The sequence below is a fragment of the Coregonus lavaretus genome, assembly GCF_964263955.1.
Source record: "Coregonus lavaretus genome assembly, chromosome: 10".
Taxonomy (NCBI): Eukaryota; Metazoa; Chordata; class Actinopteri; order Salmoniformes; family Salmonidae; genus Coregonus; species Coregonus lavaretus.
Window position 1 is genome coordinate 47,628,624 of NC_139997.1, and position 129,948 is coordinate 47,758,571.

Here is a 129,948-nt window from a genome sequence, read left to right on the forward strand (position 1 = left end):
TGCTTGTTCTCAATCCGGTAAAACTGGGGACTAATGAAACTGGAGCAAACGTTTTGAAGTGGAGCTCAGGTACTGCCTAAACATGTCCAATAAGAACACTCATTTCATTTGAAAACTCTCATCCAACAACAGCCACTTCTGGGGTCGTAGTCTAGAAATCTAGCTACATGTTTATAAAATGACTGTTTTAAACAGTCTTAAAAATGTCATTATGGGATTGTACTGGGGTTTTTTGCTATGCAAGATGCCTGTTAATTGTGAGCCCAAATGTACATGTATAGGTTAACTGATTTGATACTTTTTCAGCTTTTGTTTGAATTTTGTTTAGGCTGCTGGAATGACATTGTCTTTTCAATTTGTATTAGAAGCAAATCCTTCTGGCCCTAATTATAGATCTAAGACAAATTAACTGATAAATAGGATGTGAAATAATAAGCAAACAATGTTAAGACCACAATCTATCTATTGTAGAGGGAAGAGCCTGCCAATAGCACCTGCTTGGTTTTGGAGTGCTGAGGTGAGCTTGGCTGGTTTCGGGAATTAGTTGTAGACATTTTATTTCATTAATGTTTTAAAGAAGTGGTGGTTAACATTGTGTGGTCATTTCCAAACTGCTGTGAGAACATGATTCACTTTGAATGAAGATGGTACTTGCTGCACTGAATCCTTCAACAACAACATGCACTTATGACTATTATGACACAATGGAAATGTTTAGGCCTACTGTTGAAAATGGCCTTGGTTAAGTGATGAATTGGTTAGAGGAATGGACTGGTGAAAAGAGGATTGGGGTGCACTGCAATTGCACTGAGCAATCAACATTAACTAAGTATACATTTACTACAGAAAATAGTCCTCTGTATAAATGTGTAATGTTGAAAAGATAAGTCCTCTGCGAGCAGAGAATTGTATAGTTGCAGCCCACAATGTGCATGGTGGATCACTATACTAAATAAAAAAGAAATGGGGATATTTAATATTGCAGATTCCACTATTCCTTCATATAACCTTATTTTGCACTTTTGCATTCTAAGAGGACTCAGCTCACCTTTTCAACAAACTGCAAACTTCTAAATAGTGGTAGAATTTTAGTTTTTTATCAAGTCTACATTTCATAGTAGACTCATTTACATAATACTGATGTTTCAGATATATATTGAATAAGGTAAATTATTTGGGAACATAATTGTACTACTTTCTGTTGGAAAAGCCAAACTGAAAAGCCAATAAAGATTTGTTATCTAGCAATTGTTTGAAACAACAGGAAGTAGTAACTTAAATATTTAACTTTTGTGTACATTTGAGTGATTTGAAGTGGACTTATGCTGATAAATCACTGTATGGGGATGTGAAAACAAAGCCTTTATTATGTACCTGGACCGTTTAGGAACAGAGAGACAAAGATAAGAGAAGTGTTATTTATATTTTTCCTCAAGATAAAACATTTTCATGAAGCTGTATATAAGTCTGTGTTTTTTTCCCCCAATTTGTGGTTTTCCTTGTACAGAACCCTGTATGTTTTTGGCATTATATTGGCCATTAGAATCAATCTTATTAAAGGGATGCATTGATAATAAAAACATATCATCTACCGTACTCACCTATATGTCACTGTATTTTATTGTATCAATGTGTCTTCAACTGAGTTTTGATTTTGGTACAGAGTTGATCGATTGTCCAAAACCAGTGTGTGGGAGTAAACTTGTGGGTGGTTTATGTGTAATAGATGCAGTCTGGCCCATGACTCTCGGCTGTTTTCATGTATTGCGTAATGTTTTCACTAAACTACTCACCAGGAAAAATGTCCTCTGTTGCATGGAAATCAGCCTGGAGAAAAACCTCCTCTAGCAACACCTCCCCTCTCCAGTTCCAAAAGCATTACCAAGATGTATCTTTGTAAGGCAGTATTCTATCTTGGCCAGCCTAAATGAACCACGCTTTAATTTAGATTTTAATTCTGAGGTTACAAAACTCAGTATGGGCAAACCAAAGTTATAATGACCAGAGACTACTGAGGCTGACTCTATAAACCAATACCTCACCAAAATATATCTTATTGGAGTAACATGTTGGATTTCCTGCTATGGGCTTCACTCTTCCTCTCAAACATCCAAGAACAAAACTGTCAGGATGGTGAGTCTGAAACTTGATCATTTGATCATTACAATACTTTTGACTGATACAGTACTGTATGTCATGTTGAATTGCATTTTGAGACTACACCTACAGTTGAAGTCGGAAGTTTACATTTACATTTTAGTCATTTAGCAGACACTCTTATCCAGAGCGACTTACAGTTAGTGAGTACATACATATTTGTATTTATTTTTCATACTGGCCCCCCGCGGGAATCGAACCCACAACCCTGGCGTTGCAAACACCATGCTCTACCAACATCCCTGCCGGCCATTCCCTCCCCTACCCTGGACGACGCTGGGCCAATTGTGCGCCGCCCCATGGGTCTCCCGGTCACGGCCGGCTACGTTACATACACTTAGGTTGGAGTCATTAAAACTTGTTTTTCAACCACTCCACAAATTTCTTGTTAACAAACTATAGTTTTGGCAAGTCGGTTAGGACATCTACTTTGTGCATGACACAAGTAATTTTTCCAACAATTGTTTACAGACAGATTATGTCACTTATAATTCACTGTATCACAATTCCAGTGGGTCAGAAGTTTACATTCACTAAGTTGACTGTGCCTTTAAACAGCTTGGAAAATTCCAGAAAATGATGTCATGGCTTTAGAAGCTTCTGATTGGCTAATTGACATCATTTGAGTCAATTGGAGGTGTACCTGTGGATGTATTTCAAGGCCTACCTTCAAACTCAGTGCCTCTTTGCTTGACATCATGGGAAAATCAAAAGAAATCAGCCAAGACCTCAGAAAAAATATTGTAGACCTCCACAAGTCTGGTTCATCCTTGGGAGCAATTTCCAAACGCCTGAAGGTACCACGTTCATCTGTACAAACAATAGTACGCAAGTATAAACACCATTGGGACCACGCAGCCGTCATACCGCTCAGGAAGGAGACGCGTTCTGTCTCCTAGAGATGAACGTATTTTGGTGCGAAAAGTGTAAATCAATCCCAGAACAACAGCAAAGGACCTTGTGAAGATGCTGGAGGAAACAGGTACAAAAGTATCTATATCCACAGTAAAACGAGTCCTATATCAACATAACCTAAAAGGCCGCTCAGCAAGGAAGAAGCCACTGCTCCAAAACTGCCATTAAAAAAGCCAGACTATGCTTTGCAACTGCACATGGGGACAAAGATCGTACTTTTTGGAGAAATGTCCTCTGGTCTGATGAAACAAAAACAGAACTGTTTGGCCATAATGACCATCGTTATGTTAGAAGGAAAAAAGGGGTACCTTGCAAGCTGAAGAACACCATCCCAACCGTGAAGCACGGGGGTGGCAGCATCATGCTGTGGTGGTGCTTTGCTGCAGGAGGGACTGGTGCACTTCACAAAATAGATGCCATCATGTGGAAGGAAAATTATGTGGATATATTGAAGCAACATCTCAAGACATCAGTCAGGAAGTTAAAGCTTGGTTGCAAATGGGTCTTCCAAATGGACAATGACCCCAAGCATACTTCCAAAGTTGTGGAAAAATGGCTTAAGGACAACAAAGTCAAGGTATTGGAGTGGCCATCACAAAGCCCTGACCTCAATCCTATAGAAAATGTGTGGGCAGAACTGAAAAAGTGTGTGCGAGCAAGGAGGCCTACAAACCTGACTCAGTTACACCAGCTCTGTCAGGAGGAATGGGCCAAGATTTACCCAACTTATTGTGGGAAGCTTGTGGAAGGCTTGTTTGACCCAAGTTAAACAATTTAAAGGCAATGCTACCAAATACTAATTGAGTGTATGTAAACTTCTGACCCACTGGGAATGTGATGAAAGAAATAAAAGCTGAAATAAATCATTCTCTCTACTATTATTCGGACATTTCACATTCTTAAAATAAAGTGGTGATCCTAACTGACCTAAGACAGGGAATTTTTACTAGGATTAAATGTCAGGAATTGTGAAAAACAGATTTTAAATGTATTTGGCTAAGGTATATGTAAACTTCCGACTTCAACTGTATGTAGCTCCAGGGGTCCTGCTGTCTGGACCTATGAATGTGAGGGTGGATTACGACCTAAAAGACCAGAGGATCTCTGTAACGTGGGAAGATGACCCTTCTTCCTCCAGAGTAGCGGACAAACTGATTTATGATGTGGAGGTTCTCATAACACACAATATGAAAGAAGTACACAATGTGAGTGTTTGTTATATCAAGGAATAATATGCACATTACAACAATGGACCTTCTTATTACAACTGGATGCTATTGCAAGGTTATTATATAGTAGTAAGTATAGTACCAGTGACTGGTTGTGGGTGTGGGTGTCCTCAGGAAGCTGTGGATGTCACACCAGACCAGGTTGGCAGTAAACATCACTCTAATTGGACCTCTGCTTTACCCCTAGAGTGCACCGCCCACTCAGTCAGGCTCCGCTCCTGATACCAGAACTACACCAGTCAATGGAGCCCCTACAGAACATCACTGGTTAGTGTTTGTATTTCACGTCACACACACACACACACGCACACAGACACGCACACAGACACACACACAGACACACACAGACACACAATGTTGGTCATTCAAATCAGTAACCTTATTATTTTCTACAGGGATAGCCTCATCATCACATCCATGGGTTTACCCAAAGAGCAGAGTGGTTCAAGTCGATAGCAACTTCACCTTCTGCTGTATTCTTGGGACAGAGACTTGAATACATGAAATACAACAGCATTGTAATGAACACCACTCACATCAGTGACCAGAGCTATGCCATGGTTGTGCACATGAAGTCTCCCTCTCCACCCAGTTGCGTCAATGTCTACTGTAATTCAATTCTGTATTACATTTTTACATTTTAGTCATTTAGCAGACGCTCTTATCCAGAGCGACTTACAGTGTATGGCACCTGTGTTTACGTGGGATGTAAGTATTAACTGCTTGTAAGCCACCCTCTTACCAATCTAAGATAATCTAACAGCTGAACAACTCTCTAGTCCCTTGCGTTACTGTGCAGTTAACTTCATCATTTGAGTGTAATCATCAAGGAAATGACACGTGTTTAAAACTAGAGATCTATAATTAAATTCACTTCACAATTGAATTATAGGATCTATATGGCTGCATTCACACAGGCAGCCCAATTCTGACTTTTTGCCCAATTATTACTATTATTAATATTATAAATCTGATTGTGAAAGAAATATCTGAATTGGGCTGCATGTGTAAACGCAGCCTTTGTGTTCAAACCTCATCCTCTCTGCAGACCCCCCTGGTGACAGGAACCTTGTGTGTGAGACCCGGGACCTGGAGTCAGTGGAGTGTCACTGGGACACAGGAAGGGCAACCAATCTGACTAAACAGAGGAAGACTTGTTATCACCTGAATGGAAGGTACAGGACAGTACAGTACTGTAACAGATACAATCATTTATTCACCAACGTTTTGACAGCAAGCTGTCTTCATTAGGGTACAGCACTACCCAGGCCATGCTATCATTGATATCTGTCACGACTTCCGCCAAGGCTGCCTCCCCTCCTTGTTCGGGCAGGCTTCAGCGCTCGTCGTCACCGGCTTACTAACCACTGCCGCTCCTATATTCATCATTCCATATGTCTTGTCTTGTCATTACACACACCTGGTTCTTATCCCCTCATTAGTCCGTGTATAAGTGTTCCCTCTGCCCCCTTGTCCTTGTGGGTGATTGTTTAATTGTGAGAGTAGTGTAGTTCGGTGGAGCTACTCGTAACATTTTGTTGCCAGGGTAGATATTTCCCCTGTGCCTGTTTCGTTTGTCACTATTCCAGCGCATTTGTGTGTAAAGACGGAATAAACTCTGTATTCGGTGAATACCCTCCTGCGCTTGACTCCTTCCATCACACTCACCACAATATCATTGTGTAATAATCACTGGAGGTGACATTGTAAATGTACTTTTCAGAGCTTGTCCAAACGATACAGTCTCAAACTGCTACCAAACACTACGTGTGGATCAGGGGGAGAAGAATTGGATATTGACTGCCAGAAACCCGCTCGGCACACTGGAGCTCAAAGACACAGCTGACCTGAAGAAAAGAGGTAGAGTAGTGTGATAGCTACTCCTCACACACTGCATACAAATCTATTCCTTACTCTCAGTCTTGATTTACAAGGCCATTGAATGTTGTGTGGTTCAACATTCCAGTGCGTTTAATGGCTCCCATGGAAGTGGTAGCTTCAGATGTGAATGCCAGAAATGCCTGTGTTCAGTGGGACTGGGATAGGCAGCAGTACAATATAGTATTAATTGTTTGCCAAATACAGCTGGACCACAGTGGACACATACGCATGGTGAGTTACAGTAGGACACCTACAGTAGAATGGTTCACCCATTCACAAAGTCTGAACAATAGAGTTATTAACTAGGCATTACTAATGCCACACCCATTGACATTCTATTCACAGAGGAAATATTCTGGTATAGGTCTTGCATCAGTAGTTTCACATGGCCTAGCACCTGCCCAGACATACATAGTGCAGGTGCGTTGTGGATTAAAACAGCACTTCTGGAAATGGGGCAACTGGAGTACCTTACAAACCAAAGAGGACAGTGAGTATCCTATCCCTACACAACTACATACACACACCTTTTCAAATATGAGTAAATAGGAAGACAGATTACACACACACAGTCTGTGTAAAGATTTCAGTGTGTATTGTATTTGATCACATAAAGTTCACAATTTCTATGTCATTGTGTGTTTTTTTGTCCCAGTTCCTGAAGTGTTAGATGTATGGATGCAGATTGAGGGGAACCAAACCATTATAATATGGAAAGTATGTTTTGAAGATTGTGTGGACACTATATGTACTATTGGTCATGCTTCAGTACAGCACATTATGGAACTGGGCTGATAATCAAGACTTTAATTAGACATTGATAATATCAAACCGATTATGATTTTCATTCTTCCTCTTTTAGCCACTTACAGTGAAACAGAGTCATGGGCAGATCAAGGACTATGAGGTGACCTGGGGAAGGCAGAAGACCATTGTCCATCCACCTCAGCATGACTTTCTCCTCAGTGATCAATTCACCAATGAGGGACAAAGAGTCACAGTTACAGCCCGAAACTCTGCTGGCAGCTCCTCCCCCTCTATCATCACTATTCCCAGGCTCCCTCACAGAATGAAACGCTCCATGAAAATTGTTGGCCGTGATGGTGGGTTTGACCTATCCTGGTCTGCTAGCCCCAATGCTAGCTGTTACTTCGTGGTGGACTGGTGTCCCACATACAGTGAATGCAGACTGGAGTGGAAGAAGGTACCAACTGATATAACCAGCGCCAGAATCCAATCAGGTAAGAAGGCACATCTTTGATTAACCTTAGTAAGGGGATGGTGTGTTGAAATTGCTTAAACAGCATGTCACAAGGTAAATGCTTTTTATTTATTATTGTAATATCTTTGGAGTTTGGTTTGTGAAAAATGTGTAAACCTTCTTGCCCTCGTCCCGGTTCCTCAATCCCAGCTAGCTTTGAAGAGGGGGTGAGATACACACTCTCCCTCTATGCCTGTACTCCACGGGTCCCAGAGCTACTGGAGAAATGGGACGGCTATGTGAAAGAGTTAGGTAAGGATCCACTCTTCTGACTTAATAATTCAATCCAGAATTCTTCATGCACTTTCCTCTTGCTACAGTATTTGACCCGTCCCTCTCCATCTTTGCTCATTAGTTCCAAATGGACAGATTCGGGGTTTGGCTGCAGAACAGCATGGTTCAGACACTGTTCTGATCTCCTGGACTGGTATTCCCCCTGAGAATCAGACTGCGTTAATTTGTGGTTACATCATATACTACTCTGATATCTCCCATCCTTCCAGCATAAGAGCTTTCAATGTCACTATAGGTATGATGACACACATACCCAGAGAGAGGATGTATGGTATTCAATAGTAAATTGAATACATTGAAACATCTTGTTGCGCTTTCTTTTTTTTTTTTTCTTTTTTTTTGTCTTCTCTGATGGCCAGATGAGGCTAAGGCCAATAACCTGACAGGCCTACCTAACAGCTCCTACAGATTCATAGTGAAGGCCCTCACATCAGTAGGGGAGGGTGGAGAGTCTTCACCAGTCTTCGTCCAAATGGTCCCACAGAATATGTCCTGACCTATTCAGTTGATGTGTATTTGTATTGCTGCTGCTTTGTAAAAGGCTGTAACTTTCTGACTACATTCCACAGCTGATCAGTTGATCACAGTGATCATCATTTCCTTGGGTTCGGCTGCCTGTCTCCTCACGCTGGTCACCATCTTATGCTACAAATACTGGAAATGGTAGGAATACGTTTACTGTCATGTTGTCAAATGCTTTTGCAAAGACAGCTCCCACTCCATTGTTGGCTATTATTTCCAGGACATGTCCATGTTACTGTTTTATCAACTATTTATGTTATTGTGTCAACAGTTTGAAAGAGAATCTGTATCCTAAAATTCCAAAGCCAGTGTGGAAGTAGGAATGGTTGACACCACTGGTAGGTCCTCAGTCCCACCCAATCTTATTTTTGCGTATACAGTGCCTTTGGAAAGTACTCAGACTTTTTCCACATTTTGTTTGCCTTATTCTAAAATTGATTAAATAAATACAAATCCTCAGCAATCTACACACAATACCCCATAATGACAAAGCGAAAACAGATGTTTTGAAACTTTTGCAAATTTATAAAAAATAAAAAACTGAAATACCTTATTTACATAAGTATTCAGACCCTTTGCTATGAGACTCGAAATTGAGCTCCAATGCATCCTGTTTCCATTGATCATCCTTAAGATATTTCTACAACTTGATTGGAGTCCACCTGTAGTAAATTCAATTGGCAATATAAGGTCCCACGGTTGACAGTGCATGTCAGAGCAAAGACCAAGCCATGAGGTCAAAGGAATTGTCCGTAGAGCTCCGAGACAGGATTGTGTCGAGGCACAGATCTGGGGAAGGGTACCAAAAAATTTCTGCAGCATTGAAGGTCCCCAAGAACACAGTGGCCTCCATCATTCTTAAATGGAAGAAGTTTGGAACCACCTAGACTCTTCCTAGAGCTGGCCGCCCGGCCAAACTGAGCAATCGGGGGAGAAGGGCCTTGGTCAGGGAGGTGACCAAGAACCCGATGATCACTCTGACAGAGCTCTAGAGTTCCTCTGTGGAGATGGGAGAACCTTCCAGAAGGACAACCATCTCTGCAGCATTCCACCAATCAGGCCTTTATGGTAGAGTGACCAGACGGAAGCCACTCCTCAGTAAAAGGCACATGACAGCCCGCTTGGAGTTTGCCAAAAGGCACCTAAAGACACTCAGACCATGAGAAACAAGATTCTCTGGTCTGATGAAACCAAGATTGAACTCTTTGGCCTGAATGCCAAGCGTCACGTCTGGAGGAAACCTGGCACCATCCCTACGGTGAAGCATGGTGGTGGCAGCATCATGCTGTGGGGATGTTTTTCAGCTGCAGGGACTGGGTGAGTAGTCAGGATCGAGGCAAAGATTAACGGAGCAAAGTACAGAAAGATCCTTCATGAAAACCTGCTCCAGAGCGCTCAGGACCTCAGACTGGGGCGAAGGTTCACCTTCCAACAGGACAACGACCCTAAGCACACAGCCAAGGAGTGGCTTCGGGACAAGTCTCTGAATGTCCTTGAGTGGCCCAGCCAGAGCCCAGTCTTTGGACCCGATCGAACATCTCTGGGGAGACCTGAAAATAGCTGTGCAGCAACGCTCCGCATCCAACCTGACAGAGCTTGAGAGGATCTGCAGAGAAGAATGGGAGAAAATCCCCAAGTACAGGTGTGCCAAGCTTGTAGCGTCATACCCAAGAAGACTCGAGGCTGTAATCACTGCCAAAGGTGCTTCAACAAAGTACTGAGTAAAGGGTCTGAATACTTATGTGATATTTCCATTTTTTTATTTTTAATACATTTTCAAAAAGGTCTAAAAACCAGTTTTTGCTTTGTCATTATGAGGTATTGTGTGTAGTTTGATGAGGGATTTATTATTTTTTTAAATCAATTTTAGAATAAGGCTGTAACTTAACAAAATTTTGAAAAAGTCAAGGGGTCTGAATACTTTCCGAATGCACTGTCACTACACTGAAAAAAAATATAAACGCAACATGTAAAGTGTTGGTCCCATGTTTCATGAACTGAAATAAAAGATCCCAGAATTGTTCCATACGCACAAAAGGCTTATGTCTCAAATTTTGTGCACAAATTTGTTTACATCCCTGTTAGTGTTGCCAAGATAATCCATCCACCTGACAGGTGTGGCATATCAAGAAGCTGATTAAACAGCATGATCATTATTACACAGGTGCACCTTGTGCTGGGAACAATAAAAGGTCACTCTAAAATGTGCAGTTTGGTCACACAACACAATGCCACAGATGTCTCAAGTTTTGAGGGAGCATGCAATTGGCATGTTGACTGCAGGAATGTCCACCATAGCTGTTGCCAGATAATTAAATGTTAATTTCTCTACCATAAGCTGCCTCCAATGTCGTTTTAGAGAATTTGGCAGTATGTCCAACAGGCCTCACAACCACAGACGACGTGTATGGCGTCGTGTGGGACAGCAGTTTGCTGATGTCAATGTTGTGAACAGAGTGCCCAATGGTGGTGGTGGGGTTATGTTATGGGCATGCATAAGCTACAGACAAAGAACACAATTGCATTTTATCGATGCCAATACCGTGACGAGATCCTGAGGCCCATTGTTATGCCATTCATCCGCTGCCATCACCTCATGTTTCAGCATCATAATGCACGGCCCATGTCGCAAGAATCTGTAGACAATTCTGAAAACGTCACAGTTCTTCCATGGCCTGCATACTTACCAGACATGTCACCCATTGAGCGTGTTCCAGTTCCCGCCAATATCCAGCAACTTTGCACAGCCATTGAAGAGGAGTGGGATAACATTCCACAAGCCACAATCAACAGCCTGATCAACTCTATGCGAAGGAGATGTGTCGCGCTGCATGAGGCAAATGGTGGTCACACCAGATACTGATTTTTTTTTTTAAGGTATCTGTGACCAACAGATGCATATCTGTATTCCCAGTCATGTAAAATCCATAGATTTGGGCCTCATTAATTTATTTCAATTGACTGATTTCCTTATATAATCTGTAAAAAAAAAAATATGTTGCATGTTGCGTTTATATTTTTGTTCAGTATAGAACCCTACACTAGAAAGCAGTACTTGCTGCAGGTATATCCTGATTAGGGTTGCAAAATTCCGGTAACTTTCCTCCCTGTTTTTCCAGAAATCCTGGTGGGAGGATTCCCAGAGGTCCTCCTTATTTCTTCTTAATTCCAGGAATCTTCCAAGCAGGAGTTCCTGGAAAACCGGGGAATTTTGGGAAAGTTACCGGAATTTTGCAACCCTGTCTTTCTTTACCTGTTTTCCAGGAGGACCATGGCTGCCATATCCTCTATGTGGATCCATGTCATCCCAGTGAGATTGATATAGTGGGTGACCCAGAGCAGTCTTGTGAAGCTGCACCAGAGAATGAAGCTGGAAACAAGATGGAGGAGGGTGCCATAACCAGCATATACTCAGATGTCCCAGCTCCTCATGTATACTACAACCAGCGCCTGAGCAAGACCCCTCCAGGACACTCCACCATCTCCTTTCCTCACACAACGGGGTCTCCATCCTCTCCAAGCTCAGGCACAGCAATCCAGAACCCCTCATACAACCTAGCAGTACAGACTGTTTTAGATATGTGACAGCCTGTGGGCTAAGATGAGCTGTATATTAACTGTCCGTCCTGGCCAAACCCTGTACCACACAATGTCACATCTTATGCGCCTTGTGAGATAAACTTCAGGGGTTTCAGTGTCACATAGAAACCAGCTCTCCAGGCAGTCCCATTTCCATCAGCTTCACTCACTTCTTGCTATCAGATTCATGAACTTAGTACATACAGTCAATGCACATTTTGTTCCAACCGAGCACTAACACACCTAAGAGGACAACACGATTTTGATTGGGCCATGATTGCACTGTTCCCTGAAATAAAATTGGCTTATTAAACCGAAATAATAAACTACTGCACTTTAATTTATTTAAATGCACCTCTCTCTGCTGATTTGATATGTTGCCATTATGTGAAATATTTAGATGACAGAGAAAATGTTTTGATAGATAATATACAACATGAGAAAATGCCTAAGCAGTAAGCCTCCAGTAGAGGTCCCTCGAGATCAGATAATATTCTCCTAGCATGTTTTGTAGTTGTCATGGTAACATTTGACTAGTTCCGTCAACAAACTCGACCGAGACTTCTCGTCAAGGTCCATGTGAAACAATTCCCGAAACTTCAAGGGATGCAAGTCAAATAGAAGTATCTAGCTGGGAAGAAGCTTATTTTGTATCGAAATATGTTGATCAGTCAGACTAGAAATAAGGCGCAATGTCGCGAATTCACGGGACCAACACCTCATTCAGTGGCTGTGGTAAGTTCAATACTGTACTGTACAAACTCTGTGGCTAGTTTATTAACCTTGCTTGCTAGATAGCTAATCAGCCAAACAATATGTTGTACAAAGCTAAACAAAGAAAAAACCGTTGTAAACTTAGAAAGACCAACCATATCTAGCAATGATTGTAGTTGTAGCCGGAGGGATTCCCTTCTGTACCATTTGAGAACAAGTTCTCATTTACAGCTGCGACCTGGCCAAGATAAAGCAAAGCAGTGCGATAAAAACAACAACAACACAGAGTTACATATGGAATAAACAAAACGTACAGTCAATAACACAATAGAAAATCTATATACAGTGTGTGCAAATGTAGTACGTTATGGAGGTAAGGCAATACATAGGCCATAGTGCAAAATAGTTACAATTTAGTATTAACACTGGAGTGATAGATGTGCAGAAGATGATGTGCAAATAGAGATACTGGGGTGCAAATGAGCAAAATAAATAACAATGTAAATAACAATATGGGGATGAGGTAGTTGGGTGGGCTAATTACAGATGGGCTGTGTACAGGTGCAGTGATCGGTAAGCTGCTCTGACAACTGATGCTTAAAGTTAGTGAGGGAGATAAGTGTCTCCAGCTTCAGAGATTTTTGCAGTTCGTTCCAGTCATTTGCAGCAGAGAACTGGAAGGAATGGCGGCCAAAGGAGGTGTTGGCTTTGAGGATGACCAGTGAGATATACCTGCTGGAGCGCATACTACGGGTGGGTGTTGCTATGGTGACCAATGATCTAAGATAAGGCGGGGATTTGCCTAGAAGTGATTTATGACATGGAGCCAGTGGGTTTGGCGACGAAATGTAGTGAGGGCCAGCCAACGAGAGCATACAGGTCACAATGGTGGGTAGTATATGGGGCTTTGGTGACAAAACAGATGGCACTGTGATAGACTACATCCAATTTGCTGAGTAGAGTATTGGAAGCTATTTTTGCCGAAGTCAAGGATCGGTAGGATAGTCAGTTTTACGAGGGCATGTTTAGCAGCATGAGTGAAGGAGGCTTTGTTGCGAAAAATGAAGCCGATTCTAGATTTAACTTTGGATTGGAGATGCTTAATGTGAGTTTGGAAGGAGAGTTTACGGTCTAACCAGACACCTAGGTATTTGTAGTTATCCACATATTCTAAGTCAGACCCGCCGAGAGTAGTGATTCTAGTCGGGCGGGCGGGCGGGTGCAAGCAGCATTCGATTGAAGAGCATGCATTTAGTTTTACTAGCTTTTAAGAGCAGTTGGAGGCCACGGAAGGAGTGTTGTATGGCATTGAAGCTCGTTTGGAGGTTTGTTAACACAGTGTCCAATGAAGGGCCAGATGTATACAAAATGGTGTCGTCTGCGTAGAGGTGGATCTGAGAGTCACCAGCAGCAAGAGCGACATCATTGTTATACACAGAGAATAGAGTCGGCCCGAGAATTGAACCCTGTGGCACCCCCATAGAGACTGCCAGAGGTCCAGACAACAGGCCCTCCAATTTGACACATTGAACTCTATCTGAGAAGTAGTTGGTGAACCAGGCGAGGCAGTCATTTGAGAAACCAAGGCTATTTAGTCTGCCAATAAGAATGCGGTGATTGACAGAGTCAAAAGCCTTGGCCAGGTCGATGAAGACGGCTGCACAGTACTGTCTTTTATTGATTGCGGTTATTATATCGTTTAGGACCTTGAGCGTGGCTGAGGTGCACCCATGACCAGCTCGGAAACCGGATTGCATAGCGGAGAAGGTACGGTGGGATTCAAAATGGTCGGTGATGTGTTTGTTAACTTGGCTTTCAAATACTTTCGAAAGGCAGGGCAGGATGGATATAGGTCTGTAACAGTTTGGATCTAGACTGTCACCCCCTTTGAAGAGGAGGATGACCGCGGCAGCTTTCCAATCTCTGGGGATCTCAGACGATACGAAAGAGAGGTTGAACAGGCTAGTAATAGTGGTTGCAACAATTTCGGCAGCTAATTTTAGAAAGAAAGGGTCCAGATTGTCTAGCCCAGCTGATTTGTAGGGGTTCAGATTTAGCAGCTCTTTCAGGACATCAGCTATCTGAATTTGGGTTAAGGAGAAGCGGGGGGGGGGGGGGGGCATGGGCAAGTTGCAGCGGAGGGTGCAGAGCTGGTGGCCGGGGTAGGTGTCACGATCGTCGACAGATGCGGACCAAGGCGCAGCGTGATAAGCGTACATTCTTTATTCAGTACTTACAACACGAACCAAAACAATAAACCAAACGATACGTGAAGTCCTAGGTTATACACAAAACCTTACGGAACAAGATCCCACCAAACTAACATGCCAAAAGGCTGCCTAAGTATGGTCCCCAATCAGAGACAACGAGCTACAGCTGTCTCTGATTGGGAACCACCCTGGCCAACATAGATATAAACGATCTAGAACGAAAAACATAGAAAACTAAACAATGAAAATCCACACCCTGGCTCAACATTTAAGAGTCCCCAGAGCCAGGGCCTGACAGTACCCCCCCCCCAAAGGCGCGGACTGCGACCGCGCCAACCAAACACAAGAGGGTAGGGGCCGGGTGGGCATTCCGCCTCGGAGGCGGATCCGGCTCCGGGCGTGACCACCACTCTCTCTCTACCCCCCCGTAGCGCCCCATGTCTGGTCTGGCCCCGCTGGCCGGAGCTGGACTGGACACCGGTGGAGCGGATTGCTCTGGCTCCGGTGTGGAGCAGCTGACCGTGCCGGACTGACGACGCGCACCACTGGCTTGGTGCGGGGAGCAGGAACGGGCCGGACCGGGCTGACGACGCGCACCACTGGCTTGGTGCGGGGAGCAGGAACGGGCCGGACCGGGCTGACGACGCGCACCACTGGCTTGGTGCGGGGGGCAGGAACGGGCCGGACCGGGCTGGCGACGCGCACCACTGGCTTGGTGCGAGGGGCAGGAACGGGCCGGACCGGGCTGACGACGCGCACCATTGGCTTGGTGCGGGGAGCAGGAACAGGCCGGACCGGGCTGACGACGCGCACCACAGGCTTGGTGCGAGGGACAGGAACAGGCCGGACCGGGCTGGCGACGCGCACCCCAGGCTTGGTGCGGGGAGCAGGAACAGGCCGGACCGGGCTGGCGACGCGCACCACAGGCTTGGTGCGGCGAGCAGGAACAGGCTGGACCGGGCTGGCGACGCGCACCACAGGCTTGGTGCGGGGAGCAGGGACAGGCCGGACCGGGCTGGCGACGCGCACCACAGGCTTGGTGCGAGGAGCAGGGACAGGCCGGACCGGGCTGGCGACGCGCACCACAGGCTTGGTGCGAGGGACAGGAACAGGCCGGACCGGGCTGGCAACGCGCACCACAGGCTTGGTGTGGGGAGCAGGAACAGGCCGGACCGGGCTGACGACGCGCACCACAGGCTTGGTGCGAGGGACAGGAACAGGCCGGACCGGGCTGGCGACGCGCACCACAGGCTTGGTGCGGGGAGCAGGAACAGGCCGGACCGGGCTGGCGACGCGCACCACAGGCTTGGTGCGAGGGACAGGAACAGGCCGGGCTGGACTGTGGAGACGGACTGGAGGTCTGGAGCGGAGAGCTGACACAACCCGTCCTGGCTGAATGCCTATTTCCACACAATCTGTGTGAGGCATCAGCACAGGACGTACAGGGCTGTGCACTCGTACTGGCACTACAGCACGTGGCACTGGCGCAGGATATCCGGGACCGAGGAGGGGTACTGGAGGCCACGAGCGTTGAGCCGGCACACTCCGTCCTGGCTGCATGCCCACCTTAGCACGACACGTGCGTGGTGCTAGCACAGGACGTACAGGACTCGCGGCACAGTACGTGGCTCCGCATAGCACGGAACCTGCCCAGTCTCACGCTGCCTAGCCTGAGTACAGGGAGTTGGCTCTGCTCTACCTCTAGGCTCCGCCAACCACCCTTCCAGCCCCCCAAACCTGATGGCCTCCTCTCCTAGTCCGCCGATTCGTCCTGTAGCTGCCTCCAGCAGCCCCGTCGTCCACGCCATGTGCCCCCCCAAAAAAAAATTACTTGGGGTTGCCTCTCGCGTGTCCGTCGTCGGCACGGTTGGCGCCGTTTCTCCTCTCCTGCCTGGGCATTTACTTTTGCCCATGGCCCTCTGCCCGCAAATATGTCCTCCCAAGACCACCATTCGCCCACCTGGGACATCGCCAACTTCTCCTCCTGGGCACGCTGCTTGGTCCTCTGGTGGTGGGATCTTCTGTCACGATCGTCGACAGATGAAGCGGACCAAGGCGCAGCGTGATAAGTGTACATTCTTTATTCAGTACTTACAACACGAACCAAAACAATAAACCAAACGATACGTGAAGTCCTAGGTTATACACAAAACCTTACGGAACAAGATCCCACCAAACTAACATGCCAAAAGGCAGCCTAAGTATGGTCCCCAATCAGAGACAACGAGCTACAGCTGTCTCTGATTGGGAACCACCCTGGCCAACATAGATATAAACGATCTAGAACGAAAAACATAGAAAACTAAACAATGAAAATCCACACCCTGGCTCAACATTTAAGAGTCCCCAGAGCCAGGGCGTGACAGTAGGGGTAGCTAGGTGGAAAGCATGGCCAGCCGTAGCAAAATGCTTATTGAAATTATCGATTATCGCAGATTTATCGGTGGTGACAGTGTTTCCTAGCCTCAGTGAAGTGGGTAGCTGGGAGGAGGTGCTCTTATTCTCCATGGACTTTACAGTGTCCCAAAACTTTTTGGAGTTAGTGCTACAGGATGCAAATTTCTGTTTGAAAAAGATAGCCTTTGCTTTCCTAACTGATTGTGTATATTGGTTCCTGACTTCCCTGAAAAGTTGCATATTGCGGGGACTGTTCGATGCTAATGCAGTACGCCACAGGATGTTTTTGTGCTGGTCAAGGGCAGTCAAGTCTGGGGTGAACCAGGGGTTAAAGCAAATAACTAAGGCTTGGAGGTTTCCTTGGCAAGGTCACTTGTTCAGGAGAAGCAGCTGGCCCACATAACCATTATTACTAAACCCTCACTACATGTTCCAGAGGGCGAGGTTCCCGTCATCCAGGCCTCCAGACTACCTAATCCTGGAGAGAAGGAAACAGGAGGCGGCCCGGGACAAGGTGTTGGAGTTCACCAAGTACCAGAACACCTGTGACCTGAAGAGCACTGGGAGAATAACTCTGAAAGTTGCATTGTGTTAGGAACCATTGAGAGATGGGTCAAAGATGCCATGGGAAAGTATCAGATGGGCATTGATGAGAGGAGATAGAGGTCTGTGACAAATCTTTTGGTTAAGTTACCATAACAGCGGATCTTTTTTAAAATAGAGGTAGCTACTGTATATATATTGCTCCATGTCTGTCTATCACCCATGTCTCCCTTAGATTGTATGATACACTACATGACCAAAAGTATGTGAACACCTGCTCGTCGAACATCTCATTCCAAAATCATGGGCATTAATATGGAGTTGGTCCCCCTTTTGCTGCTATAACAGCCTCCACTCTTCTGGGAAGGCTTTTCACTAGATGTTGGAACATTGCTGCAGGTACTTGCTTCCATTCAGCCACAAGAGCATTAGTGAGGTTGGGCACTGATGTTGGGCGATTAGGCCTGGTTCGCAGTCTGCGTTCCAATTCATCCCAAAGGTGTTTGATGGGGTTGAGGTCAGGGCTCTGTGCAGGCCAGTCAAGTTCTTCCACACCGATCTCAACAAACCATTTCTGTATGGACCTCGCTTTGTGCACAGGGGCATTGGCATGCTGAAACAGGAAAGGGCCTTCCCCAAACTGTTGCAATAAAGTTGGAAGCACAGAATCGTCTAGAATGTCATTGTATGCTATAGCGTTAAGATTTCCCTTCACTGGAACTAAGGGGCCTAGCCCGAACCATGAAAAACAGCCCCAGACCATTATTCCTCATCCACCATGGCTGCCGTTTTACGGGCTCCTAACCAACTGTGCTATTTTGTACATAATGTTGCTGCTACCGTCTCTTATGACCGAAAAGAGCTTCTGGATATCAGAACAGCGATTACTCACCTCGAACTAGACAAATATTTTTTCTTTAATGAGTCTGACGCAAAGGATATACTGTTTCCCAGAGACCAGGCCCAAATCCCCATCATTCGTGTGAAGAAAATACGGAAATACAGGGGGTGGAGATCGGGGTGCCTTGTGGGTAACCCGCCTCTACCATCCGTTCTATTGGCCAACGTGCAATCACTGGAAAATAAACTGGATGATCTCCGTTCGAGATTATCCTACCAACGGGACATTAAAAACTCTAATATCTTATGTTTCACAGAGTCGTGGCTGAACGACGACACGGATAATATAGAGCTGGCTGGGTTTTCCATGCATCGGCAGGACAGAACAGCTACGTCTGGTAAGACGAGGGGTGGGGGTGTGTGTCTATTTGTCAATAACATCTGGTGCGTGATGTCTAATGAGGTAGAGTACCTCATGATAAGCTGTAGACCACACTATCTACCAAGAGAGTTTTCATCTATATTAATCGTAGCCATCTATTTAACACCACAAACCAATGCTGGCACTAAGACCGCACTCAACGAGCTGTATAAGGCCATAAGCAAACAAGAAAATGCTCATCCAGAAGCGGCGCTCCTAGTGGCCGGGGACTTTAAAGCAGGCAAACTTAAATCAGTTGGACCTAATTTCTACCAGCATGTCACATGTGCAACCAGAGGAAAAAAAACTCTAGACAACCTTTACTCCACACAAAGAGATGCATACAAAGCTCTCCCTCGCCCTCCATTTGGCAAATCTGACCATAATTATATCCTCCTGATTCCTGCTTACAAGCAAAAACGAAAGCAGGAAGTACCATTGACTCGCTCAATAGGAAGTGGTCAGATGACGCGGATGCTAAGCTACAGGGCTCTTCTGCTAGCACAGACTGGAATATGTTCCGGGATTCATCCAATGGCATTGAGGAGTATACCACCTCAGTCACCGGCTTCATCAATAAGTGCATCAACGATGTCGTCCCCACAGTGACCGTGCGTACATATCCCAACCAGAAGCCATGGATTACAGGAAACATCCACACCGAGCTAAAGGCTAGAGCTGCCGCTTTCAAGGAGCGGGACACTAATCCAGACGCTTATAAGAAATCCTGAAATGCCCTCAGACGAACCATCAAACAGGCAAAGCGTCAATACAGGACTAAGATTGAATCCTACTACACCGGCTCTGACGCTCGTCGGATGTGGCAGGGCTTGCAAACTATTACGAGCTTCAGCACTCGGCGGTCCCGTTCAGTGAGTTTGTGTGGCCTACCACTTCACGGCTGAGCCGTTGTTGCTCCTAGACGTTTCTACTTCACAATAACAGCACTTACAGTTGACCGGGGCAACTCTAGCAGGGCAGAAATTTGACGAACTGACTTGTTGGAAAGGTGGCATTTTATGACGGTGCCATGTTGAAAGTCACTGAGCCCTTCAGTAAGGCCATTCTACTGCCAACGTTTGTCTATGGAGGTTGCATGGCTGTGTGCTCGATTTGATACACCTGTCAGCAACGGGTGTGGCCGAAATAGCCGAATCCACTAATTTGAAGGGGTGACCACATACTTTTGTTTATATAGTGTATGTTGGAGGCAGTTGAGAAGGAACTCCTGAGAGTGCTGGAGAGACAAGCCAAGATGCGTGAGAGAGCCAAGTTACTGCAATAGAGGACGGAGAGTGAAAGGCAGAGAGTGGTTGAAAACAAGCTTGAACAGCTATTCAGGTAGAGAGAACACCTTAAGGGTGTTTCTAGTTGCCAATGTTGCAGTTTTTTTCATCCGTGTAAATACCTCCATACCGATAGGTTATATTTTTTAAATGGAAAATGTTGAGAGAGAAGAGTGAGGAGCTGCTGGCTGAACAGACTCGACGCAGACAGGACGAGGTTTGTACAGAGCGGGCTGTGCAGCTACATACAGCAGCAGAAAGAGGAGGTGGAGGTGGAGCAGCTCTTTGCTCAGCTGTGGGAGAGCGACTGGTGAACCAAGGAGGAGCGGGAGTGCCAGGAGGCGCAGAGGCAGCGCCAGAGTAACCTGCAGCAGCTGGCCAACCTGCGTGTTCAGATGGAGGCGGCCAAGCAGCTCAAAGAGGAGGAAGCCCAGCTACTGGTAGCAGTGGCGATTTTAGCATGTACATCTTGGTGGGGCAAGAAATAAAAATGTGGGATGCATGCCAGCAAAGCCACTACACTACACAACACAACACTGAACAATACATTAATTGCACTATAACGGTGACAAACGGTGCCCACAAACTGTTAGAGCCTACATAAAGCTGTCCAACAGCAGAGTCTGGCAGCGAAACAGTTCATTCAGCCTCATTTACTGCATAAAAAAAAAAAAAACAGCTGATATGGCTGACTTGCTTAAACAAATGTGGTTTCTACTGACAATTGAGATGTACAAACTATGGCATTAGGGGACGACACGCGGATAAGAAGCAATCCGTAATTTCGATGAATACATTAATGAGCGAGCTAGGACGGACGTAGTCAATATAACTATTTGTTCAGCACTTTTGAAATGTACAGCGACAGAATTCAGAACATGGGCCGTTCTTACAGTGTTCTCCCTGTACACCAAGTCAGAACCGTAGGATAAATAAAGGGGGCATATAAGCAGACAATGAAAGCTCTTACAATATTCAATGATTACATTTCTCAAAAACAGGTTATAGGCTACATGTGCACCACCAAGTCAGAACAGTAAGCGAAATTAAAAGGTGAAAATATACCAAATTATTAAGGTGAGGCACATGGGCTACTAACAGCTTACTACACAACATACACTTAGTATTACTTTCTTAGCTACAGTATGCATATATCCCTGGAATATTGCATAATTTATGCAGCAGCATACAATACATTTTTTGGACTCACCTTGTTGTGCTGTGCTGACTTGAACAGGAAGGTGGCGCGGCGGTCCTTTGTGGGAAAATTTTGTCATCAAACTTTGTCATCAAAGTCTGGCATTCTCTGGATTTATGGTGCTTTCAAGATAACTGGGAACTGGAAGAAAAAAAAAGGTAGAATCATGATGACGTCAGTGATCTTCAGGTCATAGCTCTAGAAAGAGGCCCGAGTTCCGGATTTACAATTCCGAGGTGGATTAAAGTTCAAAACGTATTTTCCCAGTCGTAGCTCGTTTCTCCCGAGTTCCCAGTTGTCTTGAACTCACTAAAGTCAGATTTTGCAGTTCCGAGTTAACAGTTGTTTTGAGCGCGGCACAAATCATGCTTCATTGACAGCATGGCCAATGTTGAATGTTTATCATTTTAAACTAGGAAAAGAGACCCTATAATTTCTCTTCCTGATTTCTCTTCATATGACAAGGACTAAAAGGATTTGCCAGTAGATTGTCGACTTGATTCATGATAATGTCTGCTAGCTAAGATTTTGAAAGTATGATGTTGACATGATCAGTCCAATCAAAGCTACTGTAGATATAACGTGATTTGACGTCATTTTATCTGTGGCCAATGACCTTGAGCCTTCTTGGATGGGCACTTCTAATGTAACTATGGCAGCATCCAATGGGCTTGAATTTTCTAGATCTACCCTTAGACTTGGCGGTGATGTAGTGTCCCCATGAGTGACAGAACACTGAGCCAATCACGGCACAACGCTCCGTATTTTCTGCTGGCTTGCCCGACCACCACAGAAAGCACTGAGCTAGGCTGAAACACCTGCATTTTGGTGCTGCCTTACTCAAGAAAAGTATTAACTAAATTATATATATTTTTTTTTACATTGTTTGCAAACTGATATGTGACACGTATTAATGTGCAAAACGTTTTCTTTTTCTTTTTTTTTTAGCAAAAAATGTGGGGCTCAAAACAGGTGGGGCTCTGCCCCACTTGCACTAACGGACGGGTCGCCACTGACTGGTAGGCTAATTCAGCCTGTAGCTGAGATGTTTCTTTCTGAGTCTATGTGTGTTTCTGCTCTATGATCACTAATTGAGCCCTCTGTGTCTTTCTCTGTGTGTGTGCCATGGGGAGCAGAGAGAGATGCTGCGTCTGGAGGAGCAAAGAGAGTGCCATCAGAAGCTCCAGGTTTAGGAGAGCAGGCTGCTGAACCACTATCTGAGGCTGAAGATGAAGCGCCTGGCCAGGGAGCAGGAGGACGAGCTGGCCCTGGACATGAGCATCCTGGAGCAGCTGCTGACGGAGGAGAGGGATGAGAAACAGGGCGAGGTCATGAGGAAGGTGGGAATGTCGAGTCGTATTATCATATTAAATTACCACATTGTCAGTCTGTTTGGCACGCAAAAGGAAATCTTATGAAACTAAACGAGGCAGAGGACAACTGACTGAGCGTGTGTTTTTACAGCTTGAGCTGCGAGTGGGGCAGAGTAGCTTGAGGAGCAGAAGGGACAGGAGGCGGAGACAAAGCAGCTGATAGAGCTGAAGCAGACCTGGGTCCAGAGGCCAGGGATAGGCTGATGAAGGACGTGATGGACACGCCGCCTGCAGATCCAGGAGAAATGGAAGGAAGGGGAGGAAAGGAGAGCTTAAAGTTTGAAGTTTTAATGTCACATGCACAAGTACAGTGAAATGCCTTTCTTGCAAACTCAAAACATAACAATGTAATAATCAATTATAATGTATTACTAGAAAAATAACCACAACAAATAAGAATTAGGCCCTGTGAGTGTGCAAATATTGAAATAAAAGGTCAATAAAGATACAAGGTAAACAAGGACCGTGTAACTATTTTGTTAGCTATTTATCAGCCGTATTGCTTGGAGATAGAAGCTGTTCAAGAGCCTGTTGGTGTCAGACTTGATGCACCGGTACCTCTTGCCGTGCGGCAGCAGAGAGAATAGTCTATGGCTTGGGTGGTTGGGGTCTTTGATGTTTTTCCGGGCCTTCTTTTCACACCGCCTGATATAGAGGTCCTGGATGGCAGGGAGGTCGGCCCCAGTGATGTACTGGGCTGTCTGCACAACCCTCTGTAGCACCATGTGATCGAGGGCGGTGCTATTGCCATACCAAGCAGTGATGAAGCCAGTCAATATGCTCTCAGTGTTACAGCTGTAGAACCTTTTCAGGATTTGAGGGCCCATGCCAAACTTTTTCAACCTCCTGAGGGGGAAGGGGCACTGCCGCACCTTCTTCACGACTGTGCGTGTGTGTTTGGACCATTTGAAGTCTTTAGGGAATTGGACACAGAGGAACTTGAAGCTGTCTACCTGTTCCACTGCCACCCCGTCGATGTGGATGGGGCGTGCTCACCCCCTCGTTTCCTGTAGTCCACGATCAGCTCCTTGGTCTTACTGATGTTGAGGGAGAGGTTGTTGCTCTGGCACCACACTGCCAGGTCACTGACCTGCTCCCTGTAGGCTGACTCATCATCGACGGTGATCAGGCCTACCACCGTTGTGTCGTCAGTGAACTTGATAATGGTGTTGGAGTCGTGTGGCCACACAGTCATGGGTGAACAGGGAGTACAGGGGGCGTTAAGCACCCGTGTTAAGCATCAGCATGGTGGAGGTGATGTTGCCTACCCTCACCACCTGGGGTCAGCCTATCAGGAAGTCCAGGATTCAGTTGCAGAGGAAGGTGTTCAGTCCCAGGGTCCTAAGCTTGGTGTCGAGCTTAGAGGAGACAATGGTGTTGAACGCTGAGCTGTAGTCAATGAACAGCATTCTCACATAGATATTCCTCTTATCTAGGTGGGTGAGGGCAGTGTGTAGAGTAATTGAGATTGCGTTGTCTATGGATCTGTTGGGGCGGTATGCAAATTGGAGTGGGTCTATGGTGGAGTGAATGTGTGCCATAACCAGCCTCTCAAAACACTTCATGATTACAGAAGTGAACGCTACATGGCGGTAGTCATTGTGGCATGAAGCCTTGGAGTTCTTAGGAACAGGAATGATTGTGGTCCTCTTAAAACATGTGGGTAATACAGACTGGGACAAGGAGAGGTTGAAAATTACCGTGAATATGCCTGCCAGCTGTTCTGCACATGCTCTGAGAATGTGACCTGGAATACCGTCGGGGTCCGCGGCCTTTCGGGTGTTGACCTGATTAGAGATCCTTCTCACGTCCGCCTCGGAGAGCGAGATCACCCAGTCCTCTGGGTCGGTGACGGCCCTCACACCCGGCTCGATGTTGTTGTCAAAACGTGCATATTCAGTACCAGCAGTAGTTGCACTTGAGCATGATATACTGTTATCCTCTGTGACACAGTGTTGATTCACAATGACTTGTTTATACCTGTAATCTTATATATTGGATGTGGTATCATGGTGTGTGTGCTTGTGTGTTTGTGCTTCTACCTTAGTGGATCTGAACATGCAGAAACTAGCCCAGCTAGCCAAGGAGAGAGTAGAGCTGAACAAAACCATACATTAGAACAAACTGCTGGATGAGGAAGATCAATTATTCTGACAGGCGTCCTCTCACAGCAATACACATACAATTTTTTCTCCATATCTCCAGCCCTCTTTTACACACAGCAAAAGTATTCGCAATGAATCCATATCTCTGCTTTCCTCTCCCAGTCTGAGATGGGGCTGTCAGGAGTTCCAGGCAGACCTGCTGGCCTAGCTGCAGTTGCGTGATGAGGGAAGGGTTCAGACAGAGCAGGAGCACCAGCAGGGCCTGGTCTACCAGGACCAGTAGAACAGGAAGATGCAGGAGATCTTCTCCAGGCTTACCTCACACACCAGGGCTGTCCACCCCTTCAGGAGAACCTCTTCCACCAGCCCACAGGGACAGTTTAGCTTGGAGCAACCTGTGAAGTAAAGCAAATGCATTTATGGCCTGGCTCGGCAGGGGACACGTACTCAGATACACATCGCGTGCACACACACCATTCGTGACTCAGCTAACATACACAAACACTCATCTTTAACTATCACACACCCACATGAACACACACCTGTCCTGTTGAACGATGTCTAACCTCATAAAAACACATCTCTGGCCAATTCATCACGCCGTAATCCTCTAAATAGAAATGGGAAATTACCTGTCCATGTTTCTCCGAAAATGGCATAGTGATATTAAATGCAAATAAAATAAGTTTGCTCATGATGCTTACTCATGAGTTCAGGAAATATATTTTCTATTTTGCTCATTGGCAGGGTGCTATTGTATTAATTGATGGAGGATTGTCACGCCCTGGCTCTGGGGACTCTCGTATGTTGAGCCAGGGTGTTTATTTTGTTTAGGTTCTAGTCGTTGTCTATCTATGTTGGCCTGAGTGACTCCCAATCAGAGGCAACGAGTGTCAGCTGGTTGTCTCTGATTGGGAGCCATATTTAACTGTCTGTCTTTCACTTTGTGTTTGTGGTTTCTTGTTCGTGTTGGTTTGTGTTTAAACCATAGACGTCACGTTTTTCGTTTGTTGTTTTGATCTTGTGATCATTAAATAAATATAATATGTTCACCTTCAACGCTGCGCATTGGTCCCCTTCATCATGTGTCAACGATCGTGACAGAAGAAACCACCAAAACCAGACCAAGCAGCGTGTCCAGGAGCCATCGCTAGCAGATCTCCGTGGCAACCTCGACTGGGTCAAGCCTAGTGAGGAGCAGAGAGGGTGGACTTGGGACCAGTTGAGGAAGAGCTTCGACTGGGTCAAGCCCATTGAGGAGCTGAATGGCGGGAGTTGGAGACAGAGGAGCGAGAGTTGGGCGAGAACGATGGAGGCCTGGCCCACGGGGAGGAGAGACCCCCAGAAAATTTTTAGGGGGGGGCTCACGACGTCGGGGCAGCAGGAGGCCGCGATAGAGCGGTCCAGCGGGTTGGCAGAGGAGGCCGCCAGGTTACGGGAGTCACTGGTCACCAGGGGGAAGGAGGTTGTAGAGGCACGGCGAGAGGTACTGGCGTGTGTTGCCAGTCCGGTCCGGCCTGTTCCTGATCCCCACGTAGGGCCAGTGGTGTGTGTTCCCAGTACGGTCCGGCCTGTTCCTGCCACTCCCACCAAGTCAGTGGTGCGTTTCGTCAGCCCGGCGCGGCCCGTTCCTGCTCCCCGCACCAAGTCAGTGGTGCGCGTCGTCAGCCCGGTCCGGCCCAGTCCTGCTCCCCGCACCAAGTCAGTGGTGCGCGTCGTCAGCCCGGTCCGGCCCATTCCTGCTCCCCGCACCAAGTCAGGGGTGCGCTTCGTCAGCCCGGTCCGGCCCATTCCTGCTCCCCGCACCAAGGCAGTGGTGCGCTTCGTCAGCCCGGCCCGTTCCTGCTCCCCGCACCAAGTCAGTGGTGTGCTTCGTCAGCCCAGTCCGGCCTGTCCCTGCTCCACGCACCAAGCCTACGGTGTGCGTCGTCAGCCTGGTAAGGCCCGTTCCTCCTCCACGCACCAAGCCAGGGGTGCGCGTCGTCAGTCCAGCACAACCCGTGCCTGGGTCATGTCCGGAGCCGGATCCGCCGCCGAGGCGGAGTGCCCACCCGGTCCCTCCCCTGTTGTGGTTGGTTGGCGCGGTCGGAGTCCGCGCCTTTGGGGGGGGTACTGTCACGCCCTGGCTCTGGGGACTCTCGTATGTTGAGCCAGGGTGTTTATTTTGTTTAGGTTCTAGTCGTTGTCTACCTATGTTGGCCTGAGTGACTCCCAATCAGAGGCAACGAGTGTCAGCTGGTTGTCTCTGATTGGGAGCCATATTTAACTGTCTGTCTTTCACTTTGTGTTTGTGGTTTCTTGTTCGTGATGGTTTGTGTTTAAACCATAGACGTCACGTTTTTCGTTTGTTGTTTTGATCTTGTGATCATTAAATAAATATAATATGTTCACCTTCAACGCTGCGCATTGGTCCGCTTCATCATGTGTCAACGATCGTGACAAGGATTTGCCCAGGAATTAAGCTGTTTATGTTTTGTCCAGTAAGTAGAGCTGTAAATAAAAGATGTCAATGTTACATTTGAGAAACTCCTATTTGAGCACATTGTTGGTATATTAAATTGACCTATTTGAGGATAAATGAGTTTGCAATGGCATAATATTACTGTGGGAGGCCTGCCCGCATGTACATGAATAAAGGAGTGTCTGGATTTCATTGCACTGTAATGTCATCTCACGTGATGGTGGCAAGAAAAACATTGTGAGGTAATACAGGGATAAAGTGTGTGAAATACATTGTGTCATGAGCTTAAGGGCTCTTGTGTTTAATTAAGTTGCATTCTCTGGATATAGCAACAGCGAGTGAAAGCAGAGAAAGAAAATCTTGTAGAGTGTGTGAGAGAGTGAGTGCGTGTGTGTGTGTGACATTTAAGATAATTTACATTTACATTTTAGTCATTTAGCAGACGCTCTTATCCAGAGCGACTTACAGTTAGTGAGTGCATACATTTTCATACTGGATCATGTGCTGTATAAATCGGCCAAACAAAAATCAGATGTGCCTGTAATTAGCATGTTAAATAAGGCGTGAAACAGCGGTGCCAGAAATAAGAGTTGGACTATTATTGTGTCACCCAACTCGACTGACTTGATTTTAGTGCCATAACTGCCATTGAGTCTATTGTTGTTCTTAGACTCATCACATGACACATACCTTTTATGAAATACCAGTAGGCAGTTGAGCAGATGATAGGACTTCAGTGGTCAGTCTGACCTATCAGAACATGCTGTTAGTGGCATGATCAGGAAACACCCTTTCAAAGCATTGAGTCATACTAATTATCGGTGCCGTTTCCCAAAGCAACCCATGGTGTTAGCCACAACATTAGGATTACCTGCTGTTGCTGTGGAACGAGGCATGTATACACACCTCTCCAAATGGAAGTACTGACTGAGTAATGTCTATCCATCTTGGTAACCAACTGTTTTAGGTCTATTTTATAATAAAACAAACCCTTTTCCTTATGTGTACGAGTTATGAACACTAGTTCAATGTGAACTTCAGTAGAATGTATATAAATTGTAGAATGTTAAAAAAATAAAGATGTATTCTGTTACAAGACTGTTACAGTATGAAAAATGTATGCACTCACTAAAACTGTAAGTCGCTCTGGATAAGAGCGTCTGCTAAATGACTAAAATCTAAAATGTAAATGTAAGACATGGATTGACATTTGGAAACCACATTAACAAATAACACACGTTGTCCTTGTGACCTGTTCCATCTGTGATCTCATCTGTTCTCTTTAATGATTTTAATTCCTGGAATGTATTTTGTCTGCCTGCCTGTGTGTCAGATTCCATATAGCACCTTGGAAGGTGAAGCCAGTCAACACCCCATACCTGCAGAAGGAGTGGTTTGGGAGTGGAGGAGTCATGGCCTGCTATTGGAACAGAGTGTTTTGTTCTGTCTTCTGCTCAGGCAGACTTGAATTATTGCTCAAGCGAAGCGTCGACTCCCAAATAGCCTACTGGCAAGAATGTATTGAGAACTGTATGATCTGGAACATGGAATAATCACAGCTACCTCTGAATAGAGTAGCAGAATCTTCTACTACATATCTAAGGAATATAACACCATCATGAAAAGGCAACAGAAAGAACCTAACACCATAGTGAAAAAACAAGAGGAGAAGATTGACTATGAACTTTACTGCCAGGTAACATACTGCTTTAGTGGGACTAAATGCGGGAGAGGAGGTATCAATTATGCTGTGTTTTATAATGTCCCCAAATGTGTGTAATCTTTCAGCTGTCACCAATATCAATGTTCAAGCATGACATTTTAATAGGCTTCAGGAATCAGCCTAGTTCAAGTCACAGATTGTAGTACAATCAATTAGATAACACTTAGGACTTGTTAATGCTTGCCTTGAACTAAGTTACTGTCCACTGAGTTCAGGAAATCATAAAAAAGGTATTATCCATACCATGGCTATTCAGAAAAGATCTAATTAGATTAAATTATGGCATGAACTAAGGCTATTTGAAGATGTTTCATTATTAGTTACCCCTCTCCAACATAACTATAGGCACATCATGTCTATTAAGATTTTGTGGGGGGAAAGGTTCAATTTAATAAAGATTCCAGAAATGTTTGAAGATAAACCCTATAATAGCCATACATTTAGGCCTATGTTAGAAGTTGTCAATTTATATACTAAAGCCATAATTTGATGATCATTAAATACTAAAAGCATAATTGGATTCTCTCCCCCCCCCCCCCCCCCCAATGAGCCAGATGGGGTCTCGTGCGGATTCTGAACGTGAATGCGGCTTTGTAAATTGCCAGTCAACATGACTGAGTCCATGGATACGACGGCGAGGAACTAAAGGGAAGCTGTTATTAAACTTATAGCCTAACCAAATCAAGCAGTAATTCGTTGCCGTTTTTCATTTTTGAGGAATATGAGGGTGATCAAGCAAAACTGAGTTGTTCGACAACTCTTCCACGGGAAGACACCTGGCGTCACCAGGAAAGGGGTCGGAAGTGGCAAACAAATTTAGCTCAACTCTGGAATACGAGATTGTATGGGAATATGACTATTCTAATTAGATGAAAAAACGTTGAGATGATCAACAATTATGAGACATTATCATTCATAAACAGTGCGGTACTTCTTCATGCTCCCGTAGTTTCGGTGATAGTGTTAGAGAGTGCTCTTGTTGTTGGACCATGTCCGTAAACGAGTTATATTCAAAGGTGAGTGATTTGTACAGTAATTGATTCTCTATACATTTGTTATCCTATAGCTATAGCTACAGTTCCATTTCTTGTTACATCATTGTTACATAATTGTAACCTTTTGGGCCATCACATCTATAGTGACAATAGGTTTGAATTGTAGAATTCGCCATTGTAGCGAATTTCCCGCTGCGATGTCATGTATTTCAATGCAAGTGAAATGACAAATGTTTAGAAAGAAATCGAGGCTCGAGTGCAATCCCAGTGCGTCTTTCTTTGCTCGGATGTGTGGTTGCAGCTTGTTTGACAGGTGCACGAGAAAGTTTCGATCTGGTATGGGCAGTAGTCATTAGCCGAACAGGTTTGCACCTAAAACGAGCGTTTCTATTGGACGGGGAGGTAGGTCCCTCCCTGTTTCGTCCGTATGCTTCCGTTTAAGAAACGTTTTGCAACAGTATTGGCGTAATGAATACGCCCCTGTTGTACTGTCTTGTCTTCTAGCCCAGTGGACAACTGCAGGACCTAGTTGTGTACATAATAGTAAAATAAATATTTTTCAATACTGACATCTTTAACTAGAATAACTACATTGTATTATTTTATGAAAGGAAAATGAGTGAGCCAAAGCATTCATCATCTGTGATTTAATCTCTCAGGCAACAGTGAGTTTTGAACATCGGGATAATTGCAATTTTTGCTGAAGTTGCTTTGTGAAGAAATTGGGTTGTGGTAATCATGGATTGTGTGAATATGCTATTTCTGGAGGTAGCATACTTTATGTAGTAACACATTATGCGACACTGGTTAGCCAAACATGGGGGCTCCACAGTTGAATGAACATGCAACAATAACTTGAGCTGACACCAATACACAAATGTGGTCCTTTCAGATTCCCGCTTTTCACTCCTAGTACTTACCCATTTTATGCATCTCTGACTGTCCTTGATTTTCATTGAGATTGAATCTCCCGTTGAGTTACTCAAAAGCATAGACCCTGTAGGACAAATGCTGACTGAAAACTGCTGATACCCTTTGTGGAATTTGTGATGTTTACAGTACAGACAATAGATAGGCTACCTGCCTACTCTCTGACTTTGATTGATGGGTGTAAAATAAGTATTTTGAATATTAGGCCTAACCAAATAAATTTTATTTTGTTACCATTGTTATAAAATATGATAATTCCTTGTGGTGTAGGCCTATGCATTAATTAACCTAGGAGATTTGTGTTCAGCATCACCGGAATGACTCGTTTCAGGTAGAAACCTAGCCAAACTGTTGAAAAAGAGATGTCTTTGAAGTGAAGTGAAGAGTCATACATTGCATGTTATTGGATTGAGAAGAACAGAATCAGGTTACACACATTATTTGTCACTAATCCACTACATCAGTGTTTCCCAAACTCGGTCCTCGGGACCCCAAGGGGTGCACGTTTTGGTTTTTACTCCAGCACTACACAGCTTATTCAAATAATCAACTAATCATCAAGCTTAAATTATTTGAATCATCTGTGTAGTGTTAGGGCAAAAAACAAAACGTGCACCCCTTGGGGTCCCAAGGAATGAGTTTGGGAAACACTGCTCTACATTACTCAAAATCCAGTTCCACATTCCTCTGCAGACATTACAAAAATAGCTGCATTGTTGTTGTTTTCTTTAGAACTCTTGGATTTAGTGAGTGTTCCTTTTAGACTAAACGTTTTACTTGTTGAGTAAATGGCGTTTTCAGTTACGTCTATTGTCTAAACATGCAGGTTCCACCTTTCCCTCAATATTATTCTACTTATGTAGTAGTTACTTCCAATGTTCCCTTTCCGGGACTGCCGTGCAGAAGAAATATCAGCTCGCACAGATAAGCACAATTTTGAACTTCACTCAACTTACTAGTTTTCCCTTTTAGTTAACACTATCAACGTTTCCCTTTACTGTGGGAATTGTTATCGAATCAACGCAATATTACATTTACATTTACATTTACGTCATTTAGCAGACGCTCTTATCCAGAGCGACTTACAGGAGCAATTAGGGTTAAGTGCCTTGCTTAAGGGCACATCGACAGATTTTTCACCTAGTCGGCTCGGGGATTAGAACCAGCGACCTTTCGGTTACTGGCACAACTTAGCCACTTTCAATACAACATAACGAAACAAAACGAACTATGCAAGATATTTTCTTGTAGGCAGAGAGCATTGGAGTAGGATTATATTGCATTGACTGCACGACTCAGGCCCATACTCTACACAGACCGGTGTGCCATAACCAATCAGAGCTGCAGTACTGTAGGCCTATATACAAATAGACCATTGTCATATATGGATCTGTGCCACTCACTTTGAACTGGACTGTGTTTACAGCATGAGTGGTCACTAGTAGATGCGCTTGTTTTGAGATCAAAGCGAGAGCTGCATGTAGCCACGTGTGCACATTTGTTCATATTCTGTGCTAGTAAGTAAGTTATTAGCCCAGTTATAGCTAATTTCTAGTCAGCAATGGGGGAGTGGTTGCTTCCTACAAGAGCACAAAACTTGTGCATCTAGCCATTTTTTAAAAACAAGTCAGGTAAATAGCTTTTTTATTTCTTAAAGGGCCAGTTGTATTTTGAGACGGGCTTGAATAAGCTAAGTAGCCAATAAATAGGCAGAGGGTAGTATAATTTGTCTGATTCTCTGTAATAATGGTATGGGAATAATAATGAATTGTATTTTGATGCAAGAAACCACTTTACAAACAACACAACATTTTCAGTCACCTCCTTGTCTGAAGGACAAGTGGATAAACAGGTTAATGTCAATCCCTACATGTTTCTTTCAAAAGTCTCATGGAATGTAGGCCTACATTGAACACCACACATTGGCTGCTACTGTAGGCTGAATGATAGAACAGCTATTTCCAAGTTAAAATGTTATGGGATGCATTTTCTCCATTGTTTTGTATGGTAAGCCACTCTGATAGGCTTACATTATGATCAAATAACCACAGTAGTACTTGGCCACTATTACAACTGTAACTTAAAGCAGGTACAGCCTCAGTGTTCACAGTAAACGCTCGTCAGATGTTGCACAGAATTTTCACAACGTTCAAGTTTGCTCTCAACAGACCTGAAATTTGCTCAGTGCTGAAAACAATTAGCGGGAACATTGGTTACTTCCCTCTGTGTCTCATTTGTGTACTCCGGGAAAGACCAGTTAAGCTTTGTCCTGTGAATAATTAACTAAATATTTTCTTAACATTTTCCCTTTGTGGATTGGTAGTAAAAATAGGACTGTGACATTGTAAAACACTAAAGACACACCTGTATGCATTGTCATCAGAGTATCTCTCCTCTCTAGTCTCTAATTGTGTGTTCTCAAATTGCACTCCTCAGTTAATAAGCTATAGTGCTGAGCGATTATGTTGGTTATGTTGGTTATTTTTCAGTTTTTTAAACAACCAATTGACCAACGTCGGTCCAATTATTTGAATTCCATTTCTTTCGTGGAGCCCGAACTGTGCGATGTAGAAGGGAGTTGTAGTTTACCTAGTTTAGCACAGAAAATGTGGTAATTAACTACAATGACCATAATCCATAAGCTTACTTGTCCGGTCTCGGTCTGTGTGGAGCAGACACAGAGACCTCTTTGACAGAGACTTGCGGGGCATTATCTACCTGAAAATACATGATCTAAGTGATTAATAGTTGGTATTCAGCAGTCAGCTGTTGCCTTATTTACTTTGAAGAACTACTAAAATTGTGATTTTTGTCACACAGCATAGGAAGCAGCTCTATAGAGATGAGACGATGACTTGGAATGAAATAATAAAGTCATCAAATGAAATAAATATTTTATTAAAGTAATGTGAATAAATTATGGTTAAGAAGTAATGGGCAGTCACTACCATCATGGGACTTTTAATTAATTGTTTTATTCTGTTTTGTTACAGCATTCAACCCACATAATGCATAGTGCATTTAATGTAAAAAATAATCATCAAAAACATGATTATTTTTTAATAATCGAACCGAAACCGAACCGACCTCAAAAAGCACTAATCACTCAGCACTAATAAGCTGTTATCCTCCAGGCCCTGGGTCATCCCACTCACACTCTCTGCAGCCCCACAACATGAATCCCAGTAATCCAGTAAGAAGGCAAATCCTACTATTCCATCTGTTTTGTGATCAAAGGCTGAAACCAGCTGTCCCACAGATTATTTTTAACTTAATATCAAAACACAGACGACACATGCTGAATCTATCCACCTTGCATTATGTACATAATCTGTAGATTTTGTGATAGTATTACAGACCTATAATAATTAGCCCCTGTTTGTTTGGCCTGCTGATGGAATGTTGTTTCTGTGTGTTAAGTCAGGCTGTGGGCCTTGTAGAGTCGCCACTAACCCCCTACAGTTTGTGTTAGGGGAGGGTGTCTTGGAGTGAATTTAGACTAAACCTGCTCTCTGTTCAGTTTTCAATGGATTCCCAAATCCATGACATGAATCCCTATGCGTTAATGTGGGCCTCAGAAGAATGTTACGCTGTCTTGACCTTTCTTTACCTTGAGGCAATGATGGCAAGAAGACAATGTAGGGTCCATCACTTATTTCTAATAGACTTGCTTCCCAGCCTTTTGGTAGGCCTATGTTTTTGCAATTTATCATTGTGAGTACTGAATTTGAACTTGTTTTATGTTTTTCCAATTTATCATTGTGAGTACTGTATTTGAACTTGTTTGAACTCTTACCTCTCACTTAATCTACCAGTACAGTATGGACAAATGCACCTTTGCACTTACAATGCTTGTTGCTAAATGGCAGCTGTCAGCTAATGTTAAACATCACATTTGACTATTTTTTTTTTTTGTCATTTAGCAGATGTCTTTTATCCAGAGCGGGTTACAGTAGCAATATGTCGAAAGCTATGAGGTAATGCTTTAATGCTACTCCATACATTGTTTATTAGACATGCCCGCAGTACTTTCTTGTCATAACAGGTAATATGGTGGCTGTCAGTGAGCCGCTTACTTTCAGAGCCAACATAGAGACTTGTATATTCTAAAAGCGATTTCATACTCCCACACAGACATTTCATTGTAGACCCCAGAAGACAGTGTTTTGGTCCCATTGTATCGTAGCTGAAGGGAAGTTAACAAAACATTTTTTTACAGTAAGCCACACAATAAAAAAGCAGTGGAGAATTGTGCCATGAAGCAGACACTTAAATAATAATTAGGTGGGTGCTTACAGTTGTCCTATGTCACACATGTACAAATACTTTTTTTTGCATATCCCACTCCCCCTCAGAGAGGGGTCAGCCATTATTGATGGCTACCCTGGAGCAATTAGGGATATGTGCCTTGCTCAAGGGCAAAGCGACAGATCTTTCACCTACTCTGCTTGGGGATTTGAACCAGCAACCTTTCGGTTACTGGCTGAACGCTCCTAACCGCTAGCCTACCTGCCGCCACTTGCTGTGAGCCTCAGGAGTACAGCTGTAGAGAGGCTGGTGAACAACAACCTCTTGGTTCTTAAGTTGGGCTTAAAGCTCAAGCTAGGTGTGTGTCTGTGGGTCTTGTGTGTGTGTGCTCATGTGTGCTCCTCTCCTCGGGGCTCCATTGTCCCTCAGAGGGCTCGTATATTACTCTGGAGTTGGAGAAGGACTCCTCAGTGATTAAGTGAGAGTGATGCTGAGTGGAGTGAGTAGCAATGCCATTCGTTGATAGCACATTAGACTCGCTTACCAGCCCACAAATGTCTGTCGTCGAGATACTATTTCCGTTGCATATAGCCTCGATGTCCTTTGTAGGCTATTCTAAAAGTGATTTGCATTTTGTTTAGTGGTTGAATGCTACTAAAAAGTGTGTCACATTTTTCACACCACATCCTTTGCATCATTAAGGCATATCTATTGTTCAATAATTCTCTGCAGCATGTCTGTTGCTTGGGGAAATTATGCAAGTCCTTTGCACAATGCACTCCGGACGACCTTTATTCCACCTGCCTCATCATCACAAGCTAGCTAGAAGTGTCTGCATTTTGCTTCTGACAGAGCTCTCTCCTTTTTCCGATAAACAGTCAACATTCCTGCGGGTAGGGATTAGGGAAGTGATTTATTGGCCACACCTAGGCAGCAGACTTCACCTGGGGCTGTAGTACTAGCAGAGAGGAAGCAGCGAAGAGAAAGGGTTTACTCCTCAATCTGTCCACGTTAAGCAGATTATTAATTATTAGGCAAGTGAGGAGTTTTTGTATGGGGGGCAATAAGAGTGTCGAATTTAGTCCAGATGAAAATTAATTTATATTTTTAGGCTTATTTGATCTACTAGAAGTTTCGTAATGCTTAGGTTGTTATGAGTGTACTGATATAAGTGTGATGCATGTGACATCCCGGCAACTGAGAAAAAACACTTTATATCGGAGTTGTCCCTGTTGAAATTTTAGATGGTATATGCATATTCATGAGGCTAGCATAGCATCTCACTCTCCATTGAATACAGGTGGTTGATGTCAACACCTCTCATTGAATATGCAAAAAAGTGTTAAAATAGCGAGATGTATCCAGTATCCACCAATCCAAAAAGAGGAATAGGCGGGAGCTTGACAGCCTGCCACTTCGCTCTGTGGACAACAAATCCCATTGGTAGGGCGGAGATACAAGCATCTTGTCATTATATCTGTATCTCTGGTACTAGCACAGATTATCCATTATATTGACCAGATACTCTAGTGGCCGCTTTAACAATGAAAATAAATGTATTCTAAAATGGAAGGCAGTCGGGAGGAGGCAAGATCAGGTGGGACCATTCTAGCCAATGAGAGAGCAGATACACGTGTGAACAACAACTCTGATATATAGTACCAGTCAAAGGTTTGGACACACCTACTCATTCAAGGGTTTTTCTTTATTTTTACTATTTTCTACATTGTAGAATAATAGTGAAGACATCAAAACTATGAAATAACACATATGGAATCATGTAGTAAACAAAAAAGTGTTAAACAAATTGAAATATATTTTATATTTGAGATTCTTCAAATAGCCACCCTTTGCCTTGATGACAGCTTTGCACACTCTTGGCATTCTCTCAACCAGCTTCACCTGGAATGCTTTTCCAACAGTCTTGAAGGAGTTCCCACATATGCTGAGCACTTGTTGGCAGCTTTTCCTTCACTCTGCCGTCCGACTCATCCCAAACCATCTCAATTGGGTTGAGTTCGGGGGATTGTGGAGGCCAGGTCATCTGATGCAGCACTCCATCACTCTCCTTCTTGGTAAAATAGCCTTTACACAGCCTGGAGGTGTGTTGGGTCATTGTCCTGTTGAAAAACAAATGATAGTCCCACTACGCCCAAACCAGATAGGATGGCATATCACTGTAGAATACTGTGGCAGCCATGCTGGTTAAGTGTGCCTTGAATTCTAAATAAATCACAGACAGTGTCACCAGCAAAGCACCCCCACACCATAACACCTCCTCCTCTGTGCTTTACGGTGGGAAATACACATGCGGAGATCATCCGTTCACCCACACCGCATCTCACAAAGACACGGCGGTTGGAACCAAAAATCTCAAATTTGGACTCCAGATCAAAGGACACATTTCCACCGGTCTAATGTCCATTGTTCGTGTTTCTTGGCCCAAACAGGTCTCTTCTTCATATTGGTGTCATTTAGTAGTGGTTTCTTTGCAGCAATTCGACCATGAAGGCCTGATTCACACAGTCCCCTCTGAACAGTTGATATTGAGATGTGTCTGTTACTTGAACTCTGTGAAGCATTTATTTGGGCTACAATTTCTGAGGCTTGTAACTCTAATGAACTTATCCTCTGCAGCAGAGGTAACACTGGGTCTTCCATTCCTGTGGCGGTCCTCATGAGAGCCAGTTTCATCATAGCGCTTGATGGTTTTTGCGACTGCACTTGAAGAAACGTTAAACATTCTTGAAGTGTTCCGTATTGACTGACCTTCATGTCTTAAAGTAATGATGGACTGTCGTTTCTCTTTGCTTATTTGAGCTGTTCTTGCCATAATATGGACTTGGTCTTTTACCAAATAGGGCTATCTTCTGTATACCTTGTCACAACACAACTGATTGGCTCAAACGCATTAAGAAGGAAAGAAATTCCACAAACTAACTTTTAAGAAGGCACACCTGTTAATTGAAATGCATTCCAGGTGACTACCTCATGAAGCTGGTTGAGAGAATGCCTAGAGTGTGCAAAGCTGTCATCAAGGCAAAGGGTGGCTATTTGAAGAATCTCAAATATATTTTGATTTGTTTAACACTCCTTTGGTTACTACATGATTCCATATGTGTTATTTCATAGTTTTGATTTCTTCACTACATTTTACATTTTAGTCATTTAGCAGACACTCTTATCCAGAGTGACTTACAGTTAGTGAGTACATACATTTTTCATACTGGCCCCCCGTGGGAATCGAACCCACAACCCTGGCGTTGCAAGCGCCATGCTCTACCAACTGAGCTACAGGAGGCCTACAATGTAGAAAATAGTAAAAATAAAGGAAAACCCTGGAATGAGTAGGTGTGTCCAAACTTTTGACTGGTTCTGTAAGTGGCCATTCCATTTTCTGTTGACCAATACCAAATCCATACAAAAACTCCTTGCTTGGTAAGCAGAAAAAAATAAGGAAAAACGCCACCTGCTGGAGAAGACAGATTTTGGGCTCAGTTATCGTCTCTGGTACTAGTCATTGTGCTGACACACATCATAGCAGGGCGGGACGTTAGCAGCACTGGAACGGAAGGATAGAACACTGTAGCTCTATTCTCAGTGTTTTCATCTTACCTGTGTGTATTTACTTCACCAGTTATAAACAGTATTTTACTGAACCCTGAGCGTAGTCTGTTCAGGTTAACCTCCTGTCTCTCTCTACTCACGTCTGATTTTCATTACTAGTTTTCTAATTTACTGCCCTCAGAGTCCAACTTATCCCATAGATAAGAGGATGACTTTCACCTACTGTGCTTTAACAACCATTCATAATTCACAGAAATGGCATAATGAAAAAATATTCTCAGCCTCAAGTGTTCTGTTTCAGCAAGAAAGTTTGAGTCCAAATTTTTGTCGACAGCCTAAAGGTTAGCTGTAATGTAAAAAAAATTAAATAATCACAAGTGACATGTTTGTAATAATATGACCGGCAAACTATCCAGTGTTATATTCACTGGTGTATTGGAGGGTAAACACACGTAAGCGGCGTTTACGCACCATTTTTATTTTGATCGAGCATTTACCCACCTTTTGCAGAAAAATGTGTTGAAAGTATAGGTAGCGTTACTTTACTCACCACGAACGGCGATGAGCGTTGACCTTTCTTTTTTTTTACCACTACATCACTGGTTATAGTAGTGTTATAATCTCTCGATCTCATGAGTTGAATCAGTGTTGCTGTTGAAGTCCAGGTTGGTTGGCTGACATGGATACCGGTAGCATCAAAAAGGCAACACCATTTTAAAACACTAATTGTCAGACGTTACACAAAAAAATTACCGGTAGTGCAACTTTTTCCTTCCCCCTCCCTCCCCTCCATCTCTCCACACACCCACCCACCCATACAGGTGGTGCCTACTTCCACAAATGTACCACCTATCTGGCTGTTGTTTTAAAGGTTGTTTTATGTCTCTCTTTAGATTAGCTGTATTGGTTGGAGTAGGCTGGCTGAATTGGCGCGGTAACGATAAATGGAACAATACGTTTTAAACGTTAATGTGCACGATATCATTTCAACTACTACTACTATTTTGATGGTTGTAGCCATCAATTTTTCCATTAACAATCACCCAAATTTATTTCATTTCAAACTTCACATTTCTTTAGTATAGGCTACTTATTGTTCTGAACGATATCGGCAAAATGCCTGCGATAAGTGATCGGTATGGTCGGTGTTTTTCGGTTTATCGTCCCAGCTCTATTGCCTGTTCTCACTGTTATGAATCAGATACCTGAAGTTCATCTCTGATCTATGTCTATGTGTTAGTTTTTCTGTCTCTTCTGTTAAGCATATTTAGCACAGCATAAGGTACCATCCTGATTACAATTCTGTCAGTCCATATCCATGTGATAGCGCGCACACACACACACTCACACACTCACACTCATTAGAATAATGAAGTTCAAATAAAGACAGATCATACATTTTTCCTTGTGGAGATCATAAACATCCTTGTGTATCTCTTATGTGTTTTCCACCATCTACAAAGTAAGCAGGACCAACTCTTGCCTGATTGTATCGACCCAGTGCAGCAGCCGATGGTAATAAAAAATAGCAATTTCATTAAGTCTGCTGGAAGTGTGATAGAGTGATCAGAAGGAGAGGGGGAGAAAAAGAGAGGGAGGGAGAGAAGGAGAGAGTAGGGCTCAGTTAATTAGTAGTCAAACCCATTACTAAGTGAATGGATGCAGGGTTATAGTCTTATTCTATCCTTATACTGTGTTTTGTACTCAACAATAAGCAATCACTCTTTCATGACCATGGGCTACATTGTCAGTCTGCTAAATAGCACTGATTGCATGTATTGCTCATAACAACAGCTGTCAGTGGATAGCAAATGTCACCCGTTGTGTCTTAATGTGCTAATCATGTCCAATCACTTAGGGCCGGGACGATACCAGTATCGCAAAAATGTTCCATGCCAAAAATGAAAACACGAAGCAGACCAAACCCTTTGGTCCTTTAAAAACCTGCTGTATGTAAAATATTGTGTGCTATAGCTTGGAAAATAAATACATGTGATTCTGGATGACAACATAATGATGTTTGTTTGCAACATGGCTGTTTTCCTAAATAACTAAAATCTGTGTTGTTTCTTTGCCACGATACTAACGAGTATCGCAATACTGCTATCGTCCAGGCCCTACAACCACTCCAGGTAATGATTACCCTCTCTGTCCGTAATGTCATGACAAGATGAGCTCTTAGCTATTCCTCTACCAGGAAGAATCATGGTGGCACTATGTCCTTGAAATGTTGATGTCTCCTATTATTTAGGCTTATGTCTGAGTGCAGAATCCCTTCTTTTTTGCTGAGCGAACTGCTTCTTTGTGATTAAAAATTCTGATGAACTGTAGTACTGTGGCCTGTGATGCAGTCATGGCAGTTCTATTACCATATATGGTCTTATTTGATCAAAATTGGGAACAATATTTCTAGGATAATGAGGAAATAACTTATTTCCGCCCAATATGCAGTTGAGTTTCTCTTTGTTTCACAGTGGAAAAGGAAGGACTGGGAGAGAGGAGAGTAGAGGTACACATACTCAGCTGAGTGTCATTTAAAAACGTGTCATTCAGAGACATGCTTGGGGCTCATTACAATCAGTCTTCGCTAAAGTGTCAACACAGTAGCGTTTGACATAGCAGAACAGACCAAATTCAAACAACGGTCTCCAAAATGAAATTCTCCCCAAATATGGTCACTGTCACGATCGTTGATGAACGGGTCAGACCAAGATCCACACATACTAGATCGACAACATAGAAAAAGCACAACAAGGAATATACACACCCTGACTCAACATATAAGCGTCCCCTGAGTCAGGGCGTGACAGTACCCCCCCAAAGGTGCGGACTCCGACCGCACAACATAAACATAACAGGGTAGGGGCCGGGTGGGCATTCCGCCTCGGAGGCGGATCCGGCTCAGGGCGTGACGACCTCTCACTCTCCGCCTCCCTGTTGCGCCCCTGGTCTGGTCTAGACCTCGGCGCGTTGCTTCCCCTCTCCTTCCTCCCACTATACTCCAGGCCCTGTCTGGACCCTGGTGTGGGAGACCCCGAACCTGGAGAGGGGCTGACGTCATGGTCTGGACTGGAGCCACTGACCGGAGCCGGACTAGGCACCGGTGGAGCGGACTGCTTTGGCTCCGAAGTGGAGCCGCTGACCGGAGCTGGATCAGGCACCGGTGGAGCGGACTGCTCTGGCTCCGGAGTGGAGCAGCTGACCGGTGGAACGGGCACGGGCCGTGCCGGACTGGACAAACGCACCACTGGCATGGTGCGAGGAGCAGGAACAGGCCGGGCCAGACTGGCGACGTGCACCACTGACTTGGTGCGAGGAGCAGGAACAGGCCGGGCCGGACTGGCGACGCGCACCACTGGCTTGGTGCGAGGAGCAGGAACAGGCCAGGCCGGACTGGCGACGCGCACCACAGGCTTGGTGCGAGGAGCAGGAACAGGCCGGGCCGGGCTGGCGACGCGCACCACTGGCTTGGTGCGAGGAGCAGGAACAGGCCAGGCCGGACTGGCAACGCGCACCACAGGCTTGGTGCGAGGAGCAGGAACAGGCCGGGCCGGGCTGGCGACGCGCACCACTGGCTTGGTGCGAGGAGCAGGTACAGGCCGGGCCGGGCTGGCGACGCGCACCACTGGCTTGGTGCGAGGAGCAGGAACAGGCCAGGCCGGACTGGCAACGCGCACCACAGGCTTGGTGCGAGGAGCAGGAACAGGCCGGGCCGGGCTGGCGACGCGCACCACTGGCTTGGTGCGAGGAGCAGGTACAGGCCGGGCCGGGCTGGCGACGCGCACCACTAGCTTGGTGCGAGGAGCAGGAACAGGCCGGGCCGGACTGGCGACGCGCACCACTGGCTTGGTGCGAGGAGCAGGAACAGGCCGGGCCGGACTGGCGACGCGCACCACTGGCTTGGTGCGAGGAGCAGGAACAGGCCGGGCCGGGCTGGCGACGCGCACCACTGGCTTGGTGCGAGGAGCAGGTACAGGCCGGGCCGGGCTGGCGACGCGCACCACTGGCTTGGTGCGAGGAGCAGGAACAGGCCGGGCCGGACTGGCGACGCGCACCACTGGCTTGGTGCGAGGAGCAGGAACAGGCCGGGCCGGGCCGGACTGGCGACGCGCACCACTGGCTTGGTGCGAGGAGCAGGAACGGGCCGGACTGGCGACGCGCACCACAGGCTTGGTGCAAGGGGGCAGGAACGGGCCGGGCCGTACTGGGAACACGCACCACTGGCTTGGTGCGGGGAGCAGGAACGGGCCGGACCGGACTGGCGACACGCACCACTTGCCTCGTGTGAGGAGCAGGACTGGGTTCCTTTATGAACCCCCGCTCCTTCTGCTGCTTAACCAGCTCCTCTCGCCGTGCCTCTACTCTTTCCTTCTCCCTTTTAGCCTCCTGTAGCGCCTCCCTCTGACCGAATAACTCCTGCTCCCTCTGAACCAATAGCCCCCGTAGCATGGTGGCCTCCTCTCCTAACCTGCAGATCCGCCCTTTAACGGCCTCCTGCTGCCTCGTTGTCCACACCGTGTGCCCCCCAAAATTGTCTTGGGGTTGCCTCTCCGGTCTCCGTCGTCGGCACTGTTGGCGCCGTTTCTCCTCTCCTACCTGGGCATCCTCCTTCATCGCCCTCCGATAACGGACGGCCTCCTCCTCCGTAATTCTCCCCCAACCGAGGAGGACATCTACTAACGTAACCTCCTGTTGAGTCCCAGGCGTTTGCTCCTTCTCGGCACGCTGCTTGGTCCTTGTTTGTTGGGATCTTCTGTCACGATCGTTGATGAACGGGTCAGACCAAGGCACAGCATGATATGCGTACATGTTTATTAAACTTTAAACACACGACAAAACAACAAAGGAAACGAAACGTGAAGTCCAAGGTAGAACACACAACATACCTTACAAGGAACAAGATCCCACAACTAGACAGTGCCAATAGGCTGCCTAAGTATGGACCCCAATCAGAGACAACGAGCGACAGCTGCCTCTGATTGGGAACCACACCGGCCAACATAGATCCACACATACTAGATCGACAACATAGAAAAAGCACAACAAGGAATATACACACCCTGACTCAACATATAAGCGTCCCCTGAGTCAGGGCGTGACAGTCACATTAATTAACAGCATACAATTTAGAGAAGACTATAGGCCCATATCTGTAATGTACTCTATCTGAACACCACCATAATATCCTATCAACAACGGTTAGTTGGCCATCAACTATTGTTGATTGTGATTCTGATGACTTCTGTGTGAACCACATCTAAGGACAGAGAGGATAGATTGGCTTGGTTTAGGAGGGTGATGTATATGTTGAGAAGGAGAAAAGGAGTGGAGTAATGGATCTAGGGGAGGTCACTTTATGGATAAATGATGCTGGTGCATATGTGTGCATTCAGCTCAGCCCAGTCAAAACTGTTCGCTGCTCTGGCACCCCAATGGTGGAACAAGCTCCCTCACGACGCCAGGACAGCGGAGTCACTCACTACCTTCCGGAGACATTTGAAACCCCACCTCTTTAAGGAATACCTGGGATAGGATAAAGCAATCCTTCTACCCCCCCCCCCCCCACACACACAGCGGAGTCGCTCACCACCTTCCGGAGACATTTGAAACCCCACCTCTTTAAGGAATACCTGGGATAGGATAAAGTAATCCTTCTACCCCCCCCCCCCCCACACACACAGCGGAGTCGCTCACCACCTTCCGGAGACATTTGAAACCCCACCTCTTTAAGGAATACCTGGGATAGGATAAAGTAATCCTTCTACCCCCCCCCCCCCACACACACAGCGGAGTCGCTCACCACCTTCCGGAGACATTTGAAACCCCACCTCTTTAAGGAATACCTGGGATAGGATAAAGTAATCCTTCTACCCCCCCCCCCCCCCCACACACACACAGCGGAGTCGCTCACCACCTTCCGGAGACATTTGAAACCCCACCTCTTTAAGGAATACCTGGGATAGGATAAAGTAATCCTTCTACCCCCCCCCCCCCCACACACACAGCGGAGTCGCTCACCACCTTCCGGAGACATTTGAAACCCCACCTCTTTAAGGAATACCTGGGATAGGATAAAGTAATCCTTCTACCCCCCCCCCCCCCACACACACACAGCGGAGTCGCTCACCACCTTCCGGAGACATTTGAAACCCCACCTCTTTAAGGAATACCTGGGATAGGATAAAGTAATCCTTCTACCCCCCCCCCCCCCCCCACACACACAGCGGAGTCGCTCACCACCTTCCGGAGACATTTGAAACCCCACCTCTTTAAGGAATACCTGGGATAGGATAAAGTAATCCTTCTACCCCCCCCCCCCCCCCCCCCCACACACACACAGCGGAGTCGCTCACCACCTTCCGGAGACATTTGAAACCCCACCTCTTTAAGGAATACCTGGGATAGGATAAAGCAATCCTTCTACCCCCCCCCCCCACACACACAGCGGAGTCGCTCACCACCTTCCGGAGACATTTGAAACCCCACCTCTTTAAGGAATACCTGGGATAGGATAAAGTAATCCTTCTACCCCCCCCCCCCCCCCCCCCCCCCACACACACACAGCGGAGTCGCTCACCACCTTCCGGAGACATTTGAAACCCCACCTCTTTAAGGAATACCTGGGATAGGATAAAGTAATCCTTCTACCCCCCCCCCCCCCCCACACACACAGCAGAGTCGCTCACCACCTTCCGGAGACATTTGAAACCCCACCTCTTTAAGGAATACCTGGGATAGGATAAAGTAATCCTTCTACCCCCCCCCCCCCCCCACACACACAGCGGAGTCGCTCACCACCTTCCGGAGACATTTGAAACCCCACCTCTTTAAGGAATACCTGGGATAGGATAAAGTAATCCTTCTACCCCCCCCCCAAAAAAAATTTGTAAAGTGGTTATCCCACTGGCTATAGGGTGAATGCATCAATTTGTGAGTCGCTCTGGACTAGAGCGTCTGCTAAATGACGTAAATGTGCCCTTGAGCAAGGCACTTAACCCTAATTGCTCCTGTAAGTCGCTCTGGATAAGAGCGTCTGCTAAATGACTTAAATGTAATATGTAAATGTAAATATTGGTTTCTCAGGTGAAGAATGGCTTGGAAAAGTGTGTGGGTAGGCTGTTGTATGTGTGCTGATGTGTTTTAGGGGGTGGGTGGGACAGGGTGTGGCATCAGAACAGAAGTCTTTAGCAAAAAGACATCTTCTAATCCGTCAAAAAGCTACTGCTGCTTTCCATCCATCTAGGTTCCGCATTCATTTAACACGGTCTCTTTGTCCTCACTTCAAACGGCGATGGGCCGAAGTGAGATTGCACCCGCGGCACTAATTATAAAGTTCTTCATTTTGCATTTCAACTCATTTGTTGAAGTTTGAAATCTGGAGAATGGTTAATCATCTCCATGTTTAACCAGAGGCACAGATACTAACTAATCCCAGTTTAATCAGTGTGGAAATGGATCTGATGTAGGCCGTCTTTTGTTTACATTGGCAGAGGAGCTTGGCTTTCAACCTACTGTGTTTGGGCTATCAGTGTTGGTCCGTAATTAAAGATGGTTTGATCAGGACCTAGCAAGGACACTGCCCTCAAATGCCTCAGCACACCATCTGAGAGACATGATTCGGAGAGAACCAACTGCAGAGAGAACACCTGCTATTCAGTGCCCTCACTGCTCTGGCATCAAAATAGATTTTTCGCCAAGTGATCTCCCCTTAGGCTTTTATATAAGTCAGGGAAGAAATGATTACTTGCATAAATATGTTCTAACAGAATCCCTAATGTTCAATATCTCCCTAAATGCCTTAGCTTATGAAACAAACTCATAATTCAAATTTGAGTGTCAGCTCATAACTCCAGTGTGTCTTAGCTCTGGGCTAAGCACCAGGCTTCTTAATAAAGGCATACACGACAGTACTACTACTACTACAGTACTCAGTGAGCCTACTGTATGTCAGGCATAACTTACATACCATAAGTACTGTATGTTTTGCTTGCTTTGTTTGTTGTTTTTTCTAAGCCATTCCGTGGGCCGTGGGACATGTAGAGGTCCATTGTGACGCTAATTGAATGAGACAGGGGGCCAGTCCCCCCCCCCCCCCTCCCAACACCACCCCCAAAAAATCTACAAATGTACTAATCAGGAGGAGTATCAGCCCCCAGGGTCGTTGCGTTTGCATCAGACAACGAGGAGGTTGTTGTTATTGTTGTTGCCTGTAATTGCTCATTTTTAACTATTTACTCTTTAACTCCGTGTTTAGTAGGGAAAACTTAACTTAACTCTACCTCCATGTACATTTTTTACAAACATATTCTCTAAGTCAGATAACTCTTCAAAGTACTTTGTGTTCTCTGTGTGTGTTATGAGGGGAGTTTTCGGGACTTTCTTAGTGTCCTAATTACACTCTGGTATCATCCCACGCTGGGCTGTTCTGCATTCAGGGGATGGCAGTGCTCTATTCTGTACACTGAATCACTGATCATCTTGGAGAGGTTCAGTGGCCCAGATAAACCCAGAAAACAGGGATGGGTGTGATGAGTGTGATAGAAGGAGTCAGGCACAGGAGGGTAATCACAGAGTGCAGAGTTTATTCCGTTGTACACAAATAGCGCTGGATAGCGACAAACGAAACAGCACAGGGGAATATCTACCCCGACAATAACAAGGTACGAGTAGCTCCACCGAGCTACACTACTCTCACAAATAAACAATCACCCACAAGGACAAGGGGACAGAGGGAACACTTTTACACTGACTAATGAGGGGATAAGAACCAGGTGTGTGTAATTAACAAGACAAGACAAATGGAATTATGATATATGGAGCGGCAGTGGCTAGTAAGCCGGTGACGACGAACGTCGAAGCCTGCCCGAACAAGGAGGGGAGGCAGCCTCGGAGGAAGTCGTGACAGTACCCCCCCCTTGACGCGCAGCTCCAGCAGCGCGCCGACCCCGGCCTCGGGGACGGCCAGGAGGACGCGGAACAGGGCGAGCCGGATGGCGACGGTGGAAATCCCGCAACAGGGAGGGATCGAGGATATCCCTCACCGGGACCCAGCACCGTTCCTCCGGACCGTACCCCTCCCACTCTGATGAGGTGGTAATTTTGTCGCCTGTGTCTTAGAAAACGCGTGCACCAGATCATGGTATTTGGGGGGAATGCGCACGGTGGAGGTACCGTCTGGACTTTCCACCGTGGTTGCACCAACGGAAACACCTAGACACCTACCCTGACACTCTCGCGACCACCCCGTGAGAACCCTCTGCGGCCATGTGAAGGTGGGGTTGTGGAGTGCTAGCCAAGGGATACCTAATACCACAGGGAAAGCAGGAGACTCAATAATCGAAAAATAACCTGCTCACAATGAGTCTCCTGGGTGATCATGGTGACTGGTACAGTGACTTCCTTTACAAACCCGGACCCTAATGGTCGACTATCAAGTGCTCTGATGGGGAGTGGAATGGATAGGGGAACCAATGAAATGCCTTGACGGCGTGAGAATGCCCTGTCCATAAAGTTCCCAGCTGCTTCTGAATCGACTAGCGCCTTACACTGGGGAACTACCATGTGGCCGGGAAAGTGGATAGGTAGGGTACAGTGCGCAGCAGACGGCTCTGAACAAGTGTGGGTGTTCAATACCTGGGGTGATGCGAGAGTGCCCTCCGGGGTGGAAACGGGCAGACCCCTACCAGGACGTCCTCTGGCTGCCAGCAGGTTGTCCAAACGGATGGCCATGTCCACCAGTTTTGTGAAAGACAACATGGTGTCCCGGCAGGCTAGCTCTCGTCGGACGTCCTCCCGCAGATGGCACCGGAAATGGTCGATCAGGGCCTGCTCGTTCCACCCGGACCCCGTTGTCAGAGTCCGAGACTCCAACGCGAAGTCCTGCGCGGTCCTCGTCCCCTGCCTCAGGTGGACCAGCCACTCGCCCGCCTCTCGACCCTCGGGCGGGTGATCGAAGACCACCCGAAAGAGGCGAGCGAATTACCCGTAGTCCTCCCAACGCGGCTCCTCCTTCATTCCAAACCGCTTTGGCCCACTCCAGGGCTTTTCCCGAGAGGCAGGAAACGAGGACGGACACCTTCTCCCGCTCCGATGGCGCCGGCCTGATGCTGGAGAAGTAAAGCTCCAGTTGGAGGAGGAATCCTTTGCAGAGCGCCGCCGTCCCGTCGAACGCCCGTGGTCGGGACATCTGGATCCCTCCGGGTGCTGGGGTGTAGGTGGCTGGATCCAGTTGGCCAGCTGGTCTCGACAGATCGGGTCCTCTCCTCTCCAGGCGTTGGACGACCTGAAAAACCCGATCCATCGCTTCCCCAAAGCTGGCCAGCATCGTGGAATGCTCCTGGACCCGTGCCACGACTCCAGGCATGCGCTCTTCTCCCGCTGACTCCATAGTAGGTGGGTGATTCTGTGATGAGTGTGATAGAAGGAGTCAGGTGCAGGAGGGTAATCACAGAGTGCAGAGTTTATTCCGTCGTACACAAATAGCGCTGGATAGCGATAAACGAAACAGGCACAGGGGAAAATCTACACTACTCTCACAAATAACAATCACCCACAAGGACAAGGGGGGCAGAGGGAACACTTATACACGGACTAATGAGTGGATAAGAACCAGGTGTGTGTAATTAACAAGACAAGACAAATGGAATGATAATATATGGAGTGGCAGTGGCTAGTAAGTCGGTGACGACGAACGCCGAAGCCTCCCCGAACAATGTCTAAAATGACATTGGAGGCAGCTTATGGTAGAGAAATTAACATTAAATTCTCTGGCAACAGCTCTGGTGGCCATTCCTGCAGTCAGCAAGCCAATTGCACGCTTCCTCAAAACCTGAGACATCTGTGTCATTGTGTTGTATGACAAAACTGCACATTTTAGAGTGGCCCTTTATTGTCCCCAGCACAAGGTGCACCTGTGTAATGATCATGCTGTTTAATCAGCTTCATGATATGCCACACCTGTCAGGTGGATGGATTATCTTGGCAAAAGAGAAATGCTCACTAACAGGGATGTAAACAAATTTGTGCACAAAATTTGAGGGAAATAAGCGTATGGAAAATTTCTGGGATCTTTTATTTAAGCTCATGAAACATGGGACCAACACTTTACATGTTGCGTTTATATTTTTGTTTAGTATATTTCAAATGTATTAAAATGTCCAGGCCTGCAAGAAGAAAAAATGTCTACTGCGGCATGTGCTCAAATGGGCACAGGGAGGAGTTGATTTAGGATGACCCTGTTGCCCCCTTAAACTATTTCTCAGCCCAATGTTCCATCTATGACATTTGAGAGGCTATTGTGAATATTGTCACGATTAGGAAGAGAAACAACAATTCCACATTACATCTAACCAAGGTATGCTGTGATAACTGTGAACATTCCATCTCACTGTGGTACAGTATGTGCTTGTCCTTCTCTAAAAGGATTTTGGCTACTTGATTAATGATGTTTGTCCAAACTTGCAACAAACATTTGGAAATGAAGGGTTGTGATGGACTGTTTGAAAAGATAGACTAATGGTCCAGTTTGACACAAAAGCTGCACGCATACTGTTGTTGCCTCTGTAGAAGATGATTTATGCCATGTTACAGGGCTTTCATCTTGTTTGTTGTTATTCTCTAAATGCTTTCGGCATGAAGAAAATCACATAGCAAAGTGCGGAGCGAAGGAAAGAAAATTCCGGAATGCCAGTACCAGAAATAGTATATACAGTGGGGGAAAAAAGTATTTAGTCAGCCACCAATTGTGCAAGTTCTCCCACTTAAAAAGATGAGAGAGGCCTGTAATTTTCATCACAGGTACACGTCAACTATGACAGACAAAATGAGAAAGAAAAATCCAGAAAATCACATTGTAGGATTTTTAATGAATTTATTAGCAAATTATGGTGGAAAATAAGTATTTGGTCAATAACAAAAGTTTCTCAATACTTTGTTATATACCCTTTGTTGGCAATGACACAGGTCAAACGTTTTCTGTAAGTCTTCACAAGGTTTTCACACACTGTTGCTGGTATTTTGGCCCATTCCTCCATGCAGATCTCCTCTTGAGCAGTGATGTTTTGGGGCTGTCGCTGGGCAACACAGACTTTCAACTCCCTCCAAAGATTTTCTATGGGGTTGAGATCTGGAGACTGGCTAGGCCACTCCAGGACCTTGAAATGCTTCTTACGAAGCCACTCCTTCGTTGCCCGGGCGGTGTGTTTGGGATCATTGTCATGCTGAAAGACCCAGCCACGTTTCATCTTCAATGCCCTTGCTGATGGAAGGAGGTTTTCACTCAAAATCTCACGATACATGGCCCCATTCATTATTTCCTTTACACGGATCAGTCGTCCTGGTCCCTTTGCAGAAAAACAGCCCCAAAGCATGATGTTTCCACCCCCATGCTTCACAGTAGGTATAGTGTTCTTTGGATGCAACTCAGCATTCTTTGTCCTCCAAACACGACGAGTTGAGTTTTTACCAAAAAGTTCTATTTTGGTTTCATCTGACCATATGACATTCTCCCAATCCTCTTCTGGATCATCCAAATGCACTCTAGCAAACTTCAGACGGGCCTGGACATGTACTGGCTTAAGCAGGGGGACACATCTGGCACTGCAGGATTTGAGTCCCTGGCGGCGTAGTGTGTTACTGATGGTAGGCTTTGTTACTTTGGTCCCAGCTCTCTGCAGGTCATTCACTAGGTCCCCCCGTGTGGTTCTGGGATTTTTGCTCACCGTTCTTGTGATCATTATGACCCCACGGGGTGAGATCTTGCGTGGAGCCCCAGATCGAGGGAGATTATCAGTGGTCTTGTATGTCTTCCATTTCCTAATAATTGCTCCCACAGTTGATTTCTTCAAACCAAGCTGCTTACCTATTGCAGATTCAGTCTTCCCAGCCTGGTGCAGGTCTACAATTTTGTTTCTGGTGTCCTTTGACAGCTCTTTGGTCTTGGCCATAGTGGAGTTTGGAGTGTGACTGTTTGAGGTTGTGGACAGGTGTCTTTTATACTGATAACAAGTTCAAACAGGTGCCATTAATACAGGTAACAATTGGAGGACAGAGGAGCCTCTTAAAGAAGAAGTTACAGGTCTGTGAGAGCCAGAAATCTTGCTTGTTTGTAGGTGACCAAATACTTATTTTCCAACATAATTTGCAAATAAATTCATTAAAAATCCTACAATGTGATTTTCTGGATTTTTCTTCCCTCAATTTGTCTGTCATAGTTGACGTGTACCTATGATGAAAATTACAGGCCTCTCTCATCTTTTTAAGTGGGAGAACTTGCACAATTGGTGGCTGACTAAATACTTTTTCCCCCCACTGTAACGAGTGTGAGAAAGAGGAGGAGTAGAGGGTAAAGGGAGTTTTACAGTACAAATCAATGTTGCCCTGTCTGGGTAAAGGCAAAGACCACTGAGAGAGACTGACTGGGCTGCTGCAGCGCTAGAACTGTTTGCCATCAAACCAGATTATGTGACACTGGTCTGACACTGCTGCTGTGTGAATGGCCCTAGCAGCCAGGGGTCGAGGAGGTGAAAAGGGCCGCCAGCAAGGTTGATGTTTTGATCATTTCTATTATGTGTTGCCATAATTCCATGCAGACAGCTGACTAATGGATTGGTTGTGGTGGAAGGATGTACTGATAAAGGCAGAGTAGATAGCTGATGGGTGATTATACTGTACATTCACAGTCAAATGACTGTATACAGGAAGGGAGGTGATTTCAGAGCTGTCTTTTACAGTAGGTGACAGTGTTCCCGCAATTACTGTAAGGTCTAACCATGATGACAGAGCAGGCATCGAGACAGTTACCTGATAAATCGATCTCCCCTCTAAAGTAACTATGTTCCCAAGACACTGTGGCTTGAAGACTGAAATGGATGGACCAAGCATTGATTTTGTTGAGTCAGAGTTGTTTCCTTGAACTCCGTTAGTCAGTGTCATGACAATTTATAGAGCTCTATGACATAGCTTCCAAACCTTCCATTGTGGCTCGTCATTCACCAACCTATCCCATACACAACTGACTTTGAGGTTTGAACAGCAAATTGTTAAACGTTGATCAAATAGTAACGTCAGTAGGCTGGGTTGTGCTTGGAAAAATGTTTAGAATTTGAAGCCATCAGTGATGCAGTAGTAGTCTCTCAAGACAGACTGGTTGCCTCTGTCATGACTTGCCCTCATGGGTTGAGGATCAAACATTCCTGCTAGGCAAAGGTTTGAACACCACCGGTTTTATGACTTTTATGACTTAACAGCCGGTCATAAATAGTTTGCAGAAAAGTACTCCTTTTGGTCTCTAGTATGAGAATAAATAATTTTCCTGTGAGACAAAGGAAGTCTTCCCGCCAAGACTCCAACATCCAAAAGTGGATAATGAAACAATATTCCTTAAAATAATGTGGGAAATGGTCAGTGGTGATCTAAAGAATATTCATGTCATATTGTTTATTATTTTGTGATGTCATTAAGGATGGTATCAAGTAATAACTGTAACTCGGAAAGTGTACATATTATATCTATCAAGTTTACATCTAAATGTTGTATAAAATATATGATTAAGTATGAGAGTATTTTGGTGAAGATAGGAATGTGATTTTAGTCTTCTAATGATATAATAGTTTTTCATATAAACTATGCACAGTGACTAGCCACGCCCCGAGTAACATCAGAGATTGTGTAAACATGATGGAACGCCCATTTTACTCCGAGTGCATAAAAAGCCTTGAAAAACAAATCAACCTTTAGACCAGCAGACGTGAAGTGTGAGCTAAACGTTGCAAATGGTTGACACTCTACAAGACCAGCAGACGTGAAGCGTGAGCTAAACGTTGCAAATGGTTGAATTTCTACCAGACCAGCAAGCCCCACGGCTTAAAATGGTTGAAACTCTTTAGACCAGCAGACGTGAAGCGTGAGCTAAATGTTACAAAATGGTTTAAAACTACAACTCCATTATCAAAAGAAGACCAGCAAGCCCCACAGCTTAAAATGGTTGACACTCTACAAGACCAAGAAGCGTGAAGCTGAAGCTACACGTTACAAAATGGTTAGACTAGAAAGACCAGAAAACGTGAGACGTTAGTCCACACGTTTGAAATGGAGAAACTCTGAAACTCTCAACCTCTACACGAGGTGAAGAAGAAGACAATGCACTAGATCTTATCATCTCAGTCTGCAGCTGGCATGTATAGTCGTCTAGAGAACTTTCACTAAAGACACGAGTTGGAAAGGACAATTCCTCTCCGACAACCGCTGGTACATCTGAAGTATCCATTCTAACCAGCACTACGACCAGAAACTCTACCAAGGACATTGGGATCTCTGGTGGGCAAACCAGAGTCCTACATCATCAACTCAACTATCGAGGACAGCTACACGTAAATACATGTTGCATTTCTAATCCGAATGAGCGTTATTAGGGTGCATAAGTATTATGATTACTGTGAGCATAGTCTCCAAAGTAACCACGATAGTTTGAATCTCTCTCTCCCTTCCACTCTGTCCCTCCTTCTACCCAAGCATTCATGCTATTGTTAGTCCACTAGGGACCTGTTTTCATTGTATTATGTTAGTAATCAATAACCTATGTGTTTTTGTATTGTGTTGTTATTTAGTTAGTTAGTAAATAAATAATTAAGCCCATTTTTGTATTGCTGATTCATCAATAAGGTTAGGGTTCTTGCAGGTACAAGGATTATGAGACGTTCAGAATGAGACTGATAAGAGGTAATTATTTAATAAGTGACTTACCGATATATATAACATATATCTTCTAAGAGTTTAATAGGGAGATGGTAACTCATTAAACAACTTCTTCCGTGGTGCCCCACATTCCTAATGAGTTAATTGTTACATGATTAATTTAATCGAGTGACAATTAAACATAGTTAGGTGATTCGATAAATAACAGTCATACATTAAAGTAAGTCACGTCACGAGACCTCCCATATTGTGCCAATGTGGTCTGGGATTTCAGAGAATAATGCAGTAGTTGAAGGAAGCCACTGAAGCGGAGCGTTAAAAGCCTCTTGTCAGGATCAAAGTGAAATGACTCAGGTGTGTCCCTGAAATACCTTGTTGTCTTTAAAAGGGTCTGTAACCTGGAGCTCGGGCCTGATGATGACTCTCCTCCGGGCAGATCCATCCTCTAGTCTACACCATCCAATAGTGGGCTGAGAGAGGCTCTGAACTCTGACTCACGTCCTCATTGTGTCAGTCTGAATCTCACACACGCTCCCGGTGATGGGCTGAGTGGAGCATTCGGCTGTCTCGACCCAAACCCACAGAGGCAGAGCCAGGAATAACTGCAGAAACCACTGTTGACTGTATGTGTCTGCTTTGTTTTACAATCACATGGTCCAAACGTTCAGGTCTTCATCCAATCTATAGGATAATGAAATTGACAGTTCATTGGCACTTTGTCAAAATCCAGAGAGGGACTGAGCCTTTTCGCTCATCCTTTCACTTAGCATCATCGTGCTATTTATGAATTATTCTATTTTTGAAATTCACATGTAGATAGTCTATTGTGTAGGGCCTCTGTAGCCACTCAAGACTGTGTAGTGGTGGATTCTTGTTTTTCAGTGACATACAAGTGTGATTTGGATTAGGAGATTAATATGCACAGTAATGCTGAAGTAAGTTATTTGCATCAATGAGTGACTTTGAGATGGGGTGCTTCAGTAGCGCTTTGTAATTATTTATCTACTTAGATATTGTTTATCCAATTTCATGGAAAATTGTCTTACTTTCACTACATGGTGTTTTGGAAAGAGGCTTTCAGACAACAAAGGCCTAGTAAGGAGGAGCACTTAGTGAAAGTTTGCCGCCAGCTTCAGTTCAATTCTTTGTTGCCATGGGATTCGAAATATGGGACTACAGTGGGGAGAACAAGTATTTGATACACTGCCGATTTTGCAGGTTTTCCTACTTACAAAGCATGTAGAGGTCTGTAATTTTTATGATTTTTAAGTAATTAATTTGCATTTTATTGCATGACATAAGTATTTGATCACCTACCAACCAGTAAGAATTCCGGCTCTCACAGACCTGTTAGTTTTTCTTTAAGAAGCCCTCCTGTTCTCCACTCATTACCTGTATTAACTGCACCTGTTTGAACTCGTTACCTGTATTAAAGACACCTGTCCACACACTCAATCAAACAGACTCCAACCTCTCCACAATGGCCAAGACCAGAGAGCTGTGTAAGGACATCAGGGATAAAATTGTAGCCCTGCACAAGGCTGGGATGGGCTACAGGACAATAGGCAAGCAGCTTGGTGAGAAGGCAACAACTGTTGGCGCAATTATTAGAAAATGGAAGAAGTTCAAGATGACGGTCAATCATCCTCAGTCTGGGGCTCCATGCAAGATCTCACCTCGTGGGGCATCAATGATCATGAGGAAGGTGAGGGATCAGCCCAGAACTACACGGCAGGACCTGGTCAATGACCTGAAGAGAGCTGGGACCACAGTCTCAAAGAAAAACATTAGTAACACACTACGCCGTCATGGATTAAAATCCTGCAGCGCACGCAAGGTCCCCCTGCTCAAGCCAGCGCATGTCCAGGCCCGTCTGAAGTTTGCCAATGACCATCTGGATGATCCAGAGGAGGAATGGGAGAAGGTAATGTGGTCTGATGAGACAAAAATATAGCTTTTTGGTCTAAACTCCACTCGCCGTGTTTGGAGGAAGAAGAAGGATGAGTACAACCCCAAGAACACCATCCCAACCGTGAAGCATGGAGGTGGAAACATCATTCTTTGGGGATGCTTTTCTGCAAAGGGGACAGGACGACTGCACCATATTGAGGGGAGGATGGATGGGGCCATGTATCGCGAGATCTTGGCCAATAACCTCCTTCCCTCAGTAAGAGCATTGAAGATGAGTCGTGGCTGGGTCTTCCAGCATGACAACGAACCGAAACACACAGCCAGGGCAACTAAGGAGTGGCTCCGTAAGAAGCATCTCAAGGTCCTGGAGTGGCCTAGCCAGTCTCCAGACCTGAACCCAATAGAAAATCTTTGGAGGGAGCTGAAAGTCCGTATTGCCCAGCGACAGCCCCGAAACCTGAAGGATCTGGAGAAGGTCTGTATGGAGGAGTGGGCCAAAATCCCTGCTGCAGTGTGTGCAAACCTGGTCAAGACCTACAGGAAACGTATAATCTCTGTAATTGCAGACAAAGGTTTCTGTACCAAATATTAAGTTCTGCTTTTCTGATGTATCAGATACTTATGTCATGCAATAAAATGCAAATTAATTACTTAAAAATCATACAGTGTGATTTTCTGGATTTTTGTTTTAGATTCCGTCTCTCACAGTTAAAGTGTACCTATGATAAAAATTACAGACCTCTACATGCTTTGTAAGTAGGAAAACCTGCAAAATCGGCAGTGTATCAAATACTTGTTCTCCCCACTGTATATCTCTAGCTACTTTGCTCTTTTTTAAAGAAATAACTTAATGGCGATCTAGCTTTTTATTCAACCGTATCAGAGCAGGACATAGGCTACTGCATAGTCATTCAATTTTGCAAATAAGTCATGCTGCCATTTGAAACCCAACCTATCGAAATGGCACAGCACAGTTACCCTTTCCCGTTCCAAATCCTTTATTTTCTTGATCAATTAGTGTAATAGCCTCTCATATGAAGAAACAGTGTATGAAAAGAGTAGGCTAGTAAGAATTCCTCTTGCAGTATATGCCTACAGTGGTGGCAAAAAAAGCTTGCAATCAGGAGAAAAAAAGAAAGCACCTTTGTGACCTGTCATCGATCTCTATAAAAGTCAAGGTGTGTGAATCTGTTTTTATGTCCCAACACACAGCTAAATGGGCTGGTGGTGAGAGAGCACAAGGTTGCTGTCTCTATTGGGCTATTATTGGGCTACTATCTATGTAGCCTAATTGCTTAGTAATAAAAAGGTATTGATCAAGTCACATAAGCTAAAATATTTCCTACCACTGGATGCTGCAAAATAGTACTCACAGTAGAATAAGATATTCCCTAGGGTTGTGTGAGAAGGTTTCAGACTTTCAAACAAACCTTTACGTATGCCTAGAGTCAAAACCCATGTGACCCTTGCTGACACGCAGGTAATATTAGTGATGGCAATGTCAATTGCAGCACTATACAAGGTTATTTTATATCGCTACATCTCCACCCCAGTTATCTTCCCGCCCACCACCTCCTTATTAAAGCGGATTAAAAAGCGCTGTTGTCAGCTCGCCTGCCGTGATACGCTGTGACTCTGTGTTGCCTGGGGGGAAGACAGCCAGCACTCAAAGTTTAATCTGTCAGCCTCCCAGTCAGAGCATGGCTAACATCAGTAGGTGTCTTATCTATAATGCATTCCTACAGGGGAGTCGGTCCACCATTTGGTTAGGGGGTGTGACACCTATGCTTACTGCTGTTTAAACATGAATGGGCCCTCTGTGACTGAGTCTAAATGCCAGGTTTAACCTCATGGGGAGAGTGTCCTCTGACTCCTCACTGTGTTGATATCAGGCTGAGAGATATTCTAGTGTGAAGAGCACAGACGCATGATGACACCAATCTGAGATAACTGGGCCCTCCAGTAACAGTAAACACAGACAACTTGTTAAGAAGTTTCCTATGAAGTTGTGAAGGTCGTACAGAGTTTGTTCTCCATTTTGAGACATGCAGAGCTCAGCTGTTGAAAATCCACTTGACTTACACACAGAGTACACAGCTCCATAGGGCTGATAACACTGTATAAACTGTAACCCCCTGACAAACTGCTTTTATTCAGTCTACTGCTGAAATGTGAACCATAGCCTACACATTATTCCATCCTCTCACCTTTTCAAATGAACTTAATGCCAGTGTTGCCCAATGGAGGGAAGATGGTGAGTCAGAGCATTCATTAACATTTTGGATGTAGTTATTTTTCCCACCCTTCCCCCTCTCTCCCTCTGTAGTGTTTTCTCTGGGGTGATGTAAAGGAGATGGGATGTTGCTGATTAGCCTAAATCCTGTGCTGAGTCAGCTGCTTTATAACTCGCAGCCCTCTGCCCTTCTGTTCCGTCAGCACCTCCTGCTTTGTTTTGGCTCTCTTCCTCTGCTAGCAGCAAATTGACATGAATCAACCTGCTATCTGATGTACTTATGTATGTACACATCAATCTTTCTTGGTGGTCAGTCACCAACAGTGAACCCTATGTAGTTTAGCTGTCTGAGGTTGGCCTACTCTACTCTACTGTCTTTCTATGGTCTGTAGTTTTAGTCTGGCCTGTCTCGTAGATTTCAGAGAAAAGATAGTCATGTTTTTGATGAGCTGATACATCTCAACATTAAGTTTCCTTTATAGCTTTGTATATCTCTTTTGTCTGCTATTTCACCCACTTACTCCCTATTACCTTGTAGCAGTGCATTGTAAGGCTGCTTCGTATCTGTGGAGGAATGGGAGGTCTGGAGGACTGTGTTCGGATAATTTGTTGAGCAGACCATGGCTTCAAGGACACAGAAAAATAAACTGTTTTTCCTTTGTTCTGTGGTGCAGTCTTTTGCATCTCCGGTATAGGCCTAAGCGTCAGTGAAGTTAAACCTATGTGCTGAGAGTGGAAGTGCAATAGTCAATTAATTGAATAAAGTGAATAAAACTCCTGCAATTAACTCCATAAAATAGTATGCTTTCTCAATGTTCTGCAGGGATTTTTTGTAAACAAAAAATATTGTTCTGATCGTGAATGAAATTGATAATGCCTCATTTCATGTGATTTTACAAATGTTCTGAAACGAATAGTTGTATTTTCAGAATGCAATTAGCAGCAGAGTGGAAGCCTAATGGTGTGTATAATTAATCTGTTTCTTTCTTGTAAGCATTTTCCCATCCTGGAGTCTGATACCTTGTGGGAATCTGTGGTAGAGAAGAATAATCTATGACAATTTAGCATAGACCCTAGTTATCATCATCATGAATTCTATAGTTTAGGCATTTAGCTAGCAAAGCATAGCTAGCTAGTTGTTGTGTTATCCAGCTAACAATAATAGTGCTTGTGTTGACACAGCTATCTCGTTAACTAACGTTAACATCCTGGGTGTGTCTCACGTAATACCCTTGGGGTATGGATACCCTGAGAACAAGGTTCAGGGAAGATAAGACCATCGACCCCAGCTAACGTTACTGTAGTTAGCTAGCTAGCTAGCGATTAGCGACCATAGCATATTTTCCAGCTTTAGGTAGCTAGCTAGTTAGTCAAGGTTAGGAAACTAGCTAGTTAGCTTGCAAGCTAATCCCCCAAAAACTACAGATTGCATGGAAAGTCTATTCTGTAGATGGTAACTAGCTAACTAGCCTAGTTGGTACCCCCAACAAAAATGCCAGCTAACGTTTACTAGGCTAGCTAACTACCTATGCTAAATCGTCCAGCAGAATTCATGTATCCAATAAAGAAAAACAAATTGCATGGAAAACATACTTTCTCTCTCCTGTATTGACTTTTTTGACCTACAACACTGTTTCTTTCGCGGCAATCTTTCATGTCTGGATTTTGCACACTGACTTTGACCTTGTTCTTTGCACACTGTTACATGATGTCAGAGTGGTAGCCTAATGGTGTATATAATTCATCACAGGGAGTTATCACTCCCACCATCCTGATAATGGGTAGAAAAATGAAAGCTTTATCTACAACAGCAGGCCAAACTTCTCTCATAGTAATGGTTTATATTAATTCCATAAAGTTACTAATTGATTTTTTAAAAATTGTTAGAAAGTTGGAATTAATCATTTTAGTAGATGGAATAAATTGCTGACTGTCTCTTCAGGATAGGACTTGGGATCCCATTATAGTGAATGTCATTAACGCTCAAATAATCTTGAAGTAAATTTGGATGTGATCCTAAGTTTTGTAATCAAAAAGGTAGGCCTAAATTAGAATTACGAAAAGTAAACATGTGCCCTGGGAAATTATCTGTCAGCATTTTCACCTCAATATAGGCCTATCTGGGATATCTCAAGGCGGGATGTAACCTCAACACTGCCACTGTGCCACATCAACCTATTGATGCTGCATTTCTTAATTTAAGCTTTTGTTGAAACAATTACTACTTGTGCTGTCACATCATTTGAGTATTCAGCAGTTTACAGTCTCTTTTCTTCAATTGACAATAAGTTACACAACATCATCAATGAACTTGGGCAAGTGGGGGAGGAATGTTATCTAAATGTGCAAACAATAATCAGAGCAATTGATGAGTTGAATGAGTTGAATGAAATCTATTTGTATGTGTTCTTGTGTTCCAGTACACTCGGGTGTGGATCCCAGACCCAGAGGATGTGTGGAAAGCTGCAGAGATCATCAAAGACTACACAGAGGGAGAGCCCATCCTGCACCTCAAACTTGAAGATGAATCGGTAATATACCACCCACTGGATCAGGCCACAGTTATTAGATCCATATAATTTTTTGGAGAATATAGCCCTTGCCTAAAGACTCAATATGCTTTGGTCTATTTTGCTGTGCTGTTGTACATTTAGCATTTTACATCATGCTGTATTGAAGCAGTTAATGTGTGTGGGCGCCCATGCACATTCATAAACTTTGGTGCCATAAATCATTAATCATGTTTTTGAAGGGAAAACTGCAAGCTCTGAGAGTAAAATATACAGCTATTAAATTACAATGCACTATGCCAAGAGTAGTTTGAATATTTCAGCATATGATGAGATTATCATATCACCTTATGTAGCAGCAGTATATTGCTGTACATACCTACTCACCCTATTTAATACTCCCTGCAGGGTGGGATTGTCAGGTATGATTCATACACACCTAGATGCCATCATATCCATATCCTTTAACATATAAAAATGCTTATTTCTCTTCTCAATAATTCAAGAGCTGTGTGGATTGTAATATTTGTACTATTCTTATGGACGGTGCTGCAATATGATTTAAACTGATAAAGGGAAAAGGGTCTTACCCTTAAAACAGGTACACATGTGCAAACACTTGGCTTTAATTATTTTTTTGTGACATTTTTGCTTGAACAACTTCTCCTGTTCCAGCCGTTGGAATACCGCATTGGACCCAAAGACAACGCTCTTCCCTTCCTCCGGAACCCTGATATCCTGGTGGGGGAGAATGACCTCACAGCCCTCAGCTACCTGCACGAGCCTGCTGTCCTGCACAACCTCAAAGTGCGCTTTACCGAGTCCAATCACATCTACACATACTGTGGTGAGTCTCTATAACACATCTCTAAACAGGCTACATATGATGGGGTGAATCTATCCAAGTTTATATCTCTTCAAATCTTATCTTGCCATCTATTGCTCTGGTTTATACAGTGCCAACTAACATCAATTAGATTTGTCCAATGTGGCTTGTGTTGCTTCTCTTCCAAAAGCCCTTGGCCTGACCTTTTGCTACAAAGTCCTCCATGTTTACTAGTGTAGCTGGTCTATTATACACCATGTAGGGTTGAGGCTTTTATTGACCTTACTGGTTGTCTTGTCCCAACTTTTACAAACCTGTCCTCCCAATCCCCAATCAGCTAGGGTTCCATTGACTAAAGCAACCAATGATTGCGCTGTAGCCATGTGTGGAATTCATCCTAAACAAAGCAGACAAAAGGAAATTAGTATTCACTGGCCATAGATATCACCAGCATGTTTTATTAGGGAGATCTTTCCCCATAATATCAATGTGTTTTTAATTACAATAGTATGTTGTACTGTACGTACAGTATGATAGGATTAACTAAATAAGAAGAATAGTTTGTCTGTTGTCACAGGACAAACAGAGATTTGTCTTTTTGCTTTATCCCAACCCCCAAAGACACGCAAATACACACACACACATGGATATATGAGATATATTACTAAATATAGGTTTAAGTTACTACCGGTTACAGTATCACTGTGAGTTATAGTGATTTTAGAGAGTTGATCATTTTAGTTGACTGGCTATACTATTCTCTCTCTTCTCCCTTCCCTCACTCCATCCCTCCTCCATAGGCATTGTGCTGGTGGCCATCAACCCCTACGAGCAGCTGCAGATCTATGGAGAGGAGGTCATCAATGCCTACAGTGGGCAGAACATGGGAGACATGGACCCACACATCTTTGCTGTGGCAGAGGAGGCATACAAGCAGATGGCCAGGTACTGTATGAGCCTCTGGGTACAGCTAAATGGTTATAACACAGGATTGGGATACTGTTACTGTATCAGACCTGGTACAGTTGCCAATTTCATAAGCAAATTATATGTATTAGTCTGCTTTGGGAAGCTATTGAGTTGTTACTGTGTGGCACATAGCTGCATATCAAGCACTTGATTAGACTCCTAATTCAGTTTGATATGTAATTTGATCGTGTTGGTGTGGGACTGAGGGCCTAAATAAGCAGTTGAGACAGAGAGAGTGTCTTCAATGGAAGGTGTGGGTGGATAATAACAGTGCTCAGGTCCACATTAACTGTCACCCTCCTCAATGCTGTTTTCTCTGACAAGCAAAATACAATACCATGTCCACATTAAGCTGTAATCACTGCCTACGTAAATGCCCACTGCTGTATTGTCCTGGCAACTCCAGTCATGCAGAGTCGATTAGCATTGTAGGAGTGATCCATTGTATTAGTGTAGCATTATTGCAATATCTGATATGGTCCGATGGTCAGTTACCTTTTTAACTGTAAATAGCTTACAAAATGTCTCCAATGTCTTTCTCTCTCCCTTCTTCCTGTAGAGATGAGAGGAACCAATCCATCATAGTAAGTGGGGAGTCGGGGGCAGGGAAGACCGTCTCTGCTAAGTACGCCATGCGGTTCTTCGCCACTGTGGGAGGGTCGGCCAACGACACCAATGTGGAGGAGAAGGTGCTGGCCTCCAGCCCCATCATGGAGGTGAGGATGGACTGATCATCCCATACTGTAGACCAGCCCAGGCCAGCAATATGGCATACTAGTAAGGGAAATCGATGGCAAACGCAAAGTAGTCTAAATAATATATAAAGTTAGGTTGTCATGATCTCCCGAGTGGCGCAGCGGTCTAAGGCACTACAGACCCAGGTCACTACAGACCCGGGTTCGATCCTGGGCTGTGTCACAGCCGGCCGCGACCGGGAGACCCATGAGGAGCTGCACAATTGGCCCAGCGTCGTCTGGGTTAGGGGAGGGTTTGGCCGGCCGGGATGTCCTTGTCCCATCATGCTTTCGCGACTCCTTGTGGCCGGCCGGGCGCATGCGCGCTGACTTCGGTCGCCAGCTGTACAGCGTTTCCTCCGACACATTGGTGCAGCTGGCTTCCGGGTTAAGCGAGCAGTGTGTCAAGAAGCAGTGCGGCTTGGCAGGGTCGTGTTTCGGAGGGCATGGCTCTCGACCTTCGCCTCTCCCAAGGCCGTACGGGAGTTGCAGGATGGCACAACACTGTAACTACCAATTGGATACCACAAAAATAAATAAAAAATACACAAACGTTAGGTTGTCACTAGTTACCACAGCCACAAAGTCATAAACCCCGCCTATTTCTACAATTTAATCTTCTTAAAATGTATTTTTAAACTTAACTCTAACCCTAACCACACTGCTAACCTTATGCCTAACCCTAACCTTAAATGAAGACCAAAAAACTAATTTTTGTTTTCATGCATTTTTAGGATAATATTGCCAATGTTTGAAAACCGTCACTTTGTATGAGTTCATTTCACATTACTTTTGGGTTGTAATTCTATTATAATGCTCACATGAATGTCATGCTGAATATATGTTAATATCATTGTCACAAAAAAATTACTCAAATTTAGTTGCTAGTAGAATAACGTTACAATGCCAATATCATGTGTAAAACAGCTTTGGAACTAAACGTCCCTTACACTGCACTGCTTTTGTAGCACATTTTGCTTAGTTGTTTCGGTGGGCTGGCCCTAACCTGCTCTCTAAGCGAATTATTCCCATAGTTCGCTTCTGCAGACAGTTTTGTCAACAAGCTGCGGGCGTGGAGGTGTGATGTTTCTTTAGAAGAAGCCTTGCTGTCGGCATTTGCTGTCTCTCCTCTCGCTGGCTTATCGAAAGGGGTTCGTGCTGGGTCATCTGCAAGCGCAAGTAGCCTGGCTAGATACGGCTCCCCTGAGAAGATTCAGAAAAATGACTTGACAGACTCGGTCCTCTCAATTCGTATATAACGTGAGACACATTTGATAGAAGTACCGAAAGTTAAAAAAAAAAGTATAGTACCGAACCGTTTTTCATGTTCTAGTATCGAAAAAGTAGCGAAGTTTCGGTATAGCATGCAACACTATTAGGTGGGTTCTTGTCAAAATGTAATCGTGTTAACTTTCTCGGCACACAAAAAGTATAATGAACTCCACATCTTCAGCTGTAACTTTGTGGAGAGTTCAGGCTACACCAAACTATCATTTTGAAAACTGTAAGTGAAGAAGCAAGCACAGCAGGAGTCCATTACCCTCTCTCGCATTCTGAATCAGCAGAAACCTTTTTAAACAGCAAAGTCCCTCTGCCTGTGTGGAACGACAAGACCAGGAAAGGCTGCTAGCTAGAAAGATCTCAGTCTGTCCTTCAGGAAGTTCAGGAGAAGGGCAGTCAGACATCTCTGAGTCCATTACCAGCCTCACGTCAGCTAGATCAGTCAGGGTGAAGAAACCGAAACAGGACAGATCTGTATGCAAGGACAGTATGGCTCAAGCCCCATCTTGGCAGGTGTCACAGCTCAGAATTAGGAGCATTACGACTGTCAAGGTATATTACAAGCAGTAAGAAGACTAAAGGTTTTTTGTGTGGTATGAAGTACAATATGAGAGGATAGAAATATATATTTTACAGTGGTTATGATTTTCTTTTGATCTCTTTTAAAGATTTTATTTTGAAACTCTCACACTTCTTCTGCCCCCTGCTTCTCTTTACAGGCTATTGGAAATGCGAAAACCACTCGCAATGACAACAGCAGTCGTTTTGGGAAGTACATCCAGATTGGTTTTGACAGGAGTTATCACATCATTGGAGCCAACATGCGCACGTATCTGCTGGAGAAGTCAAGGGTAGTCTTTCAGGTACGTGTAACTCCATGCTGTTCAGTCTGGGAAGAAATTGATTAAGCCCTAACTTGACATATTTATTCCAGACAATCAAATATCATAATGAATTTATCTAAGTACTTTAAAGAAATGAATAGGCCTACAAGATTACATTGCAGCGTGGGGGAACTCCTGATCTTACAAAACTACCCAAGTATTTCATTCACTCAAAATATATGATTGATAAACAGTTAGAGGCAGTGCAGGCAAAAATGTGACTTTCCTGTGTATTATATATATTTCCACACTATGAGGTTGAAATAATAGTGTGAAAATTATGATAATGCCCTTTTATTGTAAGAGATGTTGGAAAAGACTGAAATGTCAGCTTGTTTTGCAAGGTTGCTGTTTTGGACTCCCTGGTGACATCACCAGGCAGTATAAGTTAATAGACCAATAACAAAGAGATTTTGCCCTCCTCTCTGCCAATAACAGCTAGTTTTTAGGTTATATGTCCCTCCCATTAGGCTCCTCCAATTAGGACCCTCACTCAGACTACTCCCAGACAGTCCTAGCAAAATTCTTGCTTGAGAAATTGCTTTTTGACCATTTAATTGAAAACAATCACAGTAAGGTACTTAATTGTTACCCAGAAATGATTATATATTGAGGTAAAATGGCTGTATTGGTCCTTTAAGTGATTTCTGTAGTATATTTCTGCGTTTTAGGCTGAGGATGAGAGGAATTACCACATCTTCTACCAGCTGTGTGCCTCGGCTAGCTTGCCAGAGTTCGAAGACCTAGCCTTGAGTAAGTGTCACAGATGAATAGCCCTCCTGTAGCTCAGTTGGTAGAGCATGGCACTTGCAACACCAAGGTTGTGGGTTCGATTCCCACGGGGGGCCAGTATGAAAAATGTATGCACTCACTAACTGTAAGTCGCTCTGGATAAGAGTGTCTGCTAAATGACTAAAATGTAATGAAGTCTATATTCAACTATGTTTCGTAAGCAATTAATTCTCTTTATGTCATGTTTACTAGAGGCAATGATTTCTCAAACCTATCATGCCTGTCAGGGCCTCCTAATAAGAACACTGATCTTATACATTAATTTCTATCGCTACTTACCCCCTGCTTTCATCCTGAAGCCAGTGCAGAGGATTTCATCTTCACATCACAAGGAGAGAACATCTTCATTGAGGGAGTTAATGATGCTGAGGACTTTGCGAAGACGAGAGAAGCCTTTACGTTACTGGGTAAGTGTCTGACTGCATGGGTACATTCTAAGCTAGTAACACATCTACATTAGAACAGGCGTAAAGACTGACTGGGATTTTGTTCTAATCACACAAAAGAGAAATAGAAACATGTTATTTTTCAATCTCCCGATGGAACAACTGTTAACATGCACCTTACTCTGGTTGTTTGGCAGGTGTTAACGACAGCAATCAAAGCAGCATCTTCAGAATCATAGCTTCCATCCTGCATCTGGGAAACGTGGAGATCTGCTCTGAGAGAGACGGAGACTCCTGCCACATATTAGTATGTCACTATCCAGTCTTATCCATCTTAATTCTGTTTGAGTTTCTAGTTCCACATCACAGCCCCAAACCATGTGTCAGGGCGACGTGTATGCGGTGAGCGAAGTCAAGCGCAGGACACCGAGCTACTGGCAGACAAACTTTACTAGCACAGTAATATAAATACAAACAAACCTCCAAACAGGGAGGAAACAAAATACGCATACACCCGAGACTGCCGACCTCACGGAAAACAATCACACACAATAACCAATGAGAGACAGGGGGTTATAAAGGGAATACAATATAACATAATGGGAAACAAGTGAAAACAATCAGGAAAACTAGACAACCACCGAAACATAGATCGGTGGCAGCTAGTACTCCGGGGACGACGAACGCCGAAGCCTGCCCGAGCAAGGAGGAGAGGCAGCCCCGGCTGATTCCGTGACACCATGTATCTTCTCTATACCTCATACCTAATTTGTTTATTACATTTCTGTGTGTGTGTGTGTGTGTGTGTGTTTTTAGAAGAACGACCCTCACTTGACACATTTTTGCCAGTTGCTGGGGGTGGAGCTGGAGCAGATGGAGCACTGGCTATGTCACAGGAAGCTGGTTACCACGTCAGAGACCTATGTCAAGAACATGTCCCGCAAACAGGCGGCTAACGCACGCGACGCGCTCGCCAAACACATCTACGCGCACATGTTTGACTGGATTGTGGAGTATGTGAACAAGTCCCTGCACACCTCCTCCAAACAACACTCTTTCATTGGTGTTCTGGACATCTACGGGTAAGACTGTCCACCTGTGCTCCCCAAAACCTCTAAAAACAAAGCTCAACAGTGGGTTGGTTTGAATTGTGAGAGAAACTTTTTTTGTTGTTATTTTTTATTTTTTTGGGGTCATTTAGCAGACGCTCTTATCCAGAGCGACTTACAGGAGCAATTAGGGTTAAGTGCCTTGCTCAAGGGCAAATCGACAGATTTTTCACCTAGTCGGCTCAGGGATTAGAACCAGTGACCTTTCGGTTACTGGCACAACGCTCTTAACCACTAAGCTACCTGCCGCCCCACTAACTTGACTGTGTGGTGAGAACCGATTTTCTAGCCAGCACCAGAAGTCTTCTTTAAGGAGTGAAATCTCAGCCATGGTGAATGTTAAAATAATCCCAGGCTTGTAGTTAATTAACACACTGTGACAGCAGGCACACAGAACAACATCCCAATCCCACATTCTTAATTTTGCCTTGCAGTTCTGTCACACCATGTTATTTGTACCAGGGTACGAAGAAGCTTGATATTTGATGAGTAGATTTCATAACTACTCAGTGTGTGTGTGCCCTCGAGTCTGCAGATGTGCCTCTGTGTCGACGCGAATGTGTGTGTGAGGGCTATGCGTCTCTCCAGCTAAATATGTCCATCCACTGTGTTTTAAGTGCATCTTCTCATTACAGTAGACTAGAGTATGGAACCATATTGACTGGGGGTGCTGTGCTCTTCCTCTGCTTGACTGAAGGCCTAATTGGTTCCCTGCTGTGGGTTATATTATTGATAAGGCTAGCTGCTGGGGCAGGGAGGGGAGAGATACTGAGCTACAGTGGAAACCTCTCCCCAAATAAGACATTCAGCAGACACAGCAGCCTGGTCACTTTTACATGCTTTGCACGAGCAGTGACTCTGAAGACCAGTTTTCCATGGCCTCTGTCTGTCTATTCAGCATTGTATTTTCAGCTATCACGTCAGGCATACATTTACGTTTACATTTTAGTAATTTAGCAGACACTTTTATACAGAGAGACTTACAGGAGCAGTTAGGGTTAAGTGCCTTGCTCAAGGGCACATCGACATATTTTTCACCTACCTACATCAGTGGGATCAATCAACATCTCAGTCCTGAAGTCCTGGGTTTTATTGACAACTGTAACCTTAAATGAGTGATGATTGTTTGGTGCAGTTTTCCTCTAGGCCCGTGATTTAGAATCACTGTGTATTTACAACAGGATGACGAGACCAGAGACTTCTGACTCACTAAACACTTTAATGTTTTATTTTCATCTGAACAGATTTGAGACCTTTGAGATAAACAGCTTTGAGCAGTTCTGCATCAACTACGCCAATGAGAAACTTCAGCAGCAGTTCAACCAGGTGAGTTTGAGACTAGATTGTAATCTAGCTACCTTTACCTTAGTTTCCAATGTTCTGTAGAGGAGACGTGACAACTTGTCGCTGTTAACCTCATGACTCAACATGTATTTATTCAAGTGAAATAATTCATTACTTAGTCTAACTGATAACCTGCTGTGCTGTAGCTCACTGTGTGGCTGTCTCTCTGTGTCCTCAGCATGTGTTCAAGCTGGAGCAGGAGGAGTACATGAAAGAGCAGATCCCCTGGACGCTCATCGACTTCTATGACAACCAGCCTTGTATCGACCTCATAGAGGCCAAGCTGGGCATCCTGGACCTGCTGGATGAGGAGTGCAAGGTGGAGCACCCTGTCTTACATATCATGTCTTAGTCCAGAGCTCCAGAGTACATAGTTCGTAACTCATTAGTGGGCAAGTTTATAGGGACGATTGGCCATAGGAGGACTTATAGTGCTGGATGCACTTGAGCAGTCTCAGGTGTTGAACAGTCTTTAGTGTTCAGGGCTGGGGGGAGTGGAGTGGAGCAGAGCAGAGCGTACTGCTGATCCCAGCATTTATAAACCTCTTGTCTCAGTTAATGGGACTCCTCCTGCTTTCATACAGTGGGGGAAAAAAGTATTTAGTCAGCCACCAATTGTGCAAGTTCTCCCACTTAAAAAGATGAGAGAAGCCTGTAATTTTCATCATAGGTACACGTCAACTATGACAGACAAATTGAGGGAAAAAAATCCAGAAAATCACATTGTAGGATTTTTTATGAATTTATTTGCAAATTATGGTGGAAAATATCACCTACAAACAAGCAAGATTTCTGGCTCTCACAGACCTGTAACTTCTTCTTTAAGAGGTTCCTCTTGAATGACCTGCAGAGAGCTGGGACCAAAGTAACAAAGCCTACCATCAGTAACACACTACGCCGCCAGGGACTCAAATCCTGCAGTGCCAGACGTGTCCCCCTGCTTAAGCCAGTACATGTCCAGGCCCGTCTGAAGTTTGCTAGAGTGCATTTGGATGATCCAGAAGAGGATTGGGAGAATGTCATATGGTCAGATGAAACCAAAATATAACTTTTTGGTAAAAACTCAACTCGTCATGTTTGGAGGACAAAGAATGCTGAGTTGCATCCAAAGAACACCATACCTACTGTGAAGCATGGGGATGGAAACATCATGCTTTGGGGCTGTTTTTCTGCAAAGGGACCAGGACGACTGATCCGTGTAAAGGAAAGAATGAATGGGGCCATGTATCGTGAGATTTTGAGTGAAAACCTCCTTCCATCAGCAAGGGCATTGAAGATGAAACGTGGCTGGGTCTTTCAGCATGACAATGATCCCAAACACACCGCCCTTGGCAACGAAGGAGTGGCTTCGTAAGAAGCATTTCAAGGTCCTGGAGTGGCCTAGCCAGTCTCCAGATCTCAACCCCATAGAAAATCTTTGGAGGGAGTTGAAAGTCCGTGTTGCCCAGCGACAGCCCCAAAACATCAGCTCTAGAGGAGATCTGCATGGAGGAATGGGCCAAAATACCAGCAACAGTGTGTGAAAACCTTGTGAAGACTTACAGAAAACGTTTGACCTGTGTCATTGCCAACAAAGGGTATATAACAAAGTATTGAGAAACTTTTGTTATTGACCAAATACTTATTTTCCACCATAATTTGCAAATAAATTCATTAAAAATCCTACAATGTGATTTTCTGGAATATTTTTTCTCATTTTGTCTGTCATAGTTGACGTGTACCTATGATGAAAATTACAGGCCTCTCTCATCTTTTTAAGTGGGAGAACTTGCACAATTGGTGGCTGACTAAATACTTTTTTTCCCCACTGTATGTACACAGCGTGGCCTACACCTGCCTGCATCCAGATCTTTATCTGAGTTAAGGCCTTTGGAAAAAAACAGATTACTTATTTATTTCACTCATCCTGTCTCATCCCGCATCCCTTTGAAGTTAATGACAATAATTTGGAACAACCTCAAATACTTAGTATTCTGAGCACAGGTAACGTGGGTAGAACGTTTAGGTTTTCTCCAAGGTTGTATATAATCTCTCTCCTCTTTCCTTCTTTCCCTCCACCTACTGCTGCTACAGGTGCCAAAAGGGACAGATCAGAACTGGTGCCAGAAGCTGTACGATCGCCTTTCAATCAGCGTCCATTTCCAGAAACCACGGATGTCCAACACATCTTTCATTGTCATTCACTTTGCTGATAAGGTGGGTAGACCCAGCGTAGAGACAAAATGTATCACATGAAAAGCACCTGTACGTATGGCTCTTCAGTTAGGTGAACATTTGATGACCCCAAGGTTGATGGTTGAAATTTCGTTTGAGAGAAAAAAAAATTGTTACAGGCCTCAAAGGGTCAATCTGCGATTGCTACATCAATTTCTTGACATTTAAATTCATGATATATACCCATTGATACTTGAAGAGTATAACTTGTACATGCCTCATGAGGTTAGTCCAACTGTCGTACCCCATCAGAACCCTTTGTTTGTAAACAACGCAATTGTAAACACTCTATAGCCTCAAAACATGGTTAAAACTAGAACATTGAATCTCATGGATGGTCAGTCCTTCCATCAATAGCTCTTCCTATGAATTTGAGAGTGATTACATTTCTCAGCCCCATCCCTTAGTTATTTACCAAATCAGTGGCGGGGTGACAGTTTATTGTTTCAAATGCAGATTGACCCTTTAAGCAAGGTAACGTATTTAAACCAAACTGCTTCAATATACCTGCCTGAATAATTCGGACAATCTACAAGTTGTGCTATTCAAAGGACTTTTAAAGGACATGACATGAATCTCCCTCATTGCAGGGGCTTTGCCTGAAAATAATAAATGTGAATAGCCCATGATGACTAAACTCATCAGAGAGGCGCTGTGTGTTAGTGTAACCTCGTCCCTACCGCTTATAAGCCTGGGATATCAACCACTCAACAGTTGGTCTTACTGGGAGTGACCATAGAATTCTATGGGAGTGACCTACTGAGTAAAGTATTTGTCATCATTTAATTTTAGCAAATCACAGGACTGCGAGGCGTGGCTCTGTGCTTGTAGTGTGCTAGCGTATGGGGGAGGGTTAGGGGGAAGGTTTTGTGGGAGATGATTGGGTGGTAAATTAAGCCAATTAAGCCAATGCCTATTGGCTAACAAAGGCCAAGTTTGACGCGTTGGTCCACCAGACTCTTTGCGCATTTGGGCGGAATTGTCTGAGAATGAGATTAGTATGAGTATAGTTTTGGTGTGAGTTGGGTGTTGGTGTGAGTATAGTGTTGGTGTGAGTAGAGTGTTGGTGTGAGTAGAGTGTTGGTGTGAGTAGAGTGTTGGTGTGAGTAGAGTGTTGGTGGGAGTAGAGTGTTGGTGTGAGTAGAGTGTTGGTGTGAGTAGAGTGTTGGTGTGAGTAGAGTGTTGGTGTGAGTAGAGTGTTGGTGTGAGTAGAGTGTTGGTGTGAGTAGAGTGTTGGTGTGAGTAGAGTGTTGGTGTGAGTTGGGTGTTGGTGTGAGTTGGGTGTTGGTGTGAGTATAGTGTTGGTGTGAGTAGAGTGTTGGTGTGAGTAGAGTGTTGGTGTGAGTATAGTGTTGGTGTGAGTAGAGTGTTGGTGTGAGTAGAGCGTTGGTGTGAGTAGAGTGTTGGTGTGATTTGGGTGTTGGTGTGAGTATAGTGTTGGTGTGAGTAGAGTGTTGGTGTGAGTTGGGTGTTGGTGTGAGTATAGTGTTGGTGTGAGTAGAGTGTTGGTGTGAGTAGAGTGTTGGTGTGAGTAGAGTGTTGGTGTGAGTTGGGTGTTGGTGTGAGTTGGGTGTTGGTGTGAGTATAGTGTTGGTGTGAGTAGAGTGTTGGTGTGAGTATAGTGTTGGTGTGAGTATAGCAGAGGTGGGACAAAGTCATTGTTATGCAAGTCACAAGTAAGTCTCAAGTCTTTGCCCTCGAGTCCCGAGTCAAGTCGAGTCAAAGATGAGGCAAGTCCCAAGTCGAGTCAAAAGTCAAAGCCATCAAGTCTCAAGTCGAGTCCAAAGTCCTACCATTTTAGTTTCGAGTCATTTCAAGTCCTCTTACCACAGAAATAAAATGTATACAAATCATGTATGTCTGTAAGATTTGTATTTATTTAAACCTTTTTATACAATAACATTAATCAAATACAGCAAAAAACATAACATTTAATTTTCACAAAAAAAATGCTTGTATTTGAACAGCATATTGCACTAGAACAATGCAGAGAGAGAGAGAGAGAGAGAGAGAGAGAGAGAGAGAGAGAGAGAGAGAGAGAGAGAGAGAGAGAGAGAGAGAGAGAGAGAGAGAGAGAGAGAGAGAGAGAGAGAGAGAGAGAGAGAGAGAGAGAGAGAGAGAGAGAGAGAGAGAGAGAGAGAGAGAGAGAGAGAGAGAGAAAATGGTTTACGGGGAAGGACAAACACCAAAGCTCTGGAAGTAAAAACAGTGTGGGAACCTGCACTGCAAATGAACAGATCTTACTCCATGTGAAACTCCTACCACAGGAGAGAGAGAGCTGTGTGGACAGGTGATGAGCAGAGAGTGAGTGTGTGTGCGCGCATGCGTGCTGTGGACAGGTGGAGGGAGGCCCCTATACTGCATTGCATTTGCAAAAGATCAAATTGGCCAAAAGTCTGTCAGTCATTTGTGCACGATGGGGACGCAGAATGATGCCACCATGGCTGAAAACTCGCTCCACTGGAGCACTAGAAGCAGGCACTGCCAAGACTCGGATGGCTACTTGAAAGAGTGAAGGAAGAGTCTTACTGTTCAGTGCCCAGAACAAAAGGGCATTCTGTCCTTCTGCCATGTCAATGTAGTGACTTAGCTGTACTGCTGGTGGGGTCCCAACATCCCTTTTCTGCCTCTTATGGTATGCAGCAAACAGCCCTTCTCCTTCCATGTCCTCTAGTTCTTCTTCAGCAGGCACCGGCACAGGCTGCTCTGTCTCTGCAGCATCTTGCAGGATCAATTCTAAAAATAAAAATAAAAACGTGTCACAACAGCAGAAACAAAAGAGCCCTTATTTCTGATGTTGATGATACTGTTCAAGACTGAAATTTTTTATTATTGTTAAAGTCAGATTAATATCACATTAGATCCTATATCAGATTAAGATCAAATTATTGTACGTTGCATTTAAGTTGCATTGCAAGTCAATAATATTTACCTTTAACTCGTTGTGCCACCTCTGCCTTGATGTCACGGTTGACCAGCACATGGGGCTCAATCCACAGCAGACAAAAGGCTGGATCCAAGGCAGCTGCTTTCAGGTAGACTGTGTCTGAAAAGGGGGCAGTGATCCCTTCTTGAGACTGGGCCATTTTTACATTAATGAAGATCCCAAGAAATCTTTTTTTCAGGGATGCCTGCAGACCTCTGACCAGGCCACTCAGGAAACGAACTTGAGGCTTCAGCTTCTCAAGATGGTGATTGAGGGACAAGATGGATGGAACAACTGCACTGATTGTAATGACTTTCTCCCCCTGTGTCAAATCAGTTGCTTCTCCGAACGGTTTTAAGATGTCCACCAACTCCTTCAGCAGATTCCACTCTCGTGGTGTGAATGACAGTTCTTTATGCCCGGCCTTCTCAAGAACTGCGCAGAGCTTTTGCTGATCACAATGAAGGACTGCTTTTACCTGCCGCAGTGTGGAATTCCACCTCGTGCTCACTGCAGCAGGGATGCCTCTGTGCTCCCCAAATTCACCATCGAAGATGTCTTTAAACGTTGTGCTTGTGTGGAGCAGGGAGCTAAGTTTTGATAACTTGGAGAGAGAAGGACATGCCGCTTTTGTTTCTTTCAAACCGTCTCCCACAACCAGCTGCAATGTGTGTGCAAAACACTGCAGGCGCTGTTTCTTTGCCATAGCAGCATCGACGGTTTGCTGGTCTTCTTGGGTTAAGTCATGCCATAGCTCAGGATCATCAAGATTATCTCCAGCATCTTCATCTTCCTCCTGTTCGCTGGGGAAGCAGACTGTAAATGCCTTGCGCATGTTAGCAGCATTGTCACTAATTATATAGTCCAATTTAGCTTTGATGTTGTATTCATCACATATTGCCTCAAATTGGTCACAGATTCGCTCTGCTGTGTGAGAGCCTTTGAAGCGGTTGCAGGCCAAGAGATTAGTCTTTAGCTGTACCCTCTCTGCATCTCGCTCCATCCAGTGCACAGTGACACCAAGGAATCCCCTCATCTTTCGATCAGACCAAATGTCCACAGTGACTGAAACATGGTCAGTGTTGCTCAATTGAGTTTTTAACTTTGACCGTCTCTCCTCAGCAAGGCTCTCTGTTTTTGTGGTCAGCGTTCGGCGACATACTGGGGTATACTTGCTGTCCAGCACAGCCAGAAAGTGACGAAAGCTCTTATATTCCACAATAGACAGAGGGAAATTGCAATCAATAATCAAGTCAGACAGTATCGCATTGGAGATGGCCTTCTGCTGTGGGTGGGTCAGGCTGTAACGCCCTACACGAGTGTCAAGGAATTGTGAGATTGAAGGCTGTTGTGGTTCATCTACGATGATTTTGTTCATCTGGTATTCTTCATACCTGTAACAGAGAAGAATATGAAACAGATGTCAGAAAATCCTTTACAGCCACACATGTTGTATTTGAAACTACTCTTTACTCATATCAATGTTGTTGTGTTAATATTCATTGCCTATTGTACACTACGGTTTACGATAATACATTTCAGTGTCAGTGTATGCAATATTAAGAATATTTTCACTGCTTCAAAATTCATAAGAAAGCCCTTTCCCTCAAGAAACTGAAGTCATATGCTTTATAGCAGTGGTTTTCAAAGTGGGGACGGGGACCCTTGGGTGCCGCGAGGGGGTTCTAGGGGGGCCATGGCAAGTTGGCATGAAAAGTATAGAAAAACAAAATAATTGAATAAATTAAATAACTAAAGTAAACCAAATTAAACCAAAAATAAGCTAAACAATATTCCCATTAGTTAAGAACTGCACTATAATAATCTATTGCATCTCTGAACATTACTACTATAATCGTTATTATTTTATTATATACTGTATATATCCCAGTGGTGCGCTGCCTCACAGACCTACTGTAGACTACGGTAGCACTCTGTCCATGCGCTGTCTGCTGTTTGGGCATGATATGAAAAGGGAAGGCTAATGGTGGATCTACTGTGACTGTGTTATCATTTTCCTCTTTACAATGTATACGTCTTACTATGTTTCCTGTTGTACTTGGATGGGTTTAGGGATGCACCAACTACATCCGAGTTGTGAAAGGGGGTGCATTCATTGTTTAATTGTGATATTTTGTCTTCAGCGACAGTTCAGCTTAGTTGTGATTAACCAAAATTACATAAACGACCTCAATGAGGCAGCACACCAGCAACTCTGAAACTGAATTCTAAAACGCTTAACGTGAAAAACGCTTAACGTTGCTTAATGCTTAATATACTAAGACAGTAATATTATAAGACCAAACTCTGCAAATATCATATTAATAAAGCATACTATGTACAAAAACTCTGCAAATATCATATTAATAAAGCATACTATGTACAAAACATCAGATGAGCCCAGAATACATAGTAGCCTACATAAGACATGTTAAGCCTTTTCTTATAATGGTTTTCTATGGGAGGAAAACACTTAACGTGTTGTTAAACGTGTTTGCGTTCATATTCTGGCCTCATCTGATGTTTTGTACATTTAGTATACTTTATTAATATGATATTTATAGTTTGGTCTTTTAATATTACTGTCTCAGTATATTAAGACACGTTAAGCCTTTTCTTATAATAGTTTTCTATGGGAGGAAAACGCAACGTGTTATTAAACGTGTTTGCGTTCATATTCTGGGCTCATCTGATGTTTTGTACATAGTATACTTTATTAATATGATATTTACAGAGTTTGGTCTTTTAATAACACTGTCTTAGTACATTAAAGAACGTTAAGCGTTTTTCACGAAAGCGTTTTAGAATGTCCATATAATAGCAGTTCAAAAATCCATATTTTTGTAAGCATGAACCAGCAAGGGAGACGTGCGTTTGTCTCGTTGATACAGTAAATATGCAGCAGCTAGCTAGTAAGTTACGGTACATCCGATAAGGTGCGTAGCATTCGTTCAAAACTTACCTTTCTTTGTGCAACTTCAGGTGTCGAACAAAGTTGGACGTTGTGGCAGCTCCGTCTGTAATCTTCGATCCGCATGTTTTGCAGATTGCAACTCGTTTTTTGTCGACTACCTCGTAATTTCTATAGCCAAACCAAACTATCTTCGGTATCATTTTGACAACTGGCGCGTTGTTGCTTGATGTGCTTCATTGGTTGTCTTGCAATGTGCCTGCTTAGATGCTGTCGAATCAAAACAACGTGGGACTACAGTGATTGGATAACGTGCAGGCAGCGCGCGCTCTCTGTATGCATACAGGTGGATGGTGCACATTTTTTTCACAGATGCAGATAAACGGAGAGCGGCGCGGCCGTGTGAAAATTTTTTTCCCCAGTTTTCATGGGAAGTAGCAAGTCTTCTCGAGTCATAAGGCGCAAGTCCAAGTGAAGTCACGAGTCATTGATGTTAAAGTCCAAGTCGAGTTGCAAGTCTTTGTACATTTTGTCGAGTCGAGTCTGAAGTCATCAAATTCATGACTCGAGTCTGACTCGAGTCTTGGTGTGAGTTGGGTGTTGGTGTGAGTATAGTGTTGGTGTGAGTATAGTGTTGGTGTGAGTTGGGTGTTGGTGTGAGTAGAGTGTTGGTGTGAGTAGAGTGTTGGTGTGAGTAGAGTGTTGGTGTGAGTAGAGTGTTGGTGTGAGTAGAGTGTTGGTGTGAGTATAGTGTTGGTGTGAGTTGGGTGTTGGTGTGAGTTGGGTGTTGGTGTGAGTATAGTGTTGGTGTGAGTAGAGTGTTGGTGTGGGTAGAGTGTTGGTGTGAGTATAGTGTTGGTGTGAGTAGAGTGTTGGTGTGAGTAGAGTGTTGGTGTGAGTAGAGTGTTGGTGTGAGTTGGGTGTTGGTGTGAGTATAGTGTTGGTGAGAGTAGAGTGTTGGTGTGAGTAGAGTGTTGGTGTGAGTAGAGTGTTGGTGTGAGTAGAGTGTTGGTGTGAGTTGGGTGTTGGTGTGAGTTGGGTGTTGGTGTGAGTATAGTTTTGGTGTGAGTTGGGTGTTGGTGTGAGTATAGTGTTGGTGTGAGTAGAGTGTTGGTGTGAGTAGAGTGTTGGTGTGAGTAGAGTGTTGGTGTGAGTAGAGTGTTGGTGGGAGTAGAGTGTTGGTGTGAGTAGAGTGTTGGTGTGAGTAGAGTGTTGGTGTGAGTAGAGTGTTGGTGTGAGTAGAGTGTTGGTGTGAGTAGAGTGTTGGTGTGAGTTGGGTGTTGGTGTGAGTTGGGTGTTGGTGTGAGTATAGTGTTGGTGTGAGTAGAGTGTTGGTGTGAGTAGAGTGTTGGTGTGAGTATAGTGTTGGTGTGAGTAGAGTGTTGGTGTGAGTAGAGCGTTGGTGTGAGTAGAGTGTTGGTGTGAGTAGAGCGTTGGTGTGAGTAGAGTGTTGGTGTGAGTTGGGTGTTGGTGTGAGTATAGTGTTGGTGTGAGTAGAGTGTTGGTGTGAGTTGGGTGTTGGTGTGAGTATAGTGTTGGTGTGAGTAGAGTGTTGGTGTGAGTAGAGTGTTGGTGTGAGTAGAGTGTTGGTGTGAGTTGGGTGTTGGTGTGAGTTGGGTGTTGGTGTGAGTATAGTGTTGGTGTGAGTAGAGTGTTGGTGTGAGTATAGTGTTGGTGTGAGTATAGTGTTGGTGTGAGTTGGGTGTTGGTGTGAGTATAGTGTTGGTGTGAGTATAGTGTTGGTGTGAGTTGGGTGTTGGTGTGAGTAGAGTGTTGGTGTGAGTAGAGTGTTGGTGTGAGTAGAGTGTTGGTGTGAGTAGAGTGTTGGTGTGAGTAGAGTGTTGGTGTGAGTAGAGTGTTGGTGTGAGTATAGTGTTGGTGTGAGTTGGGTGTTGGTGTGAGTTGGGTGTTGGTGTGAGTATAGTGTTGGTATGAGTAGAGTGTTGGTGTGGGTAGAGTGTTGGTGTGAGTATAGTGTTGGTGTGAGTAGAGTGTTGGTGTGAGTAGAGTGTTGGTGTGAGTAGAGTGTTGGTGTGAGTTGGGTGTTGGTGTGAGTATAGTGTTGGTGAGAGTAGAGTGTTGGTAGGGGTAGAGTGTTGGTGTGAGTAGAGTGTTGGTGTGAGTAGAGTGTTGGTGTGAGTAGAGTGTTGGTGTGAGTAGAGTGTTGGTGTGAGTAGAGTGTTGGTGTGAGTATAGTGTTGGTGTGAGTAGAGTGTTGGTGTGAGTATAGTGTTGGTGTGAGTTGGGTGTTGGTGTGAGTTGGGTGTTGGTGTGAGTATAGTGTTGGTATGAGTAGAGTGTTGGTGTGGGTAGAGTGTTGGTGTGAGTATAGTGTTGGTGTGAGTAGAGTGTTGGTGTGAGTTGGGTGTTGGTGTGAGTTGGGTGTTGGTGTGAGTATAGTGTTAGTGTGAGTAGAGTGTTGGTGTGAGTAGAGTGTTGGTGTGAGTAGAGTGTTGGTGTGAGTAGAGTGTTGGTGTGAGTATAGTGTTGGTGTGAGTAGAGTGTTGGTGTGAGTAGAGTGTTGGTGTGAGTAGAGTGTTGGTGTGAGTATAGTGTTGGTGTGAGTAGAGTGTTGGTGTGAGTAGAGTGTTGGTGTGAGTAGAGTGTTGGTGTGAGTAGAGTGTTGGTGTGAGTAGAGTGTTGGTGTGAGTAGAGTGTTGGTGTGAGTATAGTGTTGGTGTGAGTAGAGTGTTGGTGTGAGTAGACGTGTAGACGTGTACCTATGATGAAAATTACAGGCCTCTCTCATCTTTTTAAGTGGGAGAACTTGCACAATTGGTGGCTGACTAAATACTTTTTTCCTCCACTGTAAATAAGTTCAGGAGTAAAAATGTGCTTCACAAGTCACATAATAAGTTGCATGGACTCACTCTGTGTGCAATAATAGTGTTTTCCAATGCCTCGCCAAGAAGAGCACCTATTGGTAGATGGGTATAAAATTCAAAAGCAGACATTGAATATCCCTTTGAGCATGGTGAAGTTATTAATTACACTTCGGATGGTGTATCAGTACACCAAAACATGCATCCTGTTTGCAATAAGGCACTAAAGTAAAACTGCAAAAAATGTGGCAAAGAAATGCATTTTTATGTCCTGAATATGTTTGGGGCAAATCCAACACAACACATCACTGAGTACCACGCTTCATATTTTCAAGTATGGTGGTGGCTGCATCATGTTATGGGTATGCTTGTTATCGGCAAGGACTAGGGAGTTTTTGGGGATAAAAATAAACAGAATAGAGCTAAGCACAGGCAAAATCCTAGAGGAAAACCTGGTTCAGTCTGCTTTTCATCAGACACTGAGAGACAAATTCACCTTTCTGCAGGATAATAACCTAAAACACAAGGCCAAATATACACTGGAGTTGCTTACCAAGACGACATTTTATGTTCCTGAGTGGCCTAGTTATAGTTTTGACTTAAATCGGCTTGAAAATCTATGGCAAGACTTGAAAGTGGCTGTCCAGCAATTATCAACAACCAACTTGACAGAGCTTGAAGAATTTTTTTAATAATAATGTGCAAATATTGTACAATCCAGGTGTTCAAAACTCTTAGAGACTTACCCAGAAAGACTCAGAGCTGTAATCTCTGCCAAGGGTTATTCTAACATGTATTGACTCAGGGGTGTGAATACTTCTATGAATTAGATATTTCTGTATTTAATTATTAATACATTTGCAAACATTTCTAAAAACATGTTTTTACATTGTCATTATGGGGTATTGCGTGTAGATGGGTGAAGAAAAAATAAATGTAATCCATTTTGAATTGAGGCTGTAACGCAACAAAATGTGGAATAAGTCAAGGGTATGAATACTTTCTGAAGGAACTGTAATTACTGTAGTTGATTAAATGTTTGCTTATTTAGTTGTCAGTGTATTTAGATGTACTGTATATTTCTATAAGTGCAGTCCATTACATCTACATGACCAGTCAAAAGTTTGGACACACCTACTCATTCCAGGGTTTTTCTTTATTTTTACTATTTTCTACATTGTAGAATAATAGTGAAGACATCAAAACTATGAAATAACACATGGAATCATGTAGTAACCAAAACAGTGTTAAACAAATCAAAATATATTTTCTATTTGAGATTCTTCAAAGTAGCCACCCTTTGCGTGATGACAGCTTTGCACACTCTTGGCATTCTCTCAATCAGCTTCATGAGGTAGTCACCTGGAATGCATTTCAATTAACAGGTGTGCCTTGTTAAAAGTTAATTTGTGGAATTTCTTTCCTTCTTAATGCGTTTGAGCCGATCAGTTGTGTTGTGACAAGGTAGGGGGGGTATACAGAAGATAGGCCTATTTGGTGAAAGATCAAGTTCATATTATGGCAAGAACAGCTCAAATAAGCAAAGAGAAACGACAGTGAAGGTCAGTCAATGCGGAACATTTCAAGAACCTTTAACGTTCTTCAAGTGCAGTCGCAAAAACCATAGAGCTATGATGAAACTGGCTCTCATGAGGACTGCCACAGGAAAGGAAGACCCAGAGTTACCTCTGCTGCAGAGGAGAAGTTAATTAGAATTACCAGCCTCAGAAATTGCAGCCCAAATAAATGCTTCACAGTGTTTAAGTCACAGACATAGCTCAACATCAACTGTTCAGAAGAGACTGCGTGAGTCAGGCCTTCATGGTCGAATTGCTGCAAAGAAACCACTACTAAAGGAGACCAATAATAAGAAGAGACTTGCTTGGGCCAAGAAACACGAGCAATCGACATTAGACTGGTGGAAATCTGTCCTTTGGTCTATGAGTCCAAATTTGAGATTCTTGGTTCCAACCAATGTGTCTTTGTGAGATGCAGAGTAAGTGAACGGATGATCTCCGCATGTGTGGTTCCCACCGTGAAGCATGGAGAAGGAGGCGTGGGGGTGCTTTGCTGGTGACACTGTCTGTGATTTATTTAGAATTCAAGGCACACTTAACCAGCATGGCTACCACAGCATTCTGCAGCGATACGCCATCCCATCTGGTTTGCGCTTAGTGGGTCTATAATTTGTTTTTCAACAGAACAATGACCCAACACACCAGGCTGTGTAAGGGCTATTTGACCAAGAAGGAGAGTGATGGAGTGCTGCATCAGATGACCTGGCCTCCACAATCACCCGACCTCAACCCAACTGAGATGGTTTGGGATGAGTTGGACCGCAGAGTGAAGGAAATGCAGCCAACAAGTGCTCAGCATATGTGGGAACTCCTTCAAGACTGTTGGAAACGCATTCCAGGTGAAGCTGGTTGAGAGAATGCCAAGAGTGTGCAAAGCTGTCATCAAGGCAAAGGGTGGCTATTTGAAGAATCTCAAATATAAAATATATTTTGATTTGTTTAACACTTTTTTTGGTTACTATAAGATTCCATATGTGTTTTTTCATAGTTTTGATGTCTTCACTATTATTCTACATTGTAGAAAATAGTAAAAATATAGAAAAACCCTTGAATGAGTAGGTGTGTCCAAACCTTTGACTGGTACTGTACCTCTGTCCCTGGCAGGTTGAGTACCAGTGTGACGGGTTCCTGGAGAAGAACAGAGACACTGTCTACGAGGAACAGATTAACATTCTGAAGGCCAGCAAGGTGAGAGCGAATAATATCATTAAACCACCAGCACAACGTCACAGCCATAATAATACTCCTGCTTATTTTCCTATATCATATAGGGGACACTTCCTCCCAAGCTAAACACACTGCCCACGTAACTGGAGAACGCAGGTCACAAAGAAGTCTATTTTTAAGCTCTAACTGATTTAATATCCAACCCTTTGTCCTTTACTGCTTTTATGGACTTCTTTCTTGGAAAAGCAGCACTGTTTGAAGCCTCTTTAAGCAGAAAACTGATTTGGTACAAGCTTTACTTTTACCAAATTAGTTTACTGCTTAAAGAGGCTTCAGTTTTGGGACAGAGTGAAACTACGCAAAACAAGTTACATGATTTAGAAAGTGGCAAGTTGAAAGCATTTCACAGGTTCCTATGCTGGCAAGTATAGCTTCTATCAGATAGTTGTTGTTTAAAGCCAGGCTGACAACTTGACAACACTTAACATGAACCCTACAGTTTAAATCCTACTTTACATTCTAATTTGAAATACATTGAAGGTCAATTAAGCAGTCATATCAACATTCTACTATATTGCAGATGAACTGTCACAATCACAACACACATACACACACACACACACACACACACACACACACACACACTCTCTTTCTGGAGGTCCCCTGACTCCTGCCTCTCCAAGCCAAACTCAAACTGTTTGATAGGAACCTAACTTCAGCTCATGTTCTCTGCATGACCTTTGTGATATAAGCGAAATTGGCTTTCTCAGTAATTTGAATTCAGTTCATTTCAACTTTCACACCCCCACTGCCACTCACTCTCTTTGGGACAAATACCAACTTTAGTTGACTTTGTCTCGTGTTAGTATTCAGCCATTTCTTTTTCTTCCATCTTTTCTCCCTCGCTCCTAATGTCTCCTCAGCATTACTAATGCAACAGGCATTAAGAGCGTGGAAATGAGAGAGAATATTGAGAGGAGAGATTTCATATTTCATGTTCTGTCTAAAAGCATCTCGTCAGTGGAAAGAAATCCATTTTCCATCAGAAAGACACCAAGCTCCATTGAACAGCATGGATAAGTATCAGAAGGATTGAATAGAACAAATACATTTCAGATGCAGTCAAGGTTTCCTGAACAAAAGCAGTGATGAAGACATAGCAGGTCCACCCCTGGGGATTGCAGTCTCAATATTGTAAAATATCATGTACTGCATTTCTGTCTCTACCTGTCATTTCAATTCCCTTTCTAGTGTGAGTTTTGCACCGTAGTTGTCTCTGAGGCCCTAGCTCATTAAACCCTCATATCTAGCTGAGGATGACAGTGACAGAGAAACCTGTCAGCAGTGGGGAGCCTTGGAGGACTCGTGAGGGTCAGGAAACTTCCTCCAGCTGATAATACTTTCCTCAATGGACCATTACTGTAATATATCACAGCCTGAGAGGAGAAGGAGGATGGAGCAAGGAATCTCCTCCATGAATCTTCATAAAATGACCATAAATCCAATCCTACTCGCGGAGAGCTTATTTTCTTTGCAAGGTTATGAAGGAAATATTTTCCTAAAAACTTTAATGTTCATGTCAGAATGAAACACTCTTGGCAAGTTTGGCAGAGAGAAGTATGAGAGAATAGTTATCAGTATGGATAGTGGGACTGGACTGGACCTTATCATTAGTCTCATCACACCAGCCTTATCTGTGACAGGAATATTAATGTGCCATCATCAGTATTCCCTCTGCATCCATCTCTCTCTCTGCCATGATCAGATGTGATGCTGCTGCTTGATTGTTACCCTTCACTGGTTCTGCTGAGGAGATGTGCTTACAGAATGCTCCTTACTGAAGCCTGAACGCTGGTTTGTTGACGTCCCGTCCAGCCGTGCTCTTCGTTACTGTAGTCTCTTCTTTAACACACACAGCTATTTCACTGGATCCTACAGTATAGCACTATACAGTATGTATCTTATGAAAAATATGTTAATAAAGATTTCCCGCCACTTTTGGTGTGGTTTGGGGATTTGATGTTGTTATCCAGCTGTAAAATGGGTTATAATATAATCTGTTTTATTATAAATTGTTTGGATGAAACCCGCTGCTAAACATATGAATGATTAATGTGGTTAACTTGTCCCCCATCTCCCAGTTCCAGCTCGTGGCAGATCTGTTCCAGGACACTAATAAAGACAGCAGCATTTCCACGTCTTCCTCCAGCAAGTCCTCCAGGGTCAACGTGCGGGCGGCCAAACCAACACCCAAAGTCCCCAACAAGGAGCACAGGAAAACTGTGGGCCACCAGGTTAGCATCCCCTCTGACACTATGAGGCCTGAGTTCAATCAACGTGCCTTTGGGCAGGAGTCTGTCTGTGCCATTGTCATAGTCCATTTCTAAAGAGTGTATTCAACCTTTCTATAGAAAGCATTAAGAAAACTTTCTCCATCGTAGATGTGTTTAACTTTGCCTTTGTGGTACTTCTCATCCCCTTCTGTCTGTTTGTTTACTGTAGTTCCGTAGCTCCCTGCAGCTTCTCATGGAGACCCTGAATGCCACCACCCCCCACTATGTGCGTTGCATCAAGCCTAATGATGAGAAGGAGGCATTCTCGTGAGTAAATATTCTTACCTCGACTGTCTTCCCTAATCAGATCTATAAGCCTGTGGTCTCCCACAGCTTAAGAAACATGTGGTACGGTCATAGTGAGGTCATATCTGCTTATATAAGAGAACTCTAATGAACATGCATGTAGTCAGGTGGAAAGACAATCAGGAGAGAGTACTGTGTGGGAGAGACAGAGAGACATCACCTGGGTGTACATGCTGTGTTTATTCTTTGGTTGCCTTGGCCCTTGTGTAGCCTGAGGTACGGATTCTGTCTCTCTTGTTGAGTAACTCTCAAGTCCCCTTCAGCACTGTGCAAACTCTGGGGTGGCAGGTAGCCTAACAGTTAGAGAGTTAAGCCAGTAAACGGAGGGTTGTTAGTTTGAATCCCGGGTCCGACGGGAAAAATCTGGCGGTAAGTGAGCTAGCAACCAGAGGGTAGCTGGTATCAAATCCTAGGTGCCATTGCCTGCCGTTCTGCCCTTGAGCAAGGCAATAAACCCCCCATAACAACTGCTCCATGGGCACCCAGTGTGTCAGCCCCCTTCTCCAACCTATGTATGTGTGTCTTTCGGAGGGGTTGGGATAAATCTGAAGTTACATTTTGGTTGGACCTTTGTACAATTTACGAATAAAGTGATGTTAATCTTAATTGTAGACTAGGCTAAATAATATTACCACGAGTAGAACCGCTTCATGCTGTTCACAGCGTGGTAGCCACTGGACCAAAACAGCAGAGAAGTTGAGCGTCATGCTTCAATGCTCTTAGTTGTTGCGGAAATTGACCCACTGCTGTTTTCTTTCTGCATCTATGTCAAATCGCTGAGTCTACCTTAATCTTAATCATAAATATTTATCTTGCTCACACTGGCACAACCATGTTGACTATTACCGGAAACTCTCATCCAAAATAAAAACTATATTTCTCAATAAACAAGAATGGGACATTTAAACCAGCACACTAGATATTTGAGAACTACTTTTTGAAGTAGAGAACTACTATATTTGAAACTAAATTGAACAAATGCAATGACCAATGCAAGATGGGATGTTGTCAATTCAGATTCTCACAGGCTTTTGTTTTTAAAGGTTGATTTAGGAAGTGTATCTGTCTTACACAGCACACATTGTAGATGTAGAGTGTTTACTTCAGAAAAACAGGAAAGAAGCAGAGGTCAGGTTATGTTGGCATCGTCTTGACGCATTCTTTAGCATTTACATTTTAGCACAAGGGCCTCTTCAAGGGCCTCTAAATCTAATGGTGTGCCTGCGTGAGTCACATGCTGTGGCTGGACTGTAGCAAACGTACTGAAGGCTGTATGTAAGGACACACAGTCAGTCTTCCCAGGCAGCACATAGCCGACTAACATTCACATCCTCTCATGTCTACCTAATGGAGATGTGCACAATGCTGAAAGAGAAGTTTAAGCTCAGGTAGGAAGAGAGAAACAGCCTTTACTTGTCTGTGTATTGTAACTAACCCTCTTCCCAGAATGCAAGTGGGTTTTCATTGTGATGGGGGAACAATCTAGAAACTTTGTATAAGTGTTTGCTGCCATACTGTGTAAAACCGTGTTGCCGATCTTGCCAAGCCATCTTGTCATGAGGACCACAATGGAAATAAGTCTGACTTTATTGTGTTATCCTCCATGATTTTACTCATTTACGTCTATGTATTTTTCAAGTTTGTTTTTTAAATGGTTGAATGAATAAACCTAAACTGAAAACAAAACTTATTTTGTCCCTGTCTTTGTTGCAGGTTTGAGTCTAGGAGAGCTGTGCAGCAACTGAGGGCATGTGGAGTCCTAGAGACCATCCGCATCAGTGCTGCTGGGTACCCATCAAGGTAAGATGCTTCTCATACACTACTGTTATATGGGAGGGCACGCTCTCTGCTGTGTGCAATAGGTTGTGGAATCACAGAAATTAGATGTAGTCCTGTGTGGGTCAGTTGGTAGAGCATGGCGCTTGCAACACCAAGACGTATGGGTTTGATTCCCGCTGGGGCCACCCCCAAAAAATATGCACGCAAGGCTGTAAGTCGATTTGGATAAAAGTGTCTGCTAAATGGCATATATTATTATGATTATTATGATTATTATTATGATTATTATTATTATTCTATTATATATTACAATAGAATAGAATGTGATTGTTAAGGGTCTCCACTGTGATGTAATGGGCTTTCTCGATCTCCTAAGCAGAGGTGAAATTGAATTCCTTCTCTCCTGAGATGCATGCTGAGGGAGAACAGGAGGAGAGCAATTTTACTAAGCTAGCATATGGAGTTGTTTTAAGATGGTCATACCATGGATCATTTAGATATTTGATTTGGAATTTTAGGACACGCATAGGTATCAAAGATACATATTGAAAAATGATTAGATAAAATATTGAATTTGGCCTTTACTACTATAGCCTATAGAAACGCATTGACTGGGTGATCTGAAAAGTCATAGACAATCGATCAATAATATAATAATACTTTTAGCAAAAATGTTTATTTTCAATTTACAATCTGTAGAAAAATGAGAATAGAAAGGTTCAGAACTTTTGTAAAACATCAATGTACAGTTGAAAAATATATGGCAAATAGAAATCCAATATGGATGGTGTTAAGAGATAGATGGGTGGTGTTGAATGGAGTTGAAGGATGGGACTAATAACAACTAATAACAACAAGTTAACTAATGTGAAGCATACTGTGTCCATAATAAGTATATAGGTTATAGGTTGAGAGTTTTTGTGAAAGAGCACAGTTAGAAAGATATGGCATATAGAAGCAAACCGGATGGACATCATGAAAATGATCGGATAGGTTGAGGGTAGAGGAAGTTCAGGAGTAAAAACAAACAAAATAGAATTATTGTAAAATTGACTGTGTCCATAAAATGTATATAGTATGCATGGGCTGGAAGTAGAGGCCTAAGCATTGTTGTTCACTAGTTTACTCCAATTAGGGAAGGGGTGGTGGGGTTGGAAAGTAATAAAGGGATTCTTTTTTTTTTTTAAGGATATGTATATATATTATTATTATATATATATTTTTTTGTCATTTAGCAGACGCTCTTATCCAGAGCGACTTACAGGAGCAATTAGGGTTAAGTGCCTTGCTCAAGGGCACATCGACAGATTTTTCACCTAGTCAGCTCGGGGATTAGAACCTGCGACCTTTCGGTTACCGGCACAACGCTCTTAACCACTATATGTATGTATACAGTTCTCCCCACTGTATACATACATACAGTGGGGAGAACAAGTATTTGATACACTGCCGATTTTGCAGGTTTTCCTACTTACAAAGCATGTAGAGGTCTGTAATTTTTATCATAGGTACACTTCAACTGTGAGAGACGGAATCTAAAACAAAAATCCAGAAAATCACATTGTATGATTTTTAAGTAATTAATTTGCATTTTATTGCATGACATAAGTATTTGATACATCAGAAAAGCAGAACTTAATATTTGGTACAGAAACCTTTGTTTGCAATTACAGAGATCATACGTTTCCTGTAGGTCTTGACCAGGTTTGCACACACTGCAGCAGGGATTTTGGCCCACTCCTCCATACAGACCTTCTCCAGATCCTTCAGGTTTCGGGGCTGTAGCTGGGCAATACGGACTTTCAGCTCCCTCCAAAGATTTTCTATTGGGTTCAGGTCTGGAGACTGGCTAGGCCACTCCAGGACCTTGAGATGCTTCTTACGGAGCCAATCCTTAGTTGCCCTGGCTGTGTGTTTCGGGTCATTGTCATGCTGGAAGACCCAGCCACGACCCATCTTCAATGCTCTTACTGAGGGAAGGAGGTTGTTGGCCAAGATCTCGCGATACATGGCCCCATCCATTCTCCCCTCAATACGGTGCAGTCGTCCTGTCCCCTTTGAAGAAAAGCATCCCCAAAGAATGATGTTTCCACCTCCATGCTTCACGGTTGGGATGGTGTTCTTGGGGTTGTACTCATCCTTCTTCTCCATTCAAACACGGCAAGTGGAGATTAGACCAAAAAGCTCTATTTTTGTCTCATCAGACCACATGACCTTCTCCCATTCCTCCTCTGGATCATCCAGATGGTCATTGGCAAACTTCAGACGGGCCTGGACATGCGCTGGCTTGAGCAGGGGGACCTTGCGTGCGCTGCAGGATTTTAATCCATAACGGCGTAGTGTGTTGCTAATGGTTTTCTTTGAGACTGTGGTCCCAGCTCTCTTCAGGTCATTGACCAGGTCCTGCCGTGTAGTTCTGGGCTGATCCCTCACCTTCCTCATGATCATTGATGCCCCACGAGGTGAGATCTTGCATGGAGCCCCAGACCGAGGGGGATTGACCGTCATCTTGAACTTCTTCCATTTTCTAATAATTGCGCCAACAGTTGTTGCCTTCTAACCAAGCTGCTTGCCTATTGTCCTGTAGCCCATCCCAGCCTTGTGCAGGTCTACAATTTTATCCCTGATGTCCTTACACAGCTCTCTGGTCTTGGCCATTGTGGAGAGGTTGGAGTCTGTTTGATTGAGTGTGTGGACAGGTGTCTTTTATACAGGTAACGAGTTCAAACAGGTGCAGTTAATACAGGTAATGAGTGGAGAACAGGAGGGCTACTTAAAGAAAAACTAACAGGTCTGTGAGAGCCGGAATTCTTACTGGTTGGTAGGTGATCAAATACTTATGTCATGCAATAAAATGCAAATTCATTACTTAAAAATCATACAATGTGATTTTCTGGATTTTTGTTTTAGATTCCGTCTCTCACAGTTGAAGTGTACCTATGATAAAAATTACAGACCTCTACATGCTTTGTAAGTAGGAAAACCTGCAAAATCGGCAGTATATCAAATACTTGTTCTCCCCACTGTATATATATGGGGGATTGGAAGTGATGCAGACAATTACATTGATGGAAGTTACAATCTATCTGCAATATTAAAGCTGATCTACCTCCTAAAAAAAAAAGAGAAAAAAAGACGTTCATAAATGGCAAAACAGACAGTGACAAAATAAATCATAAGGAATAAGGTTTTGAAGTGTCTGTCCTATTTCTAGAAGTTATAAGAAAGCTCAGGAAATATATACATTTTTTGGACACACATTTAACCCCTTTTTTTGTTGGTACAAAACTACTTCCATACTTTCATTAATTATTTTAACCAGTACCGGGTTACCTTCAGATGAGTCCCGTGACACTTGTGGGGGGTTGTAGATCAAAACGGGGAACACCCTCATGTTGGTGAGAGTCTCATCTTTCCATAGAGTGGTCACATAGTTTTATAGTTTGTAGGCCAAACCGTTCTGACGTTTTTGGGAGAAGACCGATTTTCAGGATGTTTCCTGGTCTGACAAACAGTGCTGTAGCTCTGCCACTTTCCACAGCAGATGAGGAAGGCAGACACAGACGGATGCGGTGGATTGAGACGCAGCCCATACAAAAAAAAAACATCTCTATCTTAGACAGATTTTGATGGTGTTTTTATTATGTTAATTCGATTTTGACACACAGGTGCGTCAATCGACTCCTAAGGATTTTAAAACAGGTATTTTTCGGATATATTTGTGGTTTGTTTCTTTGACCTGATTCTCACCCTGTCCTATGTGATTCCAGGTGGACGTACCCAGACTTCTTCAACAGATACAGAGTCCTCATGAAGAAATCAGATATGACCATAGGAGACAAGAAGCTGGTGTGTAGGAACCTGCTGGAGACCCTGGTCAAGGTAAGAAAGAGTTGTTTCAGCCCTAAAGCCCCAAGCAAGATGGGAGAGGAAATGTACGAATAGATAGGAACTTGTTTTTCGTCGGAAGGTATCTCTTTTGGATTACTTTTGTTCCTCCCCTGGTTGAAGGATGTTGTTCTTTTCAACAGAGCTGCCTAACTCCTTCAGGAGCCGTCCATTGTTACATTATTGAACCTACTGCATGTCTGTTCTGATACAGTACATGTTAACTTTTCCATTGTTGGGAGGAAACAGCCTTGAATGTATAACCTGGGGAGTAACAGAGCTGTGGTCTCTAGGAATGGTGGAGAATTCAGTATGCACAGTCTGGGAGGTTTTCTCCAGTGGTGGAAAAAGTACCCAATTGTCTTACTTGAGTAAAAGTAAAGATACCTTAATAGAAAGTTACTCAAGTAAAAGTGAAAGTCAGCCAGTAAAATACTACTTGAGTAAAAGTCAAAAGGTATTTGGTTTTAAATATACTTAAGTATGAAAAGTAAATGTAATTGCTAAGAAATACTTAAGTATCAAAAGTAAAAGTATAAATCATTTAGAATTCCTATTATTTAGCAAAGCAGACAGCACAATTGTCTTGTTTTTTTAATTTTCAGATAGCCAGGGGCACACTCCAACACTCAGACATTATTTACAAAAGATGCATGTGTGTTTAGTGAGTCCGCCAGACCAGAGGCAGTAGGGATGACCACGTGTTCTCTTGATAAGTGCGTGAATTGGACTATTTTCCTGTCCTGCTAAGCATTAAAAATGTAATGAGTACTTTGGTTGTCAGGGAAAATGTATGGAGTAAAAAGTACAATAATTTCTTTAGGAATGTAGTGAAGTAAAAGTTGTCAAAAATATAAATAGTGAAGTACAGATACCCAAAAAAACTACTTAAAAGTACTTTTACTTAAGTACTTTACACCACTGGTTTTCTCTTGGTTTCTTGCTTCTCTCCATCTCTGTACATGAGCAAGAGTATATGGAGTTTATTCATGTTAATACATTATTACTGGAATATAATTTTTAGAAGCTTTGGACAGTATTTAATGGATTTCTTAGCGGGGTGGAAACGAATTAACCTCGTGTTTGATCATGCCCACTGAAGTAACTGCCTTGATGCTCAATTGATCGAACTGAAGTTCCATTTAACCAAATGAATTAATAGAAACAAAATGGACACGTCTTTCTCTCTCACCAGGACCCAGACAAGTTCCAGTTTGGTAAGACCAAGATCTTCTTTAGAGCGGGCCAAGTGGCCTACCTGGAGAAGCTGAGGGCAGACAAGTTCCGCTCCGCCTGCATCAAGATCCAGAAGACGGTGCGAGGCTGGCTGCAGAGGGTCCGCTACCAGAAGATCCGGAAGTCTGCCATCAACCTGCAGAGATATGGCCGTGGTTACATGGCCCGCAGGTGAGAGGAGAAACACTACGTTCTGTTACACTAACAAAGCAGCCGGTCAATTCAATTCAAATAATTGTATTTTTCTTGATAAATCAGTTCTTGATAAATCAGTTGACAAATCAGTTCTTGATAAATGAGTTATTGATAAATCAGCTCTTGATAAATCAGTTCTTGATAAATCAGTTCCTGATAAATCACCCAGTGTCATGAATCACTTATCCCAAATCGTTTAGTCAGTATCAGTGGCAGTGTTGTAAATTCTTTCCTCCTCTTTTTGCCGTCTGTCTCAGGTATGCGGAGCAGCTGCGTCTAACCCGCGCTACTCTAATCTGCCAGAAGCAGTATCGTATGGTCAGAGAGCGGAGGGACTATCTGAGAGTGAGACAGGCTGTTGTCACCATCCAGGCCTTTACCAGGGGCATGTTAACGCGCAGGATCTTCCAGGAGGTACTACAACCACAACACTACCTGTCATGTAACTGGCTCACCTTTTCATCTTCTCTTTCCTGGGTTTTGTATAGGGCAATTCCACGGTAACAGATTTTTCACTTTAAAATGTATACCAAACAAAAACCTATGATTGCAAAGTTAAACTAATCATACAACTCTTTGCACAAGGACTACTTTAAAAAAGTGTCGACTGACAATTTTACCAAAACAGATTTTCTTGAAGAACAGTGCAGATGCACAGTTTGGTAACAGAATGACAGTTTGTTGAAATGTATTATCTCTATCAGGAGTAAAGAGTTCCCTGAGAAGATGCCTCAGTGTTGGACTTGTTGTCCTGTTTGTGTGTCTGGAACATTGGAGACTAAGTGCCTCCGATTTGAAATGGAATGTGATCAGGCGGACCTTGCATAAATGCTGCCTTCTATGGTGCCTTCTCAGATACACTAGATTCCCTTTGGATTGAGATCTCTAGAATTTCCCCGACTGGGAATTCTGGAGTTACCTACATATTTCCCATCACATTGATTGTACGGGATAATAAATGGTTCCTTGTCTTTGATATCTACCTCCCTTCTCCACCTCCCCAGTTCCTTCTGCACCACAAAGCCATGATCATCCAGAAGCATGTCCGAGGCTGGCTCACCAAGAGGAAGTTCAGGCGGGCACAGAACGCCGCCATCACCATCCAGTGTGCCTACCGCCGCATGCGTGCCAAGCGTGAGCTGAAACAGCTGAAGATTGAAGCGAGGTCCGCACAACATCTGAAGAAGCTCAACTCGGGCATGGAGAACAAGATCGTCCAGCTGCAGAGGAAGATGGATGACCAGGTACAGTCAAAGTCACATGGTTCTGACCCATGACACTTTATAGGAGTACACTGTTCTGTAAGGCTAGTAGCCTACACAATGAGTGCCATTACATTTACATTTTAGTCATTTAGCAGACGCTCTTATCCAGAGCGACTTACAGTTAGTAAGTGCATACATTTTTTCATACTGGCCCCCCCGTGGGAATCGAACCCACAACCCTGGCGTTGCAAACGCCATGCTCTACCAACTGAGCTACACGGGACTGCCATAATGCAAAGACGGGTCAATGAAAGGACAATATTTTGACACGATATTCATTTCCATTTGCAGTCATATTTTGGCACAGCTAAAACGTTTAGCTAGACTAAACGCTCTGTAAATTATGTTAAAAAGTGATTGATTTGAAATTGATGTCCCATAGTAGTAACCAGAGCTCTCTCTCCTGTCTCACTGTTTAGACCAATGATCTGAAGACTCAGAATGAGCAGCTGGTTGTGGCCAAAGCCTCCCTGGGCTCAGAGGTGAACAAGCTGCAGAAGGAGCTGGAGATTATGCGCAGTCGCCAGGGAGACGGCAGTCAGCTGACCTCTCTTCAAGAGGAGCTGGAGAAGCTGAGGGCGGAGCTCCAGGAAGCACACACCCACAGGAAGAAGCTGGAGGAGGAGCACAGCAGCGAGAAGATGGGACTGGAACAGGTGAGCTGTCAATCACTAAAGGGGCAAAAGTTAATTTTCCTTTTACAAGGCTGTCACTTGGGATTTTGTATGCTGTTAAAAAATAGTTGAGAGCAATCCTCTGCATCCATATGAACTAGGATAAATGGCGGCTGGACAGTACCTCAAGCTAGGACAGACTTTTTTTATATTTAGCAGACAGGTTGCCATATTTCTCTGTCCATTTACATCATTCAGAGTTATTGGAGTACTGAACCTTGTATGTTTTTCAACGTCCTTCTTTTGAATGAATAAAATATTGTCTGAAATGCGTTGGTGAAAACAGCCGTTAAGTGCCTGAGTAACTACAGAAAATGCTTGTAGCAGCGTTTTTACTGAATGTAAAACACCTGATTCTCAAGGGATTTCCTATAACAATCTCACAATGGATTTAACTGGACTGTATCAGTGTTCTCCTACTGACCTGAAAGTGATACAATGCATATATTTTTGTATTGTTTTGGCCTCCTGACAGGAATTAGGAAAGTCATTGTTATGTACATTGGGTGTGGGCTTTTGCAGTGCCCCAGTGGTAATAGATACCCCTCTTTGGCCCTTTGATTCTCTCCAAGTCGGCCATTTTGTCACAATGCAGGGGCTGTCCCTGGCTCTCTAGCTCTGTCTGACATCACTATGAGAGCCTCACATACAGTAACTACCGATTTTTATAGTCACTTAAAGAGAAACGAAATAGACCTTTAGCTCACCTGTAGAGGGCCTTTAAAGTATGGAGCATCTATCGTGTTTCAAGGTTCCACACGGATTGAAGAAGCAAATGAAAATAGATCAAACAAAATAAATTGCTCTTGAACTTGTGCTCACGGCCACCCAGCTCCTTCTAATGTCTCTATTTCTTTATTTTATTCCTGCTCTTGTTCTTTTTTCTTTTTCTTAGAGAGTGGTGGAGCTGGAGAGGGAGAATTCTATGCTGAAGAGTGAAAAGGAGGAGATGAACCGAAGGATTCTGCGCCACTCCAAGAGCACAGAAGGTGAGTGCTTTTTAGATCTCCTACACTCTCCAAACCCCTAAAAGGGAAACGATAGCACTACAGTGATTTACAGGAGTGGTTGAAGGTAAAACGGTAGACTCACAGTTAGCCCTGCAGTCTGCTAACCCTGCCCTGTGGGGAGGGACGGCTTGCTTCCCCACACAAGAGGGGTTTCTGTTTGGAAGTAGGATGAGAGAAGCAGAAACTGCATCAAGTTACGCAGCAGCAATGTGAGACATTACTTTTAGTCAGCCATTGTTTAGCACTGGGTGCACGTGGGGAAGTGTCACCTATTATCTTTGAACTATGTATCTGTATATGTGCTAAATCTAAAGTCAGGATGTATAGGTAGACTATTGGTTATTAATTTTAAATCCTTTTGTCAATGGGCTTATTTTTGTCAATAAGAAGTCACTTATGGTTTACAGCATCATCATTTCTGAACATTACCACTGCTCTGTTATCTGAAGGCCATGTGCAATACTTCAACCAGGAGGTTTCATCACTGAGCAGTTAATAAAAGGAGATCATTTTACATAATAATGTCACCAGCCACCAGCCAGTCTTCTCTGGTGAAATTGAAATAGCTAGCCAGAGGCAGAGTAGAGTTATTGGTATAATCTGCTCTCTTTATCTGCAGTGTTACTATAGGGTTCTCTGGGGTCCCCTTGGGATGAGCGCTAGCACTGTGTACTTCAACATTATTGTGATTTTTCTTTTCTACTGCCAGAAAGAGCAACATGTTGTCCAGGCTGGTGTAATAATATGGAGCTAGGGATGTCTGGGCGGCAGGTAGCCTAGCGGTTAAGAGCGCTGTGCCAGTAAAGCTTATTTCTCTCAAATTGTGTGCACAAATTTGTTTACATCCCTGTTTGTGAGCATTTCTCCTTTGCCAAGATAATCCATCCACCTGACAGGTGTGGCATATCAAGAAGCTAATTAAACAGCATGATCATTACACAGGTGCACCTTGTGCTGAGGACAATAAAAGGCCATTCTAAAATGTGCAGTTTCAAATCAAATCAAATTTTATTGGTCACATACACATATTTAGCAGATGTTATTGCGGGTGTAGCGAAATGCTTGTGTTCCTAGCTCCAACAGTGCAGTAGTATCTAACAATTCACAGCAATACACACACATCTAAAAGTAAAAGAATGGAATTAAGAAATATAGAAATATTAGGACGAGCAATGTCGGAGTGGCATTGACTAAAATACAGTAGAAAAGAATACAGTATATACATATGAGATGAGATTAGTAAACAGTGACTAGTGTTCCATTATTAAAGTGGCCAGTGATTCCATGTCTATGTATATACAGTGAGGGAAAAAAGTATTTGATCCCCTGCTGATTTTGTACGTTTGCCCACTGACAAAGAAATTATCAATCTATAATTTTAATGGTAGGTTTATTTGAACAGTAAGAGACAGAATAACAACAAAAAAATCCAGAAAAACGCATGTCAAAAATGTTTTTAATGTTAATGAGGGAAATAAGTATTTGACCCCTCTCCAAAACATGACTTAGTACTTGGTGGCAAAACCCTTGTTGGCAATCACAGAGGTCAGACGTTTCTTGTAGTTGGCCACCAGGTTTGCACACATCTCAGGAGGGATTTTGTCCCACTCCTCTTTGCAGATCTTCTCCAAGTCATTAAGGTTTCGAGGCTGACGTTTGGCAACTCGAACCTTCAGCTCCCTCCACAGATTTTCCATGGGATTAAGGTCTGGAGACTGGCTAGGCCACTCCAGGACCTTAATGTGCTTCTTCTTGAGCCACTCCTTTGTTGCCTTGGCCATGTGTTTTGGGTCATTGTCATGCTGGAATACCCATCCATGACCCATTTTCAATGCCCTGGCTGAGGGAAGGAGGTTCTCACCCAAGATTTGACGGTACATGGCCCCGTCCATCGTCCCTTTGATGCGGTGAAGTTGTCCTGTCCCCTTAGCAGAAAAATACCCCCAAAGCATAATGTTTCCACCTCCATGTTTGACGGTGGGGATGGTGTTCTTGGGGTCATAGGCAGCATTTCTCCTCCTCCTGGTCTCATCTGACCACAACACTTTCACCCAGTTCTCCTCTGAATCATTCAGATGTTCATTGGCAAACTTCAGATGGGCATGTATATGTGCTTTCTTGAGCAGGGGGACCTTGCGGGCGCTGCAGGATTTCAGTCCTTCACGGCATGGTGTGTTACCAATTATTTTATTGGTGACTATGGTCCCAGCTGCCTTGAGATCATTGACAAGATCCTCCCGTGTAGTTCTGGGCTGATTCCTCACCGTTCTCATGATCATTGCAACTCCATGAGGTGAGATCTTGCATGGAGCCCCAGGCCGAGGGAGATTGACAGTTATTTTGTGTTTCTTCCATTTGCGAATAATCGCACCAACTGTTGTCACCTTCTCACCAAGCTGCTTGGCGATGGTCTTGTAGCCCATTCCAGCCTTGTGTAGGTCTACAATCTTGTCCCTGACATCATTGGAGAGCTCTTTGGTCTTGGCCATGGTGGAGAGTTTGGAATCTGATTGATTGATTGCTTCTGTGGACAGGTGTCTTTTATACAGGTAACAAACTGAGATTAGGAGCACTCCCTTTAAGAGTGTGGTCCTAATCTCAGCTCGTTACCTGTATAAAAGACACGTGGGAGACAGAAATCTTTCTGATTGAGAGGGGGTCAAATACGTATTTCCCTCATTCAAATGCAAATCAATTTATAACATTTTTCACGTGCGTTTTTCTGGATTTTTTTGTTGTTATTTTGTCTCTCACTGTTCAAATAAACCTACCATTAAAATTATAGACTGATCATTTCGTTGGCAGTGGGCAAATGTACAAAATCAGCAGGGGATCAAATACTTTTTTCCCTCACTGTAGGGCAGCAGCCTCTAAGGTGCAGGGTTGAGTAACGTGGTGGTAGCCGGCTAGTAATGACTATTTAACAGTCTGATGGCCTTGAGATAGAAGCTGTTTTTCAGTCTCTCTGTCCCAGTTTTGATGCACCTGTACTGACCTCGCTTCTGGATGATAGCGGGGTAAACAGGTCGTGGCTCGGGTGGTTGATGTCCTTGATGATATTTTTGCCCTTCCTGTGACATTGGGTGCTGTAGTTGTCCTGGAGGGCAGGCAGTGTGCCCCCAGTGATGCGTTGGGCAGACCGCACCACCCTCTGGAGAGCCCTGCGGTTGCGGGCGGTGCAGTTGCCATACCAGGCGGTGATACAGCCTGACCAGATGCTCTCAATTGTGCATCTGTAAAGGTTTGTGAGGGTTGAATTTCTTCAGCCTCCTGAGGTTGAAGAGGCGCTGTTGCGCTTTCTTCACCACACTGTTTGTAGCCATGAAGTGTTTTGAAACACTGGTCATGGCTCACATCAACACCATTATCCCAGAAACCCTAGACCCACTCCAATTTGCATACCACCCCAAGAAATCCACAGATGATGCAATCTCTATTGCACTCCACACTGCCCTATCCCACCTGGACAAGAGGAACACCTACATGAGAATGCTATTCATTGACTACAGCTCAGCTTTCAACACCATAGTGCCCTAAAAGCTCATCACTAAGCTAAGGACCCTGGGACTAAACACCTCCATCTGCAACTGGATCCTGGACTTCCTGACGGGCCGCCCCCCGGTGGTAAGGGTAGGTAACAACACATCTGCCACGCTGATCCTCAACACGGGGGCCCCTCAGGGGTACGTGCTCAATCCCCTCCTGTACTCCCTGTTCACCCATGACTGTATGGCCAGGCACGACTCCAACACCATCATTAAGTTTGCCGATGACACAACAGTGGTAGGCCTGATCACCAACAACGATGAGACAGCCTATAGGGAGGAGGTCAGCGACCTGGCCGTGTGGTGCTAGGACAACAACCTCTCCCTTCACGTGATCAAGACAAAGGAGATGATTGTGGACTACAGGGGAAATAAAGAGGACTGAGCACGCCCCCATTCTCATCGACAGGTTGAGAGCTTCAAGTTCCTTGGTGTCCACATCACCAACAAACTATCATGGTCCAAACACACCAAGACATTTGTGAAGAGCGCACGACAAAGTCTATTCCCCCTCAGGAGACTGAAAAGATTTGGTATGGGTCCTCAGATCCTCAAAAAGTTATGCAGCTGCACCATCGAGAGCATCCTGACTGGTTGCATCACTGCCTGGTATGGCAACTGCTCGGCCTCCGACCGCAAGGCACTACAGAGGGTAGTGCATATGGCCCAGTACATCACTGGAGCCAAGCTTCCTGCCATCCAGGACCTCTATACCAGACAGTGTCAGAGGAAGGCCCTAACAATTGTCAAACACTCCAGACACTCTAGTCATAGACTGTTCTCTCTGCTACCGCACGGCAAGCGGTACCGGAGCGCCAAGTCTAGGTCCAAAAGGCTTCTTAACAGCTTTTACCCCCAAGCCATAAGACTCCTGAACAGCTAATCAAATGGCTACCCAGACTATTTGCATTGTCCCCCCCACCCCACCCCACCCCCTCTTTTACGCTGCTGCTTTTCTCTGTTTATTATCTATGCATAGTCACTTTAACTGTACCCACATGTACATATTACCTCAATTACCTCAACTAACCGGTGCTCCCGCACATTGACTCGGTACCGGTACCCCCTGTATATAGCCTCCCTACTGTTATTTTATTTTACTGCTGCTCTTTAATTATTTGTTATTTTTATTTTTTACTTATCTATTTTTTTACTTAACACAGCATTGTTGGCTAGGGGCTTGTAAGTAAGCATTGTAAGGTCTACACCTGTTGTATTCGGCGCATGTGGCAAATAACATTTGATTTGAATTGGACCATTTCAGATTGTCAGTGACGTGTACGCCGAGGAACTTGAAGCTTTCCACCTTCTCCACTGCAGTCCCGTCGATGTGGATAGGGGGTGCACCCTCTGCTGTTTCCTGAAGTCCACGATCAGCTCCTTTTTTTTCTTGACATTGAGGGAGAGGTTATTTTCCTGGCACCACTCCGCCAGGGCCCTCACCTCCTCCCTGTAGGCTGTCTCGTCATTGTTAGTAATCATCTGCAAACTTGATGATTGAGTTGGAGGCATGCATAGCCACGCAGTCATGGGTGAACAGGGAGTACAGGAGGGGGCTGAGCAGGCACCCTTGTGGGGCCCCAATGTTGAGGATCAGTGAAGTGGAGGTGGTGTTTCCTACCTTCACCACCTGGGGGCGGCCCGTCAGCAAGTCCAGGACCTAGTTGCACAGGGCGAGTTTCAGACCCAGGGCCCCGAGCTTAATGATGAGCTTGGAGGGTACTATGGTGTTGAAGGCTGAGCTATAGTAAATTTTGTCACAGAACACAATGCCACAGATGTCTCAAGTTTTGAGTGAGCATGCGATTGACATGCTGACTGCAGGAATGTCCACCAGAGCTGTTGCCAGAGAATTGAATGTTATTTCTCTACCATAAGCCGCCTCCAATGTTGTTTTAGAGAATTTGGCAGTACGTCCAACCCGCCTCACAACCGCAGACCACATGTAACCACGCCAGCCCAGGAGCTCCACATCCGGCTTCTTCACCTGCGGGATCGTCTGAGACCAGCCACCCGGACAGCTGATGAAACTGTGTGTTTGCACAACCGAAGAATTTCTGCACAAACTGTCATAAACTGTCTCAGGGAAGCTCATCTGCGTGTTCTTCATCCTCACCAGGGTCTTGACCTGACTGCGGTTCGGGGTCGTAACCGATTTCAGTGGGCAAATCCTCACCTTCGATGGCCACTGGCACGCTGGAGAAGTGTGCTCTTCACGGATGAATGCCGGTTTTAACTGTACCGGGCAGATGGCAGACAGCGTGTATTGCGTCGTGTGGGCGAGTGGTTTGCTGATGTTGACGAACAGAGTGCCCCATGGTGGCGGTGGGGCTATGGTATGGGCAGGCATAAGCTAAAGGATAACGAACACAATTGCATTTGATCAATGGCAATTTGAATGCACAGAGATACCGTGACGAGATCCTGAGGCCCATTGTCGTGCCATTCATCCGCCGACATCACCTCATGTTTCAGCATGATAATGCACGGCCCCATGTTGCAAGGATCTGTACACAATTCCTGGAAGCAGAAAATGTCCCAGTTCTTCCATGGCCTGCAAACTCACCAGACATGTCACCCATTGCACATGTTTGGGACGCTCTGGATCGACGTGTATGACAGTGTGTTCCAATTCCCGCCAATATCCAACAACTTTACACAGCCATTGAAGAGGAGTGGGACAACGTTCCACAGGCCACAATCAACAGCCTGATCAACTCTATGCGAAGGATGTCGCGCTGCATGATGCAAATAAATGGTGGTCACACCAGATACTGACTGGTTTTCTGATCCACACCCCTACCTTTTGTTTAAGGTACACTATATATACAAAGTATGTGGACACCCCTTCAAATTAGTGGATTCGGCTATTTCAGCCGCTACTATTGCTGACAGGTATATAAAATCGAGCACACAGCCATGCAATCTCCATCAACAAACATTGGCAGTAGAATGGCCTTAATGAAGAGCTCAGCGACTTTCAACTTGGCATCGGCCACCTTTCCAACAAGTCAGTTCATAAAATTTCTTCCCTGCTAGAGCTACCCCGGTCAACTGTAAGTGCTATTATTGTTAAGTGGAAATGTCTAGAAGCAACAACGGCTCAGCCACGAATGGTAGGCTACACAAGCTCACAGAACGTGACCGCCGAGTGCTGAAGCGTGTAGCTTGTAAAATTAGTCTGTCCTCGGTTGCAACACTCACTACCGAGTTCCAAACTGCTTCTGGAAGCAATGTCAGCACAATAACTGTTCGTTCGTCGGGAGCTTCATGAAATGGGTTTCCATGTATTGTATTTGTATTTATTATGGATCCCCATTAGCTGCTGCCGAACAGCCGCACAAAAGTGCTATTCTTGTGTGTGTACGCCTGTGTGTGAAGGCCTTTTCCTGTTTCAGCATAACAATGCCCCCGTGCACAAAGCGAGGTCCATTCAGAAATGGTTTGTCAAGATCGGTGTGGAAGAACTTGACTGGCCTGCACAGAGCCCTGAGCTCAACCCCATCGAACACCTTTGGGATGAAATGGAACGCTTACTGCGAGCCAGGCCTAATCGCCCAACATCAGTGCCCAACCTCACTAATGCTCTTGTGGTTGAATGGAAGCAAGTCCCCGCAGCAATGTTCCAACATCTAGTGGAAAGCCTTCTCAGACGAGTGGAGGCTGTTATAGCAGCAAAGGGGGGACCAACTCCATATTAATGCCCATGATTTTGGAATTAGATGTTTGACTAGCAGGTGTCCACATACTTTTGGTCATGTAGTGTATCTGTGACCAACAGATGCATGTCTCTATTCCCAGTCATGTGAAATCCATAGTTTAGGGCCTAATGAATGTATTTCAGTTGACTGATTTCCTTATATGAACTGTAACTCAATAAAATTGTTGAAATTGTTGCATGTTTATATTTTTGTTCAGTGTGTAAGTAGAGACTAAGTTGGAAGTGAAGGAAAATGATTGATGTGGACTGGTCCTTTGTGTCTGTGTTTCAGACCAGGAGAGCAGTGCATCCCAGAGTGTGGGTCGGGTCCAGGCAGAGCTGGATGAGGAGAGGCAGCGCTACCAGAACCTGCTCAGGGAGTTCTCCAGACTGGAGCAGAGATATGACAACCTACAGGAGGCCAAGGTAACTGTGTGCGTGCGCCTGTGTGTGCATCCGTGCACATGTGCATGTAAGTGTCCTATGCCAAGATAATGTCCAATGGTTCTCTGTCTCCTTCTACCCTTCAGTTCCAACCTGGCCACAGGAGAAACAATTCTACTCAGAGCAGCCTGGAGTCTGACTCCAACTATCCTTCCATTTCTACCTCGGAGGTGGGAGACGCTGACGATGCCATCCAGCTCGTAGAGGTAAGACCCTCTTAACCAGTATGAACCAGTATAATCCAGTCTTATACAGTCTGTACATAGTTGCTTGTGCTAGGTTTTTGTTGTGACCTGACATTGTCACCCTGCAGGAGATGGGAGTGGAGAAGGCAGCAATGGACATTGGTGTGTTCATGAAGCTGCAGAAGCGTGTTAGAGAGTTGGAACAGGAGAGGAAGAGACTGCAAGTCAACCTGGAAAAGATGGAGGACCAGGCTAAGGGCAAGGTGGGCCCATGTCTCAGTCTAGTGTAGTGTTCTTTTCTAGCTTGTTTTTGTATGCTTCTAAAAGATTTACACAGAAGTTTCTCCCATTACTGCAGGTTGAGCTTTTGATCTTAAAAATATTTTGTCTTGAATACCTTTAAGTTTAAGATCAGGATCGTGATTGTGATCCTCAAGCTTGGTGCTTGGGTAATAACATTGCATAATAGCTGCCTGCCTCCACCTTATCAACCCGAAGTGGAATAAATACTTTTTACTATCTTGCTTAGGGAATTGATCCAAAGACCACGTCAGAGCAAGAGAGTGAGGACCTGGCCTACAACAGTCTCAAGGTACAGATCCATCCACTGCCACACATATACACACACTAACATACATACATACATACATACACACATGCACGGACAGTGTGCGGTACTAGTCTGCAGTGGGATGTCTCTATTTGTGGTGTTCGATTTCTTCTTCACTCTGGCTGTTCTGCTGCCTTTGGCCGTCCTGCCTCTGAAACTGTGGGTGAGTAGAACTTCCAGAGGATAGAGAGAGATACTGGCAGGCAGGGCATGGGTACATGGTAGGATAGAGAGAGATACTGGCAGGCAGGCAGGCAGGCAGGGCATGGGTACATGGTAGGATAGAGAGAGATACTGGCAGGCAGGCAGGCAGGCAGGGCATGGGTACATGGTAGGATAGAGAGAGATACTGGCAGGCAGGCACGGCATGGGTACATGGTATAATTTAGGCAAAAGAGAGCGGTTTGTGGAGAGAGTTGGGTAGAGATGCCGGTGGGACAGGCAGGATTTGGGTGAGAGCGAGAGAGAGGTGGGTGGGAATAGAGTGACGGGGTTGCAGCAGGGATGCTCTGATGGGAGGGTGCCATGTAGAGAGAGAGACCACACTGATGGGCACCCCTGGGGCAGAATTTGATGTTCAGGTAATGTGTAAAGGGAAAGAACACGCAAACACAGAGACCATTTTCTTTTATGTGCCTTGGTGAGAGAGAACCACTCTCTCTTGCTTTTGGCATGGATAATAAATCATTAACTTCTATGGCATAGTAGAGCTAAACAGTGTGATTAAGACGGATGCATTACAAGATTATCAGAAGAGTCCGTCTCAAAGTGCTCTTTGAATTGAGTCAAGTGAGAGTTCAAAGTACAAGAGAATACAATTTTAACATTTTGCTGTGGAATACTTACTTCACTTACACTAAAAATAGCTAAAACGACACTATTGTATTGTGAGAGTAAATAGGTTTTGTTCTTTGCATTCTGTGACATGAATGATGACTGCTACAGTACTGTAAATCATAAACTTTGTAATATGAGCAAAATTTGAATATTTGTTTTATGTTACAACAGAAATAGATATATGGAAAATAATAAATGAAAATGTGATATGAACTGAATATATGAAAAGATTTGTACCTGTAACCCCAAAAAATTGGCCCATCTCTACAGGGGGCTTGCTTTTTGCATCTCGGTCAATAGCACCATAATAGCACAAGCCACATGGTTTAGATTTGCTATGGTTTGAGCCATTAGTCCTACTGTAGCTGAGCAACATGTCACTGCAGAGAGAGAGTTGAGCACTATAAGTCACTGGTACGGTATCTTAGAATATTAATAATCTTGTCAGTCTATCCATTTATCAACTGCAGTAGTCTGAAAGCCAAGGGTGGCTTTTACCTACATTCCTTAGCTCAGGGCCTGCAAGTGATTTTTATTTGGGCCCCCAAACGTTTTTGTTTTGGTCTCCCCAACATTTCCATGAATCACTAGGAATTCAGCTAAAAATCTGTTTAATTTAGGAAATCTGTTTCCAAGTATTCCCACAAATAAAAAAGACGTGATCGTGTCTCAATGTAATCAAGGTATGAAATGATTTGTTATTTTCAAATACAATCTCTTTTTGGGCTTAGTTGTGGTCACTTTGCAGTGTACAAGTTATTATAATTATTTTCCGGTCCTTCGACCATTCGCTCCGACAATAATCGGCTCAGGTTGCCTACCCCTGCCATACTGTAGCTAAATAGCTACTTGCTATAGCTAAAATGAATATCAACTACAAAAGGTTTTGATGTCTCTAAAAATATTTACTTACTAAGCTACTCACAATGAGCACGGTTACATGCACACAATAATACTATTATTATGGATAGTCAGATTACTATAATAGATTGTTTAAAACGTTTACATGCTTTGCAAGAAAAATTATTTCCCTAATAATCCTGTTTCCATGGACACATCTGAAATCAGGCTTCCTGATGGGACTCTGATAAATGCAGAAAATCGGTATTCAAAATAAACATTCTATCACGGTGACCATGTTGTTTTTGTGACGCCAATTTGATTCTGAGTTTGGATATATAAAGTCTGTTTGCCAAAATTATTTGTAAGATGTATTCTTTCAGTTTTTCCGAACTCACTTCACTCGCGCATAAGAGGGAGGCTTGCACTACCGGTGCTGTCACATGCCTAGATAAAATACACTGCTGGAACGCCGACTAAGCTGTTTACATGTCCTAATAATTCAAAAGATTGCTCAGAAAACCAGGTGGTTTAATCAGCGTATGCTTACATCGATTATGACCGTACACCGTTTAAGATAAGCAGAGTAAGGCGTTTACATGACTATTTCCATACTCGGCCTACTGCCATAATCAGTTTAATATATAATTATTAGTGTGCATGTAAACATACTCAATGTGGCAGCAATCACATATTATTCTGCTCTACAGTGAGTGTACAAAACATTAAGAACACCTTCCTAATATTGAGTTGCACCCCCCCCTTTGCCCTCAGAACAGCTTCAATTTGTCGGGGCATGGACTCTACAAAGTGTCTAAGCGTTCCACAGGGATGCTAGCCCATGTTGACTCCAATGCTTCCCACAGTGGTGAAGGTGGCTGGATGTCCTTTGGGTGGTGGACCATTCTTGATACACACGGGAAACTGTTGAGCATGAAAAACTCAGCAGCGTTGTAGTTCTTGACACAAACAGGTGTGCCTGGCACCTACTACCATAACCCGTTCAAAGGCACTAAAATATTTTGTCTTGCCCATTCACCCTCTGAATGGCACACATACACAATCCATGTCTCAGTTGTCTCGAGGCTTAAAAATCCTTATTTAACCTGTCTCCTCCCCTTCATCTACACTGATTGAAGTGAATTTAACAAGTGACATCAATAAGGGATCATAGCTTTCACCTGGATTCACCTGGTCAGTCTATGTCATGGAAAGAGCAGGTGTTCTTAATGTTTTGTACACTCATTGTATATTACTTTATTACTTTTATTGTTATCAATCACTGTCATTCTTTCCCACATTGAGCCTTGGTATTTAATCACTTTTATAACCAATGATTACCTAAGCTCAATTTTAGATTGCCAATAAATCTCTTTGTACTTTGGCCGTGTGTTTCCACAGAGGCAGGAGCTGGAGTCTGAGAACAAAAAGCTGAAGAACGACCTGAACGAACTGAGGAAGGCCATCGCTGACCACGCCTCCCAGAACAGCTCCTCCAATGAGCTGCAGGACGGCTACAACCTGCTGCTTGGCCAGCTCAAAGCAGCCAATGAGGAGCTGGAAGTGCGCAAGGAGGAGGTCCTCATCCTCAGGACTCAGATTGTCAGTGCAGCCCATCAGAAAGAGGAGACAACCAATCACATCGTAAGTTGACAAACTGGGAGTTAAGTTGACATGGCTTTGGTTGCCTGTACTTGGGAAATGCAGCATTGATTGTCCAGTTTATATGTCCCTGTTTGCTAATCAAAATGTTATCTACAGACACATTAAGGACGGCTGATATACTTTTCTTGTTTGTGACTCTGGTTTGATGGGCAACATGATTATAATGTGGTGAAATTTTATTGGGTCAAATCAGCCATATGATGAAAAGCACATGATAGTCAGTCCTGTATATTATGGACTTCAGTGACTAGCTTCTTACACAAAACAAAAAAGTTGAATAAGACATTTGATCAAATGTTACATTCTAGTTGGGTTCAGACAAAGGTACATTTTAGTCATTTAGCAGACGCTCTTATACAGAGCTACTTACTGTAGTGAGTGCATACATTTTCATACTTTTTCGTACTGCTCTCCCGTGGTAATCGAACCCACAACCCTGGCGTTGATACCAGAGAAACTTGTCATAACAGCCATGCTCTACCAACTGAGCCACATGGGACCATTAATATGTATAGACTAGTATGTAACTAGAGAGTCTCATTATGAGACTTTTGACAGAGACTGGCCTCCAAGTCAGACCTCCAACTGAGATGGGACTAGGAGTGTAAAAGACTGGGAGTCGATGGCAGATCAGTCCTAACATGGTAATGTTCCTACAGTGTATTCATCTGAAGTTATGTCCTGATGAAGAGCGTAACGTTTGGTTTGGGAGCTCAGACTCAAGGACAGGAGACTAGAAAGGACGATGGTGTGGAAAGCAGAAGAACAAACAGCTTTTAATCACAGAGGCGTATCTCTCCAATTCTCATTTCCCCCTCACGCCTCACAAAGACATTTCCCTAACAGAGAGAGAGAGATGTGGCAGAAGGAGGAGGAGATCACTGTCAGTATCATGACTCTCTTTATGTGGCTGTCTAGTTAATATATCAGACTACTGAGCTGCTCTCTCCCAGTCCCACCTTCTAGGTTAGTGGAGGATATGCTTGGCATGTCATACTCCTTAGAAGGATGTGATTATGATTGACATGTTTTGCCCTCAGAGATGATGGCCTGTCTCTCTGATTATTCCTTCCCCAATTGTTTAAGCTGATTGGTTCAGATGCTGAGCTAGACTGGTATGAAAGTGTGTTGAGGACAGTTTTACTACAATATACTGTATGACTGAGGTTTATCAGTGAGTATTAAACACTGATTGAGTTTGATCTAAAGAGGAAAAAAGATTAATCGATAAATGTCTGCATGATTCATTACCTTATAAAGCAGTTGTATCCACCAACTCTCTCCCAATGTCTTTACTACCTCCACGACGCCGTCACAAATTGACCTGTATGTCTCGCCCTCTCCTCTTCATAGGAAACCAATAACGAGGCTGAATGGACCAACAGCAAGAAGCCCATAGACAAGGAGGAGGCTGTGAGGGCCTACCATGGACTCTGTGAGTCTAAGAAGTACGTTTGTCTTTCTTTACCTCCTATTGTGAGTGCAGTAATAGAAAACAAACAGGCCTGTGATGAATATGGACGTTTCTGGTTTTTCTCTCATACCCACTAGTGCACAGAATGGGCAGCAATGTTTTTCAATGTAAATATCACATTGTTACTTATGGATTGACAGGGTGAAATGGAAATGGGTTAATTTGTCACACTGGTGGTTCAGCTTTCATTCTATGTGACTACATACAATTCCGTAAGTGTTGCCTACTGTAGTTTTGTCCAACTGGAGATTGCCTAGAGACGTTCACTACTGTACCTCTATGCCCAGCTTTCAGTTCTACTGCCAACATCAGTCAGTTGTAGTCCAACAGACACCATTTAGCTACAGTATGTTCAACGTAAGAGAAGATAACAGAATGACTTTATTGTCCCCATGGGGACATGCGGCTCTGTGCATACATAAAAACACATAATCAGGGATTGACAGAGGACACACACAGACAATAAAAAGTTCAGTTCATGAGCGATTTAACGATCATCTGCACACTACAGTATATACACTATACACAATAGAACGCTCTGTCAACTTCAATGTTAGCTGTAGGCCAGTCCGCTGGTCCTACTGGTGGTTTTCAACGTTCAGGAGCCTTACTACCGCTGGGATCGTTTGGCTCAAACTCCTGCTAAAGAGGATGTCTGAGGTCCATCAGTACCTGACAGACAGACAGACAAACAAACCAAAAAGCTCTTTTAGTGCAGATTTTTCCAAATGAAAATTTTAACTAGGCTAGCCCCGAGAGGCAGTTCAGAAATATCACAGAGGGTTGGAATTTTCCTTTCAGGGTAACATCAGGTCACCTTTCTGATCAAAACTGGCCCCATCATTCTGAAGTTCTGGTGACATATTGATGGCAAACTGCAATGCTTTTGATTCCACCCCATTGTCGTGCCCCCCCCCCCCCCCCCCCTCTCAGATTACCAGGGAGGGAAGACATTTGTGTTGCTCATGATGAGCCACTCGAAGCACACAGATTCATCTCGACTCAGAGCAATCTTCCATTCCCTCGTGATCTATTCCTGTCCTTTTTATTTATCTTTCATTCTCTGTGTCCCGGCCCGGCTGGAGGATTCTAGCCTAGACACCATGCTGATTTAACATCTCTGTTGTGTCTGGAGAGCAGAACCTTTTAACCTTTAGGGAAGTGTTAGACATTGTCGTTATGGCAACATGACCCTGCAGATAGATGGCAGTAATGAGAGGCAGGTGGCCATATAATGACACCCTCTCACCCTGCAGAAATGATCTGGTTTTAAAAGGGTGAACATCCCTGTGGGTCTAGGTGCATATGAAAGCTTTTGCCTAGAGAGAGGTCCATCACTGTGCTTTAGAGGAGATGGTAGTCTGTGTCTGTCTCTGTCTGTCTGTCTGTGCCAGTTCGCGCGTGTGTGTGAGGGCTTTTTGCTATGTCAGCTATAAGATTTTAACTGCAAAATCTCTGGTTCCTCTTGAGGTTTCTGCTCTACCTCTCTGTGGTGCTAACTCCTCTTGCTCTGTTCTGTTTTCTCATGTCAATTTTTTTTCACTTCCATTTCTCTCCCTTCCACTCTTCCTTCCTCTTTCTTTCTTTCTTCCTTCCTCTCTCTTTCTTTCTTCCTTCCTCTCTCTTTCTTCCTTCCTTCTTCTCTCTTTCTTCCTTCCTTCCTCTCTCTTTCTTTCTTCCTTCCTCTCTCTTTCTTCCTTCCTTCCTCTCTCTTTCTTCCTTCCTTCCTCTCTCTTTCTTCCTTCCTTCCTCTCTCTTTCTTTCTTCCTTCCTCTCTCTTTCTTCCTTCCTTCCTCTCTCTTTCTTCCTTCCTTCCTCTCTCTTTCTTTCTTCCTTCCTCTCTTTCTTCCTTCCTCTCTCTCTCTCTCTCTCTCTCTCTCTCTCTCTCTCTCTCTCTCTCTCTCTCTCTCTCTCTCTCTCTCTCTCTCTCTCTCTCTCTCTCTCTCTCTCTCTCTCTCTCTCTCTCTCTCTCTCCCCCCCCCCCTCCCTCCTGCCTTGCCGGCGACAGCAGAGCTTCAGACTGGGGTTATTTGAATGAAGATGGCGAGCTGGGCCTGGCATACCAGGGTCTAAAGCAAGTGGCCAGGTTGTCGTCTTCTGCTTTCCTTCTCTACTTACTGCCTTCATGCTTAATCTCCTACCCTCTTCCTATGTCTGTGGTAAAATGGAAATAATTTAATGGGACAAAAAGAAGCTCAAACTGTGGCGGTTATGATGTAAATGACATATGAAACCATATTGAATACAGTAAGTCTCCACACTATGGTACAGGAATTCTACAAGGTAGAAGTTTGTGAAGGTTTGGTCAGCTTTAGACGTATTGTAACCACCCCCTCTCTCTTTCGTCTTCTCCCTGTCTGCCCCTCACCTCCTCTCTCCCAGGCTGCTGGAGGCCCAGCTTCAGTCTCAGGCCAGGAAGCACGAGGATGAGCTGGCGGCGTTCAACACCCAGATTGAGCTGCTGAAGGATGACATAGAGAAGAAACAGGAGATGCTGAACCACACCATGTCTCTGTCTCCTGAGGCCCAGGTGGAGTACAGCATCCAGCAGGAGATCACCCGCCTCACCAACGACAACCTAGTGAGTACAATATCTACCCCCCCCACTCCATCCATAGAATCTTATTCATAATGAGCTAAAAGGTTAAACTAATCCTATATCAGCACTCCTCCTCTGAGACTCTTTGTGAATACGGGCCCAAGGACACCTATTGGCCCAGAGCTCTGTTGTGTTGACTGTCTTGAATGTTTCTGCTACTACAGGACTTAAAAGAGCTTGTGGAGAAACTGGAGAAGAACGAGAGGAAGCTGAAGAAGCAGCTGAGGATTTACATGAAGAAAGTACCAGAGGTGGAAGGTGAGAGAGCTGGAGGTACTAATGAATATTGTCTGTATTGGTCTCACTGAGCTGTAATAAAGGCCTAATGATGGACCTACAGTATGATGGTTAATATGCATTACTATGACTGTTATTGCAATATTAGTGACCACTTTGTCTTCTTCCCTGTCTGGTGTCTGTGACTGCAGCATCATCCCAGTCCACCAAGGCCAAGCCACAGCTGACCCGCCAGGTGACTGTCCAGCGCAGAGAGAAGGACTTTGAGGGCATGCTGGAGTACTACAAGGAGGATGAGGCCCTGCTGGTCAAAACACTCATCACTGGTACGATGTGGCAACTCAAATCAGCTATGATAGGACAGCATCACAAGTACAACACCTGTCCAGTCCAGAACATATCATTATATTCTCAAATCCACACGATGACTACAATGATCACTGGAATAGTGGATGAACTTGTTCCAATGTTATTGAAATGTAATATTATTGTAATAACTGCATGTTATTGAAATGTAATGTTATTGTAATAACTGTATGTTATTGTGACCTAAAATGTGCTGTTTGGTGTTTCCAGAAATGAAGCCCCAGGCTGTATCAGCCACAGTTCCCTGTCTACCTGCCTACATCCTCTTCATGTGCATCCGCCATGCAGACTACATCAACGATGACCAGAAGGTCCACTCTCTGCTCACCTCCTCCATCAACGCCATCAAGAAGGTCCTCAAGGTATAGATACAGAGTTCTATTCACACATATGGATGGAGACTTCACACATACTTTAATATCTGTTTGCAATGGATCTTTGGAAGTCAATTGCGAGGAAAGATTGGTCAGAAATACAGTACAGCGATTCTGGTATTTAACACACTTTCATTTTACAATTCCACTGCAGAAAAACAATAATGACTTTGAGATGACCTCCTTCTGGCTGGCCAACACGAGTCGTCTGCTGCACTGTCTCAAACAGTACAGTGGAGATGAGGTGAGACTTATTGATCTTTCAGAGATTATTGTGCTCATTATAAACTGTGAAGAGATGCTAGATGTTCAGTACTTGAGCTCATTGAAATATACAATCGGATTACTCCTTGATCTCTCTACATACACAATGCATTTTAAAGATTACAGACTTTTCTAGAGCAACATAAATACACTTGTTGTAAACACTCTACAAAATGTAACTCTCTACAACTGTCATCCCTGTCTTGTTGTGTGTTCCCAGGCCTTTATGACTCAGAACACAGCCAAGCAGAATGAGCACTGTCTGAAGAACTTTGACCTGGCAGAGTACCGCCAGGTGCTGAGTGATCTCTCCATTCAGATCTACCAGCAGCTCATCAAGGTGGCAGAGCACATGATGCAGCCCATGATCGGTGAGGAGCTGGGGGAGCTAAGGGCCAAGAGCTGTATGGTCCAGAAGTTAGGGACAATGGAATTGGAAATGGACCAACTTATTCTTCATTCTGGGTTGATTGTACCGCTGTTTTCACATTGAAGAATTACTTACATGATATTAGACTTTTATACTGTATTCCCTTATATTACTGATCTACATATAGTTCAGTACTTAGGTTTCCTAAATTGAGAAAAGTTAACCAATGAAACCTATAGAAATGTATGAATGAATGAATACGTTGCATGAAAGACTATCTCCTTCCTTCCCCCGGGCAGTGTCGGCCATGTTGGAGAGTGAGAGCATCCCCAGCCTGGCGGGAGTAAAGCCCATGGGTTACAGGAACCGCTCCTCCAGTATGGACGGGGAGGGCCCAGGGAGCTACACCCTGGAGGCCCTGATCAAACAGCTGGGCCAGTTCCACGGTGTGATGGGCGAGCATGGCCTGGACCCAGAGATAGCAAGCCAGGTGGTCCGGCAACTGTTCTACAGCATCAACGCTATCACCCTCAACAACCTGCTGCTCAGGAAAGACGTCTGCTCCTGGAGCACTGGCATGCAGCTCAGGTATGTTTACATATATACAGAACCTTGCTGGGGATGTTCTATATTACTAGGGCCTGACCAGGAAAAACTCCAGGTTCTTAAAGGGAAACTCTACCCAAAAGCTAAATTTTGGTATTTGTTTCATTAGTCCACTGTTGATACAGTCCCAAAATGTTTTGCATGTCAGCAATTTAGTTTTCAAGATATTGGACTTTCAAGAACGAAAGTGTCACTGGCCACATCATCATGATGATGCAAAATGGGACTATGAACAGTGGACTAATGAAAAAAATACCAAAAGAGTTTCCCTTTAACGGTACATACAGTATTGCTGAGAGGAGAGGAGCACTGGTACAGAGAGGGAAAATAACTGTAGCTCATTACAGTAGCATAAGGGATTTGATGAAGGCTATTCACTGAAGAGGTGGGTCTATACTAAGTGTGTTTCACTGTGATTGGGCAGGTACAACATCAGTCAGATGGAGGAGTGGCTGAGGGGGAAGAACCTTCACCAGAGCGGGGCGGTGGTTAACATAGAGCCCGTTATCCAGGCCGCCCAGCTGCTGCAGGTCAAGAAGAAGACGTCCCAGGACGCCGAGGCCATCTGCTCCCTGTGCACTGTTCTCACAATGCAACAGGTACACTTAAACACCTGTTACACAAACCTGTCACACATCACCAATCCTACAGCATCCAGCACACAGAGCTCCACTCACAACTCTGACTATGCCTCAACGTTCACAGGAAGAGTATTAACCAGTGTCTTATTTGTGGTACAGATCGTGAAAATTCTCAACCTCTACACCCCGCTCAACGAGTTTGAGGAAAGAGTCACTGTGTCCTTTATCCGAAACATCCAGGTAACGATACTTCATCTATTTAATCAGTTATTTTCGGTCAATTTTTATATTTATTCTTTTAAATATATTTTTCCACCAAATGTTGTCTATCTTGTTGTTCTCAGAATCGTCTGCAGGAGAGGAATGATGTCCCAAGGCTCCTGGTGGACACCAAGCACACCTTCCCTGTCCTGTTCCCCTACACCCCTTCCGCCCTCAGCCTGGAGACCCTGCACATCCCTGCCAACCTAAGCCTAGACTTCCTCACTCGAGTCTGAGGCTTCAGCGAGGCCTACCACAGGCCTGGTTCTTAGCAAAGAAGAGTAGAGCCCAACAGAGGGCCCTCTAACCTGGGTAACTTACTTCCAGCTGTTGATCTCAACAGCAGAGGGCGACAAGACTACAGCACTCAATGGAAGACAAAGAACCTTCCAACTGACCAACAATGGAGGCTGTCAAGTCTCTGTCTGTGTACATACAGCAGAATGTGTCTGTTATCAAGTCATCCTTTATACCTGTCCATAACTGCAGCTTCCCTTGGTGTCTTCTCCATTGGACTATTGAGATGCTGTGCTTCAATGATTAACCATCAGCTCTGTCCCATCCAGTCATTTATTTTATTCACTGTAAGAAGTCTTTATGGTGAGCCCACTGTAATTAATTCCTCTCACAGATTAATTGAATCTGTGTAAATGTGTGCTCTCACACTTCCATTGACAAAGCATTAATTCCCAGTTAGCCACTCTGCCTTGTTCTACCGTGTCAGCCTCTGTCTTCCTCATGATGAGTTAAATCTCTATGTTCTCAGCCTTACTCCTCTCTAGGAGCAGACAGGAGCAGCACTGCATTGCAGTGGCTCTGTTTGTGACTCACACTGCACAGCCCTGTAGCTCTTCTGCTCTCTATCCTTCCTACGCCTTGAGGAATCCTCAGTCTTCTGAGGCTCAACTTTTATTTGGTATCTCACATAAATAGCTGTTTCTTCTGTGTTCAGATAAGAGCACACAGTCTCCTGCTACACTACATGGTCCAGGAAGTCCGAAGCGCTCAACAGAGAGATGTGTTGTTTGTTTTTACTCTGAATTAAATTTAACTGACTCTGCCATCTCATTGAAATGTTCGGTATCATCTCAGAATAAGGAGAAACAAAGCCAAGCTTTATGTAAGTGAGGATTAAGTCCGATAGATGCATGTGTCGGTGAAGTTGAGTAGAGAGAAAGTGCATTTTAAAATGGGACTAGAGAGGTGCAATACATGAGACACTGAGTGTCCTGTGCAGAGTAAGGTAACAGCAATTCCAGCAGGACAGTCTTAGCCTGGTTCCAGATCTGTTTGTGCTGTCTTGCCAACTCCTTCATGGCATGGCGATGACTGGCAGGAGATGGTAAAACGGCACCAACAGATCTGTGGCCATGCTAGGACAGTCTGCTGCAGGACAGAGGGATTCAATGGAAGTGAGAGACTGTTTGTTAGTAAGTGAGACCAGAGAAAATGAGAACTGCCACCAGACGGGTAGAGGAAGAGCCACCCAGCTATCATACACTACTGATGAGAGAGGACCAATGAAAGTTCACAGTACATTTTGATCCTAAGTAATCGAGAGCGGCATTTGTCTGATTTCTCAAAGGAAGTCTTCTTTGTTGCCATTTCCTTGGACTGCCGTTACAGTTGTGAAGAAAAGAGTATGTGGAAGGTAACTTCATTATGATACTCCGATAGCACTTTATCTAATAAAAGATAATGTCTGCAACTCCACTGTGTTGCCGCTCCGTTCTGCCAATCCTATTGGATAGAAAACACTAATACTGATGTTGCTCCTCTGTGGAGTTGTACGCGCCTTTTCAAATCACAGAACCATTAGCGAGCATTTCCCCTAGCCTACGTTCAGAGATATCAGAGCAGCTTTTACTAGAGCAAAGCCTGTGTGTGAAAGGTCTCTAGCTACTAACAATGCCAATAATGTGTACAGGAGCATCCCTGATTCACCTTGTGTTTTGTTTGGAATATGTTAATGTGGTCTGTTTCGTTTTGAATACAGTTGAGTTTTTTATGGTAAAGCAGGACAGAGTTTATGGTAAATCAGGACAGAGTTTATGGTAAAGCAGGACAGAGTTTATGGTAAAGCAGGACAGAGTTTATGGTAAAGAAGGACAGAGTTTATGGTAAAGCAGGACAGAGTTTATGGTAAAGCAGGACAGAGTTTTTCTAACGCTACTACTCGCCCATTTTGAGTGTAATTCCTTTTCAGACTCTTGTGGGACATTATAGCAGAGTTTCAGAGACTGTTGTGGGACATTATAGCAGAGTTTCAGACTCTCTTGTGGGACATTATAGCAGAGTTTCAGAGACTGTTGTGGGACATTATAGCAGAGTTTCAGAGACTCTTGTGGGACATTATAGCAGAGTTTCAGAGACTGTTGTGGGACATTAGCAGAATTTCAGAGACTCTTGTGGGACATTATAGCAGAGTTTCAGAGACTCTTGTGGGACATTATAGCAGAGAGTTTCAGAGACTCTTGTGGGACATTATAGCAGAGTTTCAGAGACTCTTGTGGGACATTATAGCAGAGAGTTTCAGAGACTCTTGTGGGACATTATAGCAGAGTTTCAGAGACTCTTGTGGGACATTATAGCAGAGAGTTTCAGAGACTCTTGTGGGACATTGTAGAGAGTTTCAGACGCAGGTTCCGATAACACCCTCTCTGCTGCTCTCTTCTGTCAGTTATAAAGAATTTGGTATTGCTTATGTTAAGACTGGAAGAGTAATGCCGAAACGTTGGTGGTTTACCCACAACATTACTGGGAGCTTGTATATAGAGTACAACTCACTTTATTTTCATAGCCTACAGCTTACTCGCCGTTCGTCAGCACCTCTACACAACATTTTTCTGGGTATGCGCCAACTCATGCTTTTTTATACGACTGGAAGTTCACCACTTTTCACTGCATTTCACTTTATGTCAAAACTCACGATCATATACCCATTATATCATGACGCCATACACAGAATAATATATTTCACAGGGGCCACACCCCCAGAGAGGCCTTTAGTCTACAGTTTGAGAAATGTATACATTGTTTGTGTTTTGTATGTCATAAGTTTCATTGCTGAAATAGAACAGGAGTAAAGGAACTGGTGAGTGATTAGAGTATGGTTGCCAGCGTTCATCAATTGATATGTTGTCCTTAATTGAAGCGCTTTCTAAAGCAGTGGTCTTACTTGTCCTAAAGTTTATTGTTGATATGTTTTATGGAAGTGTGTTGGTTGTATGCAGAATAGTACATCTTGTACAATATCAATTTGGTGACATGGACACATTTATTATGCCAACATCTCGTTGAATGATCGAGGATTGCGAATGATGTTTTTATGTACTTAAATGAATAGATTTTAGATTAAGCATTGAAAGCGCACAATGATCTGGTTTTGTGGATGAGTAAATAATAAGTAAATCCATCAGCCAATGGTTTGTATGGTCGGGGTGAGGTACAGTTTTCCTCTTATATCTCTATAATTGCAAAACATATTTAGTCAATGGGTAAAAATAATATACAGTTGAAAATACAGTGTATTGACTCAGTTTGAACAAAATGTAACCTCACAATCTTTCTTAGAAAAATTGTTGTACAAAAGGTCAAATAAAAAAGAGAACATGTTGAATACATGTTTTGTGTTGTGAATTATGTACTGAAAATACTTTGGGGGTTTTGATATAATACCAAAAACCAACGTCAGATGTGATGACAGAATTGCATTAGCAGCTGTGTGGAGTTCCCCTGGGGAAGTTTTAAACTACTCAGAAGGACAGCTCACTCTGTCCTAAAGACCTGTGAGTATACTTTAATAGCACTGTATAGGCACGGCAGCATGGTGCTCCTGCATCTACTCTTAGCTAATAGCACAACTACAGATGGGGAAGGTGAACCACAGCAGTACCCTGCCTCTACATCCTTCCATTTATTACCCTCACCACCACCCACAGCCCTGCAACCACCTGGCATCTGTGGGTATTGGTAGAATGGTTCCTTCCCGGTTTCTCTCTCTCCTCCTCTCTCACACACACCTTCATTACACGCAAACATGGATACACACACACACACACACACACACAGAGCGGTGTGTGGAAGGCTTTGTGAATGTGGCTCTTGGTTGTTTCCCATGGTAGCAGACTGTTGGTTGTTTCCCATGGTAACAGACTGTTGGTTGTGTCTCTACTGTACCTGAGCAGCTGCCACTGAATGGCTGTCTCTCTATCTCAGGTGTCCGTGGTTACCCTTCAGTCTCAGGTTGTTGGTAACTGTTCTCAGAACAGGCTGATCAGTGAGGAAATGATAGCTAGTGTTGCATGGCTTTATTTGGTTTAGTTTTTAAATATATATATTTTAAGTATTTTGTATGTTTAGTGGATAGAGAGCGATAGACGTGAGAGTTAGGAGAGAGAATGTACCGTTCCCAAGCTGGGAACGGTACATCGTACATGTACTCCAGAGGCAGTGGCTTGACCGCTAGAACACACCAGGCAAGTTTACATTTTTGTTTGACAGTAAGGCTGACACAGACAGGTTGATCTTTATTGAAAGAACCAGCAACATTTTCTCTGTCTAATATCTGGCACTCTTATCACAAACTACAGTTCCACAGATTCAGGGTTTTAGGTAGATGAAAGTGTCTTACACGATTATGTTGCCAAATTGGCCTTTACAAACCACGCATGGTTCCTCTTTGACTCTCAGGGGATGACCCAGTATCTCGATGCTCAGCCTGCACCAAAAACCTCAAGAGAACACCATCTCATCTGATTAAGATTAGAACAGGCTAGAAACGTTGTGAGATGACGACATTCACTCTACATTCTGAATGTTGAACACGTTTACAGAGTGACGTAAGGAAGGGGATTTCTTGACCAACTAGTCAAAAGATATGCAGGTGATGCAAGATTATGTGCCATGGAAAGTGTGGACCTACAGATGTAGGATATTAATTTGACCACCCTGTTGCAAAATAACTTTCCTGCAATGCAGTAAATGTAAAACTTGTAGAGTATTTGAGGTGTAGCCTTTTACACTCGTACCCGTATACGGTTGAAAATGGAAGATTTGGGCACTAATAAGCACCTAAATTGGAGCGTAGTGGCTCTACAATAACATGCTGTACACGACGTCATAGCTCTGGCTCTGCGCTTCACAGTGCTGTATGGGTTTTGACTGACAGCTGTTCTGAACTTGAGCACCGTGCGCGACCCGAAGTTGCCCCCATCCCTCCCGCTAATTGGGCAACTTTTGCAAATGTTTTGTTGTCTGAATGAGGGCAATGCTGTCAATTAAGAGGACTCTGTATTTTAAAAGATGAGATGTTTAGGATTATAATAAATACTGCTTTGATGTCATACAAGCAAAGCCAAACACCCGTGAGTCCAAATGAGCACTTCACATTTCCAAATAATAAAACTCATTTCATATACAGTGTCAACGTTTATGATCAATATATTTGATGTACAGTTACAAGATGACATATCATCATACCCTGGGTTGTTCTGAACAGAATGAAAGAAAATTTGCCGTGGCACACGCACCTGAATGCACTCATGACTCCAAAATTATGATCTGTTTCTCTGAATTGACATGTGAAAGCCTAACACTGTAAGATCGTATTTTATAACTTAGCTAGTCATGTTGTAGCTCAGTTGGTAGAGCATGGCGCTTGCAACGGCAGGGTTGTGGGTTTGATTCCTACGGGGGGCCAGTATGAAAAAAAGATGTATGCACTCACTAACTGTAAGTCGCTCTGGATAAGAGCGTCTGCGATAGACTAAAATGTTTACAAAAATTGGCAATAGAACAAGCTTTCAATTCATGCCCACCTGATCCAGATTGTGATTTATAATGGACTGTTTTTGTATTGTGTAAACAACAACAGTAATTGTGTGATGGCGAGGGATGCAGGGTTGTGTTCCAAACAAAGCAAAAGTGTGATTGCGCCTCAACAGCACAGCAAAGGGAGCTCAAAAAAGTACCTTATAGTTGAAGACTCTTCTTTGAGACATAAAAGTGCATTGAAATTGCTTAGGAATTGTTCCGACCTTGGAGAGGTGATTGGCCACTTGGAGACACCAGTTAGTCCTCTCACTCAAACCCTTGTCATTTTTTTGTCTTATTTTTCACCTACCCCACATTTTCCAGGAATAGTCTTATCATGTTAATGAATGTATCCAGAGTATTTTCACATTTCGTTATCAACAAATGTGGTGAAAAATACAGTACATGTAAAATGCACATAAAATCTACAGTGTAGTGTTTGGATTCAGTCTTGTGTCAGGTAAACTGTTGTGTATGTGTACTCACCTTTGGTCTAATAATTTCCTCATTATCTCTAAACGGTTCCCTTTCAATTGCTACCATGGTTATGCATATGCATTTCATATTTCTTCTGAAGAAACATTTCAACAATTTAGCCCTGTCCATATAGGCCAATTCCCTCAAGTGTAAAGGGTTAAAAAGGCTTCTGAAGTTTGTAATTGTCACTTTGACATTTCAGACTTGAAAAATGTATTAACCCCTACAAAAATGTCCATTAATTATAATCCACATAATAATTCACAATACTTATTTTCCTGCTGTAGCAAACTGGCTCGAATTTAGATCCTACATGTGTAGCTTAGCAGAGATGACCTGGGATGTATTGAGATATTCAATTTTTCTAACTATTATTGTGCAACAGATTTTTGAAAGCCATTCAGTTACATTTTGTAGGCAAAAACACAATAGGTTACCTCTGCAACCAGGTCTACAGTGCCTATAGAAAGTATACAACCCCTTGGATTTCTTCACATTTTATTGTGTTACAAAGTGGGATCAAATTGGATTTAATTGTCATTTTTTGTCAATGATCTACACAAAATACTCTGTAATGTCAAAGAGGAAGAAACATTCTAACATTTTTTAAAGATTAATACAAAATAAAACACTAATATACCTTGATTAGATAAGGATTCACCCTAATCCTCAGTTTTCTCCCATCACAGCCATTGAACTGAGTGGTTTAATACATTTATGTCATTTAGCAGACGCTCTTATCCAGAGTGACTTACAGGAGCAATTTAGGGTTAAGTGCCTTGCTCAAGGGCACATCGACAGATTTTTCACCTAGTCGGCTCGGGGATTAGAACCAGCAACCTTTCAGTTACTGGCACAACGCTCTTAACCACTAAGCTACCTGCCATCCACAGTATAATTATTAACTTGACCATGCTTAAAGATATATTCAATGTCTGATTTTGATATTGTTACCCATCTACCAATCACTGCCCTTCTATATGAGGCTTTCAAAAAGCTCCCTGGTCTTTGTAGTTGAATCTGTGTTTTAAATTCAATACTTTACTGAGGGACCTTACAGATAGATATTGTATGTATGGGGGACAGAGGAACGGGTAGCCATTCAAACATCATGTCAATCCCTATTATGTCACACAGATTGAGTCCATATAACTTATTATGTGATTTGTTAAGCCACATGTTACTTCTGAACTAATTTAGGCTTGCCTAAACAAAAGGGGAAATACTTATGCAACAACTATATTTTAGTTATAAAAAGTGTATTAAGTTGTAGAACTTTGTAGAATTTATTTTCACATTATGGAGTATTTTGTGTAGAACAATGCCAAAACATTTCAAGTAAATCTATTTCAATCCCACTTTGTAACACAACATGTGAAGAAAGTTCAAGACTTTCTATAGGCACTTTCTATAGGCACTGTACCTGTTATAGAATATTGCAAAACTGATGATGTAGAGTGCAACCTTGGTTAGATAAACAAGTCAAAGGAAGCAGGAAGTTCACAGAGTTGCTGTGCAGCGGAGAGATTCATGTGGCTGCCAGAGACATAGGTTCAAAGAGTTGCTTATTTTGGTGTGGCTTCACTGGAAATGAGCCCTTCAATAGTAGTAAGAGCTCACCGTGTAGCTTCACTGGAAATGAGCCCTGGAAATAAGCCCTTCGATAGTAGTAAGAGCTCAGCATGTAGCTTCACTGGAAATAAGCCCTTCGATAGTAGTAAGAGCTCAGCATGTAGCTTCACTGGAAATGAGCCCTTCAATAGTAATAAGAGCTCACCGTGAAGATTCACTGGAAATGAGCCCTTCAATAGTAATAAGAGCTCACCGTGAAGGTTCACTGGAAATGAGCCCTTCAATAGTAATAAGAGCTCACCGTGAAGATTCACTGGAAATGAGCCCTTCAATAGTAATAAGAGCTCACCGTGAAGATTCACTGGAAATGAGCCCTTCAATAGTAATAAGAGCTCAGCATGTAGCTTCACTGGAAATGAGCCCTTCAATAGTAATAAGAGCTTCATAGTAGTGGCTTCATAGTAGGGGTGGAGGATATATCTGAAGGATGAGGTCAGAGGTCAGAGGTGGCATAAGCAGCACTTACTATACCAGTCTGTTTACATGGCTGATGGAGATGTGTTTTTATTGTTTTTGGTTAATGATGTCATTTTGTTATTGTTGTGTTTGAGGTTTTTGCTGTTGTTTTTCACTACATCAATACAGTTTTACCATTTTCACCAGAACACAGCGACCATGCATCATCCTTTACACACAAGCACTTTGCTAAATAGTCATTACACACAGTCAAAGGATGAGGATCTAGACCACAATGAGAGAGTGCAAAACAGACTAGAGAACAGACTCCCAGGGCTGTGTGAAGTGCTGCAGAGCAGAGAGAGGAGGCATGAGGTAAGAAACCACAGCAGATGATGTTTATGAGATGAGTGCAGAGATAAGGCTGCCAGCGTGTGGTTTCATGGGGGGAGGCGGGGAGGCTGGTTGGTTCCTTCATAACTCTGTAGAGTGAGGTGTGTGCCAACCAGGCTTTACAGAGCATTGCAGAGAATGGTATACTGCTAGGCAAGTGTTGACTAACCTTTCACCCTTCTCATAACCATCTCCCCTCCCCTCACTCAGGCATCAGTGTACATTTACATTTACATTTACATCATTTAGCAGACGCTCTTATCCAGAGCGACTTACATTTTTGGTTCATTCAACTTATGACCAGTGGGACAACCACTTTTTTTTTTGGGGGGGGGGGTAGAAGGATTACTTTATACTATTCCAGGTATTCCTTAAAGAGGTAGGGTTTCAAGTGTCTCCGGAAGGTGACTCCGCTGTCCTGGCGTCGTGGGGGAGCTGGTTCCACCATTGGGGTGCCAGAGCAGCTAATAGCTTTGACTGGGCTGAGCGGGAACTATGCTTCCGTAGAGGTAGAGGAGCTAGCAGGCCAGAGGTGGATGAACGTAGTGCCCTCGTTTGGGTGTAGGGTCTGATCAGAGCCTGAAGGTAAGGAGGTGCCGTCCCCTCACAGCTCCGTAGGCAAGCACCATGGTCTTATAGTAGATGCAAGCCTCAACTGGAAGCCAGTGGAGTGTGCGGAGGAGTGGGGTGACATGAGAGAACTTGGGAAGGTCGAACACCAGACGGGCTGCGGCGTTCTGGATAAGTTGTAGGGGTTTAATGGCACAGGCAGGGAGCCCAGCCAACAGCGAGTTGCAGTAATCCAGACGGGAGATGACAAGTGCCTGGATTAGGACCTGTGCCGCTTTCTGTGTAAGGTAGGGTCGTACTCTGTGAATGTTGTAGACCATGAACCTGCAGGATCGGGTCACTGCTTTGATGTTAGCGGAGAACAACAGGGTGTTGTCCAGGGTCACGCCAAGGTTCTTTGCACTCTGGGAGGAGGACACAATGGAGTTGTCAACCGTGATGGCGAGATCATGGAGCGGGCAGTTCAGCTTGAGGTGGTGATCCTACATCCACACTGATATGTCTGCCAGACATGCAGAGATGCGATTCGCCACCTGGTTATCAGAAGGGGGAAAGGAGAAAATTAATTGTGTGTCGTCTGCGTAGCAATGATAGGAGAGACCATGTGAGGATATGACAGAGCCAAGTGACTTGGTGTATAAAGAGAATAGGAGAGGGCCTAGAACTGAGCCCTGGGGGACACCAGTGGTGTGCGGAGACAGATTCTCGCCACGCCACCTGGTAGGAGCGACCTGTCAGGTAGGACGCAATCCAAGAGTGAGCAGCGCCGGAGATGCCCAACTCGGAGAGGGTGGATAGGAGGATCTGATGGTTCACAGTATCAAAGGCAGCGGATAGGTCTAGAAGGATAAGAGCAGAGGAGAGAGAGAGAGTTAGTTTTAGCAGTGCAGAGAGCCTCCGTGACACAGAGAAGAGCAGTCTCAGTTGAATGACCAGTCTTGAAACCTGACTGGTTTGGATCAAGAAGGTCATTCTGAGAGAGATAGAAGGAGAGTTGGCTAGAGACGGCACGCTCAAGAGTTTTGGAGAGAAAAGAAAGAAGGGATACTGGTCTGTAGTTGTTGACATCGGAGGGATCGAGTGTAGGTTTTTTGAGGAGGGGTGCAACTCTCGCTCTCTTGAAGACGGAAGGGACATGGCAAGCGGTCAAGGATGAGTTGATGAGCGAGGTGAGGTAAGGGAGAAGGTCTCCGGAATGGTCTGGAGAAGAGAGGAGGGGATAGGGTCAAGCGGGCAGGTTGTTGGGCGGCCGGCCGTCACAAGTCGCAATGATGACAGGTCCGCAGGGAGTCTAGTTTTCCTCCATTTCCGCTCGGCTGCCCGGAGCCCTCTTCTGTGAGCTCGCAATGAGTCGTCAAGCCATGGAGCAGGAGGGGAGGACCGAGCCGGCCGGGAGGGAGGGTAGGGGACATAGAGAGTCAAAAGATGCAGAAAGGGAGGAGAGGAGGGTTGAGGAGGCAGAATCAGGAGATCGGAGGGAGAAGGATTTAGCAGAGGGAAGAGATGATAGGATGGAAGAGGCGAGAGTAGCGGGAGAGATAGAGCAAAGGTTGCGACGGCACATTACCATCTGAGTAGGGGCAGAGTGAGTAGTGTTGGAGGAGAGCAAGAGAGAAAAGGATACAAAGTAGTGGTCGGAGACTTGGAGGGGAGTTGCAGTGAGATTAGTAGAAGAACAGCATCTATAAATGATAAGGATGTTAAGCTTGAATGGGCTAGTGACTGTGACAGCATGGAATTCAAATGAGGAGATAGACAGATAGGTCAGGGGAAAAAGAGAGAATGTCCACTTGGGAGAGATGAGGATTCCTGTGCCGCTGCCACGCTGACCAGATGCTCTCGAGGTATGCGAGAACACATGGTTAGACGAGGAAAGAGCAGTAAGAGTAGCAGTGTTTTCTGTGGTAATCCATGTTTCCATCAGCGCCAAGAAGTCGAGTGTCGCGCGACGTGTATGCGGTAGCGAAGTCAAAAGCAGGACACAGAGCGGCTGGCAACGTTATTTACTGAACACAGTAAAAATCAACGTACAAAACAACAAACCTCCAAACAGGGAGGAAAGCACAAAGACCCGTACATACAGAACTGCCGGAATGACAACAAACAATAACACACAAAGTACCAATGAGAGACAGGGGTTAATATAGGGAATACAATCCAACATAATGGGAAACAGGTGTAAACAATAAAGACCAAACAAGACAAACACCGAAACATCGATCGGCAGCAGCTAGTACTCCGGGGACGACGAACGCCGAAGCCTGCCCAAGCAAGGAGCAGCCTCGGCAGAAACCGTGACATCGAGGGACTGGAGGGTAGCATAGGCTGAGATGAACTCTGCCTTGTTGGCCGCAGAACGGCAGTTCCAGAGGCTGCCAGAGACCTGGAACTCCACGTGGGTCGTGCGCGCAGGGACCACCAGATTAGAGTGGCAACAGCCACGTGGTGTGAAGCGTTTGTATGGCCTGTGCAGAGAGGAGAGAACAGGGATAGACAGACACATAGTTGACAGGCTACAGAAAAAGGCTACAATAATGCAAAGGAGATCGGAATGAAATGCGCTAAACATCTGGGAAAGCGAGAGAGTGGGCCTCCCTCACTTACGTTTCACTGAAACACTCAAATATAACTCCCAACTTCCACTATAGAAATTATAATTGTTGTAAACTACAGCGGTTCAATGTTTCTAGGAATAGACTAACTTAGTTTATTCAGCTAGCTAACTTGGTACAGTATTCTTCCGTGAAAACCGTCCAGGGCACCGAATCCTATGACGCCAAAGCCAACTAGCATGCCAGCCTCCAATAACACGGTTTAGCACCAATACTCGGTTACAACAAACCACCAGTGTGTTAACACGCCAAGCAGATCATTCGTGTCCGTATCTAACGTTGTGTAACGTTTTTGGGTTAGTTTTGACAGTTTGAGTGAGTACGTCGTCAACTTATTCAGCCAGTTAGTTAGCTAGAATAGTTAGCATACTAGCTAGCCATTGCTCTCTGCCAACGAGCTAACCCCTCCTCCCACGGCACGAACACACAGAGAGCCAAGCTAACGTTAACTAGTCACCCATGTCCCGAATTCCCTTGAATAGGGGTATACTACAAAGTAGATAGTTAGTTATAGCCAGCTTACTATGATAAACAGCCAGAAACAATTGTACATTTTTGGTTGTTGAGTAAATTAGACCATGTCCATTTAAAGATCATAATTTTTTTTTAAGCTGAAAAAAACAAGTTATTTCAGAACATTTAGGGAAGTTAGCTGGTCAACTCCTTGATCCTGCTTTGTAGTATACCCCTTAGTAATCTCTCATGAACTGCTTTGTAGTATACCCCTTAGTAATCTCTCATGAACTGCTTTGTAGTATACCCCTTAGTAATCTCTCATGAACTGCTTTGTAGTATACCCCTTAGTAATCTCTCATGAACTGCTTTGTAGTATACCCCTTAGTAAGGCACTTAACCCTAATTGCTCCTGTAAGTCGCTCTGGATAAGAGCGTCTGCTAAATGACTAAAATGTAAATGTAAATGTAATCTCTCATGAACTGCTTTGTAGTATACCCCTTAGTATTCTCTCATGAACTGCTTTGCAGTTTACCCCTTAGTAATCTCTCATGGTGATATTTGAGTTCTGAGTTAACATCTCAGAGGTGGCCCCTCAATATAAACAGTGCAAGAGCCAGTGTGTGTAGAGAGAAATAGGATTATTTCCCTTCGCCCACATGTGTTTCTCCTTTCTTCTACACCAAAGCCAGCATCACAACCACAGCTGCCACCCACAGATGCATTTGAGAGCTCACACCAACATTTACCCTCCTCCCACGAGCACCCGCACGTACCAACACCTCCACACAAACACACACACACACATACACACACAAATACACACACACACACACACACACTGGTCCCTCACCTTCCCTCCAATCCTGCTTCACTCTATTGTTTATTTATTTATTTTACTTTTTTCTCTGCTGTTAAATCACTATAAACATGTTAGTCAAAATATTTATTTTAATCAGTGCGGTTTGGTTCTACTGTACATTAAAGTTTTAAAGTTGTAAGTTTAATGTTAGACAAGAAGCCATTTGAGTGTTGCTTACATCACCTACTGTTTAATGTCAGGGAAATGTGAGGCATTTTAATTAATACATTTCTACATTGTCCTTAAGCACCTCCGTGTACACAGTGAAGCCCAATAGACCACAGGTCTGACTAGCTTGTGCTGGACTCTTGGTTAGGAACTTCTAAGAACTTGCAATGGGTCAGTAGGATAAATAGTGAATAGAAACTATATGGGGCATTCCAAATCAAATTAAAACTGAATTGAAAGACAGAATACGAATACAAATGAAGAGTTTATTTCCAAAATACTATATCCACAAATGTTTCACATGTTTTTTCATCAGAAATGTTTGCTTATGGGTACTTTTGTGTGTGTAAAATATTACTGTTCTCAGATTTTTAATTCATAGATGTTTTTCGCAAAAAGCTACAGTGCCTTGCAAAAGCATTCATCCCCCTTGGCGTTTTTACTATTTTGTTGCATTACAACCTGTAATTTAAATTGATTTTTATTTGGATTTCATGTAATGGACATACACAAAATAGTCCAAATTGGTGAAATGAAATGAAAAAAATTACTAGTTAAAAAAATATATAAAAAATAAGTAATGGAAAAGTGGTGCATGCATATGTATTCACCCCCTTTGCTATGAAGCCCCTAAATAAGATCTAGTGCAACCAATTACTGTCACGATCGTCTAAGGAAGCGGACCAAGGCGCAGCGTGTTTAGCGAACATGTTGACTTTATTAAATTAAAGCAACCACGAAAACAACAAAACAAATGACGATAGTGAAGTCCACAGTGACAATGACTGAACATGGAACAAAAACCCACAACCACAAGGTGAAAACACACAGTTTAAATATGGCTCCCAATCAGAGATAACGAGCCGACAGCTGACACTCGTTACCTCCGATTGGGAGTCATAGACCAAACCAAGAAACCACAACCAAAACACAACAAAACGAACACACCCTGGCTCAACATACAAAGTCCCGGAACCAGAGCGTGACAATTACCTCCAGAAGTCACATAATTAATTAAGTAAAGTCCACCTGTGTGCAATCTAAGTGTCACATGATCTGTCACATGATCTCAGTATATATACACCTGTTCTGAAAGGCCCCAGAGTCTGCAACACCACTAAGCAAGGGGCACCACCAAGCATGCGGCACCATGAAGACCAAGGAGCTCTCCAAACAGGTCAGGGACAAAGTTGTGGAGAAGTAAAGATCAGGGTTGGGTTATAAAAAAAAATCTGAAACTTTGAACATCCCACAGAGCACCATTAAATCCATTATTAAAACCTAACAAGAGAGGGCCGCCCACCAAAACCCACGGACCAGGCAAGGAGGGCATTAATCAGAGAGGCAACAAAGAGACCAAAGATAACCCTGAAGGAGCTGCAAAGCTCCACAGCAGAGATTGGAGTATCTGTCCATAAGACAATTTTAAGCCGTACACTCCACAGAGCTGGGCTTTACAGAAGAGTGGCCAGAAAAAAGCCATTGCTTCAAGAAAAAAATAAGCTAACACATTTGGTGTTCGCCAAAAGGCATGTGGGAAACTCCCCAAACATATGGAAGAATGTACTCTGGTTCACCTTCCAGCAGGACAATGACCCTAAGCATACTACTAAAGCAAAATTTAAATGTCTTGGAATGGCCTAGTCAAAGCCCAGACCTCAATCCAATTGAGAATCTGTGGTGTGACTTAAAGATTGCTGTACACCAGCGGAACCCAACCAACTTGAAGGAGCTGGAGCCGTTTTGCCTTGAAGAAGGGGCAAAAATACCAGTGGCTAGATATTCCAA

At 44.0% G+C, this 129,948-nt stretch overlaps 1 protein-coding gene and 2 pseudogenes across 3 annotated transcripts; all 3 read left to right on the forward strand.

The window, feature by feature from the left end:
- The first annotated feature begins 2,066 nt into the window (after nucleotides 1-2,066).
- Nucleotides 2,067-11,859, forward strand: LOC311135654 (leukemia inhibitory factor receptor-like; annotated as a pseudogene). Its single transcript has 17 exons — nucleotides 2,067-2,133; nucleotides 4,108-4,277; nucleotides 4,416-4,572; nucleotides 4,703-4,910; nucleotides 4,971-5,009; nucleotides 5,350-5,476; nucleotides 6,025-6,161; nucleotides 6,268-6,413; nucleotides 6,528-6,672; nucleotides 6,838-6,899; nucleotides 7,045-7,423; nucleotides 7,594-7,695; nucleotides 7,799-7,972; nucleotides 8,097-8,222; nucleotides 8,307-8,400; nucleotides 8,531-8,597; nucleotides 11,524-11,859. The product of its transcript is annotated as a leukemia inhibitory factor receptor-like (transcript).
- A 639-nt stretch (nucleotides 11,860-12,498) lies between these two features.
- LOC311136372 (cilia- and flagella-associated protein 53-like) lies at nucleotides 12,499-25,331 on the forward strand (annotated as a pseudogene). The gene is made up of 8 exons: nucleotides 12,499-12,573; nucleotides 17,596-17,828; nucleotides 20,162-20,304; nucleotides 20,415-20,695; nucleotides 22,581-22,787; nucleotides 22,912-23,067; nucleotides 24,868-24,970; nucleotides 25,088-25,331. The product of its transcript is annotated as a cilia- and flagella-associated protein 53-like (transcript).
- A 3,486-nt stretch (nucleotides 25,332-28,817) lies between these two features.
- Nucleotides 28,818-118,401, forward strand: LOC311136593 (unconventional myosin-Vb-like). The gene is made up of 39 exons (XM_084170782.1): nucleotides 28,818-29,082; nucleotides 61,107-61,217; nucleotides 61,872-62,043; nucleotides 62,823-62,967; nucleotides 63,551-63,707; nucleotides 65,726-65,869; nucleotides 66,562-66,643; nucleotides 66,982-67,089; nucleotides 67,266-67,375; nucleotides 67,885-68,150; nucleotides 69,422-69,503; nucleotides 69,700-69,840; nucleotides 71,595-71,717; nucleotides 83,076-83,159; nucleotides 85,280-85,432; nucleotides 85,641-85,738; nucleotides 87,491-87,577; nucleotides 91,327-91,438; nucleotides 92,640-92,851; nucleotides 93,133-93,289; nucleotides 93,880-94,119; nucleotides 94,560-94,796; nucleotides 95,710-95,803; nucleotides 103,362-103,495; nucleotides 103,600-103,719; nucleotides 103,827-103,961; nucleotides 104,228-104,290; nucleotides 107,387-107,629; nucleotides 109,004-109,098; nucleotides 111,507-111,705; nucleotides 111,888-111,981; nucleotides 112,152-112,286; nucleotides 112,537-112,688; nucleotides 112,855-112,944; nucleotides 113,185-113,335; nucleotides 113,634-113,922; nucleotides 114,365-114,539; nucleotides 114,681-114,761; nucleotides 114,866-118,401. Exons 1-39 carry the CDS (start codon nucleotides 29,005-29,007, stop codon nucleotides 115,016-115,018), a joined length of 5,502 nt encoding a protein of 1,833 aa, XP_084026908.1. The 5' UTR covers nucleotides 28,818-29,004; the 3' UTR covers nucleotides 115,019-118,401.
- The last annotated feature ends 11,547 nt before the right edge of the window (nucleotides 118,402-129,948 follow it).

Excerpts from the sequence above, each read along its gene's own strand:
- LOC311136593 (XM_084170782.1), top strand. The coding sequence starts at position 29,005 with ATGAAAAGGCAACAGAAAGAACCTAACACCATAGTGAAAAAACAAGAG. Across the intron at positions 85,739-87,490 it reads GATGAGAAGGAGGCATTCTC|GTTTGAGTCTAGGAGAGCTG; the intron begins GTGAGTAAATAT and ends TCTTTGTTGCAG. Across the intron at positions 107,630-109,003 it reads AGGAGACAACCAATCACATC|GAAACCAATAACGAGGCTGA; the intron begins GTAAGTTGACAA and ends TCCTCTTCATAG.